The following is a 125,249-nucleotide window of genomic DNA, read 5'->3' as shown; positions in this document are numbered from 1 at the left end:
TTTTTGATAAAAATTGCTTCCAAATCATTTAAATAGGCTTCAAAATTTGTCCGAATTTGCCAACAGGCACATTAAAAACTATTTTCAAAACTCATACGAACTGAGCCCGCGAGTAGAGTTTAGAAAGCAGTACGAATTTTCAAACTGCAATTGTAGAACAGAAATTTAGTTTTACCTGGAAAGTCTCCAGGTAAAAACTTTTTTGGACCGAACGTCTGTACTATTAAATCGTTTTTTAAGCTTCACTTGGGGTTTCCCGTAATACTTAATAATAATTTTAATATATATTTCAATATAATACATTTTAAAGAAATTGAAATATCACTAAATTACTTGAGTAAACATTGTCAATATCCCCTCAATTGGAACAATATTAAACTAATGTCTTAAATGTTAGCAATATCACATGCACATATTTAAATGTTAAACATTTAGCAATTACGCAAAGGAGCTCACATAGTTATAAAAATACATACGTAATAAAATTGTCTCAGCAACAGCGCCTGTAGATCATTCACACACATTACGTCCGTGAAACTTGTTGAAGTGATCGGTTATACGGTGCTCACGCCAGTTTATGCGCTGTAAACCGCCCTTATCCGGATCGGCGCAAATGAGTCGCGGCGCAATCTTACACGATTACGTCACAGTACTTTAGGGTTAGATACGACGTTATGTTGGCTATAAATAGGGTCTTGTAACAAATCTGGACAGTAATTAAATTTAGTCTTTGTTGTTTCGTTTAAATGTTTTGGGTAACAGCGTCTTTACCACTATAAATATTAGCAATAATAGATACAGATAGTAGAATGTTAAACATTTAACAATCACTCAAAAGGAGCTCACATAGTTATAAAAATACATACGTAATAAAACTGTCTCAGCAACAGCGCCTGTACATCATTCACACACATTATGTCCGTGAAACTTGTTGAAGTGATCGGTTATACGGTGCTCACGCAAGTTTATGCGCCGTAAACCGCCCTTATCCGGATCGGCGCAAATGAGTCGCGGCGCAATCTTACACGATTACGTCACAGTACTTTAGGGTTAGATAAGACGTTATGTTGGCTATAAATTGGGTCTTGTAACAAATCTGGACAGTAATTGAATTTAGTCTTTGTTTTTTCGTGTCAATGTTTTTTTGGGCTGTAGGGCCATAGTGTACTAGATTTATTTCTTATTCGATGTTTTAAATACTAAAATGCAATGGATTAAAATTGCCTTAGAAATAAAATATTGTTGTAGTCCTACTATGGATGGATTATGTCTTAGTATAACAGCGGCAAGACCTTTCGTGAATAAACGTAAATGTTTTCTTTAGTGTCGACAAATTAAAATGATAATGCTTATTCATGCGAACTTTCCCTAGAGTTTCCTAAAGAAAATGCAGTCAGCATCTCTTAGAATGTACATAGTTTGTAAGAAAGTTACTTAGCATTTACGAATATGAAAATGTTAAAATACAATGTAGCACCCTTAACTCCGCAGTTTATGTATATCAATACCGAATGATAAAGTTAAGTAACTTCTTGAACATGGTAGAGCCTATTGTTGTTTGATTTGGGAGCAATACCTATTTCGCCCTAAATATAACAGCAGTTTTAAATGCTGCTGTTTTTTAGCTTGAAGGGTTTTTTTATAATATAGGAGTAGCAGACGAGCATGAAGTCCACCTGATGGTAAGTGGTTACTGCCGCCCATGGACATCTGTATTCAACCCCAGATAGGATTAGATATTCCTACCTGATGTCGGCCACAGATGTGCCGCTACCCCTGAGGACTAAGCTGGAACGCCTCGGAAAAGTCTGTCTTCCTTACCACACCCTTCAAACCGGAACACAGCAGCGCCTAACACTGCTGTTATTAGGTAGAAACAGGTGTGGCGGTGGTGCCGCCGGAATCAAACCACAAAGGGTTCTACCACCTTCAGGGTGTGGTAAGAGACATACTTATGTAAGATGTTTGGACTAGTTTTCAGAGGTAGCAACTTACCTATTACCACTTTTAACAAAATTTATTTGTTACACCGTATATTATAAAAAACGTAAGATTCATACCGCCTTGTTTTGAACGAACGAACGAACTGAAGTGTGACTTATGAGATGATAAGGGATTGTAGAGATATAAAGTGAAAATTGAACAAGAAAAGTATCTCTCCTAAAATATTCGGGGATGTAATATTGACAAGTAATCTTACAGAGATGGGCAAATCGTCTCGGACAACGCTATCAAGATATATTGGGTGAAGTCTAGAATTGTGTTTGATTAAATCATGTCATTCGTATGTGCGAGTATAAATTATATGGGTCCAAGACGATATTTAAGTAAGGTAATGGTTTTTTAGTAGTTTAGAATCGATTTTGTCTTCGACCTAACCAGATGGTAAATCTGATGAGGTCTTATTTAAAATACTAGACTAGAAAATTAATGAACTCTGGTAGTAGAGTTTTTCTTGATTTAATTTTAGAAAATAATAAAATAGGCACCACCTAGTTTTGCTTAATATTCGTAACATCTATGTTAAGCGCTGCTTTGTATTTTAAGGTTATTGTATACGTATGGTGTGATACAAGACAAATAATCTTAGTCCTCAGGGATAACAACGCGTATGTGACCAAACTCAAGAAAGTCTATTAGGAATATAATCTTTACCTGGAGTTGACTACAGACGACTATCCTAGATAAAACTTCTACTACGACTGTGCAAGGGCGGCAGTAGCTACGTCCCCTCATGTGTACTTCATGCTCATTTGCAAGGCATTCTCATTTGATACTTCATTATTATTAAATAGAAAAAAGATAAGTACCTACAATCATACTAAACCTACGTACAGTTTAACATATAACGGTTAATAAATCGTACAACACTACGGATTCGGAACGGAAACAAAATTGCATGTACATCGGATAATTTAGCGAATTGAAATGGCCAGTTTCCCAGCGAAGTGATGTCCTCGCATAAATCTGAACTTTATTACTATTTACCATATCCATTCAGTGTATTGACTCTTTGTGTGGTTTTATCACAAGCTATAAACTATTTTAGAACTAAATACTACCCTGTGTTGATGCCATAGACACACATAAAGATCAATACCAAAACCGAAATCTAAACTAAGCACTTTTATTTTATAAGTTTGTTATTTACATTGTCGATGTCGACCCTTCTACCCTCTGTTCAAAATGATATGGTCGTCGCCAACGCCACTCATCTCATATTTTAGTCCGCCACTTCCATGGTACTGACAGTGAACTGCAAGCTGGTTTGCTAGTTCTAAACTTACTTTTAAAAAAGATTGTCACATTTACACATTTTTCGAAATTCGTAACTAACTCGCTAATCGCCACGCGTCGTTGCTGTAACAAGTCCTTTACAACCAATAACTTATCTGCATTCAATTTGCATTTGTGAAATCATCGATGGCGTTGCAGTGAAGCGATGGGACTGTATAATCCTGTCAATTTATCGTAATTAATTCGGTTTGTTTGTGGAGCTTTTGCAATTAGTGTCATGGCTTATATATGTTACATATAATATTATTTGTTTATAATTATTGAAGTACGAGTATTTCCATGGTCGAAACATACTGGTCCTACTTATTGTGTCAATGTTAAGTGTTTTTTTTATAATATAAGAGTAGCAGACGAGCATACAGTCCACCTGATGGTAAGTGGCTACTGTCGCCCATGGACATCTGTAATCAACCCCAGATAGGATTAGATATTCCTACCTGAGGTCGGCAACAGATGCGCCGCTACCCCTGAGGACTAAGCTGGAACTCCTCGGAAAAGCCTGTCTCCCTTACCACACCCTTCAAACCGGAACACAGCAGCGCCTAACACTGCTGTTATTAGGTAAAAACAGGTGTGGCGGTGGTGCCGCCGGAGTCGAAACACAAAGGGTTCTACCACCTTCAAAAGCAAGAAGTGCTGCAGCGTTCTGGTTTGAAGGTTGGGGTTATGAAGTGACCCGTATACGAAGCGTTCCATTTTAGTCCTAAGATGTAATGCAGCGATGGCCAACCAAATGTTATATTTTTCCCCTATCTGAACTAAATACTTCATTTTGTGAAAATATTGCTAACAATGAGACATTAATTGTTGGCTTTGATATAAGTATTCGAAGCTTAAACATAAATGATTTATCACGAACATTAATCTTAACTTTATAGTATTGATTTCAGCAAGATAATAAATCCACTTAATTAACTATTTAAAGATATAAGCAATTTGGAACAGTCACTTAAGCTGCGGATTTCTTCAAAATAACATAATTATTATTATAAAATAAAACATGAAAAGTTATTAAAACAAACATAAGAAAAGATTTTGAAATGGCGACAAGAAATAAACAGTAATTGCATCCTTTCCGAGTAAAACGATAAACCCAAGAAGTTACCAAATTAGAGCTCTTAGTCCAAACCTACGAGCTCAATCACTCAACATTAAGTTAGCTCAGACCGACCAGTAATAGTATTTTAAATTATTTTAATTTCCGTTTAATTTATTTAATATTATTTTTCCAATATTGGCCAAATATGCAGATCATTGTCAAAGACATACCACTTAGTGTACCGTATTTCATCCAATAAATAAATAATCACAATTAAAAGCTTTCCAAAAAATTGAAAGCATGTTTATTGCTAGTGCTCGTAAATCATATTTTACTTGCTAGGGAATTGCAGTGTTATAAATATTTATATGTATTTAGCGTAATTTAAGGCTATATTTATAATTTTGTCTTTAAATGAATCTGAGAGAGGTATTTTTTTACAATATTAAACAAGTATACTGTCTAAGAAGACGTAAATACCAATAAGTATTGGTAAGTGACCACTGTCGCCCATAGACAACAGGACATGTGCATTAATGTGCAATGCGTAGACCATTACCATCCATGCGGCGTTGTAAACGTACTTTTCTTAAATCAAAAATAATACATTTATATTCACAGTTTACATGAATGATGTTTTACCCATATCATGGGTGCATACTGAACAAATAATAATTGCTCGGATATGTCCACCAATTGGATTTAGAATAACGTCATTAATCTAATCATGTATCGTCACAAATCAAAAATGTATGTAAAATTTCGTCCCGATGGGTTGGAATAAACTGATTTAAAATTCAGTTGCAAGATTTCACTCTCACATACCTACGAACTAACTAATGAAGTTAATTAAATAAAATTGTGAAAATATAACACGGGAAGGGATATAACAAATATAATATTATAAATCAGAAAGTAACTCTATCTGTGTCTGTCTATTTGTCTCTTCTTCACGCCTAAACCACTGAACCGATTTTAATGAAATTTTGTACAAAGATAGTCTAAAACCCGAGATAGTTCAGAGGATAGTTTTTATTCCGGAAATCCCACGGGAACTAGGGATGGCGATCTAAGATCGATCGATTAATCGGAGAATCGATCTTTTGGACCAAAAAGTCGATTATTTCAATCGATATTAGTAAGGATTGAATCGTAAACTATGCATTTTATCAAGTGATAATGTTTAGCAAAGTTATTGTCTATGAGCACATGAAGGTTTCAGAGTTGGTACGACCAATTTTCGCCAGATGGCGCCACTGTCATTCCAATGAAGGTACGAATTTTCAGTTTTATGTCTGTTAGTATGTCATATTATTTTCTTTTAAACGCGGGCGAAGCCGCGGGCAAAAATTAGTAACAAATATATAAGCCAATAGTGGTGTGTCTGAGTGCTCCCCTAAACTCGATACTCCACGGCCAACGTGTTTGCGTCGTGGGCGACGCGTTATCTCTCTGCAATCATATTCCCTTTGTTTGCGCACCGTCTCCTCTAAGGCGGCATTGTCTCCGTAGCCTGTCATGCTATTCAATGATACGCCCTATTTCGTTATGAGCATTTTTCGTAGATAATCCGAATGGAATGTTCCTCTAATTAGCTGATGAAAGAAAGCTGGGAGACGTTTGTCGAGTATATTTTCCTTTCTAAAACTATTGACTAGTTGTAGCAGTGTTTGAAGTTAGAAATTAAACATTAACGTTCTATTTTATCTACTTTGTTACCAGCACACTATAAATAGATTTAATTGCTACTGTCTTAGTTTTCAGTATATTGAAAATAGCGATTTTAAAGCAAATATAAAAATATAAATTTCTTTAACAAAATATGTAAAGTAGCTACAAAATAGTTGTTAAAAATATTTAAAACTGCTAAATACCGGATAATTGAACAATGTGAATATCATAGATGCATTACTATTCCGGAACACTGATTGGAATATTTCATGTATGTCTAATTTATTACACCTTTCAAACCAGAACAGTAGCTATAAGTCACTTATGATTATTTTTATGCGAGGAAACTTGGCCAAATGGTAAAAATTCAAATTCTCTAATCTAATTGTACAATAATCTACTTAAAAGGTTAAGGAAAAACCGAGCTGCTATTAGCTAATTTCCAACCTTCTGGTCTGCGTAGCGTTCTTCAAAATTATAATTTTGCATAAAAATGCAATTCTATTAAGTCTACTGCAGAATATCACTGTTCATTTGTATTTTAGCACAAATGCGGTAACTGACATAATTATAAGGAATATTTTAAATTAAGATACACGAGATGTAAATATAAAACAGGTATGAAACATGTTCAGGTAAAAATATATTACATACCTATTTTAACTAAATTCCGGTCACGTGTCTTTTCTACGAGTTAAATGTCGTCAACCTATTACTGTCCCATCGGACCCCTCGATCGAAAGGACCACTAAGCTATCACTGTTTATGAATGAGATGAGTCAAGGTCCACCGCGCTGGACAAGTGGACTATGGTAGACTTCATACATCTTTGACAACTATATTAAAATCGCAGGCCCATTTTCTTAAAATGTTTCCTATATTATTAAATCAACTAACGCATAATTAAATAACACATGCATCATTTAATACAAATAATAAAAATAACGTTTCGTAAGTGTAGCAAAATAACGTATCAGGTAACAGAATAACAGCCATTTACGAAATTATCGGTTGAACGACAGCGCGCCTTGCCACAAATCAGCGCGGATGTGGCAAACGGCGCGATTGCTCTTTGGTATTGCGTTCCAATCAATATCCGTGCATCTTTGCTTTAGAAAGTTATTTTAGGCACTATTTCGTAATCTTTTATTATGATAAATATATTCTCCGAACTTTTATTTTTTGAAATATGTTTTTATGAATAATGAAGCGTTTTTATGATAATGCATGAAGTCCAACTTATAAGTGGCCAATACTGCGTTTATACATTTGCTATCAACTCCGTAGAGGATTGGAGATCTCCCTGAAGTAGACCACAAATGTGTTGATACACCTGACTACTACTTTAAGAAATACCTCATATAATACCCTCCCTTACCACATCTTCAAGCTAGACGTAGCTGTAATTGAGAAGAAATAGATTCTTAGAAATGCTTAGTTTCTAATAAAGTAAAATATTTTCTCAGAAGAATACCTATAAACGTCGAATTACAAATTGTAGTTCGAATTGACAAATATATTTACAGTTATTTATGGAATTGTGGGTTGAACGACAGTACGCTTTGCCACAAATCAACTGGAACGTAGCAAACGACGCGCTTCTTGTTTGAAATTGCACTTGTGCTTTCAACAAATTTGTAGCAATTTATCTATTAATATTTTTATAAGATGTATTATATCTGTCGTATATGAACCTATGATTTGCGTCAATTATAAGGCAAATGCTTATAAAATGGTATATATTTTAAAATGACACGCACATTTTACAATATTTTTAAAATAAATAACTAATTAACATAATATTTATTCTTGCTCTTTAAAAAATGTAAGCGTCCATGTAAAGCTGAAAAAATTGACAGTTTAATGAATGTAGAAAATATATAAGTATACATATATTGTGAAAACATGAAGTACTTTTTGGTTTTGTTAGAGATACATAACTTTATCGAGGTCAATTACATTTATGGCAACAGATATTCAAGACGAAGTAGACAGTAGTAGACTATATTTACTATTTTCTATTATTTATTTTATTATTATTATTATTTTTACGACTATTTAGTATATATACCTATTTATACAGACTCACTTACCATTAAAAAAATATTCATATAATTGTGATCTGAATCTGATCTGAATTTTGAACCAGTACAGGTACTCTTTACACGTAAAAGTCTTATTTTCATTCTTTGTTTTTTGAATTGATTACAAACGTCAGAGATACTATCAAAAATGTGATATCAAGACCAGCTCTAATTTTAATTTGTCAAATTGGAATGCAAACTGTGTTAGTGGCATCGCCGCGATGATTAGGTGGGCGGCGTAGGGCGGCACCCGCCCAGCGCTATATAAGAAGAGGCTTGGGCGGGCGCCGGCACAACACTTGTTGCCATTGCTCGTGACTAGCCGCCGTCGAAGCCTCCGCAACTTCACACGCCAGGTAAGTCTTTCTGATTTTTTTTCAAAAAGTTTATGTTAGTCTTATTACGGCTTGGAAGTGGAAAATCTTAAATATTGGATCGTATTTTTCGGTTTTTAAAATGTTTTAATTTTAAAGTGTCAGTGAAAATAAATTGAGTAGGACGTTGTGTTACTTCTGAAATAACCAAAAATATATCCTTAGGTTTTTAAAGGGTCACCTCGTAATTTTTACTTAAGCGTTGATTAAATAGAAAAGTGTTTGTATGTAAAATACTTGTTGTAAAAATCAATCTTGGAGTAAATATAGTGGTTGTATTTTATACTAAAATTAATTAATGATTAGATAATTTTAAAATAACCTCACGTTTTAAATTTGACAAGTAAAACCTGGAAACTCTTAAATAAAAAAGAATGCTCTTTAAATACTGCAAATTACATTTTTACAAGAAATAATACTTTTTCGTAATCCCATCGTATAAAAAATTAAGTTCCTAGATAGAAAAAGAATATCCTACTTAAAGGCAAAGTTATTATTATAATTCGAAGTTATAGCCGATGAAGTGAACTGTAAAAAACTTTAACTTGAACTTAAGTGACAAACCCACTGAGTTATAAAAGAAGATTCTTGTCATAAAAAAGAGACATAATCTATTTAGCACTTGAGATCAGGGCCTCGTATAGTATAGGAAACATTCCTATGATTAGATTTCGAATAAGCATAGTGTAAAATTTGTAAAATATAGTTTATTATCGAATGTATTTTACAGACAAATTCGTTTACAACATAAATTTATAATAAAATGTTTACGTAATAAGTTTTAATTTGACAATAATTTAACAATCCAATGGTTTTAAACAACACAGAAACTTTTTCTTAAGTTAGAATTGGTATGAAGACGCAAAGGACTTTATGTAAATAGAATTTATAAAGTCGTACAAAAGAAAAAATAAAGTATTGGGACAAATTACTTTTATTTCAATGGTTGTCGTTGTGTTGTTTACAGAAAAACTTTTTAGCCTAAATTTTCAATGTATGTCGTATTGGCATACGAATTTTACATAGCGCGCAATAGCTAGGTATATAAGGCTTATTCAATTTCTATAATAAATTGTGATTGAAATTCATTCATACTTGCTACTATTCGTTAAAGCCAAACTTACATATGTTACATACGTGGTTAAGTGAAATCTATGCTGACATATTTTAGCTGAAGCTACATCTAAGATCTTCTTAATACTAAAGTGATTATTTGTAATTGTTATTGTTAGGGATGACATAAAAAGTAAAAAGAAAAAAATACATTTACACTTACAAACCGAAAACGTCAGAATCTACTTTATTTTAATCACTGTTTAATTTTCAAACAATTATTTTGTTTTTCTACAGGGTTTGTTTGAAATATAGATGTTTACTTAATAATCATACACTTTTTATTGAATTGAAATAATTTACTATTAAATACCACCATACTACGGCTTCCGTTTCTAAAATATGATATTTAATGCATGAAATACTTGTGATCATTTGAACATGATATAAATTACTATTCTAAATGTAATTAATATACAACAACAATAAAAAATCCAATAATAATTTGCAATAAGTATGTATGTCGACAATTACCATATTCCACATCCCCAAATCTGTACGTTCACTAACAACAACTAAAATAAAACAATACATTATACAGATGTTCTGTGAATACAATATTTTACTTTGAGAGACTTCATGGGACAAGTCTAAACTTGTCCTTCTAGTAAATTACCGTTCCATTAAATCTTCGTAAAATATTAAAGTTGTTTTGAAATTGTTGAAAAATTAAATCATTTTCTACGTAACATTATTTAACATACATTATATAATATTCTTTTATAAATATTCAAAAGACTGCTACTGTAATGAAACATTTTAGTTCCTTAGTTCAAAGACGACATAATTTATTTCAAATTAACAGACGGTAATGTCTTCTTCACATGAAATATGAAAGGAAAACTCGAGACTTCTTTAATTATGATTTAATTAACGAAATCAGAAACCCATACGTTTCGTGTTGTTTGATTGTTGGTTCAAAAATATCGTTGTAACATCTTTATTTGAGTTTAGTTTTGATTCGCGAATTTTCTTGCGAATTGTGGGTTTAAAATAAATATGAGCAAATAGCAAATTCAGTTCAGCCAGTAATATAAGCAAATATAGTTTTCCTAGCTGTTTGATTGAATGGCTAAATTTCATTTAGAAGATAGGCTTTCAATTGAAAGGTTATATAACCTATTTTTTTTTAGCTGTAACATGTAAATTTTATTTAAACCATGAACCAATGAACTAAAAGTTCCTTCGAGCAATTATAATAGTAAATAAATTATTTACTTTAAAATACAAAAACTAAATTCGATAGAAACAAAAGCAGACAGACGTTTTTTTTTACATTAAATTAAATTATTTAACCCTCATCTTCCCTACGTCTGAGTTGATTTTGCAAATATATCACACACATACTCAAAGAGTATGTATATGTATCTACTAGAAAAATGTTAGCAGTTCTTAATTGCTGGTCTGCAGTTTATGTATGGAAACACTAATGAGCATGTTGTGGCCATGACTGAATGTCAGTGGGGTCAGAAGGGGTCATGTGGTAAATCGCCTGAAAAATGTTTTAAACTTAGCCGAGTTTCACACCTTCACTTATAAAAAAGGTTTGTTAGCCTCATAAATTTGATTTTGGTAATTAAATACAAGCATTTATTCGTAATTTGGTTTGGTTTCTTCTTTACAGTAAGCTATGTATGTGACGTGAATTTGGAGGCATTTTTAAGAACAGAGCCTTCTATTTTATGGTGTTCAAAGGAAAGGATACAAAGGCACATTAAAACAATATTTAAATGAATAAAAATAGGACTAAAGTGATCCTATGACATATTTTTTCATTTAGGGTGTCAGGTTTATCAGTTATGATAGAGTATACTATTAGTAATTCATTTTAAAATAAACTCACAAATAATAATGATTGATAATAAAATAAAACTCACAATTTCAAATTAGACGTTTTCAAAATCAATCTAATTTATATCTAAACCCAACAACATTTGTGCTAAGCGAAACTGTATTCTCTTAAATAACTCTAAAAGTTATTCATACTTGTTATTCAGACAAAACAGGATGCTAAAACTCTTTTGTAGTCAAAGACATAGTGAAACAATTTCCCGGAGCTTAGATAACTGATTGTCAAAGGCCATTGTAGGAGGCCTACCTTATAATTAACTGTCTATTAAAACAAGATTTACTTTGGAATTGGTACTATTTACGATCCCTTAAATTGTCAATTACAAGTTTATTTTGCTAGTACAAAACGGTTTTTGGAACTAAACTCTTAAAGCTTGTAGTAGTTGAATGTGTATTATTCGTCATGTAAAAAATCAGCTTTATGCTTCTTTCAATGCCCTTTATCTGTCTGTCTTTGTAGTTGTATACGAGTGTGCGTGCGAGTATCACGATTTGAGCAGTGAATCATCGTGCACGGCCGGTTGTATAATTGAAATACTGAACGTGTATGAATTTACCTTAATTTTGTATTTGATCATTCGTGAGTTATAATTATTGTTTCATCATTGTTATTTTGTACTGAAGACAAAAAGTTTTATACGTATTACGTATACTTTTTCCATACATGTTCGACACTAAAGGTAAAGTGACTTTAAAACGTAAAAAATTCTTATGTGCGATGGAAGCAGTAAAAGTCTACGGATTTCATCATTACAAATTCTGTCGTAGTAAAATACCGAGCATAGCTTTCTCCATAGCACGTTAAGTGTTCCGTTAAGCTTCCGGACAAAACTTAAGTATAATGAAAAACCCACATACCACATGAGGTACCCTACGTTAAATTAAATACATACTTCGGTGCCTCACTTTTACTTTTAGTTTATTATCTCTCTATTACGCTAGAAAGGTAAAACTTGTTTGATTTGGTCAGGAAGATGCCACCAGTACACGTACTCGCATTTCCAACATTAATCAATTCTTGCGTTTTGGTGAGAGGGTGCGGCTGACTTACCTTTTCTTTGCTTTATTTTTTTTATAATATAAGAGTAGTGGACGAGCATGTAGCATATCAGTAATCAACACCAGATAAAATTAGATTCCTATACAAGGTGGGCCACAGATGCGCCGCTATCCCTGAGGTCTAAGCTGGAATGTCTCGGAAAACTGTGTCTCCCTTAAAATCTCCCCATCTCCTTCAAACCTCATAAAAGCAGTGTTATGCGCTGCTGTGTTATGCGGTTTGAAGGGTGTGGTAAGGGAGACATACTTTTCCGAGGCGTTCCAACTTAGACTCCAGGGGTTGCGTATCTATGACCGACCTTAGGTAAGAATATGTAATCCTATCTGGGGTTGATTGCAGATGACCATGGGTGGTAGTGGCCACTTACCATCAGGTGGACTGCATCATACCAAGCAACCATCTTAATTCTCATGAGTGGTAATGCATCTGTAATCGGCTTCAGGTAGAACTCCTGTTCTGTATAGAGTTAGTTAGCGACACTAACCGTGAGGTGTACTGTATGCTCGTTTGCTACTCCAATCTTATGAAATAAATAAATAAATAACCCCCGTCCAATCAATCTATGCCCTTACCTTATTTTTAATTCAGTCCTGATACGATTTCGCCGCGCTCAGTCGTGTATAGAGAATTGTTTGGCAATATACTTTTGCTTCTTGTTTTAATAAATTGCTTTCTAAATAAAAAATGTTTTCGAAAATGTATAGGGTGAATTTTCAAGTGGGCCTTCATGATCAAATTCAAAACTGTCTATCTATAAGAAATAGATAAAATGCCCAAAAGGGGATATATATATCATTATCTCGTACAGTAGGCCGCAGGCAGTAATCAATACATTTCTCGTCCACTTCATGTTTGGAGAAGAAATAAGACGCTAATTGCTTGTAAGGGAATAATTTGCTAATATAAGAGCAATTACTCTCTTAAAACATTTCTCTTCCTCTACGAGTCCTGATACAACGTGGATCTTCGTACTACGTAGATCCAGTTGTAATAAAATAAGGCTTTTGAATGTCCAAAGCGTTGTATATATCATGAGGTCACTGGTTAGCATTTCATTTACTTCAAAACCCACTAGTGTATAATCAGTAGTGCATAAACATTTAGATAAAATATAGACAGGCAGGGTATACTGATATATATTTCTTCGTTTCGTCTTTTAAAACTTCAGGAGCCAATTTTAGTTTCACCAATGTTTCTATACATAAGTCAATAGGGATCTTAACTACTTATTATTATTATTATTTTATACAATAGACAGATAGCATTGACTACGTATGGTCAAATGGGCTATATATCTATGTACAGTCCGTGTAAAACTGCTAGTCCGCTCTGAATATAGAAATGTATCGAGTCAACATAGCAAATTGTACGACTACACCTGCTCACAACAACTTCAGAGCGGACTAGCCGTTTGGCGCGGACTATACCTTCGTAACAAACCAAGGCCCAAAATATAGGTATGAACATACAATCGCTTTTGACATTATAGTAACAATGAACTAAGTTTATCATAAATTACAACGTCGTCGGTTATGGGCGAAATTTCACCTGAAACTTGAGTAATTTATTGCTTCCTGTACCACCGCTATTGTAATGCAGGCAGCCATGTTATAATTACAAATGATAGTATGATAAACTGCGAATCATATTTCCCTAATTAATTAATAACTATAAATGTCGAATATAGATAAAATTATTTGTACATTTAAAGTACTTAAACATAACCTACAATTTTAAATTAAGATATAAATAATAACAAAATTAAACTTATGAAATAAAAAGTTTTTCTGTTGTAAATAAAAGTTATATTTCCTTTGTGAACATTTTGTACATTTTGGTAGTAGATAGTATTTTTGTTTTTTTTTTTATATTTTTTTATTTTTTTTTATAATACAGGAGTAGCAGACGAGCATGAAGTCCACCTGATGGTAAGTGGCTACTGCCACCCTGCTACATCTGTAATCAACCCCAGATAGGATTAGATATTCCTACCTGACGTCGGCCACAGATGCGCCGCTACCCCTGAGGACTAAGCTGGAACGCCTCGGAAAAGTATGTCTCCCTTACCACACCCTTCAAACCGGAACACAGCAGCGCCTAACACTGCTGTTATTAGGTAGAAATAGATGTGGCGGTGGTGCCGCCGGAGTCGAACCACAAAGGGTTCTACCACCTTCAGCTTATATTTTATGTTTGGTAATACCTGTATAATAAGGGGCGGATGGCCAAGACTTTGGTAACACCTGGCTTCGAAACCAGGGAAGGTATTGAACCTTGACTTCGAACTCTGCGAAGGCAGACGATCGATGGTTTTGGACGGAAACCGACATCGGTGATTAAACCATCCCTCCTTCCAGTTCAGAGTCTTCTTGTCCCGACTGAGATAAACGCTATATCATGTACTATAATTACATATTAGAAAAAAATTGCCACATTTAAACTTTACCCTGCGTATCACAACAGTTTTATATATGCAAATTATCTTATACAATAATAAATAAAATTGTTTCAATCACTGTCAACATAAAATAATGATAAATATATTTTGTTAGAAACTTAAATTTCGTTGTAATGGTTATAATTAATTCATAATTCAGTAATTATATTATAAGGAGTTTTAATGAAAGGCCGACAATCTTGAGCTTAAAATGATTAATGGCTAAAAACAGCTTAATTGATTAAAAGTTTCATAAAAAAAACTTTACAATTAAGTCCAAATAGAAATTAATTAGACTTGCAGAATTATTAACATCAAGTTTTACAATATTGAAACATGCTGTATAAATTATCAACCATAATGATATTTAATTTTAACGCCATCTTATATTGTTAATTCAATTAACCTTAATACAAAAAAAACACAACATAGTAAAATATAAGTTTCTCTAAGTAAATAATAGTCTAATTTGAACGCATAGATTAGTAAGGATTACTCGCTCCTAACAAAAAAAAAGGTTACATCCTTTTGACAATTGTCACTGTCATCTATTTATGTGTTTGAAAAATATTCAAAATAAGTAGCTTTTAGATCATTTACGAATGAAAAGATATTTCGTGTATTAACTGCGCATGTCGGCATTGTTCCGCATAAATTAAACCATGACAGCTATTAAACGGCTGACAGAAATGTCAGCCATTTAAGTAATTTAATGGCTTCTTTCAATTACAAGGCGGTGAGATATCTATACTTATCCATGTTTGAATGTAACATAATCATTTGTATTTCAATTCCGTAGGCACTACTACCAAACCTATTTCTGCTTTATTAACAACAGTATTCTGATTTTAAAAGGTGTGGTGGTAAGGGCATACCGTTCCATCGGCAGTACTCGCCACTTACCAGGTGGATTGTATGCTCGGTTCCTAATCTAATAAAATAAAAACAATAAAATTTAGAAATTAATTATCACTTGCTAAATGGTGAAGGAAAACATCGTGAGAAAACCTGCATACCTGAGAGCTTTATAAAAAAAAATCAAAGGTATGTGAAGTCTACCAATACACACTTGGCCAGCGCGGTGGACTATGGCCTAATCCTTCTCATTCTGAGAGGAGACCCGTGCCCAGCAGTGGGACAGTAATGGGTTGTTGATGATGTAGATGATGATAAACTTTAAAGCACAAGTATAAAGGCTTTTCTAATATCTCATACATTCTTATGCTAGTTCTTAAACAAAGGCTGCAGTTTTTTCGTAATTTATGATAGTACTTAACTTGTACACCGTATCATAAAATTTTACAACCGCTCGTTCTAGCACTATATTGTTTTAAGTGAAATTCGCGAGTGCATACAAGTTAAGTGAATTACCCATAAGATCGGGGTGTCTGTTTTATGCGTTTTTAGGTGCTTATACCTTATGCTTTTGTAATTTTAAACTGGGTTATTAATATGTTGCTTTTCTAGTTTTTAGACTTCAGTGATTTTGTTTGGATTGTGATAGTATAGATAAAGAATCAAAATATGTTTGTTGAGTAATTTATGTATATTGCCACAGGAAAAATTAAAAATTTAGACAAAGTATAAAAGATTTATTATGAAATAAACAATTATTAACATGAAATTGCATAACAAAGGCAGATGCAGAATAAAAATAATACAAAATACAAATGTCCAGTAATATATAATAAAAGTTATTTATGATAATAAAAAATCGAAAATATAAAACATTTTTCAAAAGTTCATAGCTAGAAATTGACCAAGTGCAAGTCGGGTTGCACGCTAAAGGTTCTGTACCATCACACAATTTATTCCTTTATAAAAATGCTTTCTCCGCAATGTTTAATTTTTATGGACTTTTTGGACACTCTGTATATAACAATATCAATATGAGAAACACATTAAATGGCAATATGAACAAACAAGAATAATTAAATTTTATCTCTGAACTGTAGTAGTTATGCTGCATAGTATTGAAGTTATTTACAATATGCCGACATTTACAACATTACACCAACTTTAAGTACAATTTAATTTGTAAACCAAATAAAGGTACTTACTAAATGTTAAATACCATAGCCTTAATAGGGATTTGAATATTAACTTTGTGTAAAACAAATTTATATTTAGTATACAGTACTTTAACGATCTCACTTTTTAAAGTTAATATTTACCTACAATACCTTCATTTATGTAGAGTTAATCTTCTCATATACCTCACTACTAAGATTATAAATTGAGTCTTTGGATAACTGTATTTACCCTGCTTAAGATCGGTAATACATTAATTTTACTGAGAACTAAGCACTATATGGCTCATATATTGGTGTCATGTTTTGCATCATAATAGATTTGGTCATGCCTTGCCATTCCTTTTAAAGTAGAATATAATGGTAATAGTACTATTACAACACAATTCCTGTATGGGGCGATGGTGTTACCATCGTGTGACACGAATAGTTCTACCACGTTTGGATGTTTGTAGGTTATGCTAATCATATTAAAGGAACGCACTAGCCTAAGAAATAGTTATAGTGATGGTACGACTGCAACCGAACAAGTAATATATTTGTAAAAGTTTCGATATCATTAGAAAGGTTCGGATAGTTTAGCAATATTATAGGGGATGATTCTTTTTCATAACAACTGCATATATAATTCTCGGTCTTGATCATCAGTTTTTTTTTTGTTTATATAAATTGAAGGTACCCTTTGTGGTTCGACTCCAGCTTCACCACCGCCACACCTTTTTCTACCTAATAACAGCAGTGTTAGGCGCCGCTGTGTTCCGGCTTGAAGGGTGTGGTAAGGGATACAGACTTTTCCTTGCCGTTCGAGCTTAGTCCTCAGGGGTAGTGGCGCATTTGTGGCCGATTTCAGGTAGGAATATCTAAACCTATCTGGGGTGGATTACAGATGTCCATGGGCGGCAGTAGCCACTTACCATCAGGTGGACTGCATGCCCGTCTGCTACTCCTATATTATAAAAAAAAAATATTTGATTCCATATCACCATTATAAAATGTAAATACCGCAATCTCTATTTTCTATTGACGTCATAATCATATAGTTTGGTAATGGATTTTCGAATTTTTCCAACTAGAAAATAACGTATTAGTAATTTGGTGTCTTGTCATAAGATATAATGCGAGGGGAGGCCGTTTTTCCTTTATTCCGTTGACACGCCAATAATGTAATGTGAGGAGGTATTGATGGAATTAAATACGTGTATGTAGGTGTGTAGGGTCTAATGTCAGTACTGTGAGAAGGTGATATTGGGATTAATTAAAGAATCATAAGGGTGAATGTGATATGAAAATTTATGATGAAATCTTAAACTTTGTAATGAACATTTTTGGAACTCTTGAAGAGGCTTGATTTAGGAGGATTTAATAAGAGAAATCAGTGAAAATTTACAAAATCATATTTTTCCGGTTTTTTATTGATAACACTAAAACTTATAAATAGCTATCAAACAAAACAAAAACGGTTCACAAAAAAGCAAATCAAAGGTGTTCTAACTATTTTGCCTAACCTTTATCCATAAACGTGTATGTGGTAGAACTCAAAAATGAAAAGTGAATGATAATTCTAAAGACGATGATTTTAGATTTAATTATAGTTATATCATATTAAGGACCTTCCCATAACTTGTACTTGAACATCCTCAATGCTAACATTTGCCTCACAAGGTATGAATAATATGATTCATTGAGAAGACACCCTTATTATTCCAACTCCCAAGTTCATGACGATTATCTACCCAATTTTACGGTCTCTTGGGTCATATCCGTCATAGCTTCCTTGTTATTCTTATCACATCTTAATCGGACATCTTCGTGGAATCCCAAACGTGTACTTTATTGTTCTTATATTCACTCCTTAACGCATCACGTATATCATATCAGTTGCTAGAAGTCAGCCCATATGATTTTTTAACGTTAGTTTGATAAATGCCTCTAGTCTATGTAATTTCACTTGTGATCTTGCATATCATGAGACAACAAGACAAGAGTAAACAAATTCAAATTCAAATCTCATTTATAAAAAAAAACTATTCAAATATATTATTTTTGTACGTTAACAAACTACCACCGCTTCGGACGGCGTTTCGTGGTAGAGAAAAAGCGGCGAAAGAAACTCCACACGTGTGCAAATTTTGATATTCCTGCTCCATCAATTTGTGAATAATGAAAAATACAAGTCTTTAACATTTAATAGCAAGAAGAAAATTGACAAAATCTTTAAGGGTGCTTACAAAATATATTATGCTTTATATAATATTCATAAAATTTGATTAGCTTAAAGTTAATATACTCCATCATCCCATTTTTCATGATTAAAATTTAATATTTCTTACTTTTGAAAGTTAATCAAGTCTTATTTAAAATACTCACAGAAGGTCCTAATTTACTTGTTGATCTGCGATCATGTATAAAATATTAGCTTTTTAATTACATGTAAATAGAATTGCTAAGACATAATCACAATGGTAATTTAAGTCAAATTATAAAATGAATACCTACTTTAAAAAAATATATCTCGGTTAAGTAATAATAAGTTGGCATGGGACATAAAAGGCAACTAAAAGCGACACCGTACATAAAAGGCAGCCTACTCTAACGCAACCAAATGGCAACCATAACGTAACCACTTCTTGCCCACATTTTGTCGCTGATATTTTGTATAGATATGTGTATAGATATATACACTAAGAAATACGCAGACCTCTATTTAATCAATGCATGCCATATCGTAGCATTAGATTTCACATCAACACTTCATGATCAACAATTCTATTGCTATCTATTGAAATTAAGATGTCCATTACAATTCTAAAGGAAATTATTAAATATTCAACATATTTATTCTTATAATGAAGATTTACCTACTTAGTGTATCTAATTATATTTTAGGATATTCTAACTACTTTCTAAAACCGTTCGTTAGTTAGTTCGTCTGTAGCGAAATAAGTATCTTCTATTTCTGAATCGAAGGTAGCTATCCTAATTTAATTTTGAAATAACATTTGCTTTTGCACTGCGTTTAGAATATAATCATGTCGGTGATTTAAATCAATCCAGAACGCATCTAAAATTAATCTCACAGTAAAATGTAAGTTTCTTCAAACAGCATTTTGCAATTGAATTTATCATCAATTATTACCAAAGTGTCACAGAGTACCGCCAAAACTAGTTCCCAGTCTGAGTAGACTTCCATCGTACTAAATTCAGTAGTAAAGTTTATTGAATTCGCGGATATTTTAGAATTCTCCTACAACAGAAATTCATGTTTGTACCACAATAGAAAATGAAATTGCTCACTCTACGCGGTCCTCATACTGCGCTCCATTTTACGAATATTCCTTTTTCTTTGACTATTCATTCTGATGTTTAATTCATTATTAAGTTCTTTATTCAGTGTTTAGTTCTTTATTTTGTTTATTCTGCAGTACAGTGCAGGTTTCTTTTGCTTCACTGCTCTGGATTTAATATGCAATTGTCTCTTGTCTAGCTTCAATATTGACAAAGTGTTCATCTAGTTCGTCTTCATTCATTTTAATAATGTTTTTATAAAAACTTGTGTTAAGAAATAATAGCAAATTTATTTGCTAATGATGATAATAATCAATATTTTCATGTATCTGAATATCGTTATTCTTTACTGTCCCACTGCAGAGCACGGGTCTTCTCTCAGAACAAGAAAGATTGGACCGTAGTCCACCATGCTTGACAACAGTCAACTTTTTTTAATTCTTACAGATATGCAAGTTTTTATGCTACATAATCTATTATTTAAACATTTTAAGTACATGAATTTTAAAAGCTTTACAACTTATAGGTACAAGCTTAACTCATACTCAAAAAGTACTCAAAACATGCCGAAGTACTTGCATTTACTTTGGACCTTTCAACATTGCTTTAAAGAAACTTGAACTGTGGTTTACGTCTTTCATATTTCTACAACCTTTTTTAGTCGAGACTTAAACGTAAAGGTTAACTTGAGACTTGGTTAAAAAAATAACAACATTTAAATAATTCTACTGTATTCAATATACATTACTACTAAGCAGACCGGCTACTAATTTATGAGCACACATAAAAGCGTTTTTAAATAAATTGAGGCAGTACATTTTGACGTTTTTGGGAGGCTAAAATTTATGAGAAATATAATATTGGTCTGAAAATTAAAAGACAAAATTGTATACATGTATATCTGAATAGATCTAATTCTAACTATAGATATAATTGTTCTAACTATGGCTATAATCTAAGAACTATTCACACTCACAGCGAAATAATCTAAGAACTATTCAGATGACTATACTACAACTGGCTTTCTACACTCACAGCCATACACTAGGATTTTTTGAGTCGTGGGTGCCATGGACACACGCAAAGACAAATACACAAATACCCAGACTAAGAACAGATATCTAAATTCATCATCTGACTAGCCGGAACAGATATCTGACTAGCCGGGGTTCGAACCCGGAATCCTTTGCGCGTCAGACCGGTATGGTGACCGCTTCGCTACGAGCGTCGTCAACACAGGAATTTTATATTTAGACATGTATTTATACCTCCAAAGTAGTCGGAATAGGGGAAAGGTAATAGTGTTATCCTAAACCTTTTCGAATACCTATCGAGTTATAATACGACGTAATATAGAAATCCAGTCTCAAGAGACTTGGAATGTAAATTCGTGCCAATATTTCGCATTTTCGCTCGAATGATTCAAAATATTTTACCTTTACGATATTCAGTATTTCCACTTCATATTCGAAACTTGTTGTAAAGGTGCTCTCACATTAAAATATAGGTTTTAAAAATGGACCATATCTTTATCTTTGAACTTCTTTTTTAAAATTGTTTTTTTTTTTAATTTGAAGTAGCGTAACGTTGGTGGTATTAAAAAGAAATGGGTATTTCGGTGGTGCTTCCGGAGTCGAACCTCAGAGACTTCTACCACCATTTAAACTATGACCGTAATGATACCTCTACAAGTAACCTCACTTGTACAAATATATTTCTTGTGTAGCAGCGTAGCACTGCTGTGTTGTGAACTGAGATTAAATTAATTCTTAGTAGTCGTTATGTGGGTTTTGGCAATTTTAGCTGTAATAGACCCAAAACCGATAAATTAGTTCAAAATATTGCCTAAAACAGATAAAGACTCCTTCGGGAATGTGCCAAAGTTGAAAATCGGCTCTGATTACAAGAAAACAAAATTTTGATTAGATTATAATGGGAAAACTTGTGTTAAAACTGGAGCGCGCATTCTTTATAAACAAAAAGAAAGTTAATCAGTTTTTTCAGAGCGGATTTAGCAATTGTACGTAATAAAACGAACCAAGTAGCAAAAAAAAAAAACTAAATTGTAGTATTACAGCAAATTTTAAATATGAAAATTTCATCTCGGAGTTTTGCTATGTACTCTCTTTGTGTTATTAGAGTTGGTATTGTGGTTTTGTTTGTTTAGATTGGATGTTTTAATTGCCAAACTTCATCAAGGTTATTTTCGTGTACGTGTGAAATTGGTGAACAACACAATTGCTTATAGGCTTATAAAACAAGGTACTTTATGGCGGATTGACGAGTTGTACGAGTTATTAATTTTTATACGAAACTTTAATAGTACTCGACTTCATCTGATGCTCTGATCTGATAAGCTAGGATTGAAGTCCTAAGATCGGTCATAGGTACTTAATTACTACCAAAGTCTAAGTTGAAACGCTTCGCCAGACCTGTACCAGACGCTTTCTACTCTCACAAAAAACGCTTTCTATACTCATAGCCCCAAACTAGGATTTCCTGTATCATGGGTGCCATGGACACACGGATAGACAGATAGACAAACAGCCAGACCCAGAAACCGAAATCTAAATTCATCATTTACATGTCTATCTGGCCGGGGATCGAACCCGAGACCCTTAGCGCGTCAGACCGATATGGTGATCGCTCCGCCAAGCGGACCCCTCAAACCGGAACAAAGCAGCGCTTATTGCTGTAATTAGGCAAAAATACATTTTACAGTGGTACTTCCAGAGGCGAACCACAAAGAGTTTTACTACCCCTGAGGACCAACTTAGAATACTTCGTATACGTAACAAGTGTAAAATAAAATACAGCAGCGCTTAAAACTTCTGTTATAAGGCGAATATTAACAACTATGTTATTAGTCTTTCTAGGTATATACATACTTGTCCCTGTAGTTCCGGGACTAAAATAGGGCTACGGTATCCCCTGCCTGTCGTAAGAGGCGACTAAAAGGGGGCTTCCGGGGTTGCGGGCGGCAAGAGTGGGAGCTCGAACCGTCCAGTATGCTACCCCGGGAAGGACGGCGGTATGTGTGGTCGCATACCGTCGTAATCACCAGAAGTTGTGGGAGGAGCGAACGCTCCCCTAGGGCAGAGCCCGATCCGGGCATCGCGCTTGGAGGACTCCGGTTGTGTTCCGTTGGAGATCACGGAGTTCTCCAACAAGCGCCGTGGACGGCCACCGGTGGGGTTTTAGTGCGGTAAAAATCCCACATAACCCGGCGTCGCTCCCACGTCGTCGGGTACCTTTTGAAGGTTTCCCCCTCGAAAAGAAAAAAAAAGGTATATACATCCTAGGATTTACAAACTTTAGGACCCACAACCCAAAGTTAGTTTTTTCTATAATATAGGAGCAGCTGATGAGCATGCAATCTACCCGATGGTAAGTGACTACTGCCGCCCATGGACATCTGGAATATCTAATTCTATCTGGGGTTGACTACAGAGTCAACCCCAGATAGAATTAGATATTCCTAGCTGAGGTCGGCCACAGATGCGCCGATACCCCTGAGGATTAAGCTGGCATGCCTCTGAAAAGTATGTGTCCCTTACCACACCGTTCAAACCAGAACATAGCAGCGCTTAACGCTGCTGTTATGATGCAGAAATAGGTGTGGCGGTGGTGCCGCCAGAGTCGAACCACAAGGGGTTCTACCACCTTAACAAACAGCTATGGTTACATAACACTTTATTTATTTTCTTAATGCACTTCTTATAATTTCAATTTGTTGAACAAGTATATAATTATTTACCTTACCATCATACGTGGAAAGCTAGTTTCAGTATGATTTAATCTCAGGCGTTTCATGAAAAAGTGTTCATTATATTTAGATTTTTTTAAACATATGAATTATGAATCGCCTTATGTATGAACTTTTAATATTTATTTTATTTATTTTATTGCGACTTTTCCCTTAACTTCCCTTAACTGTAAAGTATTAAAATAAAAAGAAGAAATTTGTACAGCCCAAAAAATGCTACTGAGTGCTTATGTATAAGGAAGTTGAAAGCGCGGAGCTCGAAAGTACCTAAAACTTAATTAAATATAGATCATATTTCAAAATGCTCACATTTTTGATGTGAAACATCTATAGCCGCACGTAAAACCGATTTCTGGCGTGGCGACGCATGCCGTGGCGCCACGCTCTACGATGGTATATATATACACTACAGTCTATATGTATTTTATCATTATGACATATTTAGTTCCTATCACAATATGTTATTTTCTGCATATTACTTTTACAAAATAATGTCGATGTTTCACATCTGCCAGGCGTCCCGTGACGGCTCACATTGTTTTTTTTTCTTTACTCCTCGTTTGTTCTCTACAATGCGTGAACGGAATACGCAAAAGAATTTGATTCCAACGGCAATTTTGGTTCCAATCTTTATTAAAGCGCATCATACATAAAATTCCAATTAGAAACACGAACGGAAAATCAATAAATTTTATGTCAAATCTTTATTTATGTTTATGTTCAAATTCCTTATAAATGGTACAATCATAAATATCCAACTGCAAGTGAAGGCATAATTATAAAACACAATAAAGTGAATTATAACTTAAAATTTCTTCTCTCTGGAGGGAACACTGGAGTCGTAACGTTCCGATTCCTTGATCAAATGTTTATTTAACAGTACCAGGAGTTTTTACGTTTCGACAAATATGACTGTTTTGGTATTTGTTTACGTATTTATATATATCTCGGTATTGAATAAGACAAACAAATCTTACATTACGCTATATTGACCAATATCATTGTTTTGATGACAACGAATATCATTCGTTTCTACATAAATATCGATTTTTTCAAAAAACCTAACATACAATTACATTACACATCCGGGCCACACGTTTTCAATATAGAAGGTTCACGAGATAAGGTAAGGGTTGCTATGGGGTGTACGACCGATATGAAAGAGTTGGATGATGGATGACAGACCACTGAGATGCGAAATGACCGCCCGAAAGGGTTTATTAACACCCTTTTATTGGACAAATTTTAATAAACTCCGTAAAAATGTGTCTGATGTAATATATGAGGTTATTCAACTTGTGTTATGTTATGAACATAGATTAGTAAAGATTACTCACTCCTAACAAGAAAATGTACCCAGTTTTGAGAATTGAAATAGTTGCGTAAAAAAGTTTTGCCACGTATTTTATTTATTATGTAAATTACACAGTATTAGTCATTTATTCGTAAATTTTCTCTAAAAATGTTTTTATTTGTCAAGAATTCAAAAAAAGAACTTACTAATAAGCCATTTGTGGCTTCATTCAATTTCAAGGCGGCGAAGTATCTTTACTAATCTATGGTTATGAAGGAAAATACTTATAAGTAAATAATATACATATATGGGATTTAAACAGTCAATCGTTGATGAAGATTTTTGTGCCAATAAATTCAGTTATTATATCTGTATCTAATTTTGTTTTTTTTTTTTTTTTTTTTATAATATAAGAATAGCAGACGAGCATGCAGTCCACCTGATGTGGCTACTGCCGCCCATGGACATCTGTAATCAACCCCAGATAGGATTAGATATTCCTACCTGAGGTCGGCCACAGATGCGCCGCTACCCCTGAGGATTAGAAGCTGGAACGCCTCGGAAAAGTCTGTCTCCCTTACCACACCTTTCAAACCGGAACACAGCAGCGCCTAACACTGCTGTTATTAGGTAGAAATAGGTGTGGCGGTGGTGCCGCCGGAGTTGAACCACAAAGGGTTCTACCACCTTTAGTGGTACATATATGAATATATTCCAATTATGATGCAAAGGGATGATAGTTTAGTAGTTGAAACTTAGCCCTTCAATTGACCTCTCAGACCCGCAACTCTGATTTTCAATAATAATCTCTAATTTTTTCATTTCAATAATATAGTAATGTTTTCAATAATAAATTCTTAATAATCACTTTAAATAACGGTGAAAGAAGTATACCTGCGATTTTTGTTTAAATAAATATACAAAGGGCGCGAAATCTACCAATCTACTTATCCAGTGCGGCGAATTATGGCCAAAACCTCTCTCTCTCCACTTTGAGCTTTTAATTAGGAGTGTAGAATTTGTTAATTTTTTTGACTACAGAATACTTCTATTACATAATATTCTAGAGACATTCTAACAATATTATGACAATATCCTTCTATTACAAGTTATCATACGTAACACAAAATCTAGCGGGTCAGCCATGCGAGGAAATGCAAAAATCAAATGTTAACATCATGCCGCCGTATTTACATTACATAAACTGTTCCGCAGGTCGAGATAGAGAATTTTCCTAGAAAAAATTATGAAAATACTTTCCGGAATTTTTACTTCCATATAATGTTACCGGCATTTCTACTAATGTTCTTTGTTTTGTAACTCGGTTTAATTTGATGAAGATTTAAAGTTTTGGCATTTATGTTAGGTAAGCGTAGTGGTAGAATACTGTGTGGATCGCCTCTGTCGGCACCACCACCACACCTATTTTTGCCTAATAATAGCAGTGTTAAAAAAAATAAACGAAAATACATAATTATGAGGCGATCTTACTCGGGAGTGAAAATGCATTTGTGATCGGCTTTAAGTAGAGTCCCCTGTATCTAAGCCTCAGTAAGTAGAATCATGACGTCATACAGATAACTGTGGGCAGCAAAGACCACCATCCGATACTGCATACGTTAGCTATACCAATTAAAAAACTGAAAATTTAAATTGGAACTCATTCTCCAATCCCAACTTATCATAAGAAACTATTTGCCACGCTGTGAAACGTATTAAAATCCTAATCTGCGGGTCCTAAATTGCGGTTCACATCTTGAAGTTGTATTTCAAAGGGATTCCTTGAATAGCGGACCAGTGCTTTGGCGTCCCCAAAGAGTTTCCATTTGCTTCGAGATAACTTTCAGGGTTCGTTAGTGGATAGCAGATTGAAATGAAACTAGTTTTTTTACAGTATACTAGCTGACCCGGCAAACGTTGTGTTGCCATATAAATAAAAAAATATTAAGGGTGAACAACCCTTATCACTTAGGGGTATGAAAAATAGTTAGTACCCGATTCTCAGACCTACTGAATATTCATATAAAATTTGAAAATCGGTAAAGCTGTTTCGGAGGCGTACGGTAAATAACATTGTGACACGAGAATTTTATATATAAGATTTTATTTGTATTCCGCGTTGCACTTTTTAGAAATAACAACTTTTCAAAGTAAAGAAACCTTTGAATAAATGATATTGTTATGGTAGGTTGGATAATATAAGCTAGTTTAAAAAGCAGTGGTTTTGAATACGGTATTTCCCGTTGGCAGTGCTGGGTTATCTTAGGCACGTACTTCTGATTTTTCTGAATTGTGTGTATTAGAAATTAATTATAACACAATTTAACGGTAATAGAGAGCATTGTGAATATTTATCACAATACATTCCTGAGGACTTTTTAAAAAAGTTTCGAAGATGTGTGAAGTCTATTAACCTGGACTTGGCTAGCGTAATGGACTATAGTCTAAAACAGACATTCTATTTTCGAAAATATTCATCATGTATGTTTCCTTATAATTATTTTTACTTACATAACTTAAAGACCGGTATATTTCGGAAGTATTTCGGCTGCTCTGACTTTTTAGGTTAAGCACTTTTATATATAGCGTAGCTCTTTATATTTTGAATGGTTGCTTCCATAACTTCAACGAGTAAGAAAATATTTAAGCTGTGCTAATTTTTGAGCATTGAGAGAAACATGCAAGACGTAACTACGTAGTATTCTCGGTATAAATAACAGTTTCATACACGAAACCTGCGATTAAGCTTATAGTCATATACCTATACATCACATACACGACTTTAGTTTTGACATTCACACATCAAAATTAACTGTAATTTCACACATCTGTGAATATTTACATTATGTTTGACAATTTTGATACTCAACAAGCGAATAGTCATAACTCATTGACATATCAATGAGTTAATACTCGTACTATTGACATGACATAATATGATAATGAGTTTTTACTATTCGCTGACACGTCGTCAACCCACTAATGTTCCACAATTGAACACGGATCTCCTCTCAAAATGAGAACAATTAGATCATTGTCCATCGTGCTCGCCAAGTGTATATTGATAGACTCACATACATTTGACAACATTTTTACCACGCTTTTATTAGCTTCACCTGTATGTATGTAATGGAATCTTTGAACTCGATTTTAACTTATTTGAACGCTCCGATTAATTTAAAATGTTGAACAATTATCAGGAACTGATGACAATATACCATTTAAATAATTTTATCCTATTCACCTCATCAGGATTTAGGATCTTTACCATTCTGATATGCACATAAAAATCAGAGGTGTACCAAATCTACACCTAAACTGTTATTAAAATGTATATACTTACAGATTAAGCAGAAAATCTGCCAGCACTTTACGTCATCTAAACATAATTTTTCTGTCGGGATTTCACAATATTTACCCGGAGAGGGCTCTAAGCCGTCGAGTGCGCGTCTAATCCTTTTATATAAAACAATGTTACTGACGTTTTTACGTCATTTTCTCGTAATCCAATGTTGGGACAAGAATCTGCGAGATTTTCTCGTAAAAATATTGAGTGTACATGAAGATACCGTGTAGAACCGATAGGAATTGCCTGAAGGCATGGCACTGCGAGCATCGATTACTATATATTTTTGGTAATTATTACGTTTACGGTAGAATAGGTTTCGTCTATAAGTATAGTTTTTGAAATAAGAATTTCTCTAAATGATAACTGTCGAAGTAACACACGAAGTGTTAGCATCCTAAGTGGCTTCATCAATATAACCACTAATATAGTTAAGACCAATAAGTTAATATAGTTAAATAATTATAGGCCAGTTATGTGGGTATTAGTCATTAATTCTCACTTGTTTAAATGGTGAAATAAAATATTGTAAAAATCTACGTGTCTGAAAACTCTTCAAAAGTCCTCAATGGTGTGTGAAGTCTATCAATACGTAAGCTCCTAATTGACGACTCACATGGCGGAGCGGAGAACCGTATCGGGTCCAGAGTCCGATCCCCGGCCAGACAGATATCTAAAACATTAATTTACATTTCTGTTCAAGGTCTGGGTGTTTATGTATTCGTCTATCAAGCACCCACGGCACAGGGAATCCTAGTGTGGGGCTGTGAGTCTCTTTTAAATTTTATTCGTTTGATTTCTTCGTCTAGATCTTGATAAAAATTATTAAAATAAAATTGTTGGTTGAATCCAGTTAGCTTACCAGTTAGAGTCGGATAATTTTAATTATCCCGGAGGTGTTAAAGTGAGAGCTTGTTAGCGTTAGCGCCAAATCTCCTTATTACGTTTGCATCTCTGATGATATTTTGAAATATAAAATAAATTGTACAACATTTTAATTAGAGTTACTGAATAAAATATAAGTATTTATGAGTGTTTATTTTAACTTTTGCCAAGTGTATTCGTGTATCACATTTTATAAAGTTTTTTTAGATTTTTGTTCAAAACAGGCTTTTGGTCAAAACTTAAAATAGAGAGATTTACCAATAAGACTAGTGATTTCTTTCAGTGTTTTTTACAACGTAACATTTTTTACAACGTAACAGTTAGACACGAAATTCTCACAATGGATATACGTCTGCAGTTGCTATGATAACAAATATCAAAAATAAATTTAAAATTTTATACGTATCCTTCCATGTGCAAGTTCGACTCTGCTATCATTATTTTTAAATAAAAAACAATACACATATCGATTAAGTATAACAAGTAAATTATACCCTAACATCTTCAGAAATACTATTGATTTACCGTAGAAATTGTAGTGTTAAACCGATACCACTTGATGTTAGTTGAATATTAGCTCGTAGTCGTTAATAGGCACTCCAGAGAAGATGCTTATCCTATATAAGCTTCACTGCAGATGCGTTATGACTCTAGAGAATCAGATTAAGACGTAATATAGTATGTATAACGAAGTAACAGTTTAAAAAGAGGCGTGACGTCAGCACCGCTGACGTCATACTTATTGTTATGATGTTGATGAATGACTCGATGAAACCTTCGAAAGCAAACCACACGAGAATTGTTGAGCTTCGTTTATTCTTCGGCAGCATAACGACGTCCTAAGGAGGTCCGCACTGTTCCACAGCTCGAGCAGTAAGGTCCCGATGTCGCCAGTACGGCCCTTTTTATAGGACCGGCGCACGTGCACTTGTTTTTCTATTGAAGATGCAGGTAGTTTTACCTCAGGTGTTTTCATTTTATAATAGGAGAACTGCCGTATTTGCTCCGACATGTATAATAAAGACGCTTTCTACACTCATAGCTACACTCAAGGATTTTCTGTGTTATAAATGGTATACAAAGATGATAACAACAACAACAAAATCTTATTTTTTGTTAACGAGGAGGATTTCTTCATATGGTTTTTGGTGTCATGAGAGTCACAACAGGTTGTGTGGGATATCTACCGACTAAAACAGGTGGTTACAATGGCAAGCGGCCACACATACCGTCGTTCTGTGGATCGCTAGCTGCAATCTCGGAAACCCTTTTTGGTCGCCTCTTACGACAGATCGGAGATACCGTTGCTGTATTCTTGTCCCGAGACTACAGGGACACATTATCTAGACCCGAAAGACATCATTAGGATGGCTGTCTGATCAGGGATTGAACCCATAAACCACTCCGCCATATGGGTCCTCGTCAATCATATTAGATTGTCATGTTATTTAAATAATAGTATCTATAGGTATCTGTAATAATGTAAAAATATTTATGGCGATAAGACTTTTTCTATTTCTACCGGATTTATTTTCAGAAACCAATATTCCGGTAAGTGGACGGAAACATGTTCCGAAAACGCGTAATTTATATACGATTTTATTCTTCAGTATTATTATGGTAACTTGGATACGGTAAACAAGATATTTATGGTTATTACATGAGCAATGTTCTCAATTGTTTTCAGGTATTCAATCGTAATATATATCCATTGTCTACCAAGGGCCAAGTGCGAATTGGTAAACTTCACATACCTATGAAAACTTTTTTTTTTAGAATTCTCAGGTATGCAGGTTTCCTCACGATGTTTTCCTTCACCGTTTAAGCCGGTTAAGTGATAATTAATTTCTAATACACACATAACTTTGAAAAATCAGAGGTGCCTGGCGTGCCTGGGATTTGAACCTCGGACCTCTCGATCCAGAGGCCGCGGTTCTTAACCAGGCTTAGCTAGGCTATCACTGCTTTTACTCACAACTACTTCTGTCTAATAATAGCAGTAAAGTGCTGTTGTGTTCGGATTTGAAGGGTTAGGGAGACTTATCTGGGGCGTTCCAAGTTAGTTATCAGAGTAGCGAAGCACCTGTGGCCGACCTTAGGTAAGAATCTTATCTTATCTAATTACAAATGTGCCATGGGTAGCAACTCACCATAAGGTGAACTGCATGACATAAACAACACCAATGTAATATTTAGATATATCACTATTACTGGCCATATTTGATCACACTTGAGCGGTTTTTACATTTCCTGTATAATCTAGGGATTCTTAACATCGTTTATTTCCGCAAATTAATCCCCACTCAAATAAATGACAGACATCGTACAGCGAACGGGAAACCGAATTTCGTTGACGAGCGCCAAATTATTCCTTAACTGTTTATCAAGGCAATTAACTTTGGCCAGCGATGCCCCCGGAATAAACATTTTGTGATGGACACGCTAACAAATGGAAATCCGACCCTATATTGAACTAAAAGTTTGGTAGACATTTTTAATAGTCGGTTTTTGAAGAGTTTTAGTTTGGTTTTCATAAATAAAATAATGATTTTCTCTACATTACTTATATCTATAGTATAGGACGTTCTAGGAGTTTTAGTAGTTGTATTGTAGACGTAAAGATGTTATTAAGATATGTCATTAAAAATCTAAAGTGGATTTTTTTAATAGTCGAATATTATTAGTTTTATCTCCAGAAAATAAATCTAAATTCATTATTTAGATATTAGTCTGGTCAGAAATTGAACCTGGAACTATCTAGCAGACAGAAACAACAACATCGTTCATATTTTCGAAAATATTTTGAGCTAACGTACAATAAATTAAAAATCGACTTTTTTTCATATTCTTATAAATCATAAAATCATTTATACACAAGGGTCAAATTATAAAAATCTGTTACGAAGAAAACCGTGATATTTTAATGAAAGACAGATAAGGCACTCCCTTAAAATTAACGATGGACCAAAAATGGAAAACTCCTAATAAAGATAGATGAACAGATAGAATAATGTCTCTTTAATACGAATTAGAATCTTCATGAATAGAGTAAACGTATTTACGCCAGAGTTTAATAAGATTTGTGCGTTGGATGGTAAATGGATGGTCTGATGTTGGATTAAATGCTCTTATTAACTAAATAATTATTATAAGGCCACAAAAACCGACTACTTAAAACAATACTGCTAAAATTGACATTAATCCAATGACATATCATATGTATTGGACGACCCGCGAGGCGGAGCGGTCACCATACCGGTCTGACGCGCAGAGGATCCCGGGTTCGATCCCCGGCCTGACATTCTAAATGAGGAATTTAGATTTCTGGGTCTGGGTGTTTGTGTATTTGTCTGTGTCTGTGTCCATGGTAGCCACGACACCTGAATCCTACTGTAGCAATGGTAGCAAGCATTAAATTGAAGGCTAAGTTGAAAGTTGAAGAAGACTTGAAAACGTCATATGTTAGAATCGGTCAAGCCGTTTGGACTGCAAGGACTGTCATTGAGATATACATACAAACAGATACGCTCAAAAATCACCCTCCAGAATCGGGTAAAAACTAAGTTAAAACATCTGTAGTTGACTTTTGATTGAACTCCAATCCTCTTTATACTTGATTTGATATCCATGGGTGGCTATAACCATTCACTATCTTTTACTGATCGTTGGCTATTTCATTTTAAAACGTAAAATCTATCAGAGTATAGATAATCAGTATATACACATTAGATACTATTTGTTAAATAGGTATTGTCCGCGTAAAAGTGCTAGTCCGCTCTGCATATAGAAATGAATCGTGTCGCCAAAGCAAATTGTATGACTACACCTGCTCGCAACAACTTCAGAGCGGACTAGCAGTTTGGCGTGAACTATAACAAAACCATAGATTAGTAAAAATTACTCACTCCTAACAAGAAAATGTAACCAGTTTAGAGAATTGAAATAGTTGCGTAAAAAAGTTTTGCCACGACTCCGTGCTAAATGTTCCTAAAATATTTGAAATAATTATTTATTTATTATGTAAATTACGCAGTATTTGTTATTTATTCGTAAATTTTCTCTAAAAATGTTTTTATTTGTCAAGAATTCAAAAAAGAACTTACTAATAAGCCGTTCGCGGCTTCATTCAATTTCAAGGCAGCGAAGTATCTTTACTATGCTATGAACAAAACATACATTTTCTGTATATGTACATCATACATTACATTTCTGCTATGCCTACACCCGTCATATTTGTACAATCCAAATATTTGCGTATATTACAATTTAGCACAATCTTGATAGGCACTTAGTTCCCCAAGGTCTACCTAGGAATTTAATATTCACTAGTAATAGCTTCGCAAATAGGTACACTCATATGTTACACGTTTGTAAAAAAAATATAGGAAATTTATCGTGGGCTTGAAATTTACCTTCTTTATCTCACGAACCATAATAGATAGACACTTAAAGAATACACAATAGGTATGTATGATTATAGCCGCTACAACAAAAAATACTAAGTGAGCGATTTTTACTAATTTATTTCATTTAATACCTTTTTTTGTTTAATAAAACTAAATTATTGAGCTCCATTTTTTTCGAACGATTCATTCCTGATGATATTTTACGAAAATATACATCATTTCTTCTTATAGCGGATATCGGTAGAGAATCTTTCCGAACGTTAACAAAATGCAATCCGTTTCAATTTCCGGGCCGTGGTTTATGAGTTTCGGTTAGGAATAAAGACAAACAACGGCAATGCTTTATTTTTTACCGCAATAAGCGCTTGGCACAACTAGTGCACCATTTTTTAATATGGTAGATTTAGTTTTTTCTCACATTTAAAGGTAATATTGACTTCGGTATATTGACAGAATTATCGAGTCAGTAATTATTCGTTGTGTGGCACATAGTTTTCTGACGTCATCGTTGTCGACAATCTAATTCAGTCACGTGTGGGTTTTTTTATAGAGGGCCGAAGAAATAGTCCACCGCGTTGGCCAAGAGCGAATTGGCTGTTATACCTTTGAAAACTTTTCGATTAGAGAACTCTTAAAACAAATCAAATATTTTTTTTATTGAAAATAGTTTCTTTACAGAGCACTTTTTTAATGTCAATACAACTACCACCACTTCACAAGGTGTTTCGTTATGGAGAAGAAGCGGCGAAAGAATCTCCATAATACACATTAGGCGTGCAGGCTAAAGTTTCATCCGAAATTTCGAAGGGACTACAGATTATGTAGTACTAATGCGGTAATGATATAATGTGGTAATGGAATATCAGACAAACTTCATGTTCGTTTGTCACTTACTCAATAATTCACGTGTGCCTATACATTTGAAACAAAAACGCATATTTTATAAAAAAAAAGGTATATTATAAAATAACATCATTTAACATATCGCCTATAACATTACCGACTTTTTCAACTCGTCTTCCATACAATAATAACTTTGTTATTTTTGTTCCTAAAATCATAATGGTTTGATCAAACGATATTTTTATGAATCATGAAACCCTTTGACTTAAAATGCGTTAAAAAGGTATATCGGGGTGACACGGAGTGTTTGCTTATCAGAGTGGGTCGAAGGTTGTCCATTACCGAATTCGTAAACAAATATCCATAGTTAGATACAAAATAATGGGCTAATAAGCGTCTCTGTACAAAATACGAACACATAGTAGTTAGAAGCTCTCAATGAGGGGGCCCAATTTTCGAGTCTAGGCACCTTTGATATTTTAATACGCTTTTTGAAAATTAATTAGGACTTGCTTAAACGGCGAAGGAAACCATTGTGAGGAAAAATGCACGCAGTTCCTCAATAATTGGCGAATTGAAGAACTCCCACATGGATGGTACAGACGGATAGACAGCGGCTGCTTAGTTACAGGGTTCCGTTTTTACGCTTTGGATACGGAACCCTAAAAAAGAAGTTCTCTGTGAGAAGTAGGAAGTTTCTACCAATTCGAACTTGGCCAACGTGGTGGACGATAGAATCCCTCTCACTCTGGTTAGGTTAGGTTAGGTTATTATACGGGTATAGTGTGAGCGTGTGTATTTCAATTATCGCCTTTCCAAGTGATCCTTTAATAATTGTCGGTTATTAGATAAAATCCTTTACAACAGTATTTTAAAAAATACATGTGTTGTTACTATGGAAGATTTTTTCACCTATTCGCTGACAAAAATAAGGTTTTATCAGTTGCGAAACAAAACAATCATTTAACGTGATATCTCTACGCTATTAGCGCTAACATTTCTCTTATCATTTCGCGGTGTATTGCCTCCGATAAAAATACTATTCCACTAAACACCACGCACGCTTGATGCATAAATAATCACCTATCAACGTACGTAGAGAGCCATAACAAATCTATTCAATAACTAGCATCAATCTTGATAGGATTTTTGTACTTATTGTGTTTGTGATTTACTTACTTATTACAAAAGACTAAAAACGAAAATAACTAAAACTTTAATTGTGATAGGAATTTCTAGTAAATAGTATTAACGATTTTACTACTTACATTGTACAGTTGGTAGAACCCTTCATGGTTCGTCTTCGATAGCACCACCGCCATTCTTATTTCTACAGTCTTAAGCATTGTTATGTTCTGCAATTAATTAAATAACGCAAGCTTAATATGGCGGAAACCACCGCTGTTGCGTTATACTCTTGTAAGAGTCTATGAGGCATTATAACTTAATCCTTAAGACTGCAAGGGTAATGTGTACTCAGATAGGACTTAAACACTCTGTATTTAGACTGTATGGTCTTTTCTTACTTCAATTTAATAAAAAAACAATTTTAGCATAGTTATTCTCGTCAAATATAATCTCATACTAAGCCATTCTACAAATACGTCGTAAAAATCCCAAATAACCGCGCAAACGTATATCAGAACTAGCAAATTGAAATAGGGATTAGTTGGCAGATAGTGACATGTCACGGTTATAAGAGGGTGTGATTTATGCCCTGTGAGTGCCTACGAGACACGCTACAAGCTACGTGATGGCTACGTTTACGAGCGTTTCGTATCTTGATGTCAACTAGCCGGTCGGAGCACAGATAATAAAATAGACTATTACTCATTTTATTTTCTTTAATCTGTTTTTTTTTTTTGTAGATTGATTAATTAATATGATCGAGCGTTAGATTACATGTTCCTTTACTGCTTCAATTTATCAAACAAACGCTACCTTTACAATTCTAATTCTCGACAAATATAATCTGTTACTAAACGATTCTACAAATATGTCGTAAAAATCCCTAATAACCACGCAAACGTACATCAGAACTAGCAAATTGAAATAGGGATTAGTTAGCAGATAGTGACATGTCACGGTTATAAGAGGGTGTGATTTATGCCCTGTGAGTGCCTACGAGACACGCTACAAGCTACGTGATGGCTACGTTTACGAGCGTGTCGTATCTTGACATCAACTAGCCGGTCGGAGCACAGATAATAAAATAGACTATTACTCATTTTATATTACCTGTTTTTTTTGTAGATTGATTAATTAATATGATCGAGCGTTAGATTACATGTTCCTTTACTGCTTCAATTTATCAAACAAACGCTACCTTTAGAATTCTAATTCTCGACAAATATAATCTGTTACTACACGATTCTACAAATATGTCGTAAAAATCCCTAATAACCACGCAAACGTACATCAAAACTAGCAAATTGAAATAGGGATTAGTTGGCAGATAGTGACATGTCACGGTTATAAGAGGGTGTGATTTATGCCCTGTGAGTGCCTACGAGACATACTACAAGCTACGTGATGGCTACGTTTACGAGCGTGTCGTATCTTGACGTCAACTAGCCGGTCGGAGCACAGATAATAAAATAGACTATTAATTATTTTCTTTTTTAATCTGCGCTCGCAAATTTTAATGTAGTGTTATAAATATTCTTATTTTATCGCAGTATTAGTGGATATGGATATTAGTGATTGTTTAGGGAACTCGAGGTTCGAATCCCTGATTTTTCAAATTTAATTGTGTTATTAGTCTAAATATCTCCATATCTTTGAATTCGTTTACGTTATTCAATAGAAAAATATTACATTTAAGAAAAAAACATACTGATAAATAATTTGTGTGTCAAATTACGTAACTCATAATTTATAATAGTAAATTACAGAATGTACTAAAACAAATTTGATAAAAAGAAGATTCTTTTGAAAACTAATACAAGTAAAATACAAACAAGTTTCTGTAGTCAATATTTTACATAGATTTTAAGAATGAATGTAGAATACTTTAATTAATGGTCCCGGAGACATTTTGTTTCAAGTCACATAAAATAAGCTCATTAAATTTGTATCCATCTTGTTTGAAATATTAAGACATTTATACTTTTGAAGCTGTTATTACATTAGCTTACTAATAAATTAACGAATAATGAATAAATTATTTTTAACTTAGTATGCCTAAAACGGTCATAGCTCTCCACTTTGGCTTTAGTGAGCTTTTAGATTTCATGTCGTTGAGCACTATTATAAAGGTCTTAGTAATAGCCTAGTAGTCAAACTCAATTATTTCCAATTAGCCAGCACGGTGGACTATGGCTCTCATGGTTATTCATCTCATTCAGAGAAGAAGCTCAAAAAAGACAGTGATTGGTTGACCACTGTATGAATTAAAAAATAGTACCTGAAAATAGCCCTAGACCATTACATTCAAACTTCGATGTAAGTTTACGCAAACTAATTTTTAGTAAAGTATAAATAGTTTTTGAAAAATCCTTAGTATAACGTTAACTAACGTAATACAGTTAACTAATTAGTAACGTGAAACAGTTTCGGGTTTTTCTAATTCTTGATAAAGTAAATACACGGCGGAAGTAAATAGACGTGGGATTGTAATGAAATTTGTAGTTTGTAATCAAATATTTAACGAAGGGCCCTTACGTCCCTAAGCAAATATTAACGTTGGTGCTTTTATTTCCGGTATTTTTCTTCCATATTACTTATAATGACCTCGGACCAAAAAAAGAGAAAGACAGTGCCTTTAACATGCCATAACATTTTATAAACATAGTCCACCTGATGGTAATAGCCACTGCTATTTCCGGTATTTTTCTTTCATATTAGTTATAACGGAGACCTCGGATCAAACAAAAAGAAAGAAAGTGCCTAAAACATTTTTAAATGTACTCGATCTGATGGTAAATGGCTACTGCCGCCCATGGACGCTTGTAATCAACTCCAGATAAGATTTGATTACTATCTAAGGTCGGCTACAGATGCATTGCACTCAGCTAGCACTCTAATCCTCTCTGGGATTGACTTAATAGATGACTATGGGAAACTGTAGCTGTTTACCGTCAATGGACTATAAGACTAGTTTATTACTTCTATACTATAGAAATCTATAGTATAAAAAGTCATGACATAAACCTTGTTGTATACCTTGTTGCTGCAACTAAATAAATAAATAAATAAATTTTGTAAACCGAACTGAATGATATTTTTTTCGAAATTTGGTATGTCGTTCAATTATAAAGTTATCTACAGAACATAATAGGCATTATTTGTATTGTATATGTGCATAATACTATGTAAATGCGCATAATTTCTTTCACTATATAATTTAAGAGCCTAAGTCTATCTTTTTTAGTCTGATGATCGGAAATGATTATTTAAGGATTGCATTACGAATAAACTTCTCTCGATGCGTTATAACTTACTTTTCCAAAACATAAAATAGCGATAAAATTCTGGAGCACCCTGTAGCATGTTGGTTGAGTAGATTGCTGGGTATACAAGTTTTGGCGAACCCATGAAAATTCCTATTACAGCGGAACTACATTTTCCGTCGTAAACGACGACATAAAACGCCTGTTATTAGTATATTTTCTCGAATCAGCCCCATCAAATATTTCCACTGCTAACTTTTATTGTTAAGAATTTTTAGGGTTCCCTATCCAAAGGGCACGGAACCCTAAATATTCGTACGTTACGCTTTAGCTATCTGTATGTCTGTAAATCTACTCGCACTTAGCTAATTATTTTGCACGGTATTTTGCGTACCTGCGGGGTTAGACCGAGTCGTATGCCGTGACAACTTTTATTGTTAAGAATTTTTATGGTAAAGCTTTAGCTATCTGTACGTTTGTAAAATCGACTCGCACTTACCAATTATTTTCCACGTTAAGTAAATATAGTGATTTTGCGTACCTTGAGAGTAAGACCGACTCGTATGTCATGACGGCAAAGGATACGACTCTCTTATGACGTAATGCTGATGCCGTCACCTTTCTCTACTCCCTTATGTGTGTGTGCTACTCTATCTATACTTCTTTGTCATTCCGTGTGAGTATTACAGTGATCTTAATAAGCTCAATGGTTTTATTTATTTACCACTATATTAACTAACTGGAGTTATTTCTACTATTGAAGTATAAAACGTGCATGCAGTTCATCTAATGCTACTGCGGCTCGTATACCGTAATCAACCCCAAATAAGATAAAAGTCCTACCCAAGGTCGGCCACAAATACATTGCTAGTCCTGAGAACTATTTAGAAACGGATAAATAATTCTCATTTACCTGACTTTTGCTTAGTTAGTATAGTTAGTGTTGAACCAAATAATTCATTGATTATTTGATTCAGTTTCTTCAATTTCGACGTTTCACATCAACCGGGTTTCTCGTGACGGCAACATTTTTAAAACATTTTCACGAACCAACCCCATCAAATATTTGCACTGCCAACTTCTATCGATAAGAATTTCAACGTTAAGTAAATGTAAAAAGATTTTTAGAAAATGTATACGTAAGACTTTTTTCGATAGGAGAGCAATCTTCGAACAGTGGGTTCAATTGAGCAAGGGGAAAGATAAATAATGCTTTGTTTTTCGTATCTTTTTATTTACAGTTACTTTTAAGATAAAAGTAAATGTTACTTTGGAGTTTTGTTTTTACTAATTGTTTTTTTTTGTGTACAATTATTAATATTCTGTGGAATCTCTTATTAAAAATATTTAAAATGATAAATTGTTCCAATGTATTTTGAAAATTAATTACAATATTATTAAATTCGATTAAATGTAACGACAAAGTAACAAATGATTGATAGAAATGTTAATAAAATTCTAAATATAAAATTTTCTATTAAAAAACTTGCAAAGAATTATTGGCAGTCCTTCAAAAGGTTTACGCAAACCTTTGTTGGTCACATTAAAAGGGCTTCAAATTAGGCTAGCTCGAGAGATATTCAAAATTTGAATGTATTATGTAAATAACTTTTAGTCTGGTACTTTCTTTTTAGTAAAAAGAAAATAAAATTCTAGGAAATGTATAAATATTAGTTTCAAAAATCCATTTGACTCATTAAAATGTATGTCGGATCTCATCAATTTAATTATGATTCAAAGCTTGTTTTTAATTACATTATATAAAACATAGAATATATTAATATCGAAACAAATTACGAGTAACAACTCAGGATATTTTAAAACTGAAATTTTATATATTATTATATCAGTATAGATGCACGTGCAGTTTAGTTTAAGATCTTTATTCAAGTGGGAAGGTAGAACCGTTTGTGGTTCGACTTCGGCGGCACCACCGCCACACCTATTTCTACCTAATAACAGCAGTGCTAGGCGCTGCTGTCTTTCGTTTTGAACGATGTGGTAAGGGAGACATACTTTTCCGAGGCGTTCCAGCTTAGTCCTCAGGGGTAGCGACGCATCTGTGGCTGACCTCAGGTTGGAATATCTAACCCTTTCTGGGGTTGATTACAGATGTCCATAGTTGGTAGTAGCCACTTACCATCAGGTGGACTGCGTGCTCGTCTGCTACTCCTGCTATATTGTAAAAAAAATGAATTTGTTTGTAATTTTAGCTTAGGTTAAGTTAGAATTTTACGGATAATACGTATTTTGGGTGTCTGTATAAATGAATAAAAAGCTTTGCTTAGAACTGCACCGAAACGAAAACAACATACATAAATATATGAGAGTGGCTAGATCAGTTAATAAAACCAAAAGGGAACGTATCAGAAAATTAAATTTTAACCGAAATAATCCCGAAGGATCCTGCCTTAACGAAATAAACCTGTGCAAAATTTATAAGGCACGTTTGTAGGAAGCAAATATGATTAACCAAACCCAAGAACGTTCTATGTAACCCAAAATAAATTAGTAGGGACCAACGAAAATCCTTCCATTAAGGAACGGATAAAATCATAATAAAAATCTGTTTTATCATCGCAAAAACACTTGTGACTAATTGTTAAATTTGGTTGAAAGAAAATATACTGATTTTGATTTTTTTGTTCTTATATTTAATTTATTAGGAACTTATTGTGTCGTGTGTATGTCTTATTTAATCTTAATACATGAATACTATTCGTATGACTTATTTTCTTTTTGCAATTCTGCCAATAAATATTTTGTTATTCAATTCAAAGTTTGATGGCTTTAATTTATTTTATTTTGTCTACGTATTTATCACTTGAACAGACTATGCTTCTATACAACCATTAGAGCTGGGATATAAATTAATTTGGACCAGTTGGATCTCAGGCTTGTAAATCTCACTTATCGAGGGTAACTTCGATAGTATATGGAGTAATTAGGAATTATGTAATTAAAAGTTACGTCAAATTATCTTTTATTCAAATATAATAATTCGTACTTGACCAGAGAAGTAGTTTATACATAAATACTAGAATGAATTATGTCATGGACATCAGAAACCAAAATTACCACTTGCCATCAGGAGGACGGTATGCTCCTTAGCTTTTAATTTATTTACGAGCGGGTAACCTTCAAAAGGTACCCGGTGCTGTGAGAGCGAAGCAGGGTTATGTGTCCGTCCTCGGTGCTGCGTAGAGGGCCCCGGGATCCCCAAAGGAATGCAATCGGAGTCCTCTTAGCGCATTGCCCCGTCTGGCTCCGCCCAGGTGAGCTTGACGCTCGCCACACCGTCTGGTGCGTACGACGGTATGCGACCACACATACCGCCGTCCTTCCCGGGGCCATTGGTTGGGCGGTTCGAGCTCCCACTCTAGCCACCCGCAACCCTGGAAGCCCCCTGTTAGTCGTCTCTCATGACAGGCAGAGGATACCGTAGCCCTATTCTGGTCCCAAAACTACAGGACCACTGCTCCTTAGCTACTCCTATATCATATAATATAAAAATACCATACATATAGCAGATGTGGAGAACACAGGACAAAAGTTAATCAATCAATTGAGTACAGTGATGGATTGGTTCTTCGATACACGCCTGTTAATAATAACATGTTCTTAATTTTCTTCAAACTCGACAAAAGTTACGACAAAGTATATTATAATAACATGAGTACATCGACATTACGATCCTATTTTTAGGTATTTAGGGAAAATATACAAAGAAAAATAAAAAATACCTTTTTATTCGTTTATTATTTTAGTTAGAGCAGACCGGTTATAATAATTTATTTAATTATATTCTTATTTTATAAGCCAAAGATATATCAACTATTAAAAAACCACAAAACGATACAAAAATGTCCCAAAAATATTACTAGCACAATGTTTATTTTTAACATTATTTATTGTTTCGGCACAAACACGCTTAGTTTAACAGCTACCAAAATATTACACATTATTTCAAATGTGTGCCTCATATTTACGTTTCACGAATCGTAGGTCTCAAATCCACTGAACAAACTCATTTTCACCGCAGAACAAATACGTATTACGGACGTGGAAACATTTCTGTGCTTGAAATTCCCTGCGAAAATACCTGTCCCTTTTATTCTATTTTCGTTTTAGATGAGGGAATGCACTTCACTATAACGTACTCTATAGTTTTATGAGTGTAAGACATTGAAAGGAATGGAGAGGATGTTACTTATATTAGGGTGATATTAATTTTAAGTAAGAGCCATTGCGGCCACTGTCAGCTGGTATGCGCTTTGAGAAAATATGTTGGTTAAGGTGGCATTTAACCTTATATTACCTAATAATAAGTAGATTTAATCTTTCACATATTTAGTTTATTATACAATAATGGACGGTCATACTTTCCTATTTTTTTCTGTTCAAACAAACAGCCTATACAGAATTCGTAAGCCTTGGTAAAGTGGTAAGTTTACTCAGTCATGCAAAGGTCTCCAGATTCTTCTTCCTAGCAAGCGTCTAAATCAAAAATGATCTAAATATTTGTCTAATTGCATTTGTGTGCGTCAATAACACCATTTGCCACATTTCGATCTTTAGTAGGCAAAATTATGACAGATTAATTATTATTAACAACGTTCGTTATTTAGGTAAAAGCGAAGCACGGAGTACTAAAAACAACACAAAACTCTTAAAAAGTAATTATCGTGCATTTTTTGCATCGTAGTCACGTTTTCAGAACGTTTTTTTCTCATTACAAGCTGCCCGTTGAACCAAAAATGAGCGACAATTACAAATACAGACCATTCTAAAAGCAATAAGAGTTTTCCGTAAATAAATTTCATATTAAGGCTAACCCTTCATTGGCTACTGTCGCCCAATCTGTAGATGCGTATGCTAGTTGCGTATGCAACCATCTTGTTGCTTTGAAAGCTTTTACAGGCAATTTTATATTACAAGTATCTTATAGTGCATAAATCCTTAAAGTGTATTTTGGTACTTATTTAAAATTCATTTAAGCAAGCAAAATGAATTTCAAAAATTAATTTCATAATATTTGATTCAAATGGGCTTAATTCACAGTATTAATAACCAAAGATTGAATTTTTCATTCTTTAAAGCATTAATATAAATGCAGTCTTAAAAACAGTACAATATCGCATATTTTTAGTACTTTTTCTTAATTGGTCGTAGGTATTCGATTATTGAAAGCTGGCAGTTATTAGCCGAACTAAAGTGGAGGTGGAAACCAATTAGACTTCCCTATAAATAAATTTCACATTGATTACCTCTCTTAGTCCATTCCTTTTGTTAATTGCATACTCCGAGCTAATAGCTAGAAATTAATTGTGTAATCTTTCAGCGCTTTATTAAATAGGAAATGCAAAATCTAGGAACAAGAGGTACCTATAAACGTATTTTCTGCATGTTTAACGCTTTTTGTTCATTACTGGGCGTTGTTAGCTTAACTCAAAATGAGTGAAAATTACAAATGCAGTCCATTTCAAAAGTAATGAGATTTTCCTGGAAATAAATTTCAATTTAATTGAATCTGATTTCTTTTGATAATTATACGTTAGAGTGCTGGATTTTGATCAATTGAATTAACCACTATTATCTTGCAGAATATTGATAGCAGATACAGGATGTTCAGTATTTCACTGGCCGAAATAATCAAAGAAATAAAAGGAATAAATTCAATAAATTATTTTACAGTTTACAGTTTTAGCGTTAGTTTCGAAAATTAAAATTAAAAATGCATAATATACATACGCGCAAGAAACATTACCCTCCGTAGTCAGTAAAAAAAGATACTTGTCGTACATTTTTTGTACCATTTTGAACTTTTTCGCTCATTACGATCTAGCCGTTGTTAGTTGAACTAAAAGTGAGGGCGAGGTACAAATGCACTCTCCAACAGTCCACTCCAGAAGCAATTAGACTTCACCATAAATAAATTTCAATTTTAAAATGTAATTACTTGTCTTTCCCTCAAATTCGATAAATCATATTTTAGAATTCGTCCAGCCGTTTAGGCTATATGGCATGTCCAAGAATGAGACATACATACACACGTACATAAATAAAATACGTAACATACATACTTACGTCTGAAAAACACTACCCTCCAAAATAAAGTAAAAAATACTCATCTTACACTTTTGTACCATTTCTTTGAACGTTGAACGTCTTCGCTCATTACGATGTTAGTTGAGCTAAAAGTGGGCGAGGTACAAATGCACTCTCCGACAGTCCACTCCAGAAGCAATTAGACTTCCCCATAAATAAATTTCACATTAATTGACCCTCGGAACTCATTCCTTTCGCTAATTGCCTGCTAATGCAGCTGATAGTCGTAGATGACTTCAAGTGGTCTTTTAACGAAGTAAATGTAAGGTCAGGGAAATTGTAAGGATTTTATCTAAGGTTTTTATGAGTTGCATTGAATGTTAGTTTTATAGATGAGTTGCAAGTCGCGGAGCAAAAGGCCTTAAATTTTTAGAAAGAGTATTTTAAAATAGTTCGATTTGTAGATCAAATAATATTTATTTCAATCCGTTTGTCAAAGTAATAATAATCTGTTAATATTATAGATATTCAAAAAATATAATAATGTGGGATGGAAATAAAAGATTATGGTTGCTGTATTTTCAAATGTTGTTATATTTCTTTACACCACGTATGCTACCGCTTACAACCAAGAGACATTTTAATTGTAGTGTTGCCAACTCAACCCATCCGCTAAGTTCCGTTCAACTTTAAAATTTTAAATCCTACAATAATATAACTTACACCGCTAATATTGTTTAATATTTCAGTACAAAGGACGCTATACTGTACCTATTGGGTAACACTTTATCGTCCTTCATAGATTTTAATGAGTTTTAGCAAAAAAAAATAATTTATGTTTAAATAACGATATCATAAATAAACACATGTGCTTTACGCATGGGAATTCCTTTCAAAATACAGGGTTTACCTTATAAATGTACTATTGACCGTAGTACAATATTTTAACGACATTACAATTTGAATTAGTCATGAATAAATCATAATAATAGACGGTAGGTTGACACTTACTTTCCATATTCAAATTCGATCAAACGGTTTTATTATCATCGCCAGAACAATTCTTCGCAAATATAAAATCGTCTTGATTTATGGTACATGTATAAAACATTGAAAAACAGTTGTGTTTGTAAGACCCTTGATCAATTGCGCACTGAAGCAGACGTAGGGGTGACATTTATAGAACAAAGGGGTTGCCTGTGAAAATAAAATCACTGTAAAATTACATATTATGACATGTTGCTTTATCATTTACTGCTTTTAGGGTCTTGGAATAGGTCTATTTAGAATATTTTTAAAGTGGAAACTTCTTTAGTGGCGTTATGCACTTTTTGTGAGGTAAATATTAAACTCGCGTCATGATCACGTGCCCTGATCACAAATTCGTAATACGGCAAAGTAAACTGCAAAAGTCAAGATGTTCCTTTCGAACGCCACAGCAACGCTTTATAGGAATATTGTAAGACAGACGAATAAAATTACACAAATCAAATAAAATCATTTTTTTTTAATTCAAAATAAGTAGGTTCTTTACAGAGCACTTTTTGAAAGTCAATACAACTACCACCACTTCACAAGGTGTTTCGTTATGGAGAAGAAGCGGCGAAAGAAACTCCATAACACACATCTTTTAAAAAAAAATGTTTTATACAATGGCTCTTAAACTAGTGGTACATGTGGAGCTGGTGCTGCTTCAGACCACACAGTTTTATCGGTCAAACAGTCACTCAGCCTATAGTACGCTTTTTTGCATAGCGTTTACTCAATGACAAGTTTAAACTTTTTTCTGTGAGATTCGAGATGTGGTCGGGTATTTTATTGTAGTAGCGAATACAGTTACCCATGAAAGATCTACCCACCTTACATAATCTATATTTAGTTATTGATAATTTATTTCTATTTCTAGTATTAAAGTTATGGTGGCTACTATTTTTTTCAAATATATCAGTGTGTTTTCTTACAAACATTATATTTTCATAGATGCACTGACTATGTACCGTCAACATGTTAATATTGGGAAAAAGTTCTCTTAGGCACACAAAATATGTAGTATTTAGTTGTAATCCATCTATGACCTCAGGCGTGGGAGGCAAGAACGTACACGAATATCATAACATAACATTTTTGAAGTAATTTTGTTTTTCGATATATTTTGAGAATAACTATTAATATGACGATAAATATATTTAGCACAATATAAATAGATTTCGATAAGTGACGAAAGTTGGAAATACTGTCACGAGCTGTGAGGGCACAGTAATTGTCTCGTCCGGTGCCTACGGAAGGGGAAGTTATTCATTATAGTTCAAATATAGGGGTGAATAAACTAGCAATTACTAAAATACTTTTTATGATGGACTGCTGAGCTAATGAACAGTCCTAGCCTCCGTTCCGTTTTGAAGGGTGTGGTAAGGGGGACAGACTTTTCCGAGGCGTTCCAGCTTAGTCCTCAGGGTCGCATCTGTGGCGCATCTCAGGTAGGAATATCTAATCCTATCTGGGGTTGATTACAGATGTCCATGGGCGGCAGTGGCCACTTAACATCAGGTGGACTGCATGCTCGTCTGCTACTCCTATATTATAAAAAAGAATTCAAGATCACTTGCTATTGCACGATATTTTTATATTAACTGTAACGTCTAATGCTCTCCCATCCAACTCCCGACTGTGCGGGCCGATGCTTAACTGTTTATATAACCTATATAGTTTATTATTATTATCGATAAATTTAATATTCTTTAAACAAATCAATCTTTATATTCTACATCTAGATGTGATGTATGTCATTGTAAAGGTGTATGTCGGGAGAAATTTTCCCTTACGTGTCTCGTATTTTCAAGCGATCGATCGTTCTTCTCTGCAAGCTTTAAATTTCTTCTCTGTATCTTATAAATAATTTATTGAGTTGCAATCCTTGCTTTTCAATGACATGAAACGTAGTATGGTGTAAAAGTTTTAAAGCGATATTCTCCACATCTATGTTGCATTATAGTACATGTACGGCTGCTGTGTTTCAATTCTTGTGAATTTTAGGTTCTCTTAAGATTACAAAGCGGTCACCGAGACTTCAAGTAAAACCCCTATTTTACATGGAGTTTGTCATAGTTGGCCAACCAATCCACTGATTTACCAACCGATGTAGTCTACATTTTTTTATAATATAAGAGTAGCAGACGAGCATACAGTTCACCTGATGTGACCGCCCATGGATATGTATAACCAACCCCAGGTAGGATTAGATATTCCTACCTAAGTTTGGCCACAGATGCGCCGCTACCCCTGAGGTCCAAGCTGGAACGCCTCGGAAAAGTATGTCTTTCTTACCACACCATTCAAACCAGAACACAGCAGCGCTTAACGCTGCTATTATGGAACAAAAATAGGTGTGGCGGTGGTGCCGCCGGAGTCGAACCACAAAGGGTTCTACCACCTTCAAATGCTAGTTAGATACTTCAATCCAAAAAACAGTCTCTAAACCAACCACATTACCACATAAGCTCCAAAACAGCTGAATATTCCATGCATCTACATTACTGCTCACTTCATCAAAGCATTGCGATTTTCAGAACCAATCCAATCATAGATACAACACGTTCGCGCATTCCACTACGGGCTAATTAATCTAATGCTGCATAATGTATCGATCGACGCTGTGTAGACTGGCATGGCGCTAAGTGGATAATTTAGATGATAATTGTTCTTGGGTAATTGGATCTGATTAGCTCAATGAGCGGTTTGTATGATACTAATTACTTAAGATGCAGTTAATTGTTAAGCCTTGAAGTAAACGTGTTTGAGTAGAAAATGGTTATTCGAATATACAATACTTACGTAGTAATACTTATAAGGTGTTATGATTCGTTATTCGAGTATACAATACTGATGTAGTAGTAATATATACTTATAATTATTATGATTCTATTTAATATTAGGTATACCTTTTTATTGCATTGCTTATACTTATATTGCAAAAATACCTGCTTAACAAAATATACATTTGAATGAATGAATTTTGGTAATAGTATGGACATGGCATGGAAGCGTCCCAATTCAGACCACAGGCATAGCGGTATATCTATGGCTGACCTCAGGTAGCATTATGATCTTATCTAGTTGATTAAATCCATATCCATGGGCGGGAGTTTTCACTTAACATCAGGTGGACTGAATGCTCGTCTGGTACTCATATATTATAAAAATATATTGCTACCATAATATGCAAAGAAAACCTGAAAAATCCAATGGTTTTTCTAACAGAACCCTTAAGCAGAAGAGTTAAACTGCAATTTTAAAAGTTTAATCAGACGCCTCAATGAATTAAAGTCAACTGTTGCAAGTGATAACAACTTTACGACAGGATTAAAGTGAAATAAAAGTGTCCGAGGTATTACCCGATAAAAATAAAAAGATCCGCAACGCCACTCGCTTTATGGACCGTTGTGTTGAATTAAATATGTACTGTAGTACTCTTTGTTTTGGGTGGGTTTTATTTTAGGTTTAATAGTGAAGTTAACTATTGAGTTTCGAAAATATCTTAAGTTGTCTTACTTGGGTCAATGGCATTTGTGGTTTACACAATTTTTAAAGAAAGTAGATTTCTATATATGTACCTATACATATCTATATCTTTCTTAATAATGGATCTATTTAATTTTTTGCTTCCCAAAGATTGGAATTTGATCACCTATAAAAGGTAGAAACTTCCTTTCCATCTTTAGTAGACGAAAAATTGCATTGTGTCTAGTAGGCAGTAATTGTAAAAATTCTCAGCCAAAAAAGAAAAACATTGATTATAACGGGCTTGTAGAGTTTATAGCATATATCATAGTGACGACTTGTACCATGTTCTATTGGAATAGCAGGGAACAGTGACATTTGACGGCGACACACACGATACGCTCTAAGCCTTCTCCACTTAGTGAGCTGTGACCTACTTACTACTATTACTACTAAAAGGGTATACTTATTGAGGATAACAATTATACAGTAATTGATCAGAATTATGTAAACAAAACCTATTGATGTAATCTTACTGAATAAAATGTAAAAAAATTTAGTCATCATCAGGTGTTTAAGTATTTCCAAAAATCTAGTCTGATATACATATTATACCTATAACTCTACCCACATAAAGTAAGAAGATCCCTAAACAATTAAAAAGTATCTTAAAATATGATTTCGAACGAGAACTTAAGATACTTTTTCCAAAGCTGGTTTCAAATTAATATTATAACATGAAGCAGAATCTTAACTTTACTGAAATGCCAGACTTAAATATTTCCCTAATATGTTGAACTCGGAAACTTTTACGAGAGAAGTTACGAAGAATGAAATAAAAAGTTAGGCGATATTCTTATCAGGAAGTTGGCTTTATAGGTTACGTTTATGATCAAGTAACTAATTTACGTTAATTTAAATGAAATAATTTTATATCTATACAATAATTATCGAATGCGTAACTAATATAGTGTATTTCGTATGTCTTTAAAAAGTTTTATAACTAAAATCGTAAAAGTGAGTAGCGTAAAAGTAAAAGTTGTTAATTCATTTCTTAAAATAATCATGTCACCTCATCATCATCATCATCATCATCATCAACCCATTACTGTCCCACTGCTGGGCACGGGTCTCCTCTCAGAATGAGAAGGATTAGGCCATAGTCCACCGCGCTGGCCAAGTGCGTATTGGTAGACTTCACATACCTTTAAGATTTTTTATAAATCTCTCAGGTATGCAGGTTTCCTCACGATGTTTTCCTTCACCGTTTAAGCAAGTGATAATTAATTTCTAATACGCACATAAATTTGAAAATCAGAGGTGCGTGCCTGGGATTTGAACCTCGGACCCCTCGATCGAGAGGCCGCGTTTCTTAACCACTAGGCTATCACTGCTGCTGCATGTCACCTATTGTCACTTAATAGGAAGGTGTAACTATTATACAAAATAACTAGCTGACCCGGCAAACATTTTGTTGCCATATAAATACAAAAATGTTAAGGGTGAACAACCCTTACCACTTAGGTGTATGAAAAATAGATAGTAGCCGATTCTCAGACCTACTGAATATGCATATAAAATTTGGTGAAAATCGGTAAAGCCGTTTCGGAGGCGTACGGTAACTAACATTGTGACACGAGAATTATATATAATATATACCATTTAAGCTATTTATATCTAGCTCTATTTTACAATCCAAAATTTTATACATTTTTAAAACATTTTTATTTTTATTATAAAAAAAAAAAAACTTTATCTAAAAATATAACATACATTTTAAGTGGCCTGAACCTCAATACACAAATTGAGTAAATTCGTTTAATTCATTCGTGAAAATAAACCGTACAGCAGAATATTTTACTACATAGCAATAAAACTGCCTAAGTACGTGTTTCGACGTTACTGTATTCGTAAAACCTCTTCAGAATATAATATTTATTAAACTAGGGCTCCAATGTGGGAGGAATATACCCAAAACGTTTTACAATGAAATTCCTGTTTCGTATAACCCTACAAAATTATGTAGATACCTTGTATTTCGTATTCGTATTAAGGCTTAATAGTTATTAAGTAGGGCTTTAGGACCAATTATATACGACTTCATATATTCTAAATATGTAACATGTTTTGTGATTGTAAAGTAAACATACTCCTAATACTACTCGTAATAATATAAATTGTTGACGCAAAAATATCGTTAATTTTTTATCCATTTTTTTGTTATCGAAATCAGAAACGGTATAAATCCATCCGAAAATTAGAAATTATGCGTTACCTATAGATAGTTTTAGTAAAAACTTAAATTGACATATAAATAAACTAGTTACATATTACGAAGCATTACCATATATCCAAATTACACGAAGCATTACCATATATCCATATATCCAAATTACAGGAAATAGCGAAACATCCTGAATGGAGTTACGAGGCCGATTTTGATAAAAACTAAAACTGCATCAATACATTTTATAAAAATATATTACTCTAGCCGGGAATCGAGCGTGTTCATTTTGAAAAAAAAAAACACAACTTGTATATAAAATATTTTAAGTAAGTTCTTCAATTAATGCACGAAGTATGCATTTAATTAAGTTAGCGGCATTCACGCATTTTAAACGGAAAGTTGTTTTCAAAGCTCTAAAGACCTGCGTAAGCTCTAAAGTTCGCGTGAGAATTTTAAGTTGGTTTATTATTAGTGAAAGTTCCTGTTTAAATTAAGAGATAAATATTTACAATTTTAACTATTCGCAAAATTCTTTGAGAACTATGTACTTAGTAGCAGAAGTTGTATTTTTGAAGGAATCAAAACATTTTAAAATTAGCATGCCTTCATTGCTTTCAAAGTTTTAAAATAAAATTATTTGTAAACTTATACAGCTTCAGCTGATTCAAGATTAATAAACTGTTAATACCTTAATAAGCTACTTTAAAATATCAGTTTTACTCGTACTTATTAATAATTTTCAAGATTTTTTCTCTTTGGATTCTTTAAGTAAATTCAAACTTCGTTATTGCAGAGCAAAGCTACACTCTACACTATTTTCACATATTCAAATACGTTTTACGTCATACTAATAATTGCTATAACTTTTCAATCTACGTCGAAAAACTTACTCTGAAAATTATTTTCCTTTTTTACCCGTTGCTCTTTTTCCCGTATTTATTTTAATCGAAAATAAAAACCTGCGTTAAAATATTTCGTATTCATTGCATTTTAATAACATGCATCATGATGAACTCTCATAATCGGGAATGTTTCCAAAATATTAATGAAAAATGGCTATGAATAGAAAATATTGAATATTTTCGTGCCCACTCGTTTCCTTTGTACCTGATATTTGTTATTTAACTTACATAATTATACTTTTAAGTGGCAAAGGATTTTTCTCGCCTCATAATTAAAAGAAGACTTATAGCTATATAAACATGGTAAAACTTTCGGTTAGATAGCGGTGACATCATCACACTTATTTCTGCCTTGCAATAGCAAAGTCTAACAATATTTATATACTCCTAAAAAAAGCTGCCGCTTTGGATAACCTTCAAGATTTTTAGCGGCAGTCTTCACTTACCATCAACGGAATCGCATATTCATTTATTAGGTACTTAAATCTTAAACTCCACTGCACAAAAATTGTACCAACTACAAATTCCAGAATTTAAGATATTCTGTTTGAATCTGAGACTTTTCCTCGTCTTTGTAAGCTCATTATTAAATCCGAGGAGAAAGGTAAAAAATATAATTAAAGAGTTCTTTTAAAACCGATTAGAGGGTCGACTTCCAAGGCGTCTAATAAACGGCAGTTATCTGATTTTGTTCAACCCTAACTCGGTTACGATTAAATAGTAATTAAAACCTACTCTTCTCTATTATTAATTTTAACAAAAATCGAGTATAATAGTATTTAAAAGTGGTAGGGTCCTTTAGTGAATCTTTGTGACTTATCTCCATAACCGCATATACCCTAAGCCCGGGGTTCGATCCTGGGCTAAGATATTTAAAAGAAGTAGATTTAGATTCATTTTCAGGGTCTAGGTATTTTTATATGTATCAGATACACCGATACACAAGCACACAAGTGACGCAGCAGCAATCGATCCTCACGATGCGGTTAATTGAATTATTAATTTACTTTCTTACATTTGAAGGTGGTAGAACCCTTTGTGATTCGACTCCGGCGGCACCACCGCCACACCTGTTCCTGCTTAATAATAGCAGTGTTAAGCGCTACTGTGTTCTGGTTTGAAGGGTATGGTATGTTAAGAGAGACATACTTTTCCGAAGCGTTCCAGCTAAGTCATCAGGGGTAGCAGCGTATCTGTGGCCGACCTCAGGTAGGAATATCTATTCCTAACTGGGGTTGATTAGAGATGTCTATGGGCGGTAATAGCTACTTATTATCATTAAGTACTGCGGTTCACTGTCAACTAACATCTATTTCTATTTTAAGGATTTACCTTACTTACCATTAAGATTGTACTTATTATTGCCTAGAACAAATATCATACGAGTATATTGGCGTTGCTAATAGAAAAATAGCTGAATGTAATATTACGTTACGTTGGTAACTGATACCTGTTGCCATTATATTGACAGACAGCGGGATAATGACGTGTTCTACGTATTTGTATGCGGTTCCCTCGCTCGATAGATGTGATGGGATAATTTAGATTGTGTGTGTTCATATTATGGTTATGTTATTGAGGTATTTGTGTAATATTCAGTCTAAAACAATACATACTCAATGTTGTGGGCTTTTTACCCGAATGTTTTCGAATATATGTATGTCTCATTCCTTGGCATGCTCTATAGCCCAAATGGTTTGACAGATTTTGACATATAATATAAAGTACCGTTGGATTCTAAATTGTGGAAATGATATGGCATGGCAGGCTATGTTTTTCGTTTATCAGCTTCAGTCTTTATTATAGTTCTCTAGTTACTTAAACAGTATAACTTACTCTTTTTAAGAGTAAATATTGTTTAAGAGTAAATAGTGTTGTGCATCTGATGGTAAGTGGTCACAAATGCGTTGCCATTCCTGAGAACTAAGGTTTCATACGTAAATCAGCCGGCTTCCGCAGGTTTTCGCCGAAACACAAGAACTGTACCCTTACCATTAGTTTTTACGTTTTGACAAATATGACTGTTTTGGTATTTGTTTACGTATTGCCCCATACAATTTCCAAGTTCTGATATAATCCGCTAGGGGCGCTGATTGGAAATTGTATGGTATTAAAAAAACTCATAATGCAAGGGTACTGGTAGTGTAAAAAGCTACACAGCTTTAAAACTGATTCCAATTCGTATTATTTCCATGAAACTCAGTTCAATTATCTGAGGTTGAATGAAATATGTTAATTGAATTAATTAATTTCAGCAAAATACTACATCATAATTATTACTGACCTACATACGAGTAGCTGTCTATTATAAATTACCTGATATGTTTACAATTCATTTTATTCTACGATATATGACAAATATTATTCTTAGCTGATATTTGCATACCTGAATATGAAACACTAAGCTTATATCCCCAACGTTATGAATATTTTTGATAATGTGGATATATGGATTATATCAAAAACAAACTCCTTTCATATATGCATAGATATGTATGTTAGATATTTTTAAAACAAGACTAATGGCCTGGTAAAAATTAAGATGGATGAAAAGTTGTAACACATGTATTATATAAAAATCTGTTAAGTTTTATTCCTGAAAATATGAAGAGAAGGTCAGTATTTGAAAGAGGTATATGTACCTTGAAACATTATTTCTTATATAACTTAGATTATCACTATGTAAGATTATTAAAAACTTGACCCCTAAGGGTCTAAAAATAGGATGAAAAAAAAAGAAAGAAAAATGTTAATAAAACTGAAAACTCTAGCCCTTTCAATTTCTTATTATAACACCAGATCAAAGAAATAGTTTCAAAGTTTGAACTATGGTTACGACTCCTTAACCCACAATTGTACGGCGAAGGGTTAAGAAATCAAAAGAAGAAAGAAAGAAGCAAACGATGAAAGATTATTATAAACTTGGCCCCTAAGGGTCTAAAAATATAATGAAAATTAATAATGTTAATAAAACTGAAAACTCTAGCCCTTTCAATTTCTTACGAGTATTATAACACCAGATCAAATAAATAGTATCAAAGTTGAACTATAGTTACGACTCCTTAACCCACAATTGTACGGCGAAGGGTTAAGAAATCTGAAGCAAAGGTTCGTTAAGATTGATTTGGCATGAGTAACGGCAAAGGGTTGACCCTTTGACCGATTGTAATGCAGCCCTCGTCTCGCATGATTTGTGGTTCAATGAATTCTTTGATCTTTTGGTCACCCGTTACGTTTATAAGTACTTTTATTACTTACTAAAATAATTTATAAAGTCCGATTTCTTTATTTCTTTTTTTATGTGTCAACATTTTTTACGCAATCTTATTAATGCAGCATTTAAAATGCAGCCTTACCATATAGGTATCCTGTTTAAGTTTGCTTAAGTTAAATACGAAATACAATTCAGTCTAATGAACTTCCATAAATTCGTATTTAAACCGAAAAAAACGTATTTAAAAAACGCGCAGGTCAAAGTATTTATGGCCACAACTTATAATTGTACTTTAAACTTCGTAATTGCAATTTCCCGACCATTTTAAAGAAGGCCCAACCACTAACAAGTAGCAAGTTACGAATGTCAGACAATTTTCCGCCGTGTTGCCCGTTTTTTCAGTCGAGGGAAAACTTTTTCGTGAATTATTATTTATGTTATTGAATATTCCTGCTATAACTTAAGCGGAAATTTATTGCAAAAATATTAGTAGAGCACTGGGTTTGTTTCCGTGACAAACACTTATACATTTTCGAAGACATACCTATATTGTGTATTGTAAAAATGAACCTTCCAAATTCCTTGGCACGATCTCATAAATTCACCTCAGAATTCCACCTGAAGCATCTCACAAATGAATTACTAGTAAGACATAATAAATCGAAAATGAGTGTGTAAAATTACACACCTACAAACCAATACGTTATAACATTTACTATAGTTATGCAGTTAAAGTGATCGTAGTGATGATACCGCTGTAGGCGAAGGCGAGGCTTGTTGCCTTATAACAGCAGTGTTAGGCGCTGCTGTGTTCCGTTTTGAAGGATGTGGTAAGGGAGACAAACTTTTCCAAGGCGTTCCAGCTTAGTCCTCAGGGGTAGCGGCGCATCGGTGGCCGACCTCAGGTAGGAATATCTAATCCTATCTGGGGTTAATTACAGATGTCCCTGGGCGGCAGTAGCCACTTACCATCAAGTGGACTGCATGCTCGTCTGCTACTCCTATATTATAAAAAGGCGAACTTCAAGGAGTTCTAGTACCTTTAATCTAATTTGATATATTATTCCATGCTATAAACACGAACCACGTTTTCTTTCGCGTGTAATTAAATATTGTTGTCTGTCTGGTCTTTATTGAGTTTAAGTTGTAGTCTATTTATCAAAGGCATGAGCAGAATGTGTATGAGCTCCAAGAGCTCCAATAAGATCTCCAAGATCTAAATAATACCTCAAATAAGCTGATAGTGTCAATCCATTACTGACCCACTGCTAGGCGCGGGTGCTCTCAAATTTAGTGTTTTAGACCATAGTTCACACAGATTAGTCATTACATCTGGGCCTCTCAATTACGGATTCGAGATTCCAATTCAAGTACGCAACTCTGTTCTTTTCAAAGTAATGTGCACGTTAGAAATTATTTATCACTAGCTATAACGGTGAAGGAAAAATCGTGTCCAAACCTACACGCTAGAGAGTATTTAGTAAGTCTACCAATATCCACTTGGACTGCGCGCTGAATTATGGCCAAACCCCCTCTCACTCTGAGTGATAACCCGTGCCCAGCACTGGGACAGTAACTGGTTGATGATGACGATATAAATGACAGTTTCCGAGCGGCGAATCTAACTCTACTCTTAGCCAGCAGTCAGTAATTAGAAAAGGATGAAGCCTTGTAATTTAATTAAGTCACGTCCTATTTGAACTCATTTTCCAAGACGTTGTTTTAGTGATAATCGAGCTCTTTGTAATTTAAGAGATCTACTTAATTAGATTCTTTTTACAAAAAGATCGAAGTGGAGATAATTATTAGGCATTTTGTACTAACGTGAAAGAATTCGTTTTCAAAGATAATAGGCGTTCGGCTTAGTCAAATGATTTTTAAAGTGAAAACTTGTTAAGCGGCATTGTGCACTTTTGTAATGGATAGAAAATGTTAAACTCGCGTCAGAACACGTGTCGTACGAAAATTCGTAAGACGCAAAGCAAACTGCAAAATTCAAGATGTCATCCGGTGTCACCATAGAAAACGTACGGATAGGAAAAGGCACCATGAGTGTCAATTTTACTTTTTATTTATTACTAGCTGACCCGGCAAACGTTGTGTTGCCGCCATATAAACAAAAAAATGTTAGGGATGAACAAACCTTATTACTTAGGGGTATAAAAAATAGACAGTAGCCTATTCTCAGACCTACTGAATACGCATATAAAATTTGGTGAAAATCGGTAAAGCGGTTACGGAGGAGTACGGTAACTAACATTGTGTACGGTAACAAAATTTAATATATAAAATAACGATTCAGTTAGTATAGTAACCGGTGTTTAGAACGTAGGAACTTGTAGCAAGTTTACCTTGTTTAAGGTTGAAATTTAAGACGCGTCTTTGAGCGCCACGCAAACTTTGTCAGCGATGCGACCGCTGCAAATTATAACACACCAGCTTTGACTGTAAAAATATGTACAGACAAGCTCTATCCACTTTAATCCAGATCGAGCTAGTTTCTTACTGTAGCGATCCACGACGCTCCATTTCAATTCATTGTTATGGTTTTCAAAAACAAATATTTTATTAACAAACTCTTAGCGACGTTCCAAAAATATTCGTATCAGTTTTATTGTGACTATTTCTCGTTCAGTTTTAATAATGTAGGTAACGTAGTTTTTAAACCGACATTTTAGTAATAAAACATATAGGCTTTTTGGAAAAATCTTAATTTCTCGTTTGAATTGTAGAGTAGTAAAGAATATACGCGGCAATCATGCCGTGAAATAAGGCAGCTTATAATAAATAGAGGAACTCACGTAAAAAACTATTAACTGTCGAAAATTGGACCCCATCATGTGTGAAATGCCTACCGGCTCACCTCCATTGTGTTAGTATATTGATGTTCATTCTGCCCTCAATATTTTGATTAAAACTATACAACCATTATTAAGGGGATAATTAGAAGTATAATGATTTTCCTTATTTATAATCTTCCTATGAATGGGGTTATTTTTAAATCTTTTTAGGTATGATAGTGTTCCTATACGAAAACATACAATATTAAAGTATCTGGCTGTTTTTCAAAACAAAACTTTTGATCTAGAACTACCCTACATTAGAATTCGCTATATCGTGGGTGGGATGAACACACAAAGACGAAGACACAAACACCCAGACCCTCCAAATTTAAACATTCAGATGTCTGTTTGACGAACATATATGCGAATTCATCATTCAGATGTCTAGCCGGGGATAGATCCCGGAACCCTTTACGCGTCCAACCGTCAGCGGGGTATGTTGACCGCGGGTCGTCAATATAATTCCCAGCCAAGTATGCACAATTTCCAGTTGCCCCCTCAATTAAACAAGGCCGATATATTTCGGGTCGATGTCGGTATGTGGCAACGAACCAGTCGGTATTTGCGCAGCCTTTGGGGCAACTAACTATTCCAAGTATCCCTTTGCTCTGCTTTCATGCGAATTTCTAACATATGTATACTGTCATTCTATATGTGACTCAATTTTGAACAATTCTACTGAAATTTAAACTTTGAATGTGTCTCTTTAAATATAGAGGAAGCAAGCAAATAAGTCTAAGGTTCTGTGAATCGTCTCAGACGGCACCACCGTCATACCTAATACCAACAGTGTTAAGAGCTGCTGTGTTTTTGTTTCAAGGGTGTGGTAAGAATACATATTTTTCCGAGATATTCCAGCTTAGTCCTAAGAGGTAGGGGTGCATCTGTGGCCGATCTCAAGTAAGAATTTAATTTTATAGGGGTAGATTACAAATGTTCAAAACGGATCAAATATAGGACAGAAAACCCTCTCGAAAGTTGATTACAAATGCGTTTCATTCGTTACATAAATCAGCCCTTACACATGCGTAGACTACTTGAAGTAAGACCGCAGGTTTTTTAGAGGATGAGCACTAATGGCAGGGCTACACGTATATCCTCATTTATGCTAATGCAGTATTACCTAACTAAAATCTAAAACAGGTAACCTATGACTAGGATATGAAGTCTATATTTTTACTGAATACGGAAGGTAATGTTTTTCGAGTATGTTGTATGTATATCTTATTCTTTGGCACGCGCTGCAGCCCAAACGGCTTGATTTTCACATATTATGAGATATTATTTAAATCATCTAAATTCTGGGAGTGACATAGGCGCTTATAAATAATCGGATTTTTGGTTTTTATAACACTGAAAATAATATTTTTTTATTAATCTTATTTTTTTTATTATGTAAGAGTAGCAGACGAGCATGCAGTCCACCTGATGGTAAGTGGCTACTGCCGCCCATGGACATCTGTAATCAACCTCAGATAAGATAAGATATTCCTACCTGAGGTCGGCCAAAGATGCGCCGCTACCTCTGAGGACTAAGCTGGAACGCCTCGGAAAAGTCTGTCTTCCTTACCACACCCTTCAAACCGGAACACAGCAGCGCCTAACACTACTGTTATTAGGTAGAAATAGGTATGGCGGTGGTGCCGCCGGAGCCGAACCACAAAGGGTTGTACCACCTAAATTATTATTGCATCTTGTGTGACAACATGTGACAGTTTCTAAACTACTGAAAAGCTTACTAGTGAAAAATTTATTACCGGATAAATCCAGTTCAAACTAAAAATAGGTATTGCCCTTTCAACTTTACGCGAACCACAAAATTCAAAACATCTTCGATGCTGACAACTGGAGCAAGTGGAATTTCGTTCACGTCAAACGGATTGCTAGCGGATATTGCATGCATACATCTGTACATACAAGCTTGTAACTTCGTAGTAATAAGGTTCTAAAGTGCATGCATGTAGCATACATAAATGATATTTTCTCTGTAAAATTTTGACGCGATTTATTTTCCAACTTCAGAATTTTAGATATGTCGCGATATTTAGCAAGTAATAATTAATTCCTAATACGCACATAACTTTGAAAAATCAGAGGTGCGTGTTTGGGATTTGAACCTCAATCAAAAGGCCAAGTTTTTTAACCACAAGGCTATCACTGCTCAACGGATTGGGTACCTATTTTAAAAAATAATAATCGTAAGAGGCACTCCTTAACAATATCCCAAACGTAATATTCAGAGGTCTAATTACTTAAGCTTAAAACATGCTTTACGATAAAGTAAGTACAAGTCCTTTCACTGACTAGATTTCATCTCGTAAGTATAAAGAAAAACGAAATTTCTATTTACAAATCCCCGTTTGTTTATCAAATGTTTTTCCGTCATCAAGAAGCCCGTAGCGATATCCTTCGTATTGTTGAAGCAATCTGGTTTTTACAAAGAGCAATAAACCATCTGTAACCTTAGTATGAGTTTTTACGTTTTTACAAAATTACTGTTCTTGTATTTGTATACGTAATTTCCATACATTTCCAATCAGTTCTGAAACAGTCCACTAGGGGCGCTGATTGGAAATGTATGAGCAAATACGTAAACAAATACGTAAAAAACTCATTCTAAGGGTTCTGATCGCGGCTGGCGTTATGTTATCCTTTGTCTACTAATACGAACTAATGAGCGGACTAATAAGCGGTAGTACATAGCCACTATAATATAATCACATTTCTACTACTAAAAAATTAAGGTTAATGACATAATCTTGAAGAAATCTGTACGCCTGAGAGATTTTAAAATACTTTTCAAGGGTGTGTCAATTCTATTAGTGCGATTGACTATGCCCTAAGCGTTTCATACTCTAAAGAAATATCCGTGTCCAGTACAATAGGGGACTATATTTGGTTGTCAACGACGTAAAAAAAACTTTTTTTTTTTTGAAAAACCAAATCTCTACAAACCTCCGTTTATGTTATTCCGTCTTCAAGAAGCCTCTAATCAGCATCCAATCATCCTCCGCATTGTTGAGACGATCCGGTTTTTACAAAAAGCCGCGATAAACCATCCGATCACAATTCTCGTAGCTGGCTTATCTCTGCCCTTGTAAGCAACAACAGGACAAAGACGTGATAGTACCACTATAATGTAATCACGTTTTTTCGTGATAAGAGTCCAAACTGAATTGAATTGAATAGTCTTGTGGTTAGAAAATTAACCTCCCACTCGGGGGTGCGAGGTTCCTATTCTAAGGCTCGCTACGATTTGGAACTTTGGAGAGTAATTACCATTTTGTTAAGGGAATAAGAAACACAACTTGAGCGTTTTTAAAGAATAAAAGGTTGCAGGGGTGTAGTAAGAAGTGTAACAATCCGCAATTAGGCAATACGGTAGAATATGTAAACTGTAGGACTACCATGAGTTTACAAAAGTATTACTCGCTAGCGACTGCGTAAAATAAATGTATGAAAAATTGTACAGCGCCTCTGGTGGTTACTCGTAGAACTAAAATCCGTAGTGACGTAACTCGATACGTAAAAAACCTATCGAAATCAAATCGCTAGCGAATGTCATTATGATCTATTGCCATACAAATTCGGTCCCATGAGTCATTAATTTGACAGACGTTGTCAAGAAATACCGTAACGATAGTAGTTATGTTATTCACTAGCAAAATGACAATAGTTTTCTATTTACCATTTCTATAGTGGCGTTTCTATGCCAACTCATGGTAATGCTACTGTCCTCTGGTACCTTGCCGTTTTACTTACAGGATAGTTTGAAACTTGGCCTTTTACACTTGGAGTCCGGGATTCAAATTCTAAATACAAACTTCAAATTAAAAAATCTGCATTTTTTCCCAAAGGTGTGAAAAACATCTCAATAATGTGTGAAGACCACTAATTCGCATTTGGATAGCGAAATGAACTATGGCCTATACCTATAGAATTAAAAATTCTGCTAGAAGACTTGTGTACCAGTGGGACAGTAATAGATAGATTTACTCTTAAACTAAAATAAGCTAAAAAGAATTGTTTGCACAATTTAAGTAAGTTAAGGCAGGTCTTAAGACCTTAATGAGTTTCCGCCACAATTTTCCTAAACCAGAATCTACGATTACAACCATGTACGTTTGGATTACTCCCATAGGAACACATAAAGGATCTTTAGAAAGAAGATCAGATAACAATGATACATTTAAATAGCATGAGGAACCGGCACATAGAAACGACAGTAGGAATCAGGACTTCCTAATCGAGTCAGTTGTATTCATAGATCAGTAAAGATCACTCACTCCTAACAAGAAAATGTACCCGTTTTGAGAATTGAAATAGTTGCGTCAAAACGTTGGCCACGTCTCCGTGCTAAAATGTCCCTAAAATATTTGAAATACTTCTTTTTTACACGCTTTTTATTAGCTTCACCTGTATGTTTGTATGTTTGTTTGTATGTTTGTAACCGACTTCTTTGGGCGCGATTTTGACCCACTTTAAACGGCCAGATTTCGTTCAAACTTTGTAGATTTATTGAGGACCGATGACAATACACTAATTTCATAAAATTATTCCATTTTTCAATTTGCAAAATATGATTTTTGTTAATTTATATAATTTTCATCTATAGTCGATAAGGTAAGAAAATTAATTAAAAAAGCGTGTTTTTTAGTTTTTTGAACTATGTTTTTATTATTATATAAATTACGCAGTATTCGTTATTTATTCGTAAATTTCCTCTAAAAATGTTTTTTATTTGTCAAGAATTAAAAAAAATAAGTGACAAATATTTGTTGGCTTCATTCAATTTCAAGGCGGCGAAGTATCTTTACTAATCTATGGTTGTATTAAACGTTTTGTTACAGGCACGTCACATTGATCCATTTATATTGCTGGTTGCTAATACTTTAAGTCACCTATTAAATACTTTTCTATTTTATATTTTTAGAATGTTCAATCTTGCTTTGAGTTATGAATTGTCAACTGTTTTGCAATGTCTTTTATAATGGAGATGTGATAAATTAATGGATAAAGAAGTATTATTGTACGTGATGATTATTATAGAATATATTGTATTTCTGGAATTCCTTCTGAGCGTTTTCATAGTTAAGTATTAATAAGAGACTTTGTTAATAAGAGATCTATGTACACACACAAAGACAAATATGCTAACACCCAGACCCAAAACATTATTCCAAATATATGTTTAACCGGAGCACGAACTCGGAACCTTCCGTCATGTGAATAAATATTAATTATTACAATCATTGCAAACACTATAAAATTATAAATAATGTAATATACAAAATAAAATCAATCTAAGCTTGATATCGGTTTCCCGACTTTTTTTAATATATCATTGATACAATGACTACTATTAAAATTTTCCCGATAAGTCTTTATACTTTCGCTTGTGATCGTGCATATCTGATATTCCTGGGGGCCTACCACCATCTTTTAAAAACCATCATAGTTCAGGAAAGTTTTATTTCCTCCTTATAACAGTAAAATATTCCGTCATACACAGTTGAACAAACTTAAGCGCTTCTTCATTTTTCGCTTATCCATTGTATAAAACCAACTGGAATCTAATATTTTGCTTAAAAAGTTAAATTTCCTGCAAAAAAAGTAAAAGTATGATTAAAATAATATTGTTTTAAGAGATGGTAGTAACCCCCCTGTTCGATCCACTCGTGTACTTCAATATACACAAGCTGTGTAACATCTCACAGGTCCCGACGACAAGTTCGAACGACGATACGATGTGATAGGTTTCTCTTGTTTCTCTTCAGCACTTGCAAACTTTGTTCGCTCCAGATCTGTACCATACTATTCATATACCAAGCTTCTCCCCTATATAGTAGTCGTACAAAGTTTGTATGCTCGTGTATTACAAATCGTGTATTACAAATTACTTAATCAACTTTGTTTTATTGCTTCGATGAATACATTAATGGTTCTAATTCTTCTAATTTTCGTGGTCGTTGCAACACATACTATTGTAATAATTGATTGTACATTTTATTGTCCTTTTGTTGTTATTTTATTTTTTTCTTTTGTTTTATGTTGTTTTTATTTTATTTTTTTCTTTTGTTTTATGTTATTTTTATTTTTTTGTCTCTCTCTATTATAGTATTTCATTTGTGTTGCATATATCCGAATAAATGTTTCTTTCTTTCTTTCTTTCTTAATTGTTACATTTTGGCAGTGGATAAAGTTGACGAAGGTCTTACACGCGTTTTGAAAAGCAAAAACATTGCTTAGACACTTACCTTTCCGCGATTACACAACATTGTGCTGCAATTCAATATATTATGTAGTCAGAAATCCATTACATACATTGGACATTGCCAATACCTAATATTGCATTTCAGACGTGATCTGTAACGATTTTGCCGCAATTTAACAATTCTTGGCGACACAAATAGTTTGAATTGCGCTATAAAAGTTTTCCTAACATCTTCAACAACAAGCCTGACATAATAATGTAGCCAGGCTATCTCCCTTTGCCAAATCTAGTATTCCAATCTGGTTAAGTACCAACGAAAAAAAAAATAAACTGACAATTTGAATTTTTGAAATGTGGAGTCGTATTTAATATGAAAAAAATACTATATTTGGATCTATTCAAGTCTCACCTGACATCCCCGAATTTCCCAAGGGATCTATTTACCTTACATCTAATGCCTAATTATAAAGTTAATAGGTTTTCTGTCCCCAACATTGTACAAGATTCTGTAAGTTGACTAATTATTATGATTTAGAGGCACCATTAAATTATTTAAGTATCTTTTAGTTTAAGAAATCAATGTTTTAAAAATATCTTGAAATTTTCTAAAATAGTTTTAGATTTAAATTCTCTGGGATTTTTTAAGTGCCGTTTTATTATTCTGAAAAATATACGTTGTTTTGTTGTTATTATTTCGTGAAATTATTTTTATACTTTCAAAAAATCAAAGGAAAATTAAATCACTATTAATAAAATTATTTATCACAGTATATTCAAAAGTAAAAGTTAAATGACAAGGCATTTATAAATATAGTACGATCATTAACAATTAAGACATTCATATTTTTTTAATTATTGACTTACGTATGTAATACATCTTGATATTTCGCTCCATTTCAACATGCCTTTAAAGTAATAATAATTAAAGATATAATTAAAACTCCCTTGCTAAAAAATTGACTGAAAATTGACTGAAAAAATTGAAAAGATCAAGAAAAGGAAATCATCAAATCAAATTGAATACATCCTATGAAATTTAAATCAAACCACATGTTTATTTTAAAAGTAAAAACACATGCTACGTATTTATTTAAAAATTTAATGTACCGACTTCGAGAATTCAACCAAAACCATCTTAACAAATCACATTACTTTTAATGTGTTGCAGATTGTTCTTTCACCTACATACGTTATTTAAGAGGTGAAACTTTAGATTGAGTTTGTATTGAAATTTGTCTGTACACGAAAGAATAAAACGGTCTTAGAATAACAGCCTTAATCCAATACATTATTCATTTGCGATTTGAGATTGTCAATATGTTGATTTGAGATTGTCAAAATATATATATATGTGTCTGTGAGGTTGGGGTATAGAAATGTCACATCATACAATTAATTGCAATATAACGTTAATGTTATAGCTTCAAGGGTTTAAGAGGTATGTAATGTATAATAAGATATATTAAAACGATTCAGCTATAAACATTCAACTATATTTACCAGACTTAAGGGTCATATCCCATCTTCGTACTCTACAACTGCATTGCTCATCTGTCGTTGTGTGCTGTTGTACCTACTTTTTGATTTCGTAGTGTAAGTATAGCAGTTGTTAGTTCTAACCTAAATACGCTTAAAAAGGGACTCAGTCGGGACTTTATTTTTAAAGGGAATGACCGTTTGGTTTACCTATCTGTTAGGTTCGGCCATCTCTTGAAACTTCCTTGTTTTTTTCGTATTTCTTATATATTTTGACACGTAAGCCATCTGCCTCATAAAATAGGTGACTTACTCGAAGACATGAAATCTATCCATACTAAAAATCTTGTAAATAGATTTAAGAGTGCAAATGAATGAAAGTGTTTACTAATTTGGAACATTCATTAGTATTGTATTACAGTACAACTAGCATTACAAAACAATAGCTTAAAGCAGGTGAGAGCTAAAATAAAACAATACCTTGCCCAACAAGGTACAATTTCTAATTTATGAGAATATCTTAACATTACGCTGAAACCTTTGGTCCCACTTATGAACCTTTTGTTTGTAAGAAATTAAACTTTGAATGAAGCTTGGCTTTAAATTAATTCTGCTTTGTTCAGTTGTATTCCAGTCGGCATTTTAACTGGAATTCAGAATACGTAATCGGTTTGGACAGATTGCAAAATATATTAAACTAGTGTTGTTTGCGGCTCCGCTTGTAAATATAATTATAATATTGAACATTCCGATTGCGATACTTTAACCTATAACGGAATCTGTCAAACATACTTACATTTACCTTATTTTTTCATTCATATTTAGTCGAAGTACGTTAGCACGTGTGTACTCTAAGGGCAAATTTAATTCATCATCATAAGCAATTCTCTGGTTGTGATGGATCGTTAGTATATTTCGATGGTACACTAAGTTTTAACAATAGTTCAAACTTATCGGAAACTTCGGACGAGTTGCAAACATCCAACAACTCCCCCATTAGATGGAAGAATTCCGTTTAAGGAAAGACTTTTAAAACCTTAAAGATAACTTGATTCATGTTTTTTTTTTATAATATAAGAGTAGCAGACGAGCATGCAGTCCACCTGATGGTAAGTGGCTACTGCCGCCCATGGACATCTGTAATCAACCCCAGATAGGATTAGATATTCCTACCTGAGGTCGGCCACAGATGCGCCGCTACCCCTGAGGACTAAGCTGGAAAAGTCTGTCTCCCTTACCACGCCCTTCAAACCGGAACACAGCAGCGCCTTATACTGCTGTTATTAGGTATAAATAGGTGTGGCGGTGGTGCCGCTGAAGTCGAACCACAAAGGATTCTACCACCTTCAATATAATGGAGACACAAATATATCATTCAGTTCATCATTCAAATGAACATATCCAAATTAATGGTTCCTTTTCACTAGTACTCGTAAAACCTTCAGTTCTTACACGAGTATATATTTTATACAAAAAATTGAAAATCACAGACACACTTACATTTCTCTCTTAACTACATATTTCTAATGATGTATTGATGAAGACGGATTTTCTTCAGCTTACAGCGGCGGGCGGTATTGTATAAATTACAACCAGCTGTACAACAATTTTGAATATTTACGAACCAACGTATAACAAGTTTTCACTTTGTTTTTATTGGCATTAATGATTTAAGGAAAACAATATACGTTTCAATTGATACACGAAAAACTGATTGTTGAAAGAGGAAAATTGATGATGTTATCAAAATTGAAGAAAAAATCTTAAAAGTATGTTAGTATCTTGATGGTGGGGTAACGTTATATAGATTTGGATATTTGTCTCACCGGGAAATCGATCAAGCATGGTAGCATCACTTTGGTGAAAATCGGTAAAGCCGTTTCGGAGGAGTACGGTAACTAACACTGTGACACGAGATTTTATATATAAGATTATCGCGGAATTGAGATCTTTTACTATGTAACGGGTACTCACAATATACGATTTTTTTTATTTGACAAGTATAAGTTGAGTACTTGTCAACGGTTTCTCCCAGCCGCCGCAATTTTGCCGTGACCACGATCCATGCAACTAGGTCGAAATATCATCAATAAAGCAATTAAAAATACATCACATAGTAAACATACTTTAATCTTATAAAAATATTAAATGAAACGTAGGCAAAACTATACAAAAGTGTTAACACGAAACAATTGTTCAATATTATTGCATGTCAAACGAAAATTCATCCATCACTGCCTTTCATGTTTCACGGATTCCACGGATTTACGTTCCATATCACATTTGCCGACAAATCCTACAAGCATTTTCGAAATGTTCACGCGTTGGCTTATTAGCCCGCGATAGTGTTATATATTTTGTTACACATAAATGGAATTTGCTATAATGGTAATTGTAGTCAGTTTTGTCCATTATATAGTCAGTTTTCGACCAGTGGCCCATTGCTGGGCACTGGTCGCTTCTCATTAGAGACAGTTTAGAACATAGCCCATCGCGCTGGCAAAACTTACATATCACATACAATGGAGTAGGTATTTTTGTCACTTCTAAATACTACAAGTCCGTGTCTGGAATACGAACCCTGGACCCCATAAGGACAATACCTGTTAACTATGTATCCACTATTAAAAATTTCCACGTCAAGTAATTATGTCAAGTTTTCATCGAGTCTTCTATTAATTACTACTAAGTTTTAAGTATGTATAATTTTCAAGTTTTCATCGGTGATAAATGATCACAATTATCGACAGTTTTAATGGGTCAATCTAAGGACTGATCTAACTTTTTATCGGTTTTTTTTTCATAATTACGTCAAGTTTTCATCCACAAAGATAGGGATAAGATCTTTTTACTGAAAGAAAAAATATATGCTTTTAACTAAGCGTGGTAGAACCCTTTGTTGTTCGACTCCGGCGGCACCACCGCCACACCTATTTCTACCTACCTACCTTGAAGGGTGTGGTAAGGGAAACATATTTCTCCGAGACGTTCCAGCTTAGTCCTCAGGGGCAGCGGCGCATCTGTGACTGACCTCAGGTAGGAATATCTGATCCTATCTGGGGTTGATTACAGATGTCCACGGGCGGCAGTAGTCACTCACCATCAGGTGGACTGCATGCACGTCTGCTACTCCTATATTATAAAAAAAAAAGTAAAACTAATACTATTTTCAAACAGAGAGCTTTATATAATACACTTTAAATAATACGATATTACACTTCACACAAAATATGAAGTGATTCTTACACGGTAAAAAAGTAAAGATTTTGCCTTTCTTAATCCATTCTTCCTTAAAAATATTTTTACCCCGAATACGAAATTCCATTACACCAAAACAGTATGTCATGTTTTAATGTTTTACGAATTTGCAAGCCCGGAAAAGCATAAAAATTTACAAGACCAATATATTGTACTTAAGGAGGAAAAACAAAAATCCATTACATAAAACGACATAAAAAAATTATAATAAAGGTATCAGGTGTACCATTTATGAAGATTGCAGGAAATTCTTAAATATATTTTATGTGGTATTTAACCATTTTTTGTGGAACTTTCCAAAATTAAAAACGAATGGGTTTAATACATAACGAAAGTTACTGCAGGAAGTTTTCGTCGGAATTTTTGGTCGAAAGTTTTTATTTTGCAACATCTCTATTTTGTATTTATTGTTATGCGGTAATGAATTATATTGTATTTCAAGGTTTCATAGTTTGATTCTGATGACATGACCGATGAACCTATTTCTGCCTTGTAACAGGAGGCTTTGATCTGGTTTGAAGTCTGTGGTAAAGGGGGTGACATTGCACGAGGCTTTCCAACAGTTTAAGGCCGCAATGCGATGTGACTCTAGCTTATATTCGTCATTGTTCAAATGTGGATTTTGCACGAATTTCAGAATTTTGCTTTTACTCTAGCACGTTTCATGATATCAATCCTAATATTACTCGGTTGCTATCTAGCAATCCACAAAAATTGCTACCTACGAAACGAATAGTCTTATCGGGAAGTATCTAGTAGTAACCGTATCCAATCGCAATACTACAACTTTTATTAAAAAAAAGTATACTTAAAATTAATTCTATTACAAGCCAGATATAGTCTAGTACGATTACGTCCATCAAAGAGATTTACGTACGAAACGCATAAAGTTAGATCCATAAAAAGCAATATTAACGTATTCATTACTGGTTAAAATGGTCTGGCGTGAAATAAAACAGCCGTTCCGAGTTATGTCTGACGTCAGGGTCAATTATTCTGGAAATTCTATGACCACTTAACACCACTTAATGGCTGGATGAGTTCGAATTTGCCTGGTAATAGGAACTTATAAAGTAAATGTGTAAATAATGGCGCTGCGGCTGCAGGTCGTGGTCATAGATTAGTAAAGATACTTCGCCGCCTTGAAATTGAATGAAGCCACAAACGGCTTATTTTAGTAAGTTCTTTTTTTGAATCCTTGACAAATAAAACATTTTTAGAGAATATTTACGAATAAATAACTAATTTACGTAATAATTACATAATTTCCGTAATAAATAAATAATTATTTCAAATATTTTAGGGACATTTTAGCACGGAGACGTGGCAAAACTTTTTTACGCAACTATTTCAATTCTCAAAACTGGGTACATTTTCTTGTTAGGAGTGAGTAATCTTCACTAATCTATGGTCGTGGTAAATAAAGAAACATACCTACCTCTTAAAAATATTACGAGAGTTTTCCCCTTATTTTAATTTGTGTCTATTTGTGATCAAAAGACGCTAGATATCAAAACACATGTTTTTTACTATCTGTTTGACCGTACAGGCTAAATTTGGAAAAGGCTGAAATTATTTTTGACAGGGGTTTGACGCAAAGATAGAAAATGTCACAAAGAATAACAAGGGCTACTTTTTACCAAAAAAAATTGTCCGAGGATGCTATATTCCTATCCCGATCTGTAACGGTATATATTTATAATATAGTATCAGTCCATCTGACAAAAAACTAATTGCAATTGCCGTCCATGGGCATCTGCAATTAATCCCAGATAGGATCCTTGTAGACTTCTCCTGAGGACTAATTTGAAACGCCTCGGATAATAATATCTCCCTTACCTTCATACCAGAACACAGTAGCGCTTAACACTGTTATCAGGCAAAAATAGGTGTGCCGATGTTGGTGTCGAACAAAAAAACCATTTTCTATATAATTTCCTTTTATATAATAAGAAGACCACAGATTATATTATTCACCATATTCTTAGTAACGGTTTACATAGTCAAAATCATATAATATGCGACTATAGTTACCATTAGCTGCCTGTCTGACTTACCGAAGCTTCCAACCTGTTAACGAGGGTCCAAAACATGACAGAAACAGATGCTTACCATCCACACGTCAAAATGCCAAATCCACAGCTCCCATACATAATTTAGGCGCGTGTTGATAGCAGATTTGGCCAAAAACATTGCACAATTAAGTATACTAATCGCCGTCGCACTGGTCGAATTTTTAACCGAAATGAAGTACAGATATAACTTAACTTTTAGATTCACCGAATTACAACACGAATTGTTCTTATGAATTTTGACCTGCGGGGCGGTGAGGTCACCATACCAGTCCAACATGCAGATGGAACCGAGTTCGATCCCCGATCTGAGTTCATCATCAGCATCAACACATTACTGTCCCACTGCTGGGCACGGGTCTCCTCTCGGAGTGAGAAGGATCAGGCCATAGTCCACCGCGCTGGCCAAGTGCGTGTTGGTAGACATCACATACCTTAGAGTTTTTTTTTTTATATATAAATATGCAGGTATACAGGTTTTCTCAAGATGTTTTCCTTCACCGTTTAGCAAGTGATAATTAATTTCTAATACGCACATAACTTTGAAAAATCAGAGGTGCGTGCCTGGGATTTGAACCTCGGACCCCTCGATCGAGAGGCCGAGTTTCTTAACCACTAGGTTAGGCTTAACCTTCAAGACATGAATTTATAATTTACATTTCTGTTCAGGATCTGGGTGTTGGTGTCGTCTATGTATGTGTTCATCACACTCACGACACAATGAATCCTATTAATGGGCTATGAGTGTAGAAAGCATATTTTATTTTTGATAATGTGTCTAATTGAAAATGTAGTACAAATTCTTTTTTGAATTTAATCTTGGAACTCTACTGTAATAGGTACAACTTCACGCAAATCTCTATAATTAATCCAATTAATCAGAGGTTTAATCAGTTTACACAAGAATAATAATCAAAATATATAATTATCATTGCGTGTTCTCTCGAGAAATCAACGTATAATTTCACAATGAACTGTACACTACTCACCCTGGGGCTTACTAAACAAACAGTTGTATTAATTTCGATAAAGAGGGAAATAAAAACAAACGTCTTACCCTTTATTTTCATTTCCCGAAGCTCTCGTGAGTTTTTATTGTGTGGAAAAGCCTAAACTCAGATTTCTCTTATTTCCTCAAAATGATTTGTATTGTATGTATATTGTTTAAGTAATATTTAGGTATTTTATAAAATAAGAAAGAAATTAAGATATTAACGTTTAAAACCATTTTTAAACGTTAATATCTTAATTTCACGAGTTTTACAATTCGTGTTTTTCATAATTGAATTAATTGGTACTTGTTAAACTTGTTATTGTTTTCATATAAACTATATTATATTTTTTGGATAAGTACAGTTTCAAGAACCCCACATTTTAACGATACTTTATGGTATCGATTATATCTTCTATGTTTATCTATGTTTTTGACCGGTTTTCCGGTTTTCTACTTATTTTATTTTCTTGTGCAGTAAACCTTTTAATATGTACTAAATCTCCCAAACGATACCATTCCCGCTTTATTTCTTTAAAACTGTGTGTTCTATGGCAGTAGATTAAAGTAAGGCGAACAAACTGCTGAACTTTAAAACACTTTCCCTCTAATCGGCTTAGAGCGTCCATCGGCTAAGCGTCGGCCTCGCTGCAGTAAACTTCAATTGTTTTGAACTCCGTAAAAGATGCACAGAAACTCCATTTCGTTTTTTGTCTTTGTTATTCGTGCGAATTAACGAAAATCCCGGTGACAGTCCAAATGGAATTTATTTTGGCAAAACTTTTTACTCTGTTACAATGCGAACAAGCGACGCCATTTTGATTTATTTCGCGCGTAAAACGTGACTGACGACCTGACACCTGTGCTGTTGAAAAAATGTACATTTCTGCGTTTTGCAAATTACGTTTTATGCTACAGAATTAATTATACGAGCTGTGGTAGCATTTTTTCGTATAATTTTATTCCTATGCCGCTGTCATGTTGCTTGATGGACATGTGTAAGCGTATACTGTTTAAATTTTTAGTTATTTATCGCTCATTGCACAATTTTTATTCCTTATTCTAACAAACATTTTATAAAATTATATGCGAGTAACGAACGATGAAAAGCAATAATAATGCTTGTTCGCCCACGTTAGGGTATGGTAAGAAAATATACTTTTCCGAGGCGTTTCCGCTTAGTCCTCAAATTGGAATATCTAATCCTATCTGGGGATGATTAAAGATGTGCATTGGCCGCAGTAGCCACTTACCATCTGGTGGACTGCAGGCTCTTCTGCTACTGGTGGATTGCTATTCCTATATTACTGAAAAAAAAAATAGGTTTAAATTTAAGTCACATCGGTTTTTTTAATGTGCTGAACAGAAATTAATTATCTTAATTAACGCGATCAAAATTTATGCCAACTATTTTATTTTAAAATTTGATAGATTTCTTATTAATACCAGGCATAGTATAAGTATTACAAATATATTTTTTATTTACTTTCCCTCTAGTAAGTGTAACTTTAATTCATTTACTCATCACATCGATACACGAAGAACGAGCGCAATCAAATATTTGGTTCGCTCATCAATCATGATTACGTCATAAAATGGCAATACGTTGCAATCACGGCGACCGATGACGGTAATTACGTGATAAATCGTATCAACAACGCGATTATTGATTATCTGTTGCAGTTCTACTGACGGGATTGTGATTAAATATTTATGGGTCTCTGGGTCTGGGTGTTCATTGTCTGTATATATCCAAGATGTTCATATAAAAAATGATAGGGTTTGAGAGCGTACAAAGGGTTTATTTAAAGCAAATAAAGTTTGTTTCGCAGTTAATAATTAGTTTAAAATTTTAAAACAAACATACAATTTAAAATTTACCTTCTTTTTGCATTTTCGATGAAAAGTCCAATAACATAGGCATATTTGAAACTTACTAATCAATATTTATTTCCACCTAATAAAAATTAAAAACAGCGATATGAAATTAAAATTTCAAAAAGAAAACAGCAAATAAACGTTTTCAACGTATAGCTATTGTAAAATGTAATGTAAAGTTATATGAAAAATATGTATGTACTCGTAAGTTACGATGCAATATACAAAACAAAGTTTGATCGTATTATCCCAGCATCACAGTTTACAATATCTCGTTAGGGATTAAGGACAAGTTTAGTTAAAGTAGGAAACCGTGTGAAAACTAAAAGGACCAAAGCCCGGTCTAAATGCGATGAGGAGCTTTGCAAATGACCGAAACTTCCCTATTGCAAAGATCAGAACTTACTTTGCAATTGTTGTTCCTGTTCCGTGTTACCCAAGTAACTTTACAAAGCTTACTAAGAGAAGGTTGTTGCAACCTTTATTTCCTTGTTTCATAATGTAGTAGTAACAAATGACCGACGAATGGCATTGTTAAGCGGTCACCATGATGCGCAGACGTTTCCGACTTTGATCCCCGGTCAGACAAAAATCTGACTTATGAAGATAGATTTCTGTTCTAAATGTTATATATTAGTTTATATGCATGGCACACACGACAATAAAAATCTTAAACGAGAGTGTGGAGCTGCAAGCGTAGAAAGCGACTTTATATTAAAGCGTCTATAGAAGATTCAATATAAAATAGCTATATAATACAAAACAAAGTTTGGTATCATGATCCCTGTATCACAGTTTACAATATCTCGTTAAGAATTAAGGACACGTTTAGTTAAAGTAGGAAACCGTGTGAAAACTAAAAGGACCAAAGCCCGGTCTAGATGTGATGAGGAGCTTTGCAAAGGACCGAAACTTCCCTATTGCAAAGATAGAACTTACTTTGCAATTGTTGTTCCTGTTCCGTGTTAACTTAGTAACCTATGTATTAGTGTGTTGCCTTTATTTTCTGGTTTTATTATAGAAGTAACATTCGGTCACCGTCACGGTCGTGCTGTGGGTGCCGGGTTCGATCCCCGGTCAGACAAATATCTGAATTATGAAGATAGATTTCTGTTCTGTGTATTCCTCTATTTATGTAGTCATGACAAACACGACAAAGGGAATGCTAGTGTGGGGCCATTTTTTTATTTACTCTTTATTGACCATGTTAAAAACAGTGTTGTACAAAAGGCGGACTTAATGCTAAATAGCCATTAGTGTAGATATGTAAGTATCAGTATCAGTACAGTAACTTTTTTTAAAACATCCGTCAAAAAAAGTCATAACAATATTGCTTCTACATTTCTTGTAAATTAATATAAATCCTTTTTTGGTGTTTATGTGAAGAACTCTATTGTTGGTTGATTTTATTATTATAAACTTTGATTGACTATTATTAGTATCCATTAACCAATTTTTCATTCAAGTTAATAATATTAGCGTAACTTTATACATTGTTTACACCATACAAGACGAAATTGGATCCTTTCCATGCCCACACATATCAATCAATTGTATCATGTCTATTAATAAATCATTGTTTCGTACCATAAACGTAGAATACTTAAAATATACAGAAGCTATACAGAAAGTACGTCGCGAATATTAGAAGCCGTTTTAGCGGTCTTTGTTTTGTAAAAATAAATATGCAATTCTTATAACTGCGATATGTAATGCGTCATAAAATTTCATTGATATTTAATTTGGTTTTGACATGGTAATAATGTGTTCATTTTATCGCAATTTGACATGAGTGATTCAAAGGACACGTTATCGATTATCCCATGCTACTAATATATGTGGGCGACTTAATTAATTAACTGCAATAAGCTGGTTAAATGAGTCATTACAAGTAAATTAGCAAGAGGGTATCCATATAAAGAAAATAGGTAGTTATAATAATTAGGAATATAAATATAGATCATTGACGGAGTGTAGCGCCGTCTAATTGGTTGTTCACAAATGACTATCAAAATTATGCTTTTAATTGTTATTAACGCCATAATCTGTTTTGGATGTAACTAGTAGCAACTGACGACCTGCGTGGGTAAGCGGTCTCCATACCAGTCTGACGCGCAGAGATTCCGGGTTCGATTCCCGGGCAGACAGATATCTAAATTATGAAATTAAATTATTGGTCTGGGTCTGGGTATTTGTATATTTGTCTAAATTTTGGCCACGGCACCTATAATACACGAAATCATAGTGTGTCTCTTTTAAATTCTCAGTAACACCTGGTAAACACTGATTTGTAGCTATCTGAATATTTTCAGTATTCTAAGACCATAACCCACTTCTTTTCCTCTTTTCTTTAGAGCAACACAATAACGTCTACGTCGAGCTTGTTTGAAAGCTATTCTGTTTCCTCGACGCCATAACAACGACTAGAAGTGTCATTTGAGACTCGCTATTATGTGCCATGTGTTATTTTCTTTTACTTTATCTGGAAAATGGCATAGATATTGTTTAAACATTCAATATACTAAAGGTTGGGTAGGAATCTTTATAGTTTCACTTTAAGACTTAGACTTTATTTCTGCATTAAAATTATTTAAATGATTCAACTGCTAGTTAGAAGGTTGTATAGTGTATCGAGGTTTATCTAGATCATATCAACCTTAAATTTCTATTACAATTTCTAAATATCCTAAATATTCATGCGAGCTTTTATGCTTTCGAGAGCCTATTGAGTCAATGGTCCAGGTTGTAATCACTTAAACCATTTAACCTTTTCAGCAGTTTGAAAATATTCTACTTAAGTTGACTATTAGCCCTAATATTCGACAACCCGCATAAAATATACGTTATGGTGTCCACGTTTCCCATTTATAGAGAGAAGTCCGTGCACAGCAGAGGGACGTTTAAAAAGTGTAATAGTCACTGAGCTATTGATATTTTAAATTAATGCGATGTCAATAACCAAATTGTAATTATAACTTATTAGTAGGTATACCTAAAATATGGTAGAAACCTTTGTGGTTCTACTCCGACGGCACCACGCCTATTTCTTCCTCATAACAGCAGTGTTGAATGCTGCGTTCTAGTTTGAAGGGTGTGGTAAGGGAGACATACTTTTCCGAGGCGTTCCAGTTTAGTTCAAAGGGGTAGCGACGCATCTGTAGTCGAACTTAGGTAGGAATCGAATACTATCTAGGTGAAGGTGGTAGAACCCTTTGTGGTTCCACTCCGGCGGCACCACCGCCACACCTATTTCTTCCTAATAACAGCAGTGTTAGGCGCTGCTGTGTTCCGGTTTGAAGGGTGTGGTAAGGGAGACAGACTTTTCCGAGGCGTTCCAGCTTAGTCCTCAGAGGTAGCAGCGCATCTGTGGCTGACCTCAGGTAGAAATATCTAATCCTATCTGGGATTGATTACAGATGTCCATGGGCGGCAATAGCCACTTACCATCAGGTGGATTGCATGCTCGTCTGCTACTCCTATAATATAAAAAGAAGGGTTGATTACAGTTGTCCCTAGGCGGCAGTAGCAACTTACTATATTATGGACTGCATGCTCGTCTGCTATTCCTATATTATAAAAAAAGTAGTAGGTATACATGAACTAATTTATACAAAGCAGGTCTACACAATTTTATTTGATCAGTTTTATAGAAAAAGGTACCAAGTTCAGGGGGCCTACCACCATCTTTTAAAAACCATCATAGTTCAGGAAAGTTTTATTTCCTCCTTAAAACAGTAAAATATTCCGTCATACACAGTTGAACAAACTTAAGCCCGTATTCATTTTTCGCTTAACCGTTGTATAAAACCAACTGAAATTGTCATATTTTGCTTAAAAAGTTAAATTTCCTGCAAGAGAAGTAATAGTATGATTAAATAATATTGTTTTAAGAGATGATAGTAACCCCCCAGTAGGTACCTGATATCTTAAAGACATGTAATTTAACCTTTTTATACTCGTTAACGGCTTTTGAAAAAGTTTTAAACTTAGATAAAGTTTTTTCATTAACATTATTTTTTGAAATAAAAATTCAACTCATTTCTCGGTCGGTGGTTCTAGGTAACAATAAATGTTCTGCAAATACCTTCGTTACGTATTTCTTTGGTTCCTTCCCTTGGGAATTGGGGAGACCGACCCACATGAAACACGTACGAATAAAACGCCCTATGTATGTGGCAACATTAATAGGGCGTGCGGGATAGCCGTACATCTATCCTAATATTATAAAGAGGAAAACTTTGTTTGTTTGATTGTAATGGATAGGCTCAAAAACTACTGGACCGATTTTAAAAATTCTTTCACCATTCGAAAGCTACATTATCCACGTGTAACATAGGCTATATTTTATATGAAATATTTGATAAAAAGATTTTGAGGCGGTACAAAGTTTGCCGGGTCAGCTAGTTTATATAATAAAGAAGTAACAAACGACCATGCAGTCCCTAATGCCACTGAATGTAAGTGGAAGCTGTTGCCCATGGACATCTGTAATCAACCCTAGATTAAATGAGTCCTACTACCCCTACCCCTGAGAACTAAGTTGGAACACGTCAGGTAAGTATGTCTCCCTCAGCACATCCTTCAAACCAAAACACGTCAGCGCATAAAATTGTTGTTATTAGGTGCAAAAAGGTCTGGCGGTGATGCCCCCAGAGTCAATCTACCAACTTCTAACTACTTTTACTTAACATTCCATTGGTTTACATTTGGCAAACCTTCAGTACCTAATAAAGAAAATGGAGCAGAACATTTGATACTTTCAGACTACATTTTAGAAAGTATATATACTTACAAGAGCAAATATTCTATACCAATTATCCTCTTGTAGGCAATACACGTATTCTCAGATATTTGAACTTTTCCTATTTCTAAATCCCTTGTTCCACATTATGTGTTTGAAAACAGCTTATGCTGTAAGGTTTTAGAATATGCTTACCATATAAACGGGAAGTAGTGAGGTAAAGTTGCTTATATAAGGCGTTTCAAATATTTGTAGCTACGTCTCTGAAGAGAACTTGAGGTAAGACTTCAGTTATTTAGCATTGGTTACATAACTCTACAATATATAAAATGACCATATTGTGGATTGGTATCGTCCTCTTATAATACTCCGTTTCTGCCAATGATTTCATCATACGTTATTTTAACACCAAGTGATCATCATATTGCGCGGCGTAATGTCGGTCTAAAACAATACCCTTACCATGAGTTTTTACGTTTTGAAAAATATGACTGTTTTGGTATTTGTTTACGTATTTGCCCATACTATTTCCAATCAGCGCCTCTAGCGGATTGTGTCATAACTAGGAGACTGTATGGGTCAATACGTAAACAAATACCAAAACAGTCATATTTGTCAAAATGTAAAAACTCATGGTAAGGGTACAGTAGTCATTGAATCAGGTGTCCCGTAGCAAAATAAAATCCATTAAAATATACATTTCTTGAATTTCCAAAAAGTATAAAGACAATGATTAGATAAACTACCCTTTTGTAAAGAACATGTCCAGCAGTCCACAAAAAAACTGTGCCACAATTACTAGTAAAATTTTAGTTTGCTCTTTCTACTACATAAGTCAAGAGACATAGAGTATATAAAAAGGAAAATAATTAAACTTTTGACCTTATACAAAGGGAAAAAAGAAAACATTGTGTGTATCAAACCTTTACAATTTTACGCTAGATTACTCTTAATTGTGGGGGTGTTCTTAAATAGCCCTTAAAAAGGTCGGTTGGGTTCGACATTCTCATATTAATGCACGTAAAAATAAACAGTCCCTTATATCATATAAATATCCGAAGTGATATTTAATATTGCTCGTTTCAAAATTTTGTCAAATGTAAATGGTACTTTGGGCTGTTACGCTAACCTTACATTTGTATGGATGTCTCATATTTTCTTTATTGAAGGATTATTTAATGATTTTAAGGTTCGTATGACTTTGATGTCTTCAGTGAATAAAACCTTTACTGTTGGTAAACAAATTAAAAAGAAGGTCTGCCTGTCAAATGTCCTGCCTGCCTGTTTTTTCTACCTAACTTAAATAAGACTAGACAGTTACAACAAAAAGTTACATAAATATAGAGAACTTAACAATTAGTGACGAAAACCACTTTGATCCTTCAAAGTGTACTCGTATGTGATCCTTGGGGAAAAACTGAAACTCTTAGGTCCCCAAAAGTGTCTGCGGTTCTTGGGTAATAATTGAAAACTTGCAGACCCTCAAAACTGTCTACAGTTTCGTATTAAAACCTGAAAATCCACATGACCCTAGATGTTCACCTTTAATGGGTAAAATTCTAAAATAGAATAGCAAATGAGCATGCAATTTACCTGATGAAAATTTGCACCTGACGAACATGGACAATGCTAACCAAGTTCATATAGAAACGGTATTCACTGAAGCAGATCACCGATGTGTTGCCACTCAAAAGGACTCAAATGCTCGCCTCATAATTTATGTAAGTCAGCCTGCATACACACCCTTCCACCATAATACAAAATTGCTACACTCTTAAAAATACGTGTGGCGGTGGTACCTGCGCCAGCTGACTCATATACATTTACTAAATTCCTGAAACTGTGTGCAATTCTGGAAAATTTAAGCTTCCGTAGGCGGTCGTACAGGAAGCGTTCAACAAGTCATATCATGACACATTTCTCATTACCATGTTAAAAAACCCACACAACACAGGCCATATACATAATAGGCCATCACTTCGATAGCTCTCGACAAAGAACAGGAAACAACACTTAAACTCTCAAAGCTTAGTGTGACGGAACCACCCTTTACTAGATCGTCCAATCAATGCTCAATCTAATTAGTCGTCGAGAGCGCTTAGTCAACATCACGGTTGGTCACTCCGATAAGATATGAAACGATTACAACAATGATGATCATATAAGTTCCCACTTGATCAGTCGTGGTCAATCACGTATTGAACGCTGGTGGTTGAACTTTTAGCGGTAACCTTTGGTAGATTCGGTACTGTTATTAGTTTTTTATCTTTTCGCTTGCGGACACTTTAGGTGAGTCAAGTGATTGTTTTATCGTTTTAGCGGCTATAGCCTCAAAAGCTCAATAAAGTCCAGATCGCGAATTCTTATAGATATCCATCTAGTGCCAATTGGAGTTCTAGCTGAAATTGATTATATTGTTGTATATTTAGAAACTCGAATATGCCTAATAAGTAACTTTTCAACTATTATGCGTAATACGAACTGCAAAATACATATCGAGTGCAATACGTCTACTTTTACCTTTGAGAACATTTTTTAAGATCTTTTATGTAAGCTGGTTACCTCACTATATTTTCCTTCACTGTCAAAACGAGTGATAATATATTTGTAATAAGCAAATAACTATGATAAACCAGAAGTGCCTGGGATTGAAACCTCGGACTCCTCGATCAATAAGCCGAATTTCAACCACTAGGCTATCACTGCTTTAACGTGGTTAAACGTGGATTATTAGAATCCAAAAATGGGTAACGGCTATTTTTTAATATTCATGATCGATTGATTTAAATTTTAGGGACACTAAGATGGATCTATATGTACATAATGTAAACTTATTATAATTGTTTCGATTAGTATGAGCAGAAGCTTTGCTTGGTCATTGGCGAAATTGCGTATTTTTAGAAATTGAAGGTTATATGTGAAGGTAGCCTCATATTGATCCAATTTAAAATTTTACTCACTGCCAGTCCTCATTACTCTTTTTAGGGGTTGATTTTGATATTTCTATATGTGACCTGAATAAAGGCTCTGTGAAAAGTGGGTCATTCGATATTCTACTCCCTCTGGAATAATTATTATCTATCGATTGTTATAACGTTTACGTCCAATCTATACTAATATTATAAAGATAAAAACTTTGTTTGTTTGTTTGATGTTTGATGAATAGGCTCAAAAACTACTGGATCGATTTTAAAATCTCTTTCACCATTCGAAAGCTACATTATTCACGAGTAACATGGGTTATATTTTATATGAAAAATATTTGATAAATAGATTTTGAGGCAGTACAAAGTTTGCCGGATCAGCTAGTATAAGATATATCCGTAACGATTAATAATGTTCCGTAGGTCCAAAGATTTATACGCTTATTTTTGCTCCAACCTTTTCCTCATAATTTCTACTGTTTGGGACTGAGATGAGGACAAATTATCTGTAGTAGTGATAATTAATTAACCGGTTTTCGATGCCAAAATTCTTTCCAATTGCAATATTCCAATTGCAATAACAATATCTAACAAGTAATTTCATAATAAAGATATATTATGAAATTACTTGTTAGATATTGTTACATATAAAATTCAGCTTAAGTCTGTATCACATAGAATTAAAATGAATTTAGCCTTGAAGTTTTTACAGCACGTCTTATTTACAAAAAATAAAAGTAATTTCTATGCTTTTTCGTACTAATTCTTAATTACTTCCTACGTATGCAGCTGAAGTTTATTAACTCCCACAATACATCTTTCAAACAAATGGGTGTGGCGGAGATGCCTCCAGAGTCAAAGACATTCTTTCTTAATCCAGTTACCTTCATTTTCATAATAAAAACCACACAAATATAAAACTACAATTGCGAAAGCAATTCGTATTCCACAACTTAGTTACTACATAGTTTCCAACAAAAGTTCGTAAGTACTATCGTTACGATGTAGCGTTTTAACCCAGCGCTCCTACAACAAATACCAATTGTATTTATGTAAAATACACTTAAGATGGAAAATGAAAATGAACTTTTATTGCCGTTTTATTTGGCTTATATACTGAAAAAATTATATCCACTCATCTTATCTCCACTCCACGGATATTGGGGTCTCTCAAGATGTTTAGTAGGTTTCATATTAGAAATTAAGTATCACTTACTTTAACGGCGATAGAAAAAATGAGAGATCTTAAATAAAAAAAAAAAAAACAAAAAATAAGTTCTGTACCCTTACCAGGAGTTTTTACGTTTCGACAAATATGACTGTTTTGGTATTTGTTTACGTATTGGCGATACCATACGATTTCCTAGTTCTGACACAATCCGCTAGGGGCGCTGATTGGAATTTGTATGGGCAAATACGTACACAAATACCAAAACAGTAATATTTGTCGAAACGCAAAAACTCCTGGTAAGGGTATTGATGTGTTTGTAAGATATACGTACCAATACGCACTTGGCCAGGTCTAATCCTTCTCGTTCTAAGAGGAGACGCGTGCCTAGCAGTGGAACAGTAATGGGTTAACGACGAACGACAGATTAAGACCACGCACATAAACACACACACACACACACACACACACACACACACACTCACACACACAACACATATAGGCATACCGGACACATATAGATAATAATTATAATTATTTTTAAGTTTCTCATTCTAAGTGATGTAAAAGTCTTATGAGAAATAAAGATTCTTAAACCTAAAAAATATCTAAATTCACGATTTAATGTCTATCTGACCGGGGGTCGAACCTAAAACTTGCGTTTTTAAATCGATATAACTGCCGAATGGGTGAGGACACCGCAGTGTCTTAAAGAACTATTTATTCGTCACACCGCGAATTCAGCTTTCAAGAGTATTAAATAATCTTATAGAACACCTCCTGTTTAGCTAACTGTTGAACTATCGAATATCAATAAACAGACTAATGACGTCTCATAACGCTTAGAACTGAATTAATTTTATGCTAGAGCACGTTTCCATCTAAGCGAAACGTTTATTACAATCGTAAAATTCACAAAACAATATATATAACTGTTGTAAATTGTCCGTACGTACGTTGAATTCCTTTGGTTGTTAAACAGAACAAATGATGCGGTCTACATACCTACGAGTGTAGGTACGAATATTTTAGTAACAATAATATTTTATTCGATTATGTTTTTTCTAGCATTTATAGGTTTCATATTGATATTAGAATTGGAACCGATAGGAAAATTATTCTACAAATTACTAACAAAAAATATTTTATTGAAAAAGGAATTAATTTTATGGTATAGCCTGGAATCCCCGGGTAGATATTGCAATAGATATCCAAGGAATTAAATCCAGGCAATAACGTTTTTCTAGCAATCTACTGTGCCAAGCAATTGGCTATGCTGTGTTACTAACTGGGCAGCCAGATGTTGGGTCGAAATTAAAATGTTGCTTTCCAGAAGCCATACACCTGTAGTAGAAATAAGGACAAATGGATGGATAGAAACACCATTTTAGTTGCCCCGAACTAGGTTAAAAGTCCCTAAAAACTCTAACTTCTTATAATTTAAAAATAATGTCTTTGCGTCAATGTTTTACCCGCAATATTAATGTATTGAATTAAAACCTATATATTGAGCCAATAAATCAAGAGAACCCGACGGCACAATTTAGTCGGAATAAATAAACAGTTATAGTGTTTATTAAATTCTACGTGAGTTTGCTTGATTGATGGCTTGCGCGACTGTAATTACCTTCTAGCTCCCCGTGCACAACGTTCTCATACAATTTCTAGTATAAAAGCCTTTGAAACACGTATTTCGTCTGTAAATTATTTTGCTTACAATGTGCGAAATATTGAGTAATTTATGTAATATTTATGTAAAAATATTGAGTTGCTATTATGGACATATGTACGAACAAAATTTCAATTTTAATTATTTACGCCTTATTTATTATTTCAATTAAATAAGCTACTTTATTTAATGTTCTTAAACATATTGTCAAAAACCTCAGGTAATTATGAAGGCTATCCTAGTGAATGCCTAACGTCCTCTACTATCCCCACAGAAAGAGCTATTAAACAGGATAACAAATAAATCTTAAGAGATAACACTGGCTATTTCTGACCACACCCTTTAAACCAGACCAGCAGCGTTTAACACTGCTGTTATGAAGCAAAAATAAAGCGACTACCTAGGTAAAAGTTCTATAAACGTCATCAAAATCTAAATAGTCAAATGGTATAGTAATCTAAATAGTATAGTTTTATTATTCACTTTGTCTTAAACCCGTTTGTTCTTGTTCCAGAATGATGCGATTCAGCTGCTTCCTCACCTTCTGCCTGCTCGGCGCGCTGCTCCTCATCGTACCAGCCGCCTCCTACCCCAGGTAGTGGTACCTAAACCCAATATGATAAATCTCCTAGTATTTGTAATAGCCACAGGGGATTAATAATCGTCTGATTACGTCAGCTGATAACCTTCGGAAAACTTTTATGAAGATCATTGTTCTTTTCTCTAACCTAACCTAACCTAGCCTTATATTTGAAAGTCTCGTCCATATGCTCGAAAGTGTCAAGTATTTGGACTCAATATTTTTCCTTAGATGTCCTTAGATTTCCTTCCTTAGAGGAAGGAATCCTTAGATTTCCGTAGAAGTGATTTTCAAGTAATTTCAAACAAACCGAAGATGAATTGATCTTTAAGGATAGAACTCCTTGCCTTTCTATCGTTGACGCCATATCGGTCTGATATATAGAAAGCTTTAGGTTGGTTTAGATTTCATTTCTTTATACTATTTTTAATTCGTGTTTATTTGTCTTTGTCAATCACTTTGTAGAATGAGTTAATTACAAAGTGTTGTTCTATGAAGTTAAAATTCCAAATGAGGGGTGTAGAGACTTTAAAAACATCAAAACACAAAAAAAATAAAAATGGTGAGAGTGAATTTGGTAACTACTGACAGACCGGCTTGACCATTACGAAACAACAAATCACGAGATGTAACTGCACATTTAAAACATTATAAATAACTTTGCAGCCCCAACAACTACTACCGCGACGAACAACAATACGAACCCGAAGAGATCATGGACATGCTGAGCCGCCTCAGCAACCTCATCCAAATTGAACGCAAAATGGAAAAGTAAGTGTTTTGTTAACCCATTTTCATGAATTCATATATTTTTCATAACATTTTTTTTAATATAGACATTTACATAAGACGTCGTATCTACTTCGAGAGAGTTAAGTTTTTATATCTTTTCGGTATTATATCCCTATTGGTTCGACTCCGGAAGTACCACCGCCACACCTATTATTAATAACAGCAGTGTTAAGCTTTATTGCATTCCAGCTTAAAGGGTGTGGTAAGAGGGAAGTGCTTATCCGAGTACCAACTCAGATGTAAAAGGTAACAATGACTCTGTGGCTACCTCAGATTTTTTAGGGTTACAGATGTCTATGGGCGGCAGAAAATTGCCAATACCATAATTTATAAGGAATATAGATACTCATTATTTATTAGAAACAACCAAATAAATGAATTTGTTACAAATATTATAAGGCATATACACGATGTCATTTTGCACCAAAATTGTATACAACATGTAATATATTTTTGCATGTATTTAAGTCCCAAAACCGATATTATTTAAAATTGTAATGATTTTTGGTCTTGCATTTTAACACACTTTATCTTTTACAGCTATAACGATGGCATTACTAGGTACGTTTGAAATGCCGTAAAGCCCCCTGTACACTGTCCATGCCGTCTGAACGTTTGTGAATATTTCCATATATTAATACCTTACTTCTCAATTGTCCTACTTAGTTAATTTATCCTACTTAGCAATTGTCTCAGAATTTGCACACTTGTTTCGTACTTTATCGTCATATGAATATCCGATACATTCCATCTTACTCAGGTTTGGCACGCATCTGTGGCCAACCTCAGGTAGGAATTTAATCTGATCTGTAGTTGATTACAGATGTCCACGGGTAGCAGTAGCCCCTTCGATCAATTGGACTGCATATTCGTTTGCTACTAAAATAAATATGTATAGTCGTTTTGATAAATGTTCAGACGGATGGACTGTGTGTAACCCGCATTAGATGTTTTAGTTGTGAACTAGCATCATACTATTATTATTATGCTATCTGGCATCCATTCTAAACTTTGAAGTTTTCTTCTTTACAGCGATTGTTATTATTTAGTTTTAATTTAGAATAACTCTTGCTTTATATAATTGATAATTGAGAAAATTGAAGTCTTTGTCAAGAAATTAAAAGAAATATCATTAAAGTTTTTAATGGATGCAAATTAATGGTTTTCGTTTTGTTAATTGCAGCTATTATTGTTGTTATTTACTTTATTATTTTATTTAGAAGCGTAGTTTCTAAGACAAAGCACGTTCTGCTTAATTAATGTATCCAGTAGTTTAATCAGCTTTCAGAATTTCAAAAGGCATGGATTCTAAATATCGCGTAAATTCAAAATTTGGGCAGAAAATTACAGAACAAAAATCTAACTAAAAGAATTCGGGAATTCCTACATATTTCGCACCTATAAACATTTCATACCACACATTACATAACGGATGCTAGACGTTTACAATTTAGATGGAAGAAATCAAAATAATTTCAAAATTTAAAACGTTATCAAATTTTAAAAAACGGGCATGAATTTCGTCAATTTGTCGAGAGTTTTCAACTGACGGCAAATGGTCAAAATATGTCCTACATTTTACTTTACGAAACTATTAACAGTAAATAGATTTTTAGAGACCCACTAAAATAACACTGCAACGCTTTTAAACCACGCATTTGTTTGCGTTTAGGCTGTTAGTGTGTGTAACAATTTTATGAAGACAGACAACGTTGTCGAGCTACTATTAATTTGAAGGCAGAATTTCATGGGACCGGGATGAGTTCCACGCTTATTTTGCGATTAAACTTATAAATCTACTAAATAATAACTGTAGTCGACAAGGCGATAAGAATGATAAATGGTAAAAAAGAGATTTTTGGAGACTACAGTCAGTCTTATTTTCATCCTCAAGATAAAAATGCAAATATGATTAGTTATAAAAATATGGTGATTATAATTACGTTTAGTGTAACCTGGCTGACTATTTACTTCATTTATTTTGAAAGAAAATGGTTAAAAAAAGACAAAATCATCAAAATCCCTTCTAAGTTGCTGTTATAAAAAATGTATAAGTATATGAAAGTTTATTCAAAGTCGTATTGAAAGAGGCTAATGCAAATCAAACTAACGCGACAATGTTATGTAAATTTCCAAATCCTCAGTGCGTAGACCTCGCAAGAACAAAGATCCTTAAAGTAGTTTAGTAGGTAGATTCGCCAAAATAAAACGCTTTGTACCTCCTGCTTAAGTTACGCAAAGTTTTGCATAGATCGAAGTTTGGTACGCTTAAATATATGGGCGTTACGTATCTTATCGTTATATGCTTAAATTCCCGCTATTTGAAATTCTACTGTATTTTACAATAACTAGTAGATGAAATATAATCCATATCCTAAACATAATAAGTAACTATTAAGAAGGATCAAATGCGTTACCAAATTCCGGTACCACACGCAGTTAAGTTACTGTATCGTTATTTATAATCAATTTTTCTACTTTTAGACCTACTCGTACCACGGATCGCATTTTGTCAATACCAAATTGCATAAATTGTCAATCGTGAGGTATTGGCTGGCAAATAATTAGATAGATTAATTATTAATAATGGTTGTTATCCCAATTTTTACATCTTAAATTTTTAATGTCGCTTCGCTTATATAGATAGTGTCTATATAAAGTCCTATACAAAATTCAGATTTAACCATAAGATAACATGTAATGAAAATTTCTTCACAGCGAGAAGCGTGCCCTTGATCTCGGCCTCAGCCGTGGTTACTCCGGAGCTGTCCACGCCAAGCATCTGATGGCCATGCAAGCCGCCAACTTCGCCGGTGGCCCAGGCAGGAGGCGACGAGCTCTGTAAATCAACGTGGACTACACTCCCCTACAGATTGTCCACTAACGATACTAGTCACCCATCGGCTGGTCAATAACGAACATGTATCCTCAAGCCAAAGTCCACATTAATTTAGTCTCATTAAGCTTCAACAAATCTATTTACTATTATATAATATGGCCTATAATTAGAGTTTGTAGATAAAGATTTCAATTTATCAGCTTTATCATTCCTCTAGTCGTCCTAAAGTTACTGTAGATTCTAAATTATTCTATGATTGTTAATATTTATTAGTGTTTTGTTCAGGTGACGCAAATTCCTATTCGTCTTCTGACTTACTTCCATAAATGCTTATTATTACTTTAACCTTAACATTTTATACGTTGTTTTAGGATTGATAGTTCCTTAACAGTCTATTCTTATGTTTATATCCATTACTTTATATGTTGCGTCACTTGGATAAACAAAATGTAGTAGCAGTGACTGAAATCTAACTTTCCTTCGCTAATGTGAGTCTGATTTATCGTAAATGTCGATTAAAATATTGTACTTAAATTCCCTTTCTCGTTACCCTCTTCATCGGAGGCGTAAACGGTTTCTGAATTAATTTCTGTTGTTGCCATTCAAAGCAATCAATCCCCTTTATGTTGAAAATGCCGATAATATTTAGAAGGCGTTCCTTATTCTGCTTCTGATACGAATTTAGTACTTTCAATATAACGTTTTAATTTTGTAAAATATTGTATTTGAAATTTTGTTTCTTATATCTTGTTACTTCTAGTCACTTTAATATAAGCTTAGATCTTCTTTTTCATTTTGGGTTCTTGTGTAAAAGCCTACTTCATTACATACTTCTAACTATTGATCAGTATTTCCTAAGTATTATATTTCTTCACTCAAACCTTGTAATGTTTTGGCATGACTTGATCGCTTATCTTTACAGCTAATGTTATTTTGTATACGGAGTTAATCTTACTATTCCTATAAATGTATGTGGCAATTAGATAATAGTGTTACATTAAGTGATAAATACCTCCTGTCTAGAGTTTATTGTTAATAAATAAAGAGATATTCATATTAACTTTGCCGTTTATGTTGCTCTTCTGTGTCAAATTCTATTGGAGTTTAATAGATACTTACAAGCAGTAAACAGTGTTCATTGATTTTCCCTAGCTTCCTTGAGAAAATCCTGCTTTTTATATTAGATATATTAAGTTAGTTAGACTATCATTCATATTATTTTGTAGTTGGATGCAGAAATTCCGATTATTATAAAATACAAGAGATAAAGTTACTTAAACAAAACTTTCGTAAGCAAACTGAATTTTGGAGAAAATCATACTTTAAATTTACTTACGTACTTACTTGTCAGAAGTTTTTTTTATTAGTAGTAACGTAAAGACGTATTTACTAAGTCCATAATTATTGCTTAGTAAACACTTATGATACACACACTTAAAAGTACACAGTTAAGACTTAGAAAAAACGATATAAATTAAATATTAATATTCATATACTTTACCTTATTAGTTCAAGTATAAGTAACCTAATAAGGTTAAGTATTTTGAATAATCATATTCACAATATGAAATATTCAATTTGTACCTATAAGTATAAGATCGATACCCGCATGTAGAACATTGTATCGTTATCAGAGGGCATTGAAATCTTCATTTTCTCGTGAAAAAATCACTTTCATCTTTCCCTGATGCGCCCTAGAATTATGCCTTAAAAAATAGTCAGTATTAGATATCAACTCGTAACATTTAGAGCGTCAACGTGAAATGGCAGTTCCACTACCATAATATGCGTTAAGGGTTATATATTATATTTTTATTACGTAATTCAGTGCTCTCTACACTTTATAGAACAACTAGCAGAACCCGCGGCTTCGCCCGCGTAAAAAAATATGATATGACATACAAATAACTGTAACTTTGTACCTTTAACAATTTTAACGATAAAGTAGCATTAATATTTAATTAATAAAAGCTTTTTTGTTCGTCACTGTGTACCTAAATTGGTCAAGCTTTTTTCAGAAACATACACTAAAACTCTAATTACAGGACTGTAATGAAACTTTCTTTAAAATATAAGTTTCATGTAGGATACAATAATTATTATTTACACTATTTCATAGGAATCAATCAATAGTCCATGTTATATGGGGCCTTACATACAGTGGTTCTGTCCAGGATCTCTGGCTGGGCGGTTAGAGCTCCCATTCTTGCCGCCCGCAACTCCAGAAGTCCCCCTTTAGTCTCGTACGACAGGCAGGGGATACTTTAGCCCTGTTCTAGCCCAAAATTTTAATCCAACATCACATCACATCACCATCTAAACCACGCATAACCACAACCATACCCGACGACAGGACAAAATGTTGGCACGCAGTGTGTCCAAAGTAGTTGCGACGTACCTAATCAGTATACCAAAATGTAGGCCAATTTGAATAAACTTACGCATTATCATATATAAAATTTGCACCCGTCCACGTTGTCGTGCATTTGTCTGAACAGACGTTATCTAAAATTTCACGTTTCTAAGTTCGAACCTAAAAGATTCCCGTATACATATAACACTTCTTTTACCTCCTTAGTAGAATTTCAAAAACATCCTATCATCAATAAATACTTTATCAGCAAATTTCTGAAAGCTAATATTCAACACCAGCGGTCGGCAACCCGACACCCACGGGTGGTGTGTGGCCCGCGACTTTCCCTTGTGGCCCGCGGGTCTGCGCGTTACTAATAATTGGCCAAGTGCAAGTCAAACCCGCAACTGGAGGATTCAGTACAACCAACATTTTTTTTTTTAATTTCTAGTATTTAATATAGCAGCCATTAAAGTACACACGTTGTGGAAATTTGAACTGTCCACCTCTAACGGTTCAAAAGTTAGTTGAAAAATAACGAATAGCAGTTTGTTGTATGGGGACCCCTTTTTGTTTTCAACTTTTTTTATTTTTAGTATTTGTTGTTATAGCAGCCACCGTCATGCATCCTCTTTAAAAATTTCAAATGTCTATTACGGTTCCAGAGATAGAGCCCTGTGACACACGGACAGACGGACAAACAACGAAGTCTTAGTAATAGGGTTCCGTTTTTATCCTTTAGGTACGGAACCCTAAAAAACCGCTGTTCTGCACTTCAGCACGCGCAATACATTCCCATGTTAAAATATATGTTACGACGGCCCATGAAATTTCGCCCTACACTAAACCTCTCTGCACTCTGTTCTTTTTCCAGACACGCCAAAGGAAGTAACTTCAATAAAATTTAATTTTAAAGAAACTTTCTTTACTTATAGTACCCTAATGGGTTTGATTGTTGAGTTGCTAAAAATGCTGAAACAGATTTGTAAAACGAAAGGCATAATGCATACACCCTTTTATAGCCGTCTTAAGGGTTGATCTAAAAAAAATAGTGACTCTGAGTCACTGTTTCTTTTGCTTCATTAAGTCCTATGATAATTTTTCATAGTAGTAGCTTCCAAATTAACGGATTATGTTGCAGTGACCTTGTAAACGAAGTTACTACCCCTATTATATTCTCTTACGTGTAGATTTTCCATAAATGGTGTTAAAAAAGTTCTATCATTCCTAACCAGAAAGCCAATTGCCATTTTTTACAGTCCTTGCTTCCAAATTAACGGTTTTTAAAATAAATTTCCATCCCCTATTAAACATCCTTAAGGGTTAATTTTTCAAATACGGTAAAAAATCAATCAGAAAGCAGAATACTAAATTACATAGACTTTGCTCTAAAATCTGCGAGTTTCTAAACGAAGTTTCTACCCCTATTTTATCCTCTTAAGGGTAGATTTTCCATAGACGTTGTTAAAGAAGATCTATTATTTCGTACCAGAAAGCTAAATCCTATTTTTACAGTCCTTGTTTCCAAATAATCGGATTTTAAATTAAAATTCCATCCCCTACAAAACAACCTTAACGGTTGATTTTCCAAAAACTGTGAAATAGGTGTCCTATTATTTTCAATCAGAAAGCCAAATAACAATTTTCATAGACTTTGCTTAAAAGCTGCGGACTTCTAAGCGAAGTTTCCACCCCTATTTTAGCTTCTTAAGGGTAGATTTTCCATAAATGGTGTTAAAGAAGCTCTATTATTTCGAACCAGAAAGCTAAATGCTATAATTTTTACAATCCTTGTTTCCAAATTAACGGATTTTAAAAAAAAGTTCTATTCCCTATTAATCAAACTTAAGGGTTGATTTTTCAAAAACGGTAAAGTAGGTGTACTATTATTTTCAATCAGAAAGCTGAATACCAATTTTCATAGACTTTGTTTCAAAATCTGCGGACTTCCCAACAAACTTTCAACCCCTATTTTACCCTCTTAAGGGTAGATTTTCCATAAGTGGTGTTAAAAAAGTTCTATTATTTCCAACAGGAAAGCGAAATGCAATTTTTTATAGTCCTTGCTTCCGAATTTACGGAGTTTGAAATAAAATTCCAACCCCCATTTAACGACCTTAAGGGATGATTTTCCAAAAATGATGAAATAAGTGTTTAATTATTTTCTATCGAAAACCCAAATACCGATTTTTATACAGTGTACATTAAAACTGGGAGACTCTCATACAAACTTACAACCCTTATTTAACCCACATAAGGGTGAATTTTCCAAAAACAGTAGAATTAAAGTGCCACTATATCTAACCAGTGAGGTAATGGCGAACTTTCATAGTGCTGGCTTTCAAATTGACAAATTTTAAAATAAGCTGTCAACCTTTTTTTTACCAACTTAAGGGTTGATTTTCCAAAAATGGTGAAATAGGTATTTAATTATTTTCTATCGAAAACTCAAATACCGATTTTCATACAGTTTACATCAAAACTGAGGGACTTGCATACAGACTAACAACCCTTATTTAACCCATATGGGTCGATTTTCCAAAAACGGTAGAATTAAAGTTCCACTATATCGAATTAGTAAGTCAATGACTAACTTTCGTAGTGTTGGCTTTCAAATTGGCAAATTTTAAAATAAGCTGTCAACTCCTAATTTACCAACTTAAGGGTTGATTTTCCAAAAAACAATGAAATAGGTGTTTAATTATTTTCTACCGAAAAGCTAAATACAGATTTTCATAGAGATTAATCAAAACTGGGGGATTTTCGTACAAACTTACAACCCTTATTAAACCCACATAAGGGTTGATTTTCCATAAACAGTAAAATTAAAGTTCCACTATATCTAACCAGTAGAGCAATGGCTAGCTTTCATAGTTCTGGCTTTCAAATTGGCAAATTTTAAAATAAGCTGTCAACCCTTATTTTACCAACTTAAGGGTTGATTTGCCAAAAATGGTGAAATAGGTATTTAATTATTTTTAATCGAAAACCCAAATACCGATTTTCATAGCGTTTACATCAAAACTGGGGGAATTCCATACAAACTTACAACCCTTATTTAACCCACATAGGGGTTGATTTCCTAAAAACGGTAGAACTAAAGTTCTATTATATCTAACCAGTAAAGCAATGGCTAACTTTCATAGTGCTGGCTTTCAAAATGGCAAATATTTAAATAAGCTGTCAACCCCTATTTAACCACCTTTAGGGTTGATTTTGGAAAAACCCTTAGATTAGATTTTTATTACTTTAAATCAGAAAGCTAAATACCAATTTTCATCCAGTTTGCTTTAAAACTGACGGACTTTCATACTAACTTTCAACCCTTATTTAACCCCCTTAACGGTGGAATATCAAAAAATCCGTTCTTAGTGCGCATCTACATTATATAATAAAGCTATATTCTAAATTTCATGATTGTAGCTTCAGTAGTTTAGTCAAAACCTTGATTAATACGTTTTGAACGTGAGTATCTTTTCGCTTTTATATATATAGATTGCATTACTATAATTATTTTTTTGCTGAGAAACGTCATCTAACTAAAAATTATTATATTCTAGTCTTTAAACTCAAAATATATCATAATTATTTAATCAAATACACTGATAATAAAATAGTAATTTCAACATAATAATACTTTGATTAACTTATTATTATTATAAGAATTCTGAAATTGACACTTCTGACCCATTGATCAGTTTTTTACTATCCCCTTGGTATAGGGAGATAGGATGGTACATCAAGATCAAAATACTGTTTAAAAATGACAAATGGCGACATCTTACGTGTTTATACTAAACTTTCACGAAAATGCTGCCGTAGAGAATTTACTCACTTCCATACATATTAGTTCTAAAAGAAAGACACAGATGGAAGCACTTTTCAAAGAAAACTAATCATCGCAGCATTTTGTCAAATTCCTTGGAAAGTGCTGCCACCTATCTACCAACACAACAATATAACACCATAGTTAGCAACTTTGTAAAATGAATAGAGCAAAATCGCCTAGATGTCAGTATTAAGTAAAATGTACGTACTAATTTAGTTCAAAAAAGATTCGAAAGATGGCGCTATAGGGAGCGTTTTATTAAATTCACCGTGTTTTAACGAAACTCGTCAATGAATAAAATCAAATAAATGATAAACATTAGGTGCCTGAAATTAAGACATTGAAAACAAATTAATATAATTAGTTACAAACAATAATCGTAATTGATCGAAACTGGGGCGTTTAAATTCAGGCAGCCGATTATCGCAATAATATAATTATAACAAGGAACTGGCTCATCGAATTTAAAAGCGTAATTATATCCGGTTACCAATTTAAGGTATCAACAAAAAAATTACCAAGTACTAATTGCAAAAGATAACTGCGATCACGCAATGAAACGGAAGCGGAGATATACTTTGTACCGGAAAGATATAATAAGAATTTTAGTGAATAATTAAGTTAATTATATTATAATCATATGAAGCTAAAATTCAAGTCAAAATACACTATATAGAAAAAGAAGTAATATAACAGTAACATGGCTTACCTACTCCTCATTTCTGTGTGTGATCAGTGATCATCGCGTTACAATACTACGGGTTTCCTCTCAGAGAGGGGCTTACGATATAGTCCACCGCGTTGGCCAAGTTGGTAGACTGCACACATCTTCGGACCTATTTTATTATAAATATTCTTAGCATGTAGGTTTCCTCACAATATTTTCCTTTACCGTCAACTTTTTTTAACTACTAGAATATCAATTGACATCACTAATAGAACCACCATTCCAGGTTCATAGGCTCATCCTTGGAATTAGTTTACATGGGTGTTGTCAAAGAAACATAAGCAACTATATTGATATGGCAGCACCTACAAAGGTTGTTAACACGCACAGCCAAAGGCTAAATGTCTTTGTTTCAAATTTTTAAAATTATTTAGTGTTTGATAGTAACATTATCGTATCGTTACGGATAATGCTATACAGAAGCTTTAGTCGCATAGCTATGTTTAAGTTCTAATGATGTAGTTTAAAACTTAAAATTACCCTTAGACCTTATGTAACAACTAGAGGCATCTTCAGTTTTCAAGGTAGGAAATACATAAGGAATAACAGGTATAACAAGCTATAACCACCGTAGCATCATTTATGTATACATTAGGTAAAGACAAACAAAAAATAATATATCCAGGAACAAATTAAACGAAAGTTAGTACTAAATTTATTGAATCATACGACAAGAAAACAATGTCATAAATATAGTTTATCTTGAAGTCATTTAGATAAAATCCATCGTTTATCCGTGTAACTTCATATTATATTCAGATGAATAATAGTGCTTCTTTGGTGGTATTAGGACTCGTGGCGGAGCAAAGCCGGGAGATTGTTCAGCTTGCAGCAAACTTCTCGTCAATCTTCTACCAAGATCAGGATCAACCAGTGTGAACAGTCTGATCGCCCTTCTCTGTATATAAGGTGCCACTGGCAAAAGAAATGCAATGGTGTTATTTACAAATCTACCTTTTTGATCCTCCGTTACAACATAATTATGATAAAACTCAGCAGGCACTTCAAGATCAACAGCTTTAGACTGCAATAAACTGAGACTGTCTTTTGGACGCGATTCATCAACATACCATACAGGACCATTAAATGAATTTGGGAAATACATTGGTGCATCTTTCATATTTTCCAAAACAGGTGGTTTTCCATCTCGGTTATATTCCTCTCTATAAAGTGGAGTATTCACATGTATCCTGTTATGATTTATACCCAGACGATGAATTTGTGTTTGCCTGTATGCAAATCGTCGAGCCCTGAACATGGAATCGATTGGTCCAGGAATACCAGGTACTAAATTCGAAGGATTTAATGCAGCTAATTCAACATCTCTGAAGAAGTTATCTGGATTTCTATTTAAAGTTAATCGTCCAATTTGTATAGTGTGATAGGTTCCTCTTTTCCATAGCCTGGTAACGTCAAATGGATCATAATTAACACGTCTGACATCATCATAAGATAAAACATCCATTTCTAAATCCCAAGAAGGATAGTTTTTCTCTTCAATAGAATCATAGAGATCTCTGTTGTAATAATCTGGATCTCTTGGGATTATTAAATTCGCTTCAGAATCCGACAGATTTTCTATACCTTGGCAAGTTCTAAAATTGAACCTAACAAAATGCCTGTCACCGTGTTTATTACGAATTTCATATGTTTGAATTGGAAAATAGTCAGCTTTTCTGTATCCATTGGGAAGACCATAATCTGACAACAGCCAAAATGTGGCGTGTAACGTTTCTGGCTTCTTTGATATAAAGTCCCACAACGCTGTGAAATCTCTACGGAATGTTTTAGGATTTCTTTTAATTACAGCTGCAAATGGCTCAAAGTTGATAGCATCTTTGTAGAAATAAACTGGTGTATGCAGGCTCAAGAAATCCAAATTTCCTTCTCTCGTAAAGAATTTGACAGATAAAGCTTTTTGTTCCCTGCCAGTGTCATATCCACCGAGATTTTGGATGGCTTGAGAGAATCGGACAAACGCTGGAGTTTTCTTACCGATTCCATTGAAAATATCAGCGGTTGTATATTTCGATACGTCGTGTAAAACTTCGAAGTATCCCCACGCTCCGGTGCCTTTGGCATGGACAACTCTTTCAGGTATTCTTGGGTTAGTGAAATCAGTCATTAAATCTACATGGAACTGATTCTTATATTGATTCATATTCAAAGCAGTTGTGTCTCGTATCTCCACGGGTAAACCTGAGCTGGTTGTTGTTATCCCTATGGGTTCCTAAGGAAAAAGTTGAAAATGTAAAGAAGTGTAATTTTCTTCTTCTTTTATTTTTCTTACGAACTTAATAATCATTTTTACAAAAAATAAGAAATTCTCAAACAATGGTGAATTTTACTATGCTCATACTGTTCGTTTTTTTACCATTATAACTAAAAAGAAGGTAAAAAATACGAAAATAGGCCCAAAATATAACAAAATTCAATCTTTCATTTATCTTATCATTCGATCTTTCTATTAAATGTAGATAATTTCTAAATTCTAATTCATAATTCTTATGATTCTATTGCAGGCAATGTTGTACATACCGGATGCTCCAATCTGAAATCGTACAGTTGTCGATCCGAAGGTGTGGTTCTGTTCAGGAAGGCCAAATTTTCAATATCGATACTGGGATCACAGACACCATATTGATTTAGTTGATTTATGAATATAAACCAGACACAAACAACTAATCTTTTCATCTTGGCTACAAGAGGCCTATTGTAATTTAACTGTACCAGTCAATATTTATATACAAGTTTACGTACGTTGTACATAACATAAACGAGGGATAATAGAATTAATTGGAGGCGTAATTGAAAATATAGGATATGGATTATAATCGAACATAATTGTATTATTGTAAGAACCATTCAGACGTGAAGTATGTAGTGATACGCTTGTAACAAGCATCAATCAAATATAAGGTCATACTAGAGTTGTTGGTCAATTATGGTCTAATTATTTAAAAAGTTTTGATTAATTCCATATTTAAAAGTAATTCGGAACCGACTGACAACTTGTCTATTTTTTTTAGGATTCATTTTTTGTTAAATATCTTACTTAAAGCAGTGATAGCCTAGTGGTTAAAAAACTCGGTCTCTCGATCGAGGGGTCCGAGGTTCAAATCCCGGGCACGCACCTCTGATTTTTCAAAGTTATGTGCGAATTAGTAATTATTTATCTCTTGCTAAACGGTGAAGGAGAACACCATGAGGAAACCTGCATACCTGATAGACTTATAAAAAAAAATCTCAAAGGTATGTCAAGTCTATCAAAACGCACTTGGCCAGCGCGGTGGACTATGGCCTAATTCTTCTCATTATGAGAGGACACCCGTGCCCAACAGTGCGACAGTAATGGGTTGATGATGATGATGATCTAACTTAAATTTAATTAGCTAATGTGTATATTTAAATTTAAATAAAAGGTTCAGTGATATTGTCGGGTTCAATATTTTCAATTTTCAATTATTTTATGAAAATTTTAATTGCATTGCGTAAATCCAATAAGTACTTATAAAACATAACAAATAAGCTTGTATTAAATAAATTGCTTGCTAATTATCTAGTATGATTTGAACTTATTGCTTCAGTTAAAGTAAATAAGACAAAATTCTAACGATTATTATATATGTGTGGTTCATAAGCAATTTTTAATATTCAAGTCAACTAAAGTGATTGCGAATGGGTTAGTTCTATTTTCAATAGTTGACTTTTAAGAACAGATTAATGGATAGACTACCTATTTCTTACAAATAACCCCTTTTTTGTTCAAACTGTAAAATTAATAAATACTTAAAAATAAAATAAATACTTAATGTAACGAGTTAACGACATGAATGTATGTATGATACATATGTGTGTATATAATGCCATACAGCAGTATTAGTCGCATAGCCTTATTTTAGTTATAATGGGGTAGTTTAAAATTAAAATTACCCTTAGACCTTAGAGTTATGTAATAATTGGAGGCATCATCAATTTTCAAGGTAATGTAGTCATAACCACATGGCATCATTTATGTTAATATTAGGTAAAGACAAACAAAAAATAATAAAACACTGAATATTTGCAGGAACAAATTAAACTAAAGTTGGTTGAAAATTTATTGAATCATACGACAAGAAAACAACGTTATAAATACACTTTATCTTGAAGTCATTTAGATAAAACCCATCTTTTATCCGTGTAACTTCATATTATATTCAGAAGAATAATAGTGCTTCTTTGGTGGTATTAGGACTCGTGGCGGCGCAAAGCCGGGAGATTGTTCAGCTTGCAGCAAACTTCTCGTCAATCTTCTACCAAGATCAGGATCAACCAGTGTGAACAGTCTGATCACCCTTCTCTGTATATAAGGTGCCACTGGCAAAAGTAACGCAATTGTGTTATTAACAAATCTACCTTTTTGGCCCTCCGTTACAACGTAATTATGATAAAACTCAGCGGGCACTTCAAGATCGACAGCTTTAGACTGCAATAAACTGAGACTGTCTTTTGGACGCGATTCATCAACATACCATACAGGACCATTAAATGAATTTGGGAAATACATTGGTGCATCTTTCATATTTTCCAAAACAGGCGGTTTTCCATCTCGGTTATATTCCTTTCTATAAAGTGGAGTATTCACATGTATCCTGTTATGATTTATACCCAGACGATGAATTTGTGTTTGCCTGTATGCAAATCGTCGAGCCCTAAACATGGAATCGATTGGTCCAGGAATACCAGGTACTAAATTCGAAGGATTTAATGCAGCTAATTCAACATCTCTGAAGAAGTTATCTGGATTTCTATTTAAAGTTAATCGTCCAATTTGTATAGTGTGATAGGTTCCTCTTTTCCATAGCCTGGTAACGTCGAATGGATCGTAATTAACACGTCGGACATCATCATAAGATAAAACATCCATTTCTAAATCCCAAGAAGGATAGTTTTTATCTTCAATAGAATCATAGAGATCTCTGTTGAAATAATCTGGATCTCTTGGGATTATTAAATTCGCTTCGGAATCCGGGAGATTTTCTATACCTTGGCAAGTTCTAAAATTGAACCTAACAAAATGCCTGTCACCGTGTTTATTACGAATTTCATATGTTTGAATTGGAAAGTAGTCAGCTTTTCTGTATCCATTGGGAAGACCATAATCTGACATCAGCCAAAATGTGGCGTGTAACGTTTCTGGTTTCTGTGAAATAAAGTCCCAAAACGCTGTGAAATCTCTACGGAATGTTTTAGGATTTCTTTTAATTACAGCTCCAAATGGCTCAAAGTTGATAGCATCTTTGTAGAAATAAACTGGTGTATGCAGGCTCAAGAAATCCAAATTTCCTTCTCTTGTAAAGAATTTGACAGATAAAGCTTTTTGTTCCCTGCCAGTGTCATATCCACCGAGACTTTGGATGGCTTGAGAGAATCGGACAAACGCTGGAGTTTTCTTACCGATTCCATTGAAAATATCAGCGGTTGTATATTTCGAGACATCGTGTAAAACTTCGAAATAACCCCACGCTCCGGTGCCTTTGGCATGGACAACTCTTTCAGGTATTCTAGGGTTAGTGAAATCAGTCATTAAATCTACATGGAACTGATTCTTATATTGATTCATGTTCAAAGCAGTTGTGTCTCGTATCTCCACGGGTAAACCTGAGCTGGTTGTCGTTATTCCTATGGGTTCCTAAGGAAAATATTGAAAATGAAAAAGTGAAATTTTCTTCTTCTGTTATTTTTCTTACGAACTTAATAATCATTCTTACAAAAAATAAGAAATTCTCAAACAATGGTGAATTTTACTATGCTCATACTGTTCGTTTTTTACCATTATAACTAAAAAGAAGGTAAAAAAGACGAAAACAGGCTTAAAATATAACAAAATTCAATCTTACATTCATCTTATCATTCAATCTTTCTATTAAATGTAGATAATTTCTAAATTCTAATTCATAATTCTTATGATTATATTGTAGGCAATGTTATACATACCGGATGCTCCAATCTGAAATCGTACAGTTGTCGATCCGAAGGTGTGGTTCTGTTCAGGAAGGCCAAATTTTCAATATCGATACTGGGATCACAGACACCATATTGATTTAGTTGATTTAAGAATATAAACCAAACACAAACAACTAATCTTTTCATCTTGGCTATAAGAGGCCTATTGTAATTTACCTCTACCAACCAATATTTATAAACAATTTTACGTACATTCGATAAACGAGGGATAATAGAATTAATTGGAGGCATAATTGAAAATATAGGATATGGATTATAATCGAACATAATTGTATTATTGTAAGAACCATTCACACGTGAAGTATGTAGTGATACGCTTGTAACAAGCATCAATCAAATATAAGGTCATACTAGAGTTGGTCAATTGTGGTCTAATTATTTAAAAAGTTTTGATTAATTCCATATTTAAAACTAATTCGGAACCGACTGACAACTTGTCTATTTTTTGTACGATTCATTTTTTGTTAAATATCTTACTTAAAGCAGTGATAGCCTAGTGGTTAAAAAACTCGGTCTCTCGATCGAGGGGTCCGAGGTTCAAATCCCGGGCACGCACCTCTGATTTTTCAAAGTTATGTGCGAATTAGAAATTATTTATCACTTGCTAAACGGTGAAGGAAAACACCGTGAGGAAACCTGCATACCTGATAGATTTATAAAAATAAATCTCAAAGGTATGTCAAGTCTATCAAAACGCACTTGGCCAGCGCGGTGGACTATTGCCTAATTCTTCTCATTGTGAGAGGACACCCGTGCCCAACAGTGCGACAGTAATGGGTTGACGATGATGATGATCTAACTTAAATTTAATTAGCTAATGATAGTGTATATTTAAAATTAAAGTAAAAGGTTCATTGATATTGTCGGGTTCAATATTTTAAATTTTCAATTATTTTATGAAAATTTTAATTGCATTGCGGAAATCCAATAAGTACTTATAAAACATAACAAATAATCTGGTATTAAATAAATTGCTTGCTGATTATCTCGGTATTTACGTTAATTTAGACGTTTTTCTTCAATTACTATAAAATTTGTTACTTAATACAAGTACATCTTATGGTAAGTAGCTGCTGCTGTTCATGAGTATCTGTAATCAACCCAGATTGTGTTAATAAAAGATTGAGAACTAAGTTGGAATGCCTTTTTTGTTGACGAGGGGGAAACCTTAAAAGAAAGAATTGCTTCTCGCTAGAAAAACTTGAGTTCCTCCACAATCAAACCATACTAGTTCTATCACCTTTTAATCAGCGAAACATTAAGTAAATGTTTAAGACGTTTAAATCTAAATACATAATCACCCAAAGACAGACATGGCCGACTTGCATAGAACAATCAATACTTCATAAGTGTCTACGGGGTTTATTTAAAGATAGCAAAGATTCAACGAAATATAAACCTTACCTTTCTGTGACAAGGTTCCATGTTCATGTACCCTCCATTGACCTAAGATCGGGACCAGAAATAGGTCACAGAGGTCGCTGTCTCTCTCCAATTCATTTTAATTAGCTCTTCAGAATACAGGTGTACAATGTCTAAGGAATTAACTCAGCTTTGTAAATATTAATGAATTTAACTTCTTTGTTGAGGAAATCGGAGCTACTTAAATAAGTTTGTTAATACCGTATGATTTGAACTTACTGCTTCAGTTAAAGTAAATAAGACAAAATTCTAACGATTTTTATATATGTGTGGTTCATAAGCAATTTTTAATATTCAAGTGTTCCATAGTGATGGGGTATGGGTTAATTTCATCACATAGGTTCCACTGGACTTATATTTAGATGTGTTTACTTGTAGATTGTAGAACACATGAATGACAGCTATTTGTCAATTAACGCCCTTTATTAAAAAATCTATCCGAAGATTTGCCTATCAAAAACTGATCGTCAAATTTCAATCTTTAATAAGCAACGTTTCTAAAAAAGATGTCCTATTTTCAAAACCTAGGAACTCCAGACCTAAGACCAGAAATTCTAAAAAGAAAGACCAAAATAATTCAGGCGTTCTCAATCCATTATTGTTCCACTGCTGGGCACATATCTTAGAATACAGGATTTTGGTCTACAATTTCTCCCACGAAATTACGATCATACTCCAAAAGGTATAACCGAAACTTCCGAAAATTCGTTCCGAAATTTAATAAAGGTACTATCTGAACAAACTCAGAACTTATTTCGTGAATTGTATAAATGTGAGCATTTCCCCGAGTCGTGAAACAATGCGATCAATCAAGCACCCAGCATCCAGCCATCTCGGTAATGGTACTCGGATAACAAATTGAGATGAGATTATTTGGTAAATTACTGTCGGATAATTAAATAACCATTTGTCATTTACAGGAAGCTTTTATGGTATGATAATGCGTGTTTTTTTTAATTACTTCTTTTGGAGTGTTCGGTAAAAATTATGATAATTAATTTTTCAAAAATCGACACCGGTTTGGCGGTTGTGCTACCGAAGTCGAACCACTGAGTGTTTTACCACTTTTAAAAGGATTCTATTTCGTATCATTGACTTTCCAATTGTCTTGTTCTCATTTAAAATTAGTTGACTTCTTCAGGGTCTGGAGGAAACTTCACAGCGAAAAAAACCTAACTTTCTAACCTAACCTAACCTAAACCATTATAATACATCCAAGCCTAGTACTATGACAGTAATGGTTCACAACGAATACGATAATTTAAGTAAATAATCCAAGTGAAAAGCATAATAAATCACATTTTGGAAATTAAAGCAGTTCCACTGTTTCATTGCCGCTCGGGTCTTAAAGGGATCTTGGGGAACAAGGGTGATTAGTGCGTGGGGGATGTGAAATCGATTTCGGTCATCTGTTGCCAACAGGCTAACGTCAAATAAAATAACGTAAAATTTTATTAATTTTAGCTATATTCCCGTTTTATCTTATAATGTTGAAATGGCATATTATTTCAGTGACAACACCTGTGTTAACCTAGTAAGAAACTCGGCTTCTTAGTAGCGGGATTTTATGTACGAATCACAGGCACGCAACTGATTTTTCAAAATGTACCTACTAAAAATTAAGTATCATTATTTTACGGGAAAGGATAATATCTATCGTCAGGAACCTTACACACTTAAGTCTAACAAGAAATAGATATATTTAGACAGACATATTAAGCATAGTTGTTTTTTTTTTTATTTAATAACATAAGTCCTTCTCTTTCTGAGGGAACACACTTATCTTATATTGGAAAATGGACAGTAATGGGTTGAAGATGAAGCTTACAAATAGTAGCGAACTAAATAACTGCCATTACCAGCTTTTGTTACCTACGTATTACTACATAATATAGAACTGGAAACTGAAAAAGGCTTCACATTATTTGAACACAAAATTAATCTCTAAATTTAATTAAGCCTTCTCTACTAAAAATATCGTTACGAATGTAAATTACTCGTACGAGTCTGATTAATCATTTTAATCGTGTTATAAGGCGATTCACACACGAGGACACGACGCAAAATGAATATGAAAACTGAAGAATTGATAATAGTGGGATTTCGATGGATACTACTCGATCACTCTTAACAAACTAAAACACTTATAATTCCGTGCCATGGTATTAAAGTATTATATTTAGAGCATTGATAGGCTAATTGTAGAAATGGGACCTCCTCATCGTCAGGTTCGAGGTTCGAAACCGGTACCTCTGTTATCATTAACTATAAAAAGGATAAAGAAAGAAATAACTTTTTTACGTAATACATTGTACACACACATATCAACAACAAATTATCTTAATTTTTCTATTTACCTATATACTATTACAGGTAAATAGAAAAATTAAGATACATAAAATGGCAATACAAACGAATAAAAATATAATAGTTAAATAAATACGTTACAGTATATCCCTATGCTTATATGTATATCTACATTGCTTACGGAAAAGGCACTCACTCAGCATTGATGCCATGGTGTATGGCACTAGCGCGCTGGTTTTCAGTGAGCCCTCAGACTCGCGGATATGCGTACAGTGAAGAGAAGCAAGGGTAGTGAGTGAGCACGTGAGCAACTGAGTTCCAAATAATTGTTATGACGCGGGTAGACGCATTTTGTACATGCCTCAATATGAACTGTGCTTGTGAATAAGATACATTATTATTAATAGCATATTAGGAGTGTATGCCTGTAACTATGTGGTGTTTTATGTAGTTATATGAATTTTGGAATGAAGCTCTAATAAATATAATATATACTTTAATATAAATGTATTTACTGTTTGTATAGTACGGAGAGGTGGAGGAACATCGTTGCAGCACTTGGATGCGGCGTACCTAAAACTACCTCGAAAGGAGTGAGTACGGTGAAGTGGCACTGCTAAAAGATTCATTTGAGGTCGTGTGTTATATATCTTAGTGTCACATGACCATGTCAGTTTTTTTATAAGATTATGTTCCTATTAGAAATTGAACATCAATTGCGGGACGCCCGAGACATCTTTAATCCAAAAAAACAGTTCTCAAAGGTAAACTTATGAAGGTATTCGTAGATGAATTCGCACTTGGCCAGTACAGTCAAGTTAAATTTATTTTGCTACGTCTACAAGCGGCCTAAACCACTTGACAGCCTTATCTGAGTGTAGATAAACACGTTTGAGGCAAAATTCATTATTTATCTAGAAAAGTTACGTGTTTTAAAATATTCCTAAGGATTTAGCTCTACACTTGATCCTCAAAACATAACATTAGCCCAAATAAACTTTACGTAGAAAATTTTATGACAACGAATTTTAAGGTTTATTCCACAGAGGCGTGATGAGCTTATGAAATGGAAAAGTTATTTGCAGCACTAGAAAAATAAGCTCAAAAACATTTTTGTAATATTAACATTCACCACATAAAATCAGGTGCTCTATATCTATCACATAAAAATCATGTAAACATATAAAAGCCAGTATGGGAATTGGCTGCAATAAAATGCACTCATTCTCCGCTCATAAAGGCGTCTGAATCGTTTTAACACGTATATAAGAGCCAATAAAATGCACTTTTATCACTTTCAAGTTGGTACAAATTTTAACTAGCGGTGTTAACATTCAAGCTTCATAACTAACCTAAACCCTCTAAGTTTTAGCACGTTTTATAAGACGAGTTTTATCTATGGCGAAAATTATGCAGACGACTATGATACAAAAAGTTAATAATTATTATTAATAAACATTTTGCATAATAGATTTTGCTCGTATGCAAACATTGCTCTAGTCACGATGGCTGCAACATGAATACTGGCTGCCGATGGTAAACCTGATGTACCCTTAGTATGAATTTTTACGTTTTTACAAAAATTACTGTTTTTATTTTGTTTACGTATTTCCCATATTATTCCAATCAGTTCTGATACAATCCGCTAGGGGCGCTGATTGGAAATATATGGGCCATAGCGAAAAAATTCAAAGTCTATGGTATGGCCAAATACGTAGGCAAATACCCAAACAGTAATTTTTGTAAAAACGTAAAATCTCGTACTAGTAACCCTGTTTGACATCCAGCTGTGATGATACCACTGCCATACTACCTTACAGTATCGCTGCTGTATTCTTGTATGAAAATTATGGCAGGGTAAAATCAAATCAGTTGCTGCCAATCTACTGGACTGAATCCGTTAATTTCCTATGACGTTCACGAGAACATCGAAGGCTATCTTTTCTTCGTTTTTTATTTTTATTTTACATCATATACGGCGAGAAATTGTGCACAAGAAATACCTCTAAGGGCTCCAGCAGACATGCTACTTTTACAATTGATGATCGACTATTTAGTTTCAGAAGCTAGATCCAGCAATCAAACGCTACACCCCGCCGACGTTTGAGAATCGGTTGCAGCTACTTTTGGTACTCGATACAGCATCTGAGAGCGAAAAATGCATGAATGCAATCGCTCAAGCGCAGGTTTTTGTTACTGAGACCGAGCCAGTCGCCAAAAGACAAAAAAGAATTCAATACAACCACTTGAAACTAAAAATAGCATGTCTGCTATTACCGTAAATGAAATAAAAATAAATGAGAAGTAAAGTAAAAGAAAAAATCTCCTCACATTTCCCACCTTTGTAATCCGTGCATAATTTTCCATTTCATACCTGCTTTAACATTTTTATTTCCATCATTCCCACTTCATTCGCTAATAAAGAACAAATCCTATTCATTCTGATGAATCCCCATTCGAATCCAATCTCTTTGCAATCCGACAGAAAAATCCGTTAATCCATTTTATGCACTTCAGATCAAATTCAATGATCCAATACTCAATTCAATTCGTTTAACTACGTCGTTTTTAATTTTAACTGCAGTTGTATTTTTAACTTTTATATTGTATTAAATTTGTTTATCTGTTCTGTTGTATTGTAGTAAATTCGTTTGTGTGTCTATTGTTAAGTGACTGTCCTCGTATGGGCAGCATTTGTTGTCAGCCCATTACTGTTCCACTAATGGGCATGTGTCTCCTCTCAGAGTGAAAGAAGTCTAAGTCATAGTCCACCGCGCTAGCCAAGTGCGAAATCACAGTTTTTTCATTGTTACGAGTACTTGTACACATTCAAGATCTTAATTTATCCTGAAATCCCAAAAAATAGCCATAAAGTGTCGAATATATAACCGGTCCAAAGTATGATATCAGCAAGATGCAGTTTTTTCGTCGCATCCCTACTTCGGAGATAGTAGAAAGATTATTTGATTCAAGAACTGACGTTAGAGCTGACCTTTTATCATGCTTTGAAACTGTGGGTGCTTTTTTTGATTTTGTGGTGAACAATCTCTGTAATTGCTACGACATCGAGGATTCTTCAGCTGCGGAAACTGCATAAACAAACACATCCATTTTATTTTTTTATGACATAAAATAATTTTATGAGGATTGTCTTTGGAAGTAGGACCTTCACCTACACCTACACCTAGGACCGGCTTCAACTCCAGAGGCACCACCGCCACACCAACTACAGACTTATAAGAATAATAATTATTAGAGTTCAATATAAATTACAGTGTTTTGGTATGAAGGTTCCAACACAGACATCCAGGATAGCTACTGATCTAAAACAACCTCAGACAAAACTTCTTTTTGGTAGAGGTAGATTACTTTGGATTGTTTGCTATTAAATTCAGTACATTACAGACAGTAATTTACCATCAAATGAACTGAATTCTCGTTTTCTAAACTGTATACAACAAGAATCTGAACCTAAGTTAGCTTTTACAATATGTATAAATATTAAGTAACTCATGACCAACTTTGAACTAACCGAAGGGTAAGTTGGGTGGAGTTTCGACAATATTGGTCTGGAAAGGTCAAACGATCAGTCCTCAGGGGAGTACGATGGTAATAATAGGCTACCTAAATGAATAAGCAATGGAATGTTTATGAGATGTTGGTTATAAAGTGAAGGGTTAAAGTTTCCTCTACGAGATTGAATGTGGAAGCAGTATATGGTAATTCCTTCAAATTTCTATAATGTAAAATAATGTTTTTGTTCTTTTCCTATGGTACGTGGCGCAGTAATCGTAATTGAATTCTTAAACACTATTTCTGCATAATAACAACAGTGTTAAGTGCTGCTAAATTCTGCTTTGAAGTGTGGAAAGATGTAACAAGAACTGAGATATTCCCGGAGCGTTTGACATGGGATTCCTTAAAAAAGATGCAAAAAAACCTCTTCTTCAAAGTCGGTGTTGCAATGACTATGCCTTCAATAAACATCCATAAGTTTCGGTGACTACTTTCCGTCACCTTCGTTAAAATCAACTATAGAAATGGTTACCAGATAGTTAGTGATTTCCAAAGTAAGTTGAAAAGACCTTTATATTGAACTTTGATATTCCCAAAATGGTATTATCAAATCGAATAATTGAACAGATAGCGTGACCTCATAACCGTGAAATTAAATATCAAGGGCGGAACAGTTCAACGACTCATCGTAAATACCTTCCCACTCAGTATTCAGGCTTACGATACAACTCTGTTATTGACATTTTACCGTATCTGTAAGTAAGAGTACCTATACGAAGAAATACAATTAGGTAACCATTATTTCATATTAAATAGTTAGTGTTTTTTTTAATATAAGAATAGCAGACACGTGATGGTAGGTAGCTACTGTCAACTGGATATCTGTAATCAATCCCAGATAAGGTTAGATTCCTACTGACTTCCTTCGTGTAGACTAAGCTGGAATGCCTCGGAATGTAATGTCTCCCTTCGAACCACAGAGTGTTACACCACCTTAGTTCAAACTTTTACTTCGTACAATCCTGTTTTTTAACTGTGTTTATATTCTAATTTTGTTTAAAATCAATTGAATAAAAAAAGGTGTGAAGTCCACAGATCTATGATTCATAAATAGTGATTTCAAACAATTCAAACATGTATGAGCAGTGAGTGCTTTACCATCAGATGAAATATAGGCATTTGCTATTTCCATTTCATAGAAAATAAAACTTCGTATAAATAGTAATATTTTCATCTATAATCAAATGTGTGGAGAAGCCGTTCCTTTTGTCCCATATGGAGCTTATTACAAATGTGTTGCCAGTCCTGAGATGGTCACCTTAAATGTAGGTTAAACGGTCATATTAAAATCCAAATTATTCTGAAAACATATCAATAATCAACTCAGTTATAGTATACAACTTGTACATCACTAAACAAATCAGTTAAACAGCAAATATCATTATTTGATTTAACTGACAGTATAAGTAAATATCACGTAGTCTAACTTCACGTTAACCACAATTTAACTTTACACTACCAACAACAAATCTGCAGCGAAGTTTCACAAACTGTAAGTGAATGAGAAAGGAGATGTGCAACACAATTATCGTAGTTGGAGCGAGTTCTGCACAAGCAAGGTCTTCACACTCGCTGAAACTTTAGCGAAGCTGGCAGGCGAACATAAATAATTTGTTGTGATTTTTCGCGATAACATCTTACTTAGACAGGACGGAAGGAAGATATACTATTACTAAAGTGCTGACGCCGACGTGACGTAAACACGCAACCTCAACACGTCAAGAGATGGCGCTTCACATTTCTGAACCACACTATCGAAGTTTTCGCAACATCTTTTACATATACAAGCTCCGACCTGAAAGTTTTTTTTATAACATAGAAGTAGCAGACGAGCATGCTGTCCACCTAATGGTAAGTGGCTAATGGTGACATCTGTAATCAACCCCAGATAGGATTATATATTCCTACCTGAGGTCGGCCACAGATGCGCCGCCATCCCCGAGGATCAAACTGGATCGCCTCGGAAAAGTACCCCTTACCACACCAAACTGTTCGAGCAGGGCCGCTTCCCGGGCACAATCAAGATGAGTGTCACCAAATTCCAGATTCCAGATATATATATATTTTTTATAATATAGGAGTAGCAGACGAGCAAGCAGTCCACCTGATGCTAAGTGGCTACTGCCGCACATGGACATCTGTAATGAACCCCAGATAGGATTAGATATACCTACCTGAGGTCGGCCACAGATGCGCTGCTACCCCTGAGGACTTAGCTGGAACGCCTCGGAAAAGTATGTCTCCCTTACCACAACCTTCAAAACGGAACACAACAGCGCTTAACACTGGTGTTATTAGGCAGAAATAGGTGTGGCGGTGGTGCCGTCTGAGTCGAACCGCAAATATATAGTTCAAAGTAATACATTCTTCACGAAATGTACACGTGGGGGTCAAGGAGGCGGAGACATCAACGGACCTATTATAACTTCGTCACCATTGCACTTAAAGGCATGAATTTTGGTACATATTAATTATTAATATTTATATATTTGAAATACACTCAACAAGACTGTGAATAAGTGTTTATGTTTCAACCCCAGTGAGTGTTTTAGCGAGAAAATTTATACTTGCTTGAATTTATGTAATTGTTAGTGCAAACACTGAAATTACTGCCACTGCTCATTTACACTTATACACATTAATACAGATTTTTTTTAATTTCCCCTTTTTATGGTCTGAGTCCGAAAAAATTTTATACTGACTTTATCTATGTAGTTATATTTTAGTCAAAGAAATAATATGTCCAGAGTAAGTATTTAAGATAAATGTTTTTTTTATTTTAAAATAATTGTTATTTATTGCTACTTTTCTAACAAAATATGTTTGTTAATTTATATATTCTCTGAATTTGGTGGACGCACAGCCGTGGGTCTCGATATACTTTTACCTCGTACCTTGTACTTTTATTTACTAGTGTAATATCCAACAGTAACCTGTAATTCTGAAGCAACAACTACTCGCATTCGTTAAATTGTTATCTATCACTCATATAAATACGACTACCGAATTTAATTTCGTTAAGAACAAAAAGCAAACAATAAATTCTCATTTATTAAATCCAACGATAGACTATAGAGATTCTAGAATAAATTATTGTACTGCTCATAAAAGATTTGCTGATACTAAATGCGCTTTTATTAAAGTTCTAGACAAAAATAAAACGACTAGACAAGAAAAGTTTATGCGTCTTAGCAAAACCACTCCCTTCTCGACAGCTAAAACGGTATAAAGGGCAATTTAATAGGAACATCCCCCTGCAGTATCGACCGAGGTCGTTGACTCCATTGCGTGTTCTTAGTGCCTCCCCGTAAACAAAGTGTACGCTTTCATGCCGTATTTTATGTAGATTTTCTAAGAAATAGCTACGAAATGTATGTAGTATTTATTGTCGTTGTGATTTTGATTAGGCACTGTGGTTTGATTTTGATGGAATTGAACGCAATCTAGATATAGTCTTACAACATGTAAATGCCTTTTAATTATAGAAAAGTGGTTTAATTTTGTAATATCTCTTCAAATAAATTCAACTTTCCAAATAAATCAGCAACCCTATTTAAAACCAATCTGTGGTATGATTTTTCAATCTATTACTGGAGTCGTATTACCAATTCGGCCTGTATAATTAAATGAAATTAAAATGTATGTCTACAATTTATGGAAATAAAATATCAAACCCTACTTTTATAGCAAATTTCCATCTAGCCCTCTATACAGGAAATTCGTTTCAGCATATTGAAAACTCCGGAGCTGCGTTACCCAGTAATTTCATACATGGACGATTTTATTAGATTAATGAATGTCGCTCTGGATAATCGTTATATTGTAGTATTGCTCTTTTTATTTTTTGTATTTTTGAATAATGTATATTATTCATATATTTTTGAATAATGTATATTATATATTTTTGAATAATGTATATTATTCAAAAATTTGAAAGAAGCTTGTTTTAAATTTATTTATTTTATTGCTAACACCACTATGTTTGTCACTTTACAAGTGGTCTTCCATAATAAACTGTTGATTTAAATTTATTTAACTAAGAATCCACTAAATTTATTTTGAACTCAAAGCTTTAAAAAAGTGAAGCACCCGTATTTGACTAGTCTGCGAGCGGATCGTGATAAGACACTAGTTACAAAAAAATAAATTTGTAAAAACAATTCCCTTAAAAATATTAATTTATTCAGAGCTTTAAGAATATGGAACAACCCTACTTGACTAGCCTGTGGCTGTCACTTCGAACAAATCGTGATAAGAAACTATTTATAAAAAGAACATGTTACTAACATGTGCTTTAAAAATATATTAATTTAGTGAAAGCTTTAAAAATATGGAAGACAATCCTATTTGACTAGTCTGTGGCTGTCACTTCGAGCGAATCATGATAAGAAATTAATTATAAAAAGAAACACGTTATAAACATGTCTTTAAAATATTAATTTATTCAGAGCTTTAAAAATACGGAACAACCCTATTTGACTAGTCTGTGGCTGTCACTTCGAGCGAATCATGTTAAGAAACTAGTTATAAAAAGAAACATGTTATAAACATGTTCTTTAATAATATTAATTTATTCAGAGCTTTAAACTATGGAACAACCCTATTTGACAAGTTATCAGCCGGCACTTTTCAAACAGATGCTGCTAAGAAATTATTTAAAAAAATAAACATTTGCTTCAAAACATTAATTTATTCCAAGTAAAAAGCTTAAGAAATATGGAACAACCCTATTTGACTAGTCTGCGGCTGGCACTTTTCAAACGAATCCTGCTAAAAATGTAGTTAAGAAAATAAACCTTAAAAAACATTTGTTTGAAAAAATATATTCAGCTTTAAAATTATGGAACAACCCTAGTTGACTAGTCTGCGGCTGGCACTTTTCAAGCGGATTCCGATAAGGGGCTTTTCAAAGTTTTAATAAACTGGCGCTCTCGCCGTAAGCATTGTACACTTTGCTTTTGCTTTGTACCTGCTAAAAATTTAAAAAATACTTTTAAAAACATTTACTTAAAAAAATCTAAATCCTGAATCCTGCTAAAAAAATATAAAAAAAAAACTTTAAAAATCCATTCGCTTAAAAAAATATTCAGCTTTAAAATATGGAACAACCCTATTTGACTAGTCTGGGGCTGGCACTTTTCAAACGGATCCTGCTAAAAAAGTAGTTAAAAAAATAAACCTTAAAAAAACATTTGTTTGTAAAAATATATTCAGCTTTAAAATTATGGAACAACCCTAGTTGACTAGTCTGCGGCTGGCACTTTTCAAGCGGATTCCGATAAGGGGCTTTTCAAAGTTTTAATAAACTGGCGCTCTCGCCGTAAGCATTGTACACTTTGCTTTTGCTTTGTACCTGCTAAAAATTTAAAAAATACTTTTGAAAACATTTACTTAAAAAAATCTAAATCCTGAATCCTGCTAAAAAAATATAAAAAAAAAACTTTAAAAATCCATTCGCTTAAAAAAATATTCAGCTTTAAAATATGGAACAACCCTATTTGACTAGTCTGGGGCTGGCACTTTTCAAACGGATCCTGCTAAAAATGTAGTTAAAAAAATAAACCTTAAAAAAACATTTGTTTAAAAAAATATATTCAGCTTTCAAAATATGGAACAACCCTATTTGACTAGTCTGCGGCTGGCACTTTTCAAGCGAATTCCGATAAGGGGCTTTTCAAAGTTTTAATAAACTGGCGCTCTCGCCGTAAGCATTGTACACTTTGGGACGAAAGTAAAGATCCGCCAACTCCATATTTTTCTCCATTTTTAATCTCCGCCCACGATTCGATGAATAAAAGGCTCTTATAGCGCAGTATTATAACTTCTGTGATTTTCAAAGTGAAATGTGATTAAATTCTTCGTGATTATATTCTGAGAAAGGAATATAACGTTTGCTTAAATATTCTGTAAGTTAATTGTGTAATTCATTTCATAAAACTTGTAATATTATTTAATGTTTTTCTGTTATATTTTACAACGCTATTTTAATTAATCTTTCTATTGAGTTGCTAACTTGATTCGTACTTTTAGTCAAACTGTTAATTGTAATGTACCGACTTTTTTTTTTAAAGTTGTCTTTACGCAGATAATGATAGGCTCTCAAAAAGGATCATTAGAAAATCTGCCACGAAGCGAGAAGGTTCTCGGGTGATAGTTACACTCCAAATTATCTTACACTAGCTGACCCGGCAAATTTTGTACCGCCTCAAAATCTATTTAGCAACTATATTTCATATAAAATGTAGCCTACGTTACTCGTGGGTGTAGCTTTCGAATGGTGAAAGAATTTTTAAGATCGGTCCAGTAGTTTTTGAGCCTATTCATTACAACCAAACAAACAAAGGTTTCCTCTTTATAATATTAGTGTAGACTAAGTTGAGTTAAATAAGTAAAAGTGAAGTTAAATTTGTAAGTGTGTTGAAATATAGAATATTATTTTAACTGAGGTGTTTAATTACTATACATCTGTAACATTAAGTAACAAGCGGCTTACTTAATTATCAATACAGTTTTTGACCTAGTTTTTCGATATTTTTATGGTATTTAAACGATCACACATCTTGCAGAGTTTACTAAGAATCAAAATTCTGTAATAATTAACATTATAGGACTTAAACATTATATACACAAACATTTTGAAACCTCAAAATTCTACATTTACATCCTTAATTACGTAATTCAGTAAGCATAGTTACGTAAGTGATCATTATTCACACACTACACTAAGCTAACTGAAATTTATTTAATACGATACAACTTTTATTAGTAATTAAAACAACAATTTATTGACATAACAAGCTTTTTATAATATAACTTCATTGAAAATATCATTAAAAAATGCACGAGGTACGTGTTATTAAAGTCATTCTCAAATGGGCACTTTAAAGGCAATTGTGTTATGAAAATAAAAAGGAACTGCAGTTTTCCCTTTTCAATTCTCTTCAGCACTCAGAAGTCGACACGGCGTGAAATTTAATTACCTTGCGAATGTTCTCTTAATTTCCGCTTTCATTACAGTATTATAAGTGTGAAGGTCGTAGAACCCTTTGTGGTTCCATCATCATTTTCTTTTAAAGACAGCTTATTCCGTTTCATCTCTGCTCTGTGACGTAACAAAAACTACAAAATCATTCGAAGCGATCGAGTAATTAATGATGGCAATATTAAAAGTGCACTAGCTAATTTAATAAAAACGAAACAGAGTAGTATAGATAAATTATTCCATTATTTTCACAATGATGTAGCAAAGGCAAAAACAAAAGCGCTTAAAACGATACATCACGTAGAAAACAATTCAGCGAAACAAACCAGCAAAGCCACGAAATCCGCAAGCTCCAACTAACGGAACGGAACATCACGTGACGTAACAAAAACTACAAAATCATTCGAAGCGATCAAGTAATTAATGATGAAAATATTAAAAGTGCACTAGCTAATTTAATAAAAACGAAACAGAGTAGTATAGATAAATTATTCCATTACTTTCACAATGATGTAGCAAAGGCAAAAACAAAAGCGCTAAAAGCGATACATCACGTAGAAAACAATTCAGCGAAACAAACCAACAAAGCCACGAAATCCGCAAGCTCCAACTAACGGAACGGAATTACGTTCGGAAATCCTCAATTGCCAAATGGAAGTTCCCGCTAGAAGTTTATTGGTTGAGTTAAACGCAGATTCGGTTATTGTCTGAGCTCTCTTTGCGGCCGGCACGTGGAGAGTGTAGGGTGGCTATTATTGCCGCCTAAGTTGGAAAGTCCCGTCTGAATCAGATAAGGGGCGTTAATCGTCCCGATATACAATAGCAGCAATTTTTTAGGCTTTTCTGTCACTAAAGCTGTCACATCCTTGGGCGAACTGAACATGCTCTTCCTAGATTATTAGCTTTAGGGCAATATATGCTAGACACTAATTTTATGCCCTATAAGTACAATAAGTTTCGTCATAGTTTACTGTACATAGAATTTTTACTTTAAGTCGTAGATCAAGAAAAGTGGAGCGCTATTTGTCCCTTATCATTCCTAACACAACACTTACTTTAAACTTACCATCACTTTCAGAATGCTAATATTCCCATTTGATGGTACAACAGATTCACCTAATGGTAAATGCTATTATTGATTCTAATGCTCACCATTCTACATATTTTGTCTTACCGTACGTCTGAATCTTTTCTTATTTTGGGACCAGCATTTTGTTTTCCTTATCTGAATCAATTAATCATCGGAATCATCTTACATTTTTCATATTATTTTCCCGTAAAACTACACTTAAAAGTTGGCAAACCTAACCACCCTACCAACACCCCCAAGATCAAGGTCGCCGGCCAGCGCTCGTTGCATCTAAAAAATATTCCAGTCAGCGCTGCCTTTAAAGGGGTTGTTATTTTTAAAGGAAATTGCTCCGGTAATGGATCCCGCTTTGAAAGTCTTACGATTCTTGAGACGGAGAGCTTTGCATCATGAAATATTTACGTCTATTTTTATCGAGGTAAGCCTTTATGTGCCTGACTGACCTCTCGAAAATTACATATTTTATGGATGAAATAAAATGATTTGAAAATTCAGAATTATATGGGAAAGGTAAGTACTGACTGACCTTGTATTAAATGACTCTTGTAATTATAATATTTGCGCTAAACGTCATAGTTCGTTTGAAGAGGCAATGTGTGAATTAACTCCTTTGAAGAAGTCTCCTCGCGCAACGGCATTTTGACTTAAAACATACATTTAAATTTATCTCTTGCTGTATTTTGAAGAGTGATATAATAACACATAGAAACGCTTTGTACAAACTAATATTCGCTATATCGTGGGTACCTTTTTTTTTACGAGGAGGAAACCTTTGAGGGTTTGAACCTTTTTATGGGTTTGAAACGCAACCGGAGTCCTCTTAGCGCGTTGCCTAAACCTAAACCTAAAGAAACCTTAATGAATTACGTACGAGTAGATGCTTCAGTACATGCATTTACATGCTTCCAGTTTAAAATAAAGACATGCATGTCACACCAGTATGGCGACCGTTGCTCCACACTGTAGCCTTTTTTTTTTGTGTTTACCTTCAAAAAGTACCCGGTGTCGTGGGAGCGACGTAAGGTTATGTGGGATTCTTACCGCACTAAAACCCCCCCGGTGGCCGTCCTCAGCGCTGCGTAGTGGGCTCCGGGATCTCCAAAGGAACGCAACCGGAGCCCTCTTAGCGCGTTGCCCCGTCGGGCTCCGCCCAGGTGAGCTTGGCGCTCACCACACCGTCTGGTGCGTACGACGGTATGCGACCACACATACCGCCGTCCTTCCCGGGGCCGCTGGCTGGGCGGTTCGAACTCCCACTCTTGCCACCCGCAACCCCGGAAGCCCCCTTTTAGTCGCCTCGGCGTCTTCCTTTGCGGACATTACTATGTCGCAGAAGGTGATCATGCCCTCCCAAGCTTCGCTGCGCTGAACCATCGCTCCAACAATGGCCGCTGGAGAGAGGTCCGGTCCCACTTTTGACACGAGGATCCGCCGCTGAGACTCCCACGCTGGGCAGTACTGCAGCGTGTGCTGTGCAGAATCCTCGTGATACCCGCAATGATGACACTGGGCCGTTTCCTCCCTATGTATCCTGTTCAGATACTCACCGAAACAGCCATGTCCGGTGAGTATCTGGGTCAACCGAAAGGTGACACGACCTTTGCTACGCAGCCAAGCTCGAAAGTTCGGTACGATAGCGTCGACCACCCGTTGGCGTATATTACGTGGTTCCAAAAGTCGATCACGCCAGCACCTCAGAGCATGCCACCTGGCTCTCCTTCGAAGCGCTTCAACCGTTTCTCTGGGTTCAGTGCTCTGACGGAGGTCGCGGATCTTATTAAAGACCCGTGCGTCCATATCCGCCAGAATTTCGAGGGGTGGAAACCGCCCCAGATCTGTCGCCGCCTCATACGATATGGTACGATACCCACGGGCGACTCTGATCGCGATCGTACGTTGCGCGGAATTAAGTTTCCGCGCAAGGCGCTGGCAGCCGGACAACCGGTCCGACCATACCGGCGCACCGTAGAGCGCGATCGAGCGTATCACACCCGCGTAGAGGTGGCGGACTTCTTCCCTTGGTCCCCCGAGATTTTGTGCAGCAGTCTGTGCATTGCACCCGCTACCTTATGAATCCGGGGGACGAGACGGCTAAAGTGCTCGTGAAAACGCCAGTGGCCGTCCAGTATTACGCCGAGGTACTTCATGTACCTGCCTATCCGGACGTCCGTTTCTCCGACACGCACTGAGGTCTCAGCTGGTTCGAACCACCCTCGACCTGTGGAACCACATCGCCTCAGTTTTTTGGGACGCTACCTGGAGGCCCAACCTGCGGATATTCGCTATGACGCATGCCACCCCGAGGTCTGCTAGCCGAGCCGTCCTGCTAAAACACTCCCCTTCGGCGAGGACGAGGGTGTCGTTGGCATAGCAGACGATGCTCACTCCATCCGGGAGCACCGTTCTAAGCACCGCGTCATAAGCGATATTCCACAGCAATGGCCCCAGTAGCCACACTGTACCCTTACCACGAGATTTTACGTTTTGAAAAATATGACTGTTTTGGTATTTGTTTACGTATTTGCCCATACAATTTCGAATCAGCGCTCCTAGCGGATTGTATTAGGACTATAGTGTCAGTATCGTAACATTAAATGTCTAAATTGACAAAATAGCGCTTTGTGTTTAGTCTCTCTTTTTGCGAACATGTGAGGCAGACATAAATACTTGAGCACTTACTAATTGTTAAGTTTACTTAGTCTACTAAGCAAACGGAACAGAATAATGGATTGAGTAAACGTAACGTAAAATTGTGGGATGGTAAGGGAAACTCATGGTAAGGGTACTGGTCGTAGCTCGAACACGTTAAATCGTATACGTAATGTAATGTCTATTTAAAGGATTTTGTTACATTTGTGGACCCCCTTTTGTATCCAAAATTATTTGCATTAAATTTAATAGACTTTGCTTTTGGCAAGTAATTGACAATGGCAACGGTTCATTTCGGAGACAACGGCACGAAGCATCGAAAAAAGGGACTGTCCCGTTAAAAACGGGACGTATGGACGTATATTTCTCATTGATACTCATGCTTGTCAAAGACAATGAAATAATGGAACAGAAGGTAAAAAATGTCCAGAACTGTCGATAATAGTTTTAGTACATCGTTTACGTAGAAATGTTATAGTACAGTTTAACTAAATAAATTATTATTATATAAATATATAATTTGATGAAAGAATGTATCTATACAGATGTATCGACTGGTTTAAAATATACGATTTAAAAATTGTTTATATTTATTATCGTATATTAGTAAAGATTACTCACTCCTAACAAGAAAATGTACCCAGTTTTGAGAATTGAAATAGTTGCGTAAAAAAGTTTTGCCACGTCTCCGTGCTAAAATGTCCCTAAAATATTTAAAATAATTATTTATCTATTATGTAAATTACGCAGTATTAGTTATTTATTTGTAAATTTTCTCTAAAAATGTTTTTATTTGTCAAGAATTCAAAAAAAACTTACTAATAAGCCGTTTGTGGCTTCATTCAATTTCAAGGCGGCGAAGTATTTTTACTAATTTATGTTTATTATTTTCAGTTTTATTTTACACACGACCATTAATTGCAAAGTTGTGTACATTTTATAAATGTACTAGCTGACCCAGCAAACATTGTGTTGCCATATAAATAAAAAAAATGTTAAGGGTGAACAACCCTTATCACTTAAGAGATATGAAAAATAGATAGATAGTAGCCAATTCTCAGACTTACTGAATATGCATATAAATTTTGATGAAAATCAGTAAGAGCGTTTCGCAGGAGTACAGTAACTAACATCGTGACATGCGAATTTTATATAATCTTACCGTGGTCTTTTTGAGGATTAATTTCTGGCTATACAAAGATTGTTTATTAAATTATGTTTAGGTTAATTTATTCAATTAAATAAATTTTAAAATACCGTATACTATCCTATATAAATTTTATGGTAATATTTTTTATTATTTACCACAGATATCGAAGAAAATTTAGAGATTAGGATACAGAATTTCCCATATATCGATTTTATTTTATTAAAATAAACTATAAAAAGTTATATTTTGACTAAAACACACTAATATAAAAATTAAGCAGTGGGATCTTAAACTATAACATACACGTATGAACATCGTGAGCTTCAATAAAATGTCACTTCTGTTCTGTTGATCTATGGTCATAGATCAATGAAAATTTTTTCATTGATCTATGACAGTTCAATTCAATCAATGAAAGTTTTTGTCAATGAAAGTGATAAAGACGCAAAATGCATGGTCATGCATTTTGCGTCTTTATCACTTTCATTGACAAAAACATACTTTGTCTCTTTCTGGTTACTCATGTAATCATGGCGGATCGAACACGAAAAATAAACAAAATTTAATAATTTCTCTTCATTTACGTGTGATAGGTGATTCCATGAATCTTGTTTCTTTTTCGAGCATAATTTTTGCATTTATGCATTGCACAAGAAGGCATTTTGAGGCTTAAAATTCAAAATAATGACGTTTAACGTGTTCAGTGACATTCGTGTGTATTACTACGCCGCGCGAGAGCGACTGGAGTCGTTTTAACTCGTTTTACACCACTTGACGTATTTTGTATGTTTTAAGTATTGCCCGCTTATTTTTCTGATAATAAAATGTCTGACCGTGATAATTTAGAGAGTGAAAGTGATCAGCCTTCTGCAAAGAAAGCAAAATCACACTATGACACACCATCAAGTCATCAGTAAGTTAATTATTTTTTTTATAATTAAAGTATGCATTTATCTGTGCATTAAGCACGCGTATATTTGGTGTGTTTTGAGCGCCAGCAAATGTAAAATCTACTATCTTGGTAGATTAAAATTCACATAAAAATCATTGCATACAATGTTTTTAAATTATTAATTAATTTTAATGTCATTCTTCTCAGAGAATAAATTTATTAAGACTGACAGAATTGTATTTCAAAATCAGCTGATGGCGTGCAGCGCACGAAAGTTTTTTCTTATTTGTTATAAATATGAACATTAAAAAATTAATTAATTTTTCTAATCATAGTGGCATTTATTGTGAAACATTCATTATTGATACTTATAATTTACGATTTTAGTAATATATTGAAATAACTAGCTAAGATTCTTGAGTTTACTAATATATTGGAGCCAATTTATTTTTTTCTGTATATTTTAATAACATATTTTTTATAAATATTTCAGAACCCAACAATCATCACAGGGGTCACAAAATATTATTATTGAAACTGGACGTCACCAAGATCAGTTAAACACAAGACATACTATTAATGTTATGTAAGATTTTGTAAATCTAATAGTACCAGAATATATTGAAATAGTCATCGTTATCTGGAAAAAATCGTAATATTTTATTTTATCATTATGACATATTTAGTTCCTATCACAATATGTTCTTTTCTTCATATTACTTTAACAAAATAATGTCGATGTTTCACATCTGCCAGGCGTCCCGTGACGGCTCACATTTTTTTATATGTATTTCTATCTATATGTCTGTATATAACATGTATATTTAACAAGATGTAAGTAGCAAACGGGTAATCAATCCACCTCATGGTATTTGGTCACTGCCGCTTATGGCCACCTGTAACTAACTTCATATAATACAGGAACTCTACTTAAAGTCGCACATACTTAAGCCTTTCACAGATGCGGTTCCACGCCTGAGGACTATGTTCACCTCATATAGAAGTCAGCTAACGTTATCATCTTTTTAGCATTAGCATTTACCTGTAATACTTGTATATCCGTGGCTAAGTTAGAACGACACATACGATTTCATTAAACTCTGAATTCTGTATTCTGAATTAATTATGACCGGTCAAAAAGCCACGCTGTTCAACTTATACATATTTTAGCAGTTAGATATTACAGCGATCTCGTGGGCGGTGAACCTTACAAAGTTTTATTCCCACTTCACTCGGTCCGCTAAAATTCCTACAAAGTACTATTCTGTACAATAATTTTATAATCTCAAAGAAAATCATGATATGAATTTAAATTGATTTTCTTTTAAAGTACAAGGTACAAGTGGCGGCGCTCTTTCATGTGGTGTGATGTTTTGAAGGTGGTAGAACCCTTTGTGGTTCGACTCCGGCGGCACCACCGCCACACCTATTTCTACCTAATAACAGCAGTGTTAGGCGCAGCTGTGTTCCGGTTTGAAGGGTGTGGTAAGGGAGATAGACTTTTCCGAGGCGTTCCAGCTTAGTCCTCAGGAGTAGCGGCGCATCTGTGGCCGACCTCAGGTAGGAATATCTAATCCTATCTGGGGTTGATTTCAGATGTCCATGGGCGGCAGTAGTCACTTACCATCAGGTGGACTGCATGCTCGTCTGCTACTCTCATATTATAAAAAAAAAAAAAAAATGTGGAGATTAAATGAACTAATGTGTATGAAGAGTATTCTATAATAGTTTTAGCATCACAAATATAGAGTTCCCAACGAATTGTCGTCCATAAACGTCCTTGGTATCATTTTTTAAAATTGTGAGTTTTATTATCAGTCACAATATTATTATACATCACAACTCGAACTTAACTGAGACTCTAAGAGTAAAAACAGTCGCTGACTACTTCTTTTCTCATCTTTATACACAAACATCTATATCATGTATAATATAGTGCTATAAATCTAGAGTCACCGTTTGGTGACTCTAGACTTATAGCACTATATTATTATAAAAACTTCTCTCTCTATACTATATTATTAAAAAAACTTCTCTTGGCTTTGTTTTATCTTATATTTGATTAAAAAATATCTCGATATTTTTTTATAAGTATACCTAACGATAAGGCAATATAATCATGGATATTTGCACCACCAGAGGAGTTGTCAATGCATCGCCGGCTTTGAAGGAGGGCTCTTTTTGCACCCCTAAAATAAAATAGCCTCGTGTCAAAACTAGTATAGTAAATTCAAAATCATCCTACTCATTATTACTTTACAGAATACCGCTACATTCGCCAGAAAAGTCGTAATTCACAAAAAGCAAGTCCGTTCTGAATAAATACTTATTTTCTTACTCATTATTCCTCCGCATCGCCTACATAAACCCTCGAGTTTTAACCCCGAGCATTATAATATGAGCTTTGTTACTTTTCTTTATTTAACCGCAAGTCTTTCAGAGGTTTTTCTTTTTATAATGAAATAAGTTTAAAAATGAGAAGCATAAAAGAGAGGCATTTTGAAATATAAATGAAAGGTAAAATAGATGTTAAGATTTTGTTATTTACGTTTCATTCAATTTTTTCAGTCTCTTGTAGCTAGTTATGAAAGAATACATACGAAAAATGAAATTGAAGTGTAATATCACGTACATACATACATACATGTATTAGGTCATAGTATACAGTTTTATAATATACATATTTAAAAAAACTCATTTTAGTCCTCAGGAGTGCCAAAGTATATGTGATCGCCTTTATGTAAGACCTGTTTTATAT

General features: G+C 34.1%; 3 protein-coding genes across 4 annotated transcripts; 1 reads left to right on the top strand and 2 right to left on the bottom strand.

Annotated features, from left to right (window-relative positions):
* Positions 1-8,377: 8,377 nt before the first annotated feature.
* On the top strand, positions 8,378-90,618 carry Dh31 (diuretic hormone class 2). 2 transcript variants are annotated; one of them, XM_073076259.1, is made up of 5 exons: positions 8,378-8,447; positions 85,809-85,892; positions 86,541-86,645; positions 87,207-87,227; positions 89,385-90,618. In XM_073076259.1, the coding sequence occupies exons 2-5, from the start codon at positions 85,810-85,812 to the stop codon at positions 89,509-89,511; spliced, it is 336 nt and encodes a 111-aa protein (XP_072932360.1). In that variant the 5' UTR covers positions 8,378-8,447; position 85,809; the 3' UTR covers positions 89,512-90,618. The 2 variants fall into 2 exon arrangements, with proteins under 2 accessions (XP_072932360.1, XP_072932361.1); XM_073076260.1 differs by lacking the exon at positions 87,207-87,227.
* Positions 90,619-97,144: 6,526 nt separating this feature from the next.
* On the bottom strand, positions 97,145-99,108 carry LOC140745131 (catalase-2-like). The gene is made up of 2 exons (XM_073076902.1): positions 98,953-99,108; positions 97,145-98,644 (listed from the first exon to the last, which is right to left on the bottom strand). The coding sequence occupies exons 1-2, from the start codon at positions 99,106-99,108 to the stop codon at positions 97,145-97,147; spliced, it is 1,656 nt and encodes a 551-aa protein (XP_072933003.1).
* A 1,480-nt stretch (positions 99,109-100,588) lies between these two features.
* Positions 100,589-102,549, bottom strand: LOC140745130 (catalase-2-like). Its single transcript, XM_073076901.1, has 2 exons — positions 102,394-102,549; positions 100,589-102,088 (listed from the first exon to the last, which is right to left on the bottom strand). The coding sequence occupies exons 1-2, from the start codon at positions 102,547-102,549 to the stop codon at positions 100,589-100,591; spliced, it is 1,656 nt and encodes a 551-aa protein (XP_072933002.1).
* Positions 102,550-125,249: the final 22,700 nt, after the last annotated feature.

Source organism: Epargyreus clarus, unplaced genomic scaffold (genome assembly GCF_041222505.1).
Source record: "Epargyreus clarus isolate Ecla_fem2 unplaced genomic scaffold, WU_Ecla_fem_2.2 ptg000009l, whole genome shotgun sequence".
NCBI lineage: Eukaryota > Metazoa > Arthropoda > Insecta > Lepidoptera > Hesperiidae > Epargyreus > Epargyreus clarus.
The sequence above is the reverse complement of the archived record's forward strand: the minus strand, read 5'-3'. Positions and strand labels throughout refer to the sequence as shown.

Bases quoted from the DNA above. Each gene is read 5' to 3' on its own strand.
- Dh31 (XM_073076259.1), top strand. From the start codon at position 85,810: ATGATGCGATTCAGCTGCTTCCTCACCTTCTGCCTGCTCGGCGCGCTG. The intron at 85,893-86,540 runs GTGGTACCTAAA...ATAACTTTGCAG, and splicing joins GCCGCCTCCTACCCCAGGTA to CCCCAACAACTACTACCGCG. The intron at 87,228-89,384 runs GTACGTTTGAAA...ATTTCTTCACAG, and splicing joins TATAACGATGGCATTACTAG to CGAGAAGCGTGCCCTTGATC.
- LOC140745131 (XM_073076902.1), bottom strand. From the start codon at position 99,108: ATGAAAAGATTAGTTGTTTGTGTCTGGTTTATATTCATAAATCAACTA. The intron at 98,645-98,952 runs GTATGTACAACA...CTTTTTCCTTAG, and splicing joins ATTTCAGATTGGAGCATCCG to GAACCCATAGGGATAACAAC.
- LOC140745130 (XM_073076901.1), bottom strand. From the start codon at position 102,549: ATGAAAAGATTAGTTGTTTGTGTTTGGTTTATATTCTTAAATCAACTA. The intron at 102,089-102,393 runs GTATGTATAACA...TATTTTCCTTAG, and splicing joins ATTTCAGATTGGAGCATCCG to GAACCCATAGGAATAACGAC.